General features: G+C 42.2%; 3 protein-coding genes and 1 pseudogene across 11 annotated transcripts in view; 1 reads left to right on the forward strand and 3 right to left on the reverse strand.

Annotated features, from left to right (window-relative positions):
• The window catches only part of LOC147017746 (serine incorporator 5-like), a 46,317-nt gene extending 37,976 nt beyond the window's left edge, over positions 1–8,341 (reverse strand). The window contains exon 1 of one of the 2 annotated variants that reach the window (XM_085847626.1): positions 8,093–8,341. In XM_085847626.1, the coding sequence (XP_085703752.1) occupies positions 8,093–8,116 (24 nt within the window). In that variant the 5' untranslated portion in view covers positions 8,117–8,341. The remainder of the gene's footprint in view (positions 1–8,092) is intronic. The other variant, XM_085847627.1, reaches the window with a different exon arrangement.
• A 20,730-nt stretch (positions 8,342–29,071) lies between these two features.
• LOC147017747 (phospholipid-transporting ATPase IC-like) lies at positions 29,072–91,688 on the reverse strand. Its single transcript, XM_085847628.1, has 25 exons — positions 91,600–91,688; positions 90,801–90,914; positions 88,959–89,057; positions 83,819–83,880; positions 83,664–83,736; positions 83,441–83,511; positions 82,431–82,675; positions 80,431–80,519; positions 76,851–77,068; positions 76,513–76,721; positions 74,600–74,640; positions 74,315–74,480; positions 72,141–72,329; positions 69,068–69,180; positions 64,210–64,377; positions 63,870–63,981; positions 60,544–60,619; positions 56,157–56,268; positions 54,612–54,909; positions 51,298–51,521; positions 48,308–48,391; positions 38,438–38,683; positions 33,047–33,185; positions 30,352–30,482; positions 29,072–29,461 (listed from the first exon to the last, which is right to left on the reverse strand). Exons 1-25 carry the CDS (start codon positions 91,657–91,659, stop codon positions 29,213–29,215), a joined length of 3,588 nt encoding a protein of 1,195 aa, XP_085703754.1. The 5' UTR covers positions 91,660–91,688; the 3' UTR covers positions 29,072–29,212.
• A 12,553-nt stretch (positions 91,689–104,241) lies between these two features.
• Positions 104,242–144,179, reverse strand: part of LOC147017748 (phospholipid-transporting ATPase IC-like) — a 159,478-nt gene continuing 119,540 nt past the window's right edge. For all 8 annotated transcript variants that reach the window (XM_085847630.1, XM_085847632.1, XM_085847631.1 and 5 more), the window contains 10 exons: positions 137,602–137,713; positions 134,573–134,648; positions 127,375–127,477; positions 123,274–123,580; positions 115,889–116,112; positions 115,592–115,675; positions 110,311–110,556; positions 108,717–108,855; positions 108,402–108,532; positions 104,242–106,354 (listed from right to left, as the gene is read on the reverse strand). In XM_085847630.1, coding sequence (XP_085703756.1) covers positions 106,181–106,354; positions 108,402–108,532; positions 108,717–108,855; positions 110,311–110,556; positions 115,592–115,675; positions 115,889–116,112; positions 123,274–123,580; positions 127,375–127,477; positions 134,573–134,648; positions 137,602–137,713 — 1,596 coding nt within the window. In that variant the 3' untranslated portion in view covers positions 104,242–106,180. The remainder of the gene's footprint in view (positions 106,355–108,401; positions 108,533–108,716; positions 108,856–110,310; positions 110,557–115,591; positions 115,676–115,888; positions 116,113–123,273; positions 123,581–127,374; positions 127,478–134,572; positions 134,649–137,601; positions 137,714–144,179) is intronic.
• On the forward strand, positions 137,075–137,215 carry LOC147017749 (signal recognition particle RNA; annotated as a pseudogene).

Genomic DNA, 144,179 nt, shown 5'->3' on the forward strand with positions numbered 1-144,179 from the left:
ACGGCGGGCGGACCTGCCTCCCTCTCCTGCTCTCGGCTTGGCGCCGGAGCTGGTTCCCTGGCGGCTGTGGGCGGACTTGGGCCAGGACCAGGAGGTCGACAGCACCACGGTTTCTCCTGCCCCCCTGACGAGAGCAAGGCCAGCTCGTCCGGCGCCGATCCAGGGACAGTTGCGTCCACACCACGGTCCAGCCTGACCACCAGAAATAGCTATGGTGTGTGTGTGTGTGTGTGTGTGTGTGTGTGTGTGTGTGTGTGTGTGTGTGTGTGCGTGCTTGGCGCCATAGAAGGTTTGAGATCTCTATATTCATTAGAATTGTCTGTTTTTCCCCACGCCCGATCCCACACCATCCCGTCGAATCGCCCCAGATCCCTCTTCTTGCCGAATCTTGTTATTTCTGATAATAATAAAAACAAATAAACATCATCAACTCAGTGAAAAGTGACTCGTGCCACCTTCCTCGTCCCGTTTGCGGTAGAGCGATTAGAACCGCCATGTTTGGGTTATAAACAAATAAATCGCCTCCATCGTTTCGGCTCATTCTACGTTGGCGGGACTGTTCAAGTACCGTGGACGTCACAGTATTCAACCCCTTTGGGAGGTTTCCAAATAAGTCAGGCATGAAGTGGTGGAGAATCACCATTCAGGAGAGGGTTATAAGTAAATTTCAAAGTCACTCATGATCCCTGTGAGTACGATGAAATCCATCATGAAGAAGTGGAAGACGTATCATACCACCCAGACTCTACCAAGATCAGGTCGCCCGTCCAAACTCAGCAACGGGGCAAGAAGGAAACTGGTTCGGGATGTAACTGTAAATCCAACAATGACTTTGAAACATCTGCAATGATCGATTTCCGAGATGGAGGGGGTCATTGTTCATCGATCAACAATATCCCGTTCCCTTCACAAATATGGACTCTGGACAGGTGGCAAGAAAGAAACCATTACTGAAAAGACACATCTAAAAGCTCGTATGGAGTTTGTGAAAAATCATCTTAATGAAACTGCAGGCATGTGGAGAAATGTTTTGTAGTCAGACGAGACAAAAACTGAACATTTTGGTCTAAATTCAAAGCGTTACTTCTGTCACAAGCCAAACACTGCACATCACCCAGTCAACACCATCCCTACTGTCTAGCATGGTGGTGGCAGAATTATGTTATGGGGTCGTCTTTCATCAGCAAGGAATGGAAAACTTGTCAGGATAGAAGGGACAATGGACGGTGTAAAGTACAGGAGAATCCTTGATGTAAACCTGCTCGAGTCAGCCATGAATCAAACTGGGTAAGAGATTCACATTTCAGCAGCACAATGATCCGAAGCACAAAGCTAAATCCACACTGGAGTGCCTGAATAAGAAGGTAATAAATGTTCTTGAGTGGCCCGGTCAAAGTCCTGACTTGAACCCAATTTAACATTGATGGCGAGACTTGAAGATTGCAGTCCATCGACGATCCCCATCAAACTTGGCAGAACTAGAGAAGTTTTCACGTGAAGAATGCACAAAGATTTCACCATGTCGCTGTACAAAGCTGGTGGAGACCTACCCACAAAGACTCATGGCAGTTGTTGCTACAAAATGTGATTCTACCAAGTCCTGACCTTCGGGATTGAATATTCTACAACCAGTGGATTTTGATTTGTACATGATTTTTACAGGTATTCCTGACATGTAACCTCCTTCAACTATAACAGTGTTTAGTTTGATCTCTTCAGTTATTAATAAAAAAAAAAAGTTAATTTGGAAAAAAAATGTTTCTACATCATTCATAATTCATCTAAATGTGGCACATTATTGGTCGGGGGTGAATACTTTTGCAGTCCGCTGTATGCGCTCACCGAGTGCCGTTCTAGTTTGAACCATATGTTTGTGATTACGAGCTCATTCTCCACACACAACTCAAGCATTCACATCCCTGGCTCATTTTGGATACCACGTCCATGCCTTCGTGCAATCCCTGGTGCTCCTGCTTCTCCAATTTTTACATTCCAGACTCCCATAATAATTAAAACATCTCCTTTAGGCACTTGTTTTTTTCCAGTTCCTGCAACTTTCCATAAAACTCATCCATATCTTCTTCACCTGCTGCAGAAGTTGGAGCATATATCTGAATGATGGTGGTGTTCAGTGGATGTCACGGTGGTGGTGTTCACTGGATGTCCTTTAAACCTCACTGATGTTAACCTATCATCGACTGGACTGTATCCTCGTATTGACCCTTCCATCTTCTCACTGCCATTCCATTTGTTTTACAGGTTCCGTGATTAGAAAAGAACACTTTGTCATCGTCACATTGACACAGACCCAAACCAGTCAATCTAAGTTCTCTTGTCCCCAAAATTGTACAAGTTATAACAATGCAAATATTTTTACACATCCTGAAATTCCTTAGCCTCAAAGAACAAAACAAGCAAATAATAACAATACTGTAGAGTAACAAGAAGGCCATTAGTTTAAAACTCAACAAGACTTCCATGAGCCTCGGTCAGGGAGGTGAGCCGAGATAGTGGATTTTAAAAAAAGAAAATGCCAACAGATCACAGTCTCGCCTTCAACACAAGTCACGGGGCAAGTGAATCAATCAATCAAAAAGGCCTTTTAAAACCCCTGTGGCAACATAACACACGAGCTCAGCAATGTTGACCCACAATGAATGCCCCCAGTGTGGGATATTTTCGAACACTGGAGCAAGGTCAATTATCTCATCGCCACAGGAAAGGAGGAGGGTGCAGCCTCCAGGGAAAGCAGGATTGGGATGCCAAACGTTGGTGGAAAAAATGTGGACCTTTGCATCTATTTCAGAAGCATCAGTGAACTGAAGGAATCAACGAGTTCTGGAAAGGCACGCGTGATGATACATCAATTATTACCTCTAAAACAAGCAATCGGTTGATGAATAACCTCATAAAATTAATGAAAAGTTACAAATTTATAAAACTGGCCGAATGTTAAATCATCTCGCTGATGAAGAGCCTTTGGTTCGGGTTTGGGTCCGGGTATTCATAAACGGAGAGGGATCGGGGGTTTGGGGGTAACGTAGGTGCAAATGGCAGCCGTTGTTTTCACAACTCTTCCCCCAAATTATTTTTCACCTCTCTTTCTTCTCCCACCTCCTTTCTGGTCTTGCACCCCCTGCTCTTTCCATGCTTTGCCCCCCCTCCCCCAGCTTTCTGCAGGGCACACACAATCCACCATCAACCCCCTTTATTGTGAAACTACGTAAATCCAGGATCACTGCTCACCTCTACTCATTCGTTCCTCTGTTTTCTGCCTGTGGAGCCAACTTCTACATTCTTCAAAATCACATTCTCCACTCCCGCTCTTCAAGACAGCTGTTCACCGTCATCCAAAACCATGATCTTTTCTACCGTTGTTAACCCTCACCCCACCCCCACTCCAAGCCTCCTCCTTTTCCCATATTTCCAGTTTTCCTTCCTGTATCTTGTCCACCCCACGTGTTCTTTCCTGCCCCCCCCACCCCATTCCTCTCCACACCCATTGTTTGTCCAATGTATCTCTGTTTTGTCCTTCAACCCTGCTCTTCCTTTTGTTTTGTTACATCCTCACCCGTTCAGTGTTCTCGCTCTTCCACAAGCCTTGAGTGTTTACAAAAAAAACAAACAAACTGTAAATTCTCAACGAGAGCGAAGTCGATGTCGCACCATCGCAAATCCCCACGCTTCCTCCCTCAAACAAAGTTGAAAGATGGAGAAATGTTCCACCAGGAATGACCCAATATCAAATATGAGTCAAAAAATAAATAAATTAATCTTCTCTTTTAACCCCTTTGACCTGAAGTCCCCACCTCCGGGACACGAACCGAGTGTAAAATCTAAAAAGAGAGAGTTACATATCCCATACTCTCCCAACGTTGATTACATTTACAAGTTTCTTTTTTTGTAAAGTTTAAAATGTGAACGTAATTGCATTTTTTGGTATTTGATCTTTTGACCCCACCTCGTAGCCCCAGGAGGCAGGGCCAAAAATTACACTGCCCTCACTTTCTTACCAAGTTGTGATCGTAAGTACAAGTTTGCTGAGTTTCTGCACAACCGTTTAGGGGGGGATAGCCTGACGGGCGGACAAACGGAGCCGATGGCAACATCCCCTTTCTTTTCAAAAGGTATGGGGGATAATCAACCTTCGATATATCATTTGTATACTTTATGAAACCTATGACGAGTCAAACATTGTTCAGTCCCCTGTACAGAGGAGATACACATACATGAAAGGGCTGTACTCAAGCAGATTAGTCTCTGGAGGGTGTACCGTATCATGGGGGAGTGGGGGCATTCAATAATACCCCCAAACCCCCCCCCCCAAGCAAGGTGTGTAAAAATGGCTGGAGGTTTCGGAACAAATGAAACAAATGGAGGACGTTTCGGCAGATCATGTGGTCCTCAATCAGAGAGGAAAAACTAGACCACAGTTTCTGCCAGACGGAGCACTTTGCATTCAGGCCAAAAAGTTCAACTTTCTTCTCAACAGACCACAAAATATTTTCCCTCATGCTCTTAGAGTCTTTCACGTGCCTTTTTGTAACGTCCAGGCGTGCTGTCACGTGCCTTTTTGTAACGTCCAGGCGTGCTGTCACGTGCCTTTTTGTAACGTCCAGGCGTGCTGTCACGTGCCTTTTTTTCCTCAGGAGTGGCTTCTGTTTGGCTACTCTCCCATAAAGCCGAGATTTGTAAAGTGCTGCAGAGACTGTTGTCCTTCCTGCTGGTTCTCCCATCTCAGCCAAGGAACTCTGTAGTTATGTCAGAGTGGTCATTGGGTTCTTGGTCACCTCCCTGGCCAAGGTCCTTCTTGTCCGGTTGTTCAGTTTGTTTGGACGGCCAGCTCTAGGAAGAGTCTGGGTAGTTCCATATTCTTTCCATTTCCTAATGATGGAGCTCAATGTGCTCTTGGGAACTTTCAAAACTCTAGAAATTGTGTTATACCCTTCCCCAGATTTATACCTCCTCACAATTCTATCTCGGAGTTCTACGGACGGTTCCTTGGATTTCAGGTCAGGTCAGGTATGGGAGCAAGCGCCAGAGCAGCTCGTCGCTGCGTCCACTTTCCGCCGGTACTCCAGGGACCTCCGTCTGGCCATCCCCCAGGCAGATGCCAGGCCCATCCCCATCTCCTTGAGATGCTGATCAACCTGCCGCAACCACGAGGCACGTGGTCGGCCCACTGGCCTCCTCCACTCACGAGACTCCCTCGCTGAGAAAATCTGGTGAGCAGGATCAGCGTCAGGAAAATGAGCCACATGTCCATGCAGCCACAGCTGACGCTCACGGACCATGCAGGTAACAAATCTCATTTGAGTCCCTCTCAGCAACCGCTCGTTGGACACAAAATCCTACCAGCGATAGCCAAGGATTCTCCGAAGAGACCTGGTACCAAAGGAATTAAGTCTCCATCTCAGATCCTTGGTCAGAGTCCGAGTCTCGCATCCATAGAGCAAGACTGAAAGCACCAAGGACATGAAGACTCGGACTTTCGTCCTCCCGCACAGGTACCGGCAGCGCCACACCCCATGATCCAGTGAATCTATGACTCCCCAGGCCCGACCCGGACGTCTATTGACCTCTGACTCGCAGCCAGCAGAGACACGAATATCACTGCCAAGGTAAGTGAATCTCTCCACGACCTCAACATCCTCACCACAAATAGACACAGACAGGACAGCAGCATCCAAGATGTCATGTCTTGGAATTCATGGTAGAGTTTCTGCTCTGACACGTCCTGTCAACTGTGGGACCTCATCCAGAAAGGTGTGCTTCTTTCTAAATCACGTCCAATCAGTTGAACTCAAATCAAGTTGCACCCGAGGTCAATTTGGAGTGTCCATATCAAACGACTTGAATACTTATCGACGCAAGATATTTCAGCTTGTAATTTTTAATTTGTTAAAAATTTCTAAAAACATCTTTTCACTTTGTCATTAATGGGGTATTTTGTGTGGACCAGTGATAAAGAGAGTTAAAATTTAATGTATTTAAAATGTATCCTGGAAGAGTCCGTTACATCAGTTCCTCCATCGGATGCGTCCGAGCTCTAGCTCTGTCTCCATGAAGAAGCCGACTCGTGAATGAGGCTTCGTGCTCAGTTTGCTCATCGACAAGGCGACGACAAAAATCACGATTCATGCCACAGATACGACGTTCTTGTATTACCAATGGCTACAGCTGGCATCCGTCATGTCGTGAACTCTGACTTGCCTTTGGATGTACTGTAGTCGCCATTTCACATACATTACAGCTCACACTGTATCTGCTCCTGCGGACTTCTATTTGTGCACGCCGTATGAGGATGCGATGCGATCGTGTCTCTGGTTTCCGTGGGATCAGCAAAAAAGACTGTTTGGGAAGTCTCAAGATCCAAGCAACAGTCGTGGTAGTTGTTCAAGTGCGTGTCCCACACTCCACATGAAGTTTCACACACGACGACCTGAAAGAACTCGAGAGCTTTGTTGCACAGATATACTCTGCAACGCAGTGAACGAGACACGCGAGTATTTCTTCGCTCGTGGGCATCGACAAATATACACAACATTCCGACAACGAGACAACATGTAAGGAGTGCGGCATTCCAAGGTGGCCGTACGTGGGGTCGGACGCACACAAACCGCACATCCCATAGGTCCATCACCGGGAGAATGGAGCTCGTTGGACATGATTAAAGTGCGTGTGAACCTGACTGGTGTACACTTCAAGGAGGCCTCGAAGGAATGTCGTGAAACACGTCGAACGTATCCGTCACCCCCCCCCCCCCCCGACATATCTGTCACACGAACGGAATCCACACGAATACATCTAAATACCAATAGTGTGCGGGTCACAGGATCGGGTAGTCGTACATGACGAGTATTTTCAGAGTCCTACTTGGAATATTAGATACAAGATGTATGTTCACCTGGTTTTTGGGCCACAGTGATGGTGAGGTTTTTATTATTTCATGTAATTCTCAACAAAAACCTGCACGCTCACACAGTGGACCAACAAATGCCAATTTGGGGTTTGGTTCCCCTTTGGTGGATCATTTGTGAAATGAGAATACCTGAAGACCCCGACATACCCGCTCTCATGCTTTCTACCAGAAATTAACAAGTCTTTCACAGATCTGCCCAACGTACATGGAGAAATGGCACCAAGCACGAGGTACAGCACCACACCTCACGACGAGGTGCACGAGAACAAGCCGATTCGGGTTCGGGTTCAGGTCCGAATCCAGAGCCGACCTACCAGTGGGATACAAAATGTATTTGGACCTTCGCATCAATCTCGTTTATCCTGTGAGTGTGGAATACAGTACACCTGTGCGCCGTATTGTGGAAACACACCTGTGTAAGTCGTAACGACGTGTAGTAGTGGACCAGCCAAGCCAAACAGCCACGTCATTCAGACCGTTTCCCGGATTCCTGAACCCCACCACCCCGAAGCGCCCATCGCACAATACCAGGGTCTGTTTAGCAATGTACGACCCAGAGACAACCCAAAGGGTGTGCGGACCATGCAGGAGTGTGGACGAAGGGGGTGCGGACCATGTCAGAGTGTAATCAACGGACAAGGAATGGTCTGGAGACTTGGACAGAAAGCGAGCTAAGGAAGATTCTCCATCGAAAGGTCTTCATTCTTATCACACCACGACGACCTTTTCGTGGAAAGTCCCTTTGGTACATTACCCCGGCATTCAAATCACGTGACATCAAGGTGGATAATGTGGCGAATCCACAATGAAGGTCAAGGACCACCAATGAGCGATGACCAACTAGCTAAACTAGCATAACGAGAGTGGAAGGGGGTGAGATCGAACGATCACAGAGGGGGGAGCCGGGCGACGGTGGAGAACCAGTCACATGGCGACCAACAAGGACTAAAAAGTGACCGCAGGAGACCGAGACAGGTGAGCACCGGAGAAAAGTGTAGGTGGGGGGGGTGACCGGAGAAAGGTGGAGGTGGGGTGGTGCCCAGAGAAAGGTGGAGGTGGGGGGGTGACCGGAGAAAGGTGGAGGTGGGGGAGGGGTGACCAGAAGCGGCTTTTTGCGGAGGGGGGCGGGAGCCCACCAAAAATGGCGCCCGTGATCGTGCGACGGCATACCTGCGATAACAAACACTGACACATCGTGTGAATCCTTCAGCTGCTTTATCTTGGTCCCGGGTGCGGCCCAAGCTGTGGACCGTCCGCCTGAGTGCGGCCCAAGTTGTAATGAGACCTTTACGCCCCGAACATGTCCCGTCCGCCTCGTCTGACAGACACGACCGCTGAGATTCACGAGTTCCACAAGATAAACGTCTCGGTTTGTTTTCGTACAAGGAAAGAGCTCTGAGTGGGCGTGGTTAAAATGTCGACTGGTGGGCGTGGCTTTGGGCGGGACACGTGGTTTTGGGCGGGGCACGTGGTTTTGGGCGGGGCACGTGGTTTTGGGCGGGGCACGTGGTTTTGGGCGGGGCACGTGGTTTTGGGCGGGGCACGTGGTTAACTTCACTGAGATTTGTAACTTGCGTCACAACGTGTGTCCGTCATCATGAAACATTAAACTGGTCCAGGTAATCTTTCCCAATGGAAATGGTGATCGTGAACGGAGTTTGAATATCATGACATAAAAAGACGAAAATTTAAAGAGTTAAACAACATGAAGGATCAGTCAAGATGAGCTGTATAAATATAACTAACTAGTGACGAGGTGATTAACCTTATCGTTTCCTTCATTCCTTAAACCGAGACACGAGAGAAGCTCCATCGTGTCATTCCCACCAATTGGGGGTTCCGTGTACCGCCGTGTACCACCGTGTCTCACCGTGTACCGCCGTGTATCACCATGTACCACCGTGTATCGCCGTGTAACGCCGTGTCTCACCGTGTACCGCTGTGTATCGCCGTGTATCGCCGTGTACCGCCGTGTCTCACCGTGTATCACCATGTACCACCGTGTATCGCCGTGTACCGCCGTGTATCACCGTGTACCGCCGTGTATCACCGTGTACCGCCGTGTATCACCATGTACCACCGTGTACCGCCGTGTCTCACCGTGTACCGCCGTGTCTCACCGTGTACCGCCGTGTCTCACCGTGTACCGCCGTGTCTCACCGTGTACCCTTCCCTCTCAAACTATTCCAGTCATTTTCCTTCAGAAAACTGAGCACACAATTTGATTGTTTTGACAATATCGTATTATTTGGCCTTTCGCAAATCGTTACCGGTTATCCCTCCCTGTCTTTCCCCTTAAGTACATAATATGTAGATGGCTCTCACACTGTCATCATTACGGGGGGGGGGTGGGTGGGGGAGCAGGGCTTCCAATCAAATCATTGTTACACAGAAATGCTCCAATGACAAAAATCGACTTCCCATCCGTGTAATGGTTGTTGTGTTCATGTTGTGGGGAGAGAGAGAGAGAGAGAGAGAGAGAGAGAGAGAGAGACATAGAGACATAGAGACATAGAGAGAGAGAGAGAGAGAGAGAGAGAGAGAGAGAGAGAGAGAGAGAGAGAGAGAGAGAGAGAGAGAGAGAGAGAGAGAGAGAGAGAGAGAGAGAGAGAGAGAGAGAGAGAGAGAGAGAGAGAGAGAGAGAGAGAGAGAGAGAGAGAGAGAGAGAGAGAGAGAGAGAGAGAGAGAGAGAGAGAGAGAGAGAGAGAGAGAGAGAGAGAGAGAGAGAGAGAGAGAGAGAGAGAGAGAGAGAGAGAGAGAGAGAGAGAGAGAGAGAGAGAGAGAGAGAGAGAGAGAGAGAGAGAGAGAGAGAGAGAGAGAGAGAGAGAGAGAGAGAGAGAGAGAGAGAGAGAGAGAGAGAGAGAGAGAGAGAGAGAGAGAGAGAGAGAGAGAGAGAGAGAGAGAGAGAGAGAGAGAGAGAGAGAGAGAGAGAGAGAGAGAGAGAGAGAGAGAGAGAGAGAGAGAGAGAGAGAGAGAGAGAGAGAGAGAGAGAGAGAGAGAGAGAGAGAGAGAGAGAGAGAGAGAGAGAGAGAGAGAGAGAGAGAGAGAGAGAGAGAGAGAGAGAGAGAGAGAGAGAGAGAGAGAGAGAGAGAGAGAGAGAGAGAGAGAGAGAGAGAGAGAGAGAGAGAGAGAGAGAGAGAGAGAGAGAGAGAGAGAGAGAGAGAGAGAGAGAGAGAGAGAGAGAGAGAGAGAGAGAGAGAGAGAGAGAGAGAGAGAGAGACATAGAGACATAGAGACATAGAGAGATAGAGAGATAGAGACATAGAGACATAGAGACATAGAGAGAGAGAGAGAGAGAGAGAGAGAGAGAGAGAGAGAGAGAGAGAGAGAGAGAGAGAGAGAGAGAGAGAGAGAGAGAGAGAGAGAGAGAGAGAGAGAGAGAGAGAGAGAGAGAGAGAGAGAGAGAGAGAGAGAGAGAGAGAGAGAGAGAGAGAGAGAGAGAGAGAGAGAGAGAGAGAGAGAGAGAGAGAGAGAGAGAGAGAGAGAGAGAGAGAGAGAGAGAGAGAGAGAGAGAGAGAGAGAGAGAGAGAGAGAGAGAGAGGTCATGGACGAGACATGATTCCCCCACCAATCCTTCAAATGCGGAGCCTCCTCGAGGTTCGTGCGTGACCCCCTGCAAAACTTCCTGTGGGGGGCCCTTTCTATCTGAGGGCTAATAATATGGTGACAGATGTTCAGGCGAATAATCGATTCATGCCTCGACCCCGGAGGGGGTTCGTGAACTATTAGAACTGTCTGTGTGTCTGTGTGTCTGTGTGTCTGTGTGTCTGTGTGTCTGTGTGTCCGTGTGTCTGTCTGGGCTAAGCCTGGACCGATTGTAAACAAACTCGGTGGGATAGTAGAGTGGGTCAACCAAAGTGTGATACGTCACCAACAATGACCTCAGTCAAACATCATCAGAGGGTGAGAAATCACATTTCTAACAATGACTGGAATTCATCATGGGAGAAAGAAGTGATTATTACCTCCACCACCGAAGGTGAACGAGGTTATGTTTTCACCCCTGTTTGTCTGTCTGTTTGTTTGTTTGTGTACAGGATATCTCAAAAAAGTTGTGGACAGTTTCGAATGAACCTTGGTGGACACGTTCGGTGTGTGTGACAAGGACAAATTGATTCGATTTTGGTGAATATCCAAATCCGGATCTGGATATGAGATTTATTTAATTTTTAAAGTGATTCTTCACCATTGAGAGAGGGCCAAAAAGGATATAGTACTGTATTCTGGAGAGCATGGTATTTCAAACATGTATTGGGCCCGATATGTTCTCGTGGATCAGGTATTACGTGGTAGAGGTATGCGCTCCACCGAGTACCCTTCCAGCTATGTATGAAGTCGCATTTTCCCAGACAATGACGTCACGTGACGTTTACACATAAAATTAAATAACTGTAATAAAAACTAAAAAATACATTCTCCTGTATGACGAATCAAATCTGACAAGAATTGAATGTGAGGTCCGACTGGGATACCACATGAAAAATTTAACCTTAAAAAAATAAATAAAAAATCACAATGACCAAAAAACCTGAACATTTAAAAAATCTTCATCTTAGAAACAGAGCTAGATCAATCCTTCAAAATTATTTTCTGGAACCTTCTTAAAACCCCAGTCAATCGCCAAAATAAAATGACGAGCGAGTGGAGAAATTCCAACATGAAAAATGACGTCATTTATTCAAATTTCACGATGGAAAAAGCAAATTCAAATCATGTAATTTCTGAATACAGTTTGTGTATGCTCATAATTTTGTCAATAATGACCCGATCTGTGATCACTAACAAATTGGGCACAGATGGAGCATCGACCGCACAGACAAAAATCACTAATTCCTACAATTACAGATCAAAGGTAATAACTCGAGAACAGAACGATGTGAATGTCATATCACTCCAAAAGGTGCTCAACAAGATAATTATTTTGGCAGGATGGTAATGTGGTCAAAATATCATCAAAGACACACACACACACACACACACACACACACACACACACACACACACACACACACACACACACACACACACACACACACACACACACACACACTGTCATCATATTTCAAACGTTGTCCCAAGTCCTTAATTGAGATGATGGCCAGGTGTAACAGCCTGTCCTGTGACGGTGTAGAGCACAAGTTGCTCTTTATGAACTTCAGCTTTGAGAACGAGCGTTCTGCAGACTCAATGGTTACTGGCATCGTCAGCAAAACCCTCAGAGCCACGGACGTTTGGATGTGTCCATCACGGCAGTTTTTAGTTTTATTGCTCACTGTTTCAAGTGGATAACATCGAAGAAAGACAAAAATATATAATAGTTCACAGAAGTAGAAAACAAACAACAACCTCCACTACAAAAAACTGTGCTATGAAAGGTCCATTTTTTGCATGCTTTACCATCTTTCATCCTCATCGACATTTGCAGAAAGATATGAAATGTGTTTGTGCAGTGCAACATGATGTCTTTTGATTAAACCCATCAGTGGACTGATTGGCAGCCGATAAGCGTGCAGGGCTAGTGTTATTGTAAAAAAAATCAATGTTGCACAACTGGACTTTCAAGATGCTTTTACAACATTGCAAGCTGATGTGGGTGGCCCCTCTTTGTGGGTGGCCCCATTCAGCTGTGGGCGCCGAACGGAGGCCGGATGCGATATCAACGTACAATACATGGAAACTGGTACAGGAAAAGAACACGTGACTCATTGTGCTTGGGTCATGTGAACATTTCCACATTAATATGTATACAGACTACAGTGATTGAGAATACCTAATTAACTAACATCATCTATTGCCAGTGATTGATAATATCTAAATAACTAACTTCATCAAGATACAGTAATTGATAACACCTAATTAACTAACTTCATCTATCTCCAGTAATTGATAATATCTAATTAACTAACTTCATCGATATACAGTGATTGATAATACCTGATTCATTAACTTCATCAATATACAGTAATTGATAATACCTGAATAACTAACTTCATCTACATACAGTAATTGATAATACCTAATTAACTAACTTCATCAATATACAATGATTGATAACACCTGATTCATTAACTTCATCTATATACAGTAATTGATAATACCTAATTAACTGACTTCATCGATATACAGTGATTGATAATACCTGATTCATTTACTTCATCAATATACAGTAAATGATAATACCTAAATAACTAACTTCATCGACATACAGTAACTGATAATACCAAATTAAATAACTTCATCTATAAACAGTAATTAATAATACCTAATTAACTACCTTCATCCATATACATTAATTGATAATACCTAATTAACTAACTTCATCTACATACAGTGCTTGATAACACCTAATTAACTAACTTCATCTATTTACAGTGCTTGATAATACCGAATTAACTGACTTCATCGATATCGTGATTGATAACGCCGAATTAACTAACTTTATTTAAATGCAGTGATTGGTAATACCTGATTCATTAACTTCATCAAAAAACAGTAATTCATAATACCTAAATAACTAACTTCATCTCCATACAGTAATTGATAATACCTAATTAACTGACTTCATCGATATACAGTGATTGATAATACCTGATTCATTAACTTCATCAATATACAGTAAATGATAATACCTAAATAACTAACTTCATCGACATACAGTAACTGATAATACCAAATTAAATAACTTCATCTATAAACAGTAATTAATAATACCTAATTAACTAACTTCATCTATATACATTAATTGATAATACCTAATTAACTAACTTCATCTACATACAATGCTTGATAACACCTAATTAACTAACTTCATCTATTTACAGTGCTTGATAATACCGAATTAACTGACTTCATCGATATCGTAATTGATAACGCCGAATTAACTAACTTTATTTAAATGCAGTGATTGGTAATACCTGACTCATTAACTTCATCAAGATACAGTAATTCATAATACCTAAATAACTAACTTCATCTCCATAGAGTAATTGATAATACCTAAATAACTAACTTCATCTACATACAGTAATTGATAATACATAATTAACTAGCTTCATCGATATACAGTGATTGATAACACCTGATTCATTAACTTCATCTAAATGCAGTAATTGATAATACCTAATTAACTAACTTCATCGATATACAGTGATTGATAATACCTGATTCATTAACTTCATCTAGATACAGTAATTGATAACACTGAACAACAAATTTCAAAAAATTTTTTTAACTGGAGATGTGTAAAGTGATTAAGACTAATTTGGGTACGCTGATTTCAAAAATCATAACCGTTTTGCTGTATCACGTCAGGATTTTCAGGAACAGAAATATTCCCATTGCCTAGAAGTCAGGATTTCAATAAAATTTACATATGTCTTTAACATGTCTATTTCGTACAATTGTTGTTAACTTGTGTTATATTTCTTTCTTTCAGATAAAGACGAGTAGGCGTTCCTGTACCAATCATCCTGACAACTTCTGTTATGTCTGTGGTCGGTATACCAAAAAAGATCAACAGCGAAGTATATCTACAGCAGTGAAAATGAAGGCCGCCTACTTTCACTACTTCGGGTGTAAGGTGGGGGACCAAGAACAGAGCTGGGCACCACACATCTGCTGCACAAGCTGTCACACAACCTTGACTCAGTGGTTGGTGGGCAAGCGCGCGAGCATGCCATTTGCGGTGCCCATGATATGGCGTGAGCCGCAGAATCATCATGATGATTGTTATTTCTGCTGCACAAGCATCGCCGGCTTCAACAAGAAAAATAAAGGTCACATCAAGTACGCTGACTGCGTCTCTGCTCGTAAACCTGTGCCTCATGATGACGAGAACCCCGTTCCAACACCTCCAGCTGATCAGAACATAGCTGTAAGCAGTGGTGAAGAGGATGGTGATGATGAACCTTTTGAACCCGACACTCAAGAATCACACCTTCTGAACCAGGGAGACTTAAATGATCTTGTAAGAGATCTCTCGCTGTCAAAGGCGAAGGCAGAGCTGCTTGGATCAAGGCTGCAGCAGTGGAATCTACTTGAACCTAACACCAAGATATCCTTGTTCAGAGCACGTCACAGAGACATGGCTGAGTTCTTTGAGATGGAAGACACGATGACATTCTGCAGTGACATCAACGGTCTGTTGAAAGAACTTGGGTGTGATCACAATCCTGCAGACTGGCGCCTCTTCATCGACTCAGGGAAGAACAGCTTGAAGGCTGTTTTGTTCCACAATGGCAACGAGAAACCATCAGTCCCACTGGCTCACGCGTTCGGCATGACAGAGACCTATGAGACTATGCGGCAGCTGCTTGATTCCATCAAGTACAATGACTTCAACTGGCACATCTGCGGAGACTTGAAAGTGGTGGCGCTGTTGTTAGGGCTGCAGTCAGGCTACACGAAATACATGTGCTTCCTTTGTCTCTGGGATAGCAGAGACGACAAGAATCACTGGACGAAGAAAGATTGGGAAGAGCGAAAAGAGCATGTACCTGGTCGACACAACGTGAAGCATGTCGCCCTTGTCGACCCAGCCAAGGTTTTCCTTCCACCACTCCACATAAAGCTCGGCTTGATGAAAAGTTTTGTACGGGCAATGGATCTGAATGGGTGTGGGTTTTTATACCTCAAGGAAAATTTTGGCAACACCTTGTCGGAGGCCAAGATCAAGGCTGGTGTCTTTGTTGGACCGCAAATCTGACAGATTATGAAGGACGAAACTTTTCCGACAACTCTAAACCCCAAAGAGCTGGCAGCGTGGAGGAGCTTCAAAGCTGTGACGGACAACTTCTTGGGGAACGAGCGTGCGGACAACTATGAAGAAATAGTGCAGCAGCTGCTGGAGTCCTTCAGGAAACTTGGCTCCAGGATGTCCCTGAAAATCCATTTCCTACACCAGCACCTGAACTTCTTCCCTGACAACTTGGGAGCAGTCTCGGACGAGCACGGCGAGCGATTCCACCAAGAGATTTCACTCATGGAGACGCGTTACCAAGGGCGGCACAAACCGAACATGATGGGCGATTTCTGCTGGTTCCTGCATCGTGAAACTGACACAGAGCAGCACAAACGCAAAGCCAAATGCCTAAAGCATTTTTAATTACATTCTAGTGGAGTTTTTCTGTAATTTCTATAATTTTGAAGCATTCATGATGAAATAAATTAATAAATGAATTTTTGTAAATTTCATTGAAATCCTGACTTCTAGGCAATGGGAATATTTCTGTTACTGAAAATCCTGACGTGATACAGGAAAACGGTTATGATTTTTGAAATCAGCGTACCCAAATTAGTCTAAATCACTTTACACATCTCCAGTAAAAAAATTTTGTTGTTCAGTGTAATACCTAAATAACTAACTTCATCTACATACAGTAATTGATAATACATAATTAACTAACTTCATCGATATACAGTGATTGATAAAACCTCATTCATTAACTTCATCTATATGCAGTAATTGATAAAACCTAAATAACTAACTTCATCTACATTCAGTAATTCATAATACCTAATTAACTAACTTCATCTATGTACAGTAATTGATAATACCTGATCAACTAACTTCATTGATATAGTGATTGATAACACCTGATTAATTAACTTCATCTATACACAGTAATTGATAAAACCTAAATAACTAACTTAATCTACATACAGTAACTGATAATACCTAATTAACTAACTTCATCTGTATACAGTAATTGATAACACCTAATTAACTAACTTCATCTATATACATTAATCGATAACACCTAATTAACTAACTTCATCTACATACAGTGCTTGATAACACCTAATTAACTAACTTCATCCATATACAGTGCTTGATAATACCAAATTAACTAACTTCATCTATATAGTGATTGATAACACCGAATTAACTAACTTTATCTATATATAGTGATTGGTAATACTGTTACGGATCTGGAAGCCATATGCATTCAAACATACAGATGTCCCAAGAGTCAGTTATTCCATTAAGTACATGTGAGACAGGTCCCTTCCTTTTGACTCGTGGGAGAATCAAAGGTGTGCGTTGCGATGTCCTTTTAGGTAGGTTATTACATCCAACGAACCATCCAACGAACCCTCCAACGATCATCCAACAGACCATCCAACAACCAACCACGGTACCTTCCAGCGCTTGCAACCCTCGCCTCGCTGGCCACAGCATACTGGGCAAAAACGTCCAGTCCGCCGTTCCTTTGCGCTTCTACAAACGTTCCTTTTCAACGTTGGATCTTCCTCTTGATGAGTCCACACGCGTGTAGGGGGGTGGGGGGCGGGCCTCCGGTTTGGCTGAGGCCCCGCCCAGAAAGAGTGGACCCCATGAAGACCCTGTCCAATCGGGGCGGACGGTGACGTCTGTTTCACCGAGCCCCCGCTCCATTCGGGGAGGTCCATAAAAAGACGACACCATCCTCAGTCTAGAATGTGAGTTTTTTGGAGGAGTTGAGTTGGTTGGTGTGCATCGTGCGGTTTGAGCAGGAGTCTGGGGAGTTTGAGTGGAGTTCTGCATTTTACTGGCATTCGTTGGAGTTTTCCTGGGTCCCATCAACGACCCTGATCTCCACCCTAGGACTCAGACTGCTCTGCTCGGGTTCCTCCATGGGCACGAGCCCCAAGTGTGTGACTGTGGACCGAGCCGCACGACCAGTAGCAGGTGCCGCACCGCGGAGCACCCCCTCCCTTCAACGTGCAGGTACCCAAGCAAACTGCGACCCCCAGCTCATCTCTCCTTCTATGGCTGCGGAGGTCTTTGAATAAATCATCTGAGTGTGTGTCTGAGTGTGTGGGCCCGTCTTGTAAGTAGAAACTGTAAGTGTTTTTGAACATTGTAAATTCTTGCTTGTATATTCCGTGATAAGTCTTGCTCTGTGTCTTCTTTATTGTAAATAAATTACTGTAGAAATGTTCCCAATTTGTTTCCGTCCTTTCTTTCATTGGTCCAGCATGGTTCGGATCTGAGTTTCAACTCGCACCATCCGTCACCAGCTCAATGAAAGGGGGTTCTATGGTAGGAGGCCCAGGAGGACCCCACTGCTGAGAGAGGGAGGGGGGAGAGAGAGAGGGAGGGGGAAGAGAGAGAGAGGGAGGAGGAGAGAGAGGGAGGGGAGAGAGAGAGAGGGAGGGGGAGAGAGAGAGAGGGAGGGGGAGAGAGAGCGAGAGAGGGAGGGGGAGAGAGAGAGAGAGGGAGGGGGGAGAGAGAGAGAGGGAGGGGGAGAGAGAGAGAGAGAGGGAGGGGGAGAGAGAGAGAGGGAGGGGGAGAGAGAGAGGGAGGGGGAGAGAGAGAGAGAGGGAGGTGGAGAGAGAGAGGGAGGGGGGGGGAGAGAGAGAGAGAGGGAGGGCGAGAGAGAGAGAGAGGGGGGTCGAGAGAGAGAGAGAGGGAGGTCGAGAGAGAGAGAGAGGGAGGGGAGAGAGAGAGGGAGGGGGGAGAGAGAGAGAGAGAGAGAGAGAGGGAGGGGGAGAGAGAGAGAGAGAGAGAGAGAGAGGGAGGGGGAGGGAAAGAGAGGGAGGGGGAGGGAAAGAGAGGGAAAGAGAGGGAGGGAGGGGAGGGAAAGAGAGGGAGGGGAGGGAAAGAGAGGGAAAGAGAGGGAAAGAGAGAAAGAGAGGGAAAGAGAGGGAGGGGGAGGGAAAGAGAGGGAAAGAGAGGGAAAGAGAGGGAAAGAGAGGGAAAGAGAGGGAAAGAGAGGGAAAGAGAGGGAGAGAGAGAGAGAGAGAGAGAGGGAGAGAGAGGGAGAGAGAGGGAGAGAGAGGGAGAGAGAGGGAGAGAGAGGGAGAGAGAGGGAGAGAGAGGGAGAGAGAGGGAGAGAGAGGGAGAGAGAGGGAGAGAGAGGGAGAGAGAGGGAGAGAGAGAGAGGGAGAGAGAGGGAGAGAGAGGGAGAGAGAGAGGGAGGGAGAGGGAGGGAGGGAGAGGGAGGGAGAGGGAGGGAGAGGGAGAAGAGAGGGAAAGAGAGGGAAAGAGAGGGACAGAGAGGGAGAGAGAGGGAGAGAGAGGGAGAGGGAGGGAGAGGGAGGGAGAGGGAGGGAGAGGGAGGGAGAGGGAGGGAGAGGGAGAGGGAGGGAGAGGGAGAGGGAGGGAGAGGGAGGGAGAGGGAGGGAGAGGGAGGGAGAGGGAGGGAGAGGGAGGGAGGGGAGGGAGGGAGGGAGGGAGGGGGAGGGAGGGAGAGGGAGGGAGAGAGAGGGAGAGAGAGGGAGAGAGAGGGAGAGAGAGGGAGAGAAGCCCAACTGGAGTTTGCCAAAACACACCTGAACAAGCCAAAATCCTTTTGGGAGAATGTCGTATGGACAGAGGAGACCAAATTAGAGCTTTTTGTGAAAGCACATCATCTCTGTGGTTACAGAAAACAAAATGAATTCTTCAAAGAAAAGAATACCTTCTCTCCAGTCAAACAAGGAGGTTCAGTGATGTTTGGGGGTTGCTGTGCTGCCTCTGGTACTGGGTGCCTCGAGTGTGTGCACGGCATCATGAAATTAGGAGATTACCAAGGAGGCATTTTGGAGCGCAATGTTCAACCCAGTGTCAGAAAACTGGGTCTCCGTCAAAGGTTATGGGTCTTGCAGCAGGACAATGACCCCAAACACACTTCAAAAAGCACCCACGAATGGTTCATGACAAAACGCTGGACTGTTCTGCAGTGGACAGCAATGAGTCCAGATATAAATCCCATTGAATACCTGTCGGGAGATCTGAAAACAGCAGTTGGGAGAAAGCACCCTTCAAATCTGTGAGAACTGGAGCAGTTTGTACAATAACTGCCAGTAGAGAGGAGTAGGAAGCTCATTCATGGCTATAGGAGGCCCTTGACTGCAGTTATTTTGTCCAAAGCTTGTGATACCAAATATTAAGTCGAGGGTGTCATTAATTTTGCCAATGCCATTTCTTTTTATTTTCTGATTTAAAAAGATCTATTAAATTCCGAATCAAAAACAAAGGTTCTGTAACATTAACAGTGAAATAAAGAATTGTGGAGAACAAAATACTTTTGTCAATTTCAACTTATTTTTGGAGAAAATTGAGAATTATTTGAAAAAAGTGTGAGAGTGCCAATATTTTTGGCCACGACAGTAAGTTATTATTTCAGTGAAGGATAGGGAACCAAAGATATTCCATAGGGATTGGTTCATCCATAAACCAGAGAACATCAGTGAAGCATCCAAATGAGGAAGTTTAATTGGAAAGTATGAACTATTTTTGTAATGAATGTTGTTCATAAAAGAATAGATGACCTTTTCAATTGAATATTACTTCCCTGTCAGTCATCTTCTTACATCAAATAAAATGGACAATTATTGTAATTAATATATGGTGGAAATGACACTATTAGTGCCTATTGTTCTTGAATAGAAAAACTGTCAGAGTCAATTTTTGCCTAAAATGCATTTTTTTTTTCATAAACTTGTCATGACGCTTCTCTTTTAAACATGTGCATGATCGTTTCAGATCCTTTTATTTGTTTTGCCCACTGATGGCTCAAATGAAAAATGGTTGGAGAAGTATCTCAGTTATGCAGATCAGCTTTCTCTATTTTATTTTCCAAACGACTGCATTTTATTCACAAAATGTATGTAAGGCACCAACATTATGCCGTATAGATCACAATTAATCTTTTGCAAGTATAGACTCGGGTAATAGTCAACAGATACAAATGTGGATATATTCAGTAAAGTGGCATGTGCAAGTTAGTTAGTGCTAGTTATAGAGCAAACCTAATGTCTGGGTACAGCACACCATGGGCTGTATAATTTTTGTCAAGGATACCATTAACACTTACAATGTAAACGTGATGGTACAGCTAGCTCTATGGCAGCATCGAAAGGACATAATGCTCAAGATATCACCCCGTCAGTATCTCTACCATCGTAGCAGCTTTTACTGTCAAAGATGGCCATTCATTTATGATGTGAAAATGGAGTACCTGACTTATATGAACTTTGTTTATAGTGCTGGAGGTGCTGTCCTTCACATCAACCACACTCTAACATAGCAAGCAGTGAAATCTGGTGGCAAGGAACCTCCAAGAAGACCAGACCACTTGTTATTCATATGTATTTCCATACTGGATGAACCATTACCCCAGAAAACGATTTGCTAATCGACTCCCAACCAGATGCATATGAGCTTATTGCTAAGTCGACAGGCATTTGGAGTAAGGGAAACTTTTCACCTGGCCAAGGACTCAAACACACATCCTCCCAGATGCAAAGCAAGTGGACTATCCACCACATGATGGGAATGCTGTTACTGTATGACAGAGCAATTTTTACCACTACATTAAGCCTGGTGTTGGCTTAATGGTTAAGTTGGTTGCCTTAAGATCATCGGGTCTTGAGTTTGAGCCCCTGTTGTACTATTGAAATAATACTTCCAGAAAATGAAGCAACCAGCAGCCATAGGCCACATACGAAACAACAACTGCTCCATTGAGTCAATGATTCCAGTTTGTTTTTCTTCATCTTTGACCAGTCCATCCCTCCCCCCACCGCCCCCCCCAATCCCCACACAAAGTGGAATGCAAGAATCCACAAGAGAGGATAAAGGGTTCTGGTGTGAATGTGTGACATGATGCTCCTGCATGATTCTCTTCAGTAAGCATGATGTCACAGAGCAGATCTCACAACCTCAGTTTGCGATAAAATTATAATTGTCGGAAACTTCTTCTTGATTTGATATTGTGGTATGTAGTGGTATGGAGTGGCATATTTCATTATTTTTGGGATTCCTTGGTAGACTTGTGGCTGTGCTGTGTATTTGGCCAGAGGAAGTCTGGTCTGAGGCCTTGTCCTCAAGGCTTGATGACCATGGTGAGTGACAATTATGTTGTCACAAAGTTGTTGTTTGGTGAAGGTGTCTTGTGTTTCTCCTGTTTTTGTCTTAAGATGCTACTCTTTTACAGTACTGATTATTCATGAATGAGTTATGGACACCTAGTTTGCTGTTTAGATGGAATCTACTTGACGTCATACTTGCAGAATTTTGTCAGGATCTTATTTAATTAATACTTTTGTGAACATTTTGGATTATGTTTTTTTTTTTTTTGGACTACACAGGTTTTCTTTAATATTGCAACTGGATAAAAAGACGAATGGACTGCATTTCCACAGTGTGCTGAGGTCCTTTTCTCTGTGTAACATTATGAAGCAAATAAAAGAAGACTGTTGATCGTGTAATTTCAGATTAGCTAAATGTCCCAGTATCAATTCCTGTGCAGTGTTTTTCATTCTTGCGCAGCGCAATGCTGTTGGTTAGCATCACTGGCTGAGGGTGCAGCTGTGCCCTTGATGCAGTGCCCCCTGCTGGTTAGGGCAGGAATTTGTAATTAGTTGTTCATGTCGGCGATAGCTTGCCCACTTTTTGCAAAGGACACCATGGGATCTTTAACATCCACCAACAAATGCCGGCAGATTGGACGCCCAGTTTAACGTCCATTCAAGGCACAGCACACACATTGATGTATCACCCTGTCTGTGAAACACCAGGATGACAGTTTATAGCTGGGTCAGGATTCAAACCCAGGATAGATGGCTCAGAGGAGAATGTGGGACCTTTAAGATTTAAGCTATTCTGCCAGCACAGCCATAGACTGCCACAGTTAAAATACAAACCAACCACAATATTACTGAACACTACGACCCACTTGCCATGAATCCTCCATGCATTCAATGTGAGAGAAAGCAAAGATGATTTACAAGAAGTTGTGCTTATTTAAAAGTGATTTACAAGGAAGTTGCGCTTATTTAAAAGTGATTTACAAGGAAGTTGCGCTTATTTAAAAGTGATTTACAAGGAAGTTGTGCTTATTTAAAACTGATTTACAAGGAAGTTGTGCTTATTGAAAATTCATTTACAAGGAAGTTGTGCTGATTTAAAAGTGATTTACAAGGAAGTTGTGCTTATTTAAAAGTGATTTACAAGGAAGTTGCGCTTATTTGAAAGTGATTTACAATGAAGTTGTGCTTATTTAAAAGTGATTTACAAGGAAGTTGTGCTTATTCAAAATTGATTTACAAGGAAGTTGTATTTATTTAAAATGATAAAGGAAGTTGTACTTATTATAAGTGATTGACAAGGAAGTTGTGCTTATTTAAAAGTGATTTACAAGGAAGTTGCGCTTATTTGAAAGTGACTTACAATGAAGTTGTGCTTATTTAAAAGTGATTTACAAGGAAGTTGTGCTTATTTAGAATTGATTTACAAGGAAGTTGTATTTATTAAAAGTGATTTACAAGGAAGTTCTATTTGTTAAAAGTTATTTACAAGGAAGTTGTATTTATTCAAAATGATATACGAGGAAGTTCCGGTTATGAAAAGTGATGTACAAGGAAATTGTATTTATTAAAAGTGATTGACAAGGAAGTTGTATTTATTAAAAGTGATTTGCAGGGAAGTTGTATTTATTAAAAGTGATTTACAAGGAAGTTGTGTTCAATAAAAGTGATTTACAAGGAAGTTGTATTTATTATAAGTGATTGACATGGAAGTTGTATTTATTAAAAGCGATTTACAAGGAAGTTGTATTCAATAAAAGTTATTTACAAGGAAGTGGTATTTATTAAAAGTGATTTACAAGGAAGTTGTGTTCAATAAAAGTTATTTACAAGGAAGTTGTATTTATTATAAATGATCGACAAGGAAGTTTTATGTATTAAAGTGATTGACAAGGAAATTTTATTGATAAAAAGTGATTGACAAGGAAGCTGTATTTATTCAGTGATGTACAATCACAAAAAGATGTGTAAAGCATGGATGATTAATTCAAAGTGATGTGCATGGAAGTTATGTCAATTAAAAGTGTTTACAAGGAAGTTGTGCTTATTTAAAAGTGATTTACAAGCAAGTTGTGCTTATTTAAAAGTGATTTACAAGGAAGTTGCGCTTATTTGAAAGTGATTTACAATGAAGTTGTGCTTATTTAAAAGTGATTTACAAGGAAGTTGTGCTTATTTAAAATTGATTTACAAGGAAGTTGTATTTATTCAAAATGATATACAAGGAAGTTGTACTTATTATAAGTGATTGACAAGGAAGTTGTGCTTATTTAAAAGTGATTTACAAGGAAGTTGTGCTTATTTAAAAGTGATTTTCAAGGCAGTTGTGCTTATTTAAAAGTGATTTACAAGGAAGTTGCACTTATTTGAAAGTGATTTACAATGAAGTTGTGCTTATTTAAAAGTGATTTACAAGGAAGTTGTGCTTATTTAAAATTGATTTACAAGGAAGTTGTGCTTATTTAAAAGTGATTTACAAGGAAGTTGCGCTTATTTGAAAGTGATTTACAATGAAGTTGTGCTTATTTAAAAGTGATTTACAAGGAAGTTGTGCTTATTTAAAATTGATTTACAAGGAAGTTGTATTTATTCAAAATGATATACAAGAAAGTTGTACTTATTATAAGTGATTGACAAGGAAGTTGTGCTTATTTAAAAGTGATTTTCAAGGAAGTTGTGCTTATTTAAAAGTGATTTACAAGGAAGTTGCACTTATTTGAAAGTGATTTACAATGAAGTTGTGCTTATTTAAAAGTGATTTACAAGGAAGTTGTGCTTATTTAAAATTGATTTACAAGGAAGTTGTATTGTATTTATTCAAAATGATATACAAGAAAGTTGTACTTATTATAAGTGATTGACAAGGAAGTTGTGCTTATTTAAAAGTGATTTACAAGGAAGTTGTGCTTATTTAAAAGTGATTTTCAAGGAAGTTGTATTTATTCAAAATGATATACAAGGAAGTTGTATTTATTAAAAGTGATTTACAAGGAAGTTGTGTTCAATAAAAGTTATTTACAAGGAAGTTGTATTTATTATAAGTGATTGACAAGGAAGTTGTATTTATTGAAAGTGATTTACAAGGAAGTTGTGTTCAATAAAAGTTATTTATAAGGAAGTTGTATTTATTAAAAGTGATTTACAAGGAAGTTGTGTTCAATAAAAGTTATTTACAAGGAAGTTGTATTTATTATAAATGATCGACAAGGAAGTTTTATGTATTAAAAGTGATTGACAAAGAAATTTTATTGATTAAAAGTGATTGACAAGGAAGCTGTATTTATTCAGTGATGTACAATCACAAACAGATGTGGTAAAGCATGGATGATTAATTCAAAGTGATGTAGATGGAAGTTATGTCTATTAAAAGTGTTTACAAGGAAGTTGTGCTTATTTAAAAGTGATTTAAAGGAAGTTATTATTCAAAATGATATACATGGAAGTTATGTTTATTAAAAGTGATTTACAAGGAAGTTTTATTTATTAAAAGTGATTGACAAGGAAGCTGTATTTATTCAGTGATGTACAATCACAAAAAAAATGTGGTAAAGCAAGGATGATTAATTCAAAGTGATGTACTTGTAAGTTATGTTTATTCAAAGTGATATGCAAGGAAGTTGTATTTATTAAATGTGATTTACAAGGAAGTTGTATTTATTAAATGTGATTTACAAGGAAGTTGTATTTATTCAAAATGATATACAAGGAAGTTTTATTTATTAAAAGTGATTTACAAGGAAGTTGTTTTTATTCAAAATGATATACAAAAGGAAGTTATGTTTATTAAAAGTGATTTCGCAGGAAGCTGTATTTATTCAAAGTGATTTACAAGGAAGTTGTATTTATTCAAAGTTAAAACCTGAAAAACATTTCAAAACACTGTATGACAATAATTGAAGCAAGACAAATGTGGTAAAGCAAGGATGACCATTTGAGAAGAACATCATTCACTGCACCGATAATTATTTGGTAGATTATACAAACTGTATTTGCAAGGATCGTTCTAAAAACACCACCATTTATACACAACCAAATTGACAATCCAACAACGTTATAAATAAACCTTACTAGTTATGGATTATAAAGAAGATTGTTTTGTTTTTAAAACTACTTTATAAAACCTTGTTAGACCATCGTGATGAAAAGGGAACTTCACACCCAACATCCTGAGAATTATTTGCTGAAAACGGATCTTCAAAACCAGATTGAACCGAGTTATCAAATTGTGGATGATTTGAATGTGGCCATTCACTTACTGCACCTGTGTTTTCCTATTAAATAGCACACTGAAGGTGCAAATCTTGGATATAAATATATATTGACATAAATATATCTATACCTATACCAATAAAAGGCAAAAATGTGTCTGTCTCTGTCTGTTTCTTTCTCTTTCTCTTTCATGCACAGCCACATCTTTTAAGCAACAAACCCCAAACTCGGGGTACCAATACAACTTTGTGGATGTGTGTGTGTGAGTGTGAGTGTGAGTGTGTGTGTGTGTGTGTGTGTGTGTGTGTAACATAAGCTTGTGTGGCTGCGGACTCATGTGGGGGTGTGGGGAGCAAGTGGTGGGGGGGGGTGTAAATGCTCGATGTAAATGTGTACCTTGTAGTGCCATGTGGTAGTGGTGGCAGAAGGTATTACATTTTCCCTTTTTACCTGGGCAATGCTGAGGGTAAAAAAGAACTCTTCACATGGGTAAATTTGTCCTCCTTCCCTTCTTCCCCCTTCCCCAATGGCAAGCCCTCAGTCAATATTTGCTATTACTGTCAAAATGCCATTGCATCGGTAAATTAATCCCCACTATTACATACAAAGGCAGCATGTAGTTTTGACTGCCCCAGGGAGGAAAAGGGTCAGGAGAGCTTTGTGGACTGAGAAGGGGACAGGAGAGCCGGAGAGGCAAATGGGGTTAGGGGGGGGGAGGGGTGGTGAATGGCTTAAAACAGGGAGTCGAGTTGATGCCGATTTGGGTTTACCATAAAACTAGAAAGCGCCCACCCATACCATCCCCGCAAAGCCTGTCTGCATCTGCTTTGATGAAAATAAAATGAGCATGAAGGAAAGGGGAGGAAGTTAGAGAAGGGAATTGGAAGGTAGTGGAAGCAAAGGGAAGGCAGCATGAGGTGAGAGAATGGGAAGGCATTCTGAAGGGAGGGGAAGGCAGGGAGAGGGGAGGGGAAGAAGGCAGCTTGAGGGGAGGGGAAGAAGACAGTGTGAGGGGAGGGAAAGAAGACAGCATGAGGGGAGGGGAAGAAGGTAGCATGAGGGGAGGGGAAGAAGGCAGCATGAGGGGAGGGGGAAGAAGACAGCATGAGGGGAGGGGAAGAAGACAGTGTGAGGGGAGGGGAAGAAGGCTGCATGAAGGGAGGAGAAGAAGGCAGCATGAGGGAAGGGAATAAGGCAGCATGAGGGGAAGGAAAGGAGGCAGCGTGGTGGGAGGGGAAGAAGGCAGCATGAGGGGAGATGAAGAAGGCAGCGTGAGGAGAGGGGAAGGCAGCGTGAGGGGAGGGAAAGAAGGCAGCATGAGGGGAGTGAAGGTAACATGAGAGGAGGGGAAGGCAGCGTGAGGGGAGGGTGAAGCAGTGTGAGGGGAGGGTAAGGTGAAGGAATGCAGCATGAGGGGAGGGGAAGGCAGCATGAGGGGAGCGGAAGGTAGCATGAGGGGAGGGGAAGGTAGCATGAGAGGAGGGGAAGGCAGCGTGAGGGGAGGTTAAAGCAGTGTGAGGGGTCGGGGGGTTAACACAACAATTTGGGTCTGGGGGTTAACGTTGGCCGGCCACCCCCACGACTATATACATATACATACATACACACACACACACACACACACACACACACACACACACACACACACACACACACACACACACACACACACACACACACACACACAACATGGGCATTAGCATGGAGTTCGTCCCCCTGTTTGCTGTTATAACAGCTTCCACTCTTCTGGGAAATATTTCCACAAGATGTTGGAACATTGCTGTGGGGTTTTATTTTCATTCAGCCACAAGAGCATTCGTGAGGTCGGGCACTGATGTTGGACGATTAGGTCTGGCTCGCTTTCGGCATTCCAATTCATTGTGCATGGGGGCATTGTCATGCTGAAACAGGAAAAGGCCTTCCCCAAACTGTTGCCACAAAGTTGGAAGCATAGAATCATCTAGAATGGCATTGTATGCTGTCGCGTTAAGATTTCCCTTCACTGGAACTAAGGGGCCTAGCCCGAGCAATGAAAAACAGCCCCAGACCATTATTCTTCCTCCACCAAGCTTTACAGTTGGCACTATGCATTCAAGCAGGTAGCATTCTCCTGGCATCTGCCAAACCAAGATTCGTCCACCGGACTGTCAGATGGTGAAGCGTGATTCATCACTCCAGAGAACGTGTTTCCACTGCTTCATAGTCTTATGGCAGTGAGCTTTACACCACTCCAGCCGACGGTTGGCACTGCACATGGTGATCTTAGGCTTGTTTGCATGCGGGTTGCTCGGCCATGGAAACCCATTTCATGAAGCTCTCGACGAATAGTGTTTGTGCTGATGTTGCTTCCAGAGGCAGTTTGGAACTTGGTAGTGAGTGTTGCAACCAACGACGATTTTTCTGCGCTACGCGCTTCAGCACTTGGCAGTCCCGCTCTGTGAGCTTGCCTGGCCTACCACTTCACGGCTGAGCTGTTGTTGCTCCAAGATATTTCCACTTCACAATAACAGCACTTACAGTTGACCGAAGCAGCTCCAACAGGGCAGAAATTTGATGAACTGACTTGTTGGAAAGGTGGCATCCTATGACGGTGCCACGTTGTGAAAGTCACTGAGCTCTTCAGTACGGCCAATCCTACTGTCAATGTTTGTCTATGGAGATTGAATGGCTGTGTTCTTGATTTTATACACCTGCGAGCAATGGTGTGGCTGAAATAGCCGAATTCACTCATTAGAAGTAGTGTCCACATACTTTTGGCAATGTGGTGTATATACTCGCGGGGTATGCTTACCCATTGTATAAGCATACGAACCGTGCTTCCCCATTGTCTCGGGTCACTCACTTGCATTTGATTTTTCTTTTTTTTTTCATATATTTATACCGTACTTTCATTTATGGATGCTTTCTGTCAGTCCGTGATTTTTTCCCAGTGTGTTGGCTTTGATGTCCATTGGCACACAGAATTTCAGCTTTCTACGTCACACAGAAGGCACAGATTTTTAATATCAGTTAACTAGTCAGTCAGTGATTAGAAAGATATATATATATATATATATATATATATATATATATATATATATATATATATATATATATATATATATATATACATTCACACACACACACACACACACACACACACACACACACACACACACACACACACACACACACACACACACACACACACACACTTTATCATACACAAGCAAAAGGTATTGCTGTGATGTTCTCAGATACATGTTCTGTCACAGCAGAGGACGATTGCTTATCAGGAAGAAACAATAAAAGTAATTCTTGAACTCCTTACTCTGGGACTTGACTTAGTGTCAAGTTTGGATGCTCAGAGTTTGTGGCTGTTCTCATTGCCTGTGGCTTTGACTTTGCCACCCTTCCATCCTTGCGACGGATGCTTCGTCCAGACATAATAAGATCACCAAATCCAGGAGTGTGTGAGAAAGCATAACTGGAACGTCGTGTTGTACTCTTTCTGTGAAAGCTCACAGGTACCACTGCCAATGGTTTCATCTTATCAGGTTGGAAGCCATCTTGGATCTGAGGACAAAAATAAAAAAATGTTGCATATCATGCAGGTGAGAATTCTAAGATACCAAAGAATATTAAAGCATAAAGAAAAAAGTTTTGTTTCTATGCAAAATTATGAAAAGCAAATCATTGTCCAAGTTAAAGGTAATTCAAGAAAAAGTGTATGATGAGCAATGCTCATATCATTAGTAATCATTATTAGCAATGGCGATGAAGGAAAAGCGTGAAAGTGATCAAAACCTTAGTTGGAGAAATACATGAGGGATCTTTTGATATGAGATAGTAATAAAAGGTTTTGACGAGTCCAAGAGCAATAAAATAAGGTACGGAGGGTATTTCCATAGTACTGCAGAATGAAATCGGAACCCGCTAATGTTTGAAAAATAAATTGACAAGACGATTCACAACTGTTGTTACAAACCAAGAGTACTTGTGTAAATGAATTTTTTGTTATCAGAATTCCAAGAATGTAAAGTCACGTGAGGAAAAGGATTTCAAGTTGAAGGTAAATCTAATTGGAGGATAGAGTTCATAAGATCAGTTGGGTTTAGTTTGTCGATAAATTGCAGTGAAAATGGTTCATTATTCAGTTGTAGTTTTTGTCCATCATTGTGGTTGCAGATTGTGTTTCTGCAGAGTTGCTATTCTCATTGATGTGATATCATCTGTCGATGTGGATGCTGACAGGCATTCAGAAATCCAGCACAGCAGGGCTGGATGAAGAGCGACTCAATGTTCTCTATTTATCCTTGCCAATAGATTGCTCCTTTTAAAAAATCTACAAAACTTGGTTGACTGGAACCGAATACTAGAGTTGAACGTTAAAGTGACAAATTTGTTGAGTGCTAAGCTTTCCTTTCAAACCAATGCAGTTAATACAAGAGAGAGTTGATACTTACAAGGTCGCAAAGCCGTGGGTTCATTACACGCATTAGGAAACGATAGGCCAGAATGGGCAGCAGGGCAGCAATTACAGTCAAGATGATAATCAACCACAAGTAGGCCTGCTTCAGGGAGTTTCCTGGTGTTCCTGCCATTGGATCGGGATAAATAAATAAATAAATAAATAAATAAATAAATAAATAAATATATAAATAAATAAATAAATAAATAAATAAATAAATAAATAAGACAACAGAATATATCAGAAAAACAGATGTGGGTACTCGAGTGAATAGAGAATGGTAAAGTCTTGGAAATGGGGTGGGGTGGGGGTGGTGGGGGTTCACAAAATGCAGATCAGGTTTTTTTTAAAAGACGGAATAGAAATTCGAAAAAAAATGTTTCATGGAGATGTTTATATCAATTTTGGACTTCATCTGGAACTCAGAAAATCTGAGTTAAATTAGAGTTTTATTTAACTCCTCTTTCAAAGATTATTTTATCCACATAAATTGTAGGTACTTATGATAACTAAAACTTGGAACCATGACATCTAGTCAAACTTCATACCATGACTCATCATGGTGAATATCCACAACTCCGATAAAAGATCAATATCAGCACCAATTAAAATGTTTTCAATTTACAGAAATTTAATTCCCTATTTTTGTTTCTTGTGGGATTCATTTTTAAACATTCTTTAGATGTTTTCTCTCTCTCTCTTCCACTCTCTCTTCCTCTCTCTCTCTTCCTCTCTCTCTCTTCCTCTCTCTCTCTCTCTCTTCCTCTCTCTCTCTCTTCCTCTCTCTCTCTCTCTCTCTCTCTTCCTCTCTCTCTCTTCCTCTCTCTCTTCCTCTCTCTCTTCCTCTCTCTCTTCCTCTCTCTCTTCCTCTCTCTCTTCCTCTCTTCTCTTCCTCTCACTCTCTCTCTGTATAGACAAGTCACGATTTTAAAACCGACTAGAGATGCGTGCTTTATAACTGTGAGCAGTTATGGCCGGGTACAAAGTCTCCCCGCTTTGATACAACCCTGCTCTGATCCGACAAGTGACTCGTGATGTCTTCTTTATAAAACTGAATTCAGAATTGGATTAAAAAAAAAAAGAAATCAATCACAAAAAAAGAATCCAGATTCAAAATTCTTTTCTGAAATGGCTGCCAGACCATGTGACCCATGACGTTAAAATTTTTCAAATTATAAATAATTAACAAACCTATGACTACCATGTGCACTTTCAGAGAAGATGATTTTTCAAGTTTTTCACTAAAATCCAATATGGTGACCAGATCATGTGACCTATGACATCATAGTTTTCCAACGTTATTCCCCAAACATAGTAGATCATGAGCATGAAGATTTGCATCGATCTAATAAGCTGTTCTGGAGAAGAAGATCGTTAAAGGTTTTTATTTTCAATCCAATATGGCTGCCAAACCACGTGACCGATGACCATCAATTTAATTATCTTGACCAATTTATCCATCGATCACCCTCAATAATTTTCATACTGATCGGATATAGAGTTAGATGTATTGAAATATGGCATCATAATGAAGGTACCGATAACATCATCATCATCAACACTTATTCCCCATGGGGAGTACTTGAAGTGCCAAGTTTCAATTTATTTCTATGAACAGGAGTTGGAGAAAGAGGTCCAAAGTTTTTTTTTATTTTTTACAACATGGCTGCCATACCACGTGACATATGATGTCATAATATCATTAAAAAATTCTACATGAGTCGCTCTGACGGTGAAAATTCTGTGTCAATCGCTCAAGCATTGCAGGGCAGATGATTTTAAAAGGGAATAAACCAGTAAAATGGTGGCAGAAGTATAATGATAATATACAAAAACAGGGGCAATATCCCTGGGTGCTCAATTGGTAGTGGTTAGGCAAGATAGCCATGGTTCATTATTGGTACTGGTAGGCATGGATGACCCACAAAATATGTAACGGAGAGGAAAGTAAATACTAAAATATAACATACCTTTTTGGGGGGGGAGGGGGGAGGGGGGTAATGGCTGATTTTTTTATGCCATGAACAAACTTTGGTATATAATGGGTGATGAAGGTTGTGGTCAAGTTTCATCTGATGGGGTGTGTAGCATTTGGATTCTCATGTGTGTACGATGTGTGAACGTCTTTATAGTTATTGAGGAAATCTGGGAAGGGTTCGAAACAGCATAGCGCTTACTTTGTGTAAGTCTTCTTTGGTTGCTTTATGCAGCTTCTTCAGCTGGAGGAGTGTGGGAGGGGTCAATTGTTTCCACATATATATATATATATATATATATATATATATATATATATATATATATATATATATATATATATATATATGTATTTTATACGTATATATATATATATATAGATAGATAGATAGAGATATGTGTTCCACATTGTGCTATAGTAGACAGGTCCCAGCTTAACATCCATGAAAGTGATGGTTACACTTTGTGATGTGATGTCCTGCCGAGGAAGCATGCTGCATGTGACAATTTATGGAATCAAACTAAGATTAGACAGGTGAAAGGTAATCGTGTGCTACCACTGCGCCATTCTGTCAGGATCTAGACAGCGTGTAATGTATATCAGCGCATTGGGTGGGTTGTGATGATCTCTCAATGTACAGATCATTGATAGCAGATATGCCTTCAGATTTTGTATAATAGTGTATGGAGAAAATAGAATTGTCCAAATACCACACCTGTGAACATGAAAAACGATGTAAGAAGGTTATGTGAACCACTGCTGTTGCAGTCAAACATCAAGGCAAAGTATATTGCGATGCTGCTGAAGATTGAGAAGATGTTGAGCCAAGTCCAGAAAGCCATATCCAATCCCACCTGTAAATTAGTATTATTTAATAAAATAAAAAAAATACTCATAGTATTTCGCTCAATTTCAAAAATATCCATTATTAACGATAACCTCTTGCACAGACACATTGAGGTATAGGTTCACACGGGAAATCAGAATTCAAAATTTCATCGCCTTACTGACTGACTGACTGACTGACTGAAATATGCCATTTGGTGTCTGTCTGTCTCTCTGTCTTTCTCACCACAATACATTCGGTGGTTACTTATCCAATCACAACCAATCTTGACAGCGGGGCTCAGGGTCACACAATGGAGATTGTAGCTATTTAACTTCTCACCCCTCATCAAGGTGGATATCTGCCTTGAACGAACTCCATGTTGAGGTGTATATCCATATTAAGATAGCTTATCGTGGCATTTTTCCAAGGCTACTTCTAATACCAAAACTAATAACAACACTAATGATTACAATCGCATAAAATGAATGTTATGACAAAACAATATCCTTCCTCCCCAAGGGGTTTCTGTGAAGTTGATATTGCCCGCCAACACCCAAATTATGTACGTTATTTGGCAATTTATAATGGTGAGGCACAGTTTCCAAATCTCCATTGCAGAGATAAATTGCATGAGACACACTTCAGACATTGACACTCTCTCGCAGTTTATAACAACGAATGCACTCAACTTTGATTATGTACCTGCCTATGTACGACTTATGTTCTCTTTTAATGAATTCCTATATGTATATCAAAGATTTATAAATTATATGCAACATACTATTATATCCAATTAGCAGTATATGTATATGTATATACATACATATACACTGAAAAAAAAAATATATATATATATATATATATATGTATGTATGTAAGTATTAACCCTAATAAAGCACGTGGTTTGTATCAGTGACTGGGTAAGAAGTTTGGAATGTTTTCTGCCTGGGAACGTGGTGGACTGGGGGTTCACTCAGTCATTATCAATGTTGGACATTGGGCCAGATGGTTTTGCTTCTTCCCGATTGGTTGAACTATGATTGACTGTCTGTCCTCTCCCCCTCCTTTACTGTTCCAATGCATTCCTTCTTACCCCTTCCCCCCCCCCACCTTTTCCTTCCCTAACCTGTATAAAAAGCCCTGGCTTGGGATAGCAAGTCGGATCTTCGCCCTGTTTATGTGTGATATCCCTTTCCATGTGCACATGTAATAAAGACTTGAACTCTGCATCACACCTGAAGTGGAGACTGGGTTTCTTCATAACCGTCATCAGGCGAATGATTGAGTAGTATTCTCTGAATGACTAAATTCAGACAAATGTGGCGGTTTGATGGTAAATGAGTAGAAACAGGTAGAAAACTGTTTCAGGTGAATTACAGTGATGGATTTAATGGACGCATCACACACACTGCCCAAGGCAGTAGCGACGTTAAATCAGATACAATGACCTGATCTAACATGTTATAATATCATGTATGGTCTGATCCCTCCAATGACCTGATCTAACATGTTATAATGTCATGCATGGTGTGATCCTTCCAATGACCTGATCTAACATGTTATAATGTCATGTACGATCTGATCCTTCCAATGACCTTATCTAACATGTTATAATGTCATGCATGGTGTGATCCTTCCAATGACTGATCTAACTTGTTATAATGTCATGCATGGTGTGATCCTTCCAATGACCTGATCTAACATGTTATAATATCATGTATGGTCTGATCCTTCCAATGACCTGATCTAACATGTTATAATGTCATGCATGGTGTGATCCTTCCAATGACTGATCTAACTTGTTATAATGTCATGCATGGTGTGATCCTTCCAATGACCTGATCTAACATGTTATAATATCATGTATGGTCTGATCCTTCCAATGACCTGATCTAACATGTTATAATGTCATGTACGATCTGATCCTTCCAATGACCTGATCTAACATGTTATAATGTCATGCATGGTGTGATCCTTCCAATGACCTGATCTAACATGTTATAATGTCATGTACGATCTGACCCTTCCAATGACCTGATCTAACATGTTATAATGTCATGTACGATCTGATCCTTCCAATGACCTTATCTAACATGTTATAATGTCATGCATGGTGTGATCCTTCCAATGACTGATCTAACTTGTTATAATGTCATGCATGGTGTGATCCTTCCAATGACCTGATCTAACATGTTATAATGTCATGTACGATCTAATTCCTTCCAATGACCTGATCTAACTTGTTATAATGTCATGCATGGTGTGATCCTTCCAATGACCTGATCTAACATGTTATAATGTCATGTACGATCTGACCCTTCCAATGACCTGATCTAACATGTTATAATGTCATGTACGATCTGATCCTTCCAATGACCTTATCTAACATGTTATAATGTCATGCATGGTGTGATCCTTCCAATGACTGATCTAACTTGTTATAATGTCATGCATGGTGTGATCCTTCCAATGACCTGATCTAACATGTTATAATGTCATGTACGATCTAATTCCTTCCAATGACCTGATCTAACATGTTATAATGTCATGTACGATCTGATCCTTCCAATGACCTGATCTAACATGTTATAATGTCATGTACGATCTGATCCTTCCAATGACTGATCTAACTTGTTATAATGTCATGCATGGTGTGATCCTTCCAATGACTGATCTAACATGTTATAATGTCATGCATGGTGTGATCCTTCCAATGACCTGATCTAACATGTTATAATGTCATGTATGGTGTGATCCTTCCAATGACCTGATCTAACATGTTATAATGTCATGTATGGTGTGATCCTTCCAATGACCTTATCTAACATGTTGTAATGTCACGTACGATCTGATCCTTCCAATGACCTTATCTAACATGTTATAATGTCATGCATGGTGTGATCCTTCCAATGACTGATCTAACTTGTTATAATGTCATGCATGGTGTGATCCTTCCAATGACTGATCTAACATGTTATAATGTCATGCATGGTGTGATCCTTCCAATGACCTGATCTAACATGTTATAATGTCATGTATGGTGTGATCCTTCCAATGACCTGATCTAACATGTTATAATGTCATGTATGGTGTGATCCTTCCAATGACCTGATCTAACATGTTGTAATGTCACGTACGATCTGATCCTTCCAATGACTGATCTAACATGTTATAATGTCATGTACGATCTGATCCTTCCAATGACTGATCTAACTTGTTATAATGTCATGCATGGTGTGATCCTTCCAATGACTGATCTCACATGTTATAATGTCATGCATGGTGTGATCCTTCCAATGACTGATCTAACTTGTTATAATGTCATGCATGGTGTGATCCTTCCAATGACTGATCTAACATGTTATAATGTCATGCATGGTGTGATCCTTCCAATGACCTGATCTAACATGTTATAATGTCATGTATGGTGTGATCCTTCCAATGACCTGATCTAACATGTTATAATGTCATGTATGGTGCGATCCTTCCAATGACCTGATCTAACATGTTATAATGTCACGTACGATCTGATCCTTCCAATGACTGATCTAACTTGTTATAATGTCATGCATGGTGTGATCCTTCCAATGACTGATCTCACATGTTATAATGTCATGCATGGTGTGATCCTTCCAATGACTGATCTAACTTGTTATAATGTCATGCATGGTGTGATCCTTCCAATGACCTGATCTAACATGTTATAATGTCATGTACGATCTAATTCCTTCCAATGACCTTATCTAACATGTTATAATGTCATGTACGATCTAATTCCTTCCAATGACCTGATCTAACATGTTATAATGTCATGCATGGTGTGATCCTTCCAATGACTGATCTAACATGTTATAATGTCATGTACGATCTAATTCCTTCCAATGACCTGATCTAACATGTTATAATATGCACAGTCTGATCCTGATGAAGCTCATGTCGTTGATGAAGTTGTGACCACATACAATCCAAAGCAGTGATTTGAAATCGCACCGTTGTTTGAACAGCCCCAATCAACAGCTCAGTTTCGTTTTCGGTAGAAATTTCAGGGAAGTGACCAATGATCAAATGATCAAGTATTTTTTTTATGTTTTCTCAGAGTGGAACACTCCAATTCAATTTAATACCCACTTGTAGGTGTGTCATCAATGATGCACAAAGTGTTAATTGTAATAAACATGCTTCACTTTTGTCAAACTTATTACCCAATCATCACCGAGTTATACTTTACATGAATCATTCCTCAAAACTCATTAGTTCCTCTTTCTCTGATCTGACATATTATAATGCTCATACCACCTGGTTTAGGGATAGTTCCCCCCCCCCCCAAGACTGTCCGCATCCTAAATCTATATGTATAAACGCCATTGTGTGTGTCTCTGTCTGTCAGTCTGTCTGTGTCTCTCTCTCTCTTTTTCTCTCTCATGCATGGACACATAAGTTACAAACTCCAAATCGGGGTACAAATATAACTTTGTGTGGGGGATAACATAGGATGTGTGGGTGCGGCCTCATGCAAGGGGGTGTGGGTGGGGTGGGGGAGGGGGGGTGTAAATTCTCTATGTAAATGTGTACTGTATAGCACCACCTGGTGGTGGTGGTGGCAGAGTGTATTACAATTTCCTTTTTTACCTGGGTAACGCTGAGGTTAAAGCACTCTTCGCAAGGGTCAATTTGTTCCCCTTCATTTCACCCCCCCTCCCCCCTCCCCCCCAAAAAAAACAAAAAACAGAGGGGCTTGTCAAAGCCTGTCATCATATGCAGCACATTTCTAGCAGGAAGGGACATCATGATGAACGAAGGGCAAAAAGGGGCGGGGGAGTGGGACGTGAGGACAGGGACAGGGGGCGGGGTTGGAAGGGGGGCTGGGTGAGGTTGAGGGGTTAAAGCACTCTATTCTATGGATGAGTAAATTTGTCTTCTTTTCCTTCCCCTTCTCACCCAAATTTTTTGGCAAATACGACGATGAATTGGTCCATCAGCGAAGCGATGGGTAGGCTTTGCTTGTTGCCAGTAAATTGAATTCTGCTGATGCTCTGTGTTCAATGTAAATTGTGTTCCATGGCAATTGTAAAATGTTGTAAATTCGTCAATACTGTTGTAAATTTTCTCTACTATTGTTTGTTATACAGTAAATATTGTTGTATCAATGTACTTGTAGAGCGAGAAGGCTGTTTGTGAATAAGAATTTCATTGTTTCTTAACCTTTCTTTTTAAATACATGACAATAAAGTGACATGACTTGACTTGACTCTCTCCATCATTCATTCCTTTACTCACCTGAAAATTCACAATGAATGTAAGAGCGGTAGAAGTAACGACGCAGAAAGATTGATAATCGCTTGGAGACATCCCGTCATCACGTGTGGTCATTGTGAACGCACCGTATGGAATGAAGAAGATGAGAAAGGAAGTGAGAAAGCCAAACATGAGTCTACCAAAGAAAATAGGGTAGTTGAAGTAAAGGTTCTTCGGGCCTGGTTCATACAAAGCCGGGTACTGGATGCTCTTGACGTCACTTACATCCTGTAAAAAAAAATTAACAAATGCAAACCTTCATCACAATGATAGGTTATTGGTGATGTCCTTTCATCTGAGTAATCTCATTCTTGGTTAAAATTTCTTGTCATGCGATGCCAACATGGAACAGTCTTTCAAAGAGGAAATTAAGCCAGGTAGACATGCTTCGATTATTCTGTTTCTTCATTTTTCTATTGATGCAGTTCTTTTATTCAAGGCTTGGCCTCCATGAGGACTCTATAGTCCATGACTGGAGCCTTCAGCATAAAAAAATAAATAAAAGGTATTTTCACCTGTCAAGTAAATATTGATGATGGTGCAATTTTTTTTGGAAGTAGACTGCAAAGATCCATCCCAACGATGCATCGAGTTCAACATGAACTGTACATTGAGATGAGGGATGTGACGTCAAACGAGTCATGTTAAAATCTATAATAATAAATGTCAGTATGTGCCAGTCAGTCTGTCAGTGTGTCTTCTATGACTGAAAAACCATGAAACCTCGCAGCCTGAAACTTTGCATGGAGTCGAAGGGAAAAGAAGCGTGCACGGCTTGTACCAGCAGGAGCGAAGCGACGAGGCTAACATTTCGGGAACACATCTGGAAGAGGAAAAAAGCGAGTGCGAGTGGGACCATCCTGGCAGAGATACCACATGGTGCGAATGGCTGAGGGAGCTCCTGGGAGGCCTCAAGTGGCACAACTGAAGCCGTTTGCGTGACGCATGATGGGATGGTGTGTGGGAGAGTTTTTTTTTTTGAAAAAAAAAAACAACTCCAAACAAATGGTCACAGGCCCCCAACAGAAAAAAAGCTCTGTAGAGTCTGTTCAGACACACCAAGCAGCTGCTAATCTAAACGGCTACATTAGAAAAACCCGGGTCTAAGGGGGTGTAAATACACCTTCCCCCAAAAAGATGTGACCTGCAAATATAAACGGCTACACCTTACCCCAATAAGCGGCAGAGACCTGAATCAAGGTGCAAAGAATAGGACGATGCTGTCTGTCTCAAAGGAAAGACCTCAGCAGGACAATAAACAAAAACACAATGAAAGTTGGAATGCTGATGGGAAGGATGACATCCTCCCATGCAGAACGTGCTCTGCATTTGAAGTGTGAGGGATGGGCGGTAGAGGAGACCGACTCATGACTACTGCACATACAGATGAGGAGAGGCCAAATGATATTGGGCAGAAGGATGAAGGGGTAAAGAGGGGCAGAGGAGAGGAGGAGGAGGATGGTGATGATGAGGAACAACATGATGTGGAAGAGGGAGCTTGCTAAAACATTACCCCCCGGTTGGGGGTGATGGTCATCTCCGAAGCTCTGTAGATGTGGATCTCTGATCGGCTTAGAATGGCTTCGATGTCGTCTTGTCTTTTGGTTCAACGTACTGACGAAAGCCGGGAGTAAAAAGGATAGAAAACCTCAGAAATCAAACTACATTTCTGAGTTATCCGGAGATAGATTTTGAAAATGGTTGATTTGGAACATTTATGATCAATGTGTCTTCAAAAGGATAGAAACCTGACCTCAGAAATCAAACCGCATTTCTGAGTCATAAATGGCGGATGATATTTTGACAATGGATGATTTCACAAGTTTACAGCATCGGTGAACTTGACATTGACCTTCAATCAGGTCTAAAGTCATACTGTCGTGCATCACTCATCGAACCCTACCTACATACCAAGTTTCATCAAGATCGGGCGAAATTTTTTTGACCGTATCACATCGACGATTTTTCCAACTTTGAAGACACGTGACTCGATAACCAGGACGAATTTCAAAAAAACAGGCCTAATCAAATTTAGATATTGTTCCATATTATCAGAATGCGAAGGAATTTCGAACATCGGATCATAAACGGCGGAGGAGATAGATTTTGAAAATGGACGATTTCGCAACTTTGGAGTGACCTTGACATTGACCTTGACCTTCCATCGGGTCAAACGTCATACCGTCGTGCGTCCCTCATTGACATCTACTCACATACCAAATATCAAGAAAATCGGAAGAAATAAATGGGGACGTACTTACGGACGTACATCGAGACTGGTTTTATTAGGTTATCTCTAACGAGATGACCTAAAAAAGAGAGGAGGTGAGAATGACACCAACTGAAGAAAGACCACAACTAATGTGACTTAGTAAAAATAAACGCACAAAAACATCAATCAAAACAAAAAAACATAACAAACATTTTTTTAAAATACCAAAATCAGCCCCCCCTGAAAGAAATAAACAGTGAATCCTGCAGCAGCATAACTCATTCAGGAAAGAAATAACAACGAAACACCACAAGAACAGAAAAAGGTCCATAAAACATAGGGGCAATACCCCAGGGTGCTCACCTGGTAGTGGCTGGATAAGATAACCAGGGAACTACTGGTGGGTATGGATGAGCCACAAACTATGTAACGGAGAAGAAAATAAATACCTTTGGAATTTTTTTTAATGCCGTGAACAATCTTTGGTACATCACGGGTGATAAAAGTTGTAGTCAAGTTTCATCAAAAGTGTGTGGGTGCTTTCGGAGAAGAAAGCAAATATATATTTGGGGGCAACTCCCCATAAGACCCTCTAAGAACACGATTTTTATTTTTTTTAATCGTGCCCATTTGAAAACAATTTAATGACACATCAACTTGTCCATTTCATTTCAAAGCTCAGGTCAATCGGATGAAAATTGATTATTTTTGAGATGAAAATTTATTTTAGAAAGTTGAGCTCGAGTTGACCTTTGACCTCAAAAATAGTTGGTTTTCCAATTCAGTGATGGACTATGCAATTGCTGTATAATTGACAGGGCAATCGGATGAAAAATGATGATTTTAGAAATTAGACCTCGAGATGACCATTGACCTCAAAATCAATAGGCTTCTCAGTTGTGACTACCTCTCAGGTCAGGTATGGGAGCATGTGCCAGAACAGCGCGTCGCTGCGTCCACTTTCCGCCGGTACTCCAGGGGCCTCCGTCTGGCCTTCCCCAGGCAGATGCCAGGCCCATCCCCATCTCCTTGAGATGATGGTCAACCTGCTGCAACCATGAGGCACGTGGTCGGCCCACTGGCCTCCTCCACTCATGAGACTCCCTCGCTGAGAGAATCTGGTGAGCAGGATCAGCGTCAGGAAAACGAGCCACATGTCCATACAGCCGCAACTGATGCTCACGGACTATGCAGGTAACAAATCTCATCCGAGTCTCTCTCAGCAACCGCTCGTTGGACACAAAATCCGACCAGCGATAGCCAAGGATTCTCCGAAGACACCTGGTACCAAAGGAATTAAGTCTCCATCTCAGATCCTTGGTCAGAGTCCAAGTCTCGCACCCATAGAGCAAGACTGGAAGTACCAAGGACCTGAAGACTCGGACTTTCGTCCTCCCGCACAGGTACCGGCAGCGCCACACCCCATGATCCAGTGAATCCATGACTCCCCAGGCCCGACCCAGACATCTATTGACCTCTGACTCGCAGCCAGCAGAGACATGAATATCACTGCCAAGGTAAGTGAATCTCTCCACGACCTCAACATCCTCACCACAAATAGACACAGACAGGACAGCAGCATCCAAGATGTCACCGAAAGCCTGGATCTTAGTTTTGACCCAAGAAACCCGTAATCCCAACGGCTCCGACTCCTCATTCAGCACCTCGAGGGCCCCAAAGAGGATGTCTAAAGTCTCCGCAAAGTTGACTGCATCATCTGCAAAATCAAGGTCCGAGATCTTGACATTCCCAAACGATGCACCGCAACTTGATTTCTCCGACATCCTCCCTAAAATCCAGTCCATACAAGTGCTGAAAAGTGTGGGGGCAAGTACACATCCCTGACGAACTCCAGTAACAACTGGAAATAAGTCAGAGATGGTACCACCACACTTCACAGCACTCTCAGTACCAGAGTAGAGTTCAGACATCAGATCGATCAGTTTTGGTGGCACCCCACGAAGACCAAGAATCCTCCAGAGGACATCCCGATTCACTGAATCGAACGCTTTACAGAGATCAACATAGGCTGCAAGCAGCCCCTGCCGAAACTCTCGTCTGCGTTCGGTGAGGACACGAAGTGCAAGGATACGGTCAATCGTTGACCTATTTGGTGTAAAGCCTGACTGCTCTGGACGCTGGTGCTCAAGCAGATGATGGCGAACCCTATCAAGAATTATCCGAGCAAAGACCTTGCCCGGCACTGAGAGCAGCGTCACCCCTCGGTAGTTGTTGCAGTCTTGGCGATCACCCTTCCCTTTCCAGAGAGGGACAACAAGGCCCCTCTTCCAGTCAGTTGGGATGATGCCTGTGTTCCAGGCAGAGCACAAAACTGCATGCAACGACACGAGTGCAGCATTTCCACCAGCCTTGAGAAGTTCAGCATGGATGCCACAGATCCCTGGAGCTTTGCCCCGTTTCAACTGGTTCACCGCAGCCCGTGTTTCCACAAGCGAAGGTGGACCACAGTTGATTCGAGGGTCAGCAACAGGGATTGTAACAGCCTTGACGTCCAACTCGACAGCTGGGGGATCAGCCTGGTACAACCGCTCAAAGTAACTGGCCCAGCGGGCCTTCACTTCAGACTCCTCTGTCAAGAGCCTACCACTCTCTGCTCGAACTGCAGTGCTCCGAGGGATGGGCTTGGATGAACGTAATGCGCGAATTCCCCTGTAAGCGGGACGAGAATCACCTGTCCACAGGTGATGCTCTACCCCCTCACAGATTCCTCGCACATAGGCCTCCTTATCTGCCCTCAGTGCACGTACAGTTTTACGCCTCAGCTCCCTGAACAGCTCAGCTCTGCCATTCAGCCTGGCCCTGCGACTCTGGTCAATGGTATCCAGTGTCCCTTGAGAGACAAAATTCTTCTTTGCCCTGCGGTGAGCTCCAAGACATCCACCGGTAACATTAAGGACGGTGGTCTTGAAAGCGCTCCACAACTCTTCAGGACCCCCCAAAGCACCCAGACCCCCCCAAGTGTCCACTCAGCCTGTTCGCAAACTCCTCAGCTACTCTCTCATCCCTGAGCTTGGCAACATCCAGCCTAGGCTGGGATGGTACCATTCTCCAGGATTTAAGGTGCAGCTTTAATGTTGCTACAACAAGCCTGTGGTCAGTATTGAGGAACTGAGCACTCCGGTAGACCTTGCAGTTCTGGATCATCCTCCAACGACCGTCAATGAGGACATGGTCAATCTCCTTTGCCACACTGCCAGCGTTGGAATACCAAGTCCAGCGATGAGCTTGTGAGCGCTGAAACCATGAACCAGCCACCCTAAGTCCATGACTTCTTGCAAAGTCAAGGAACTTAGTGCTATTCTGGTTCACAGTTCCTGACCCATGGGGACCAACACACACCTCATAACCATCCCTATCAGTTCCAGTCGATGCATTGAAATCCCCCAAGACTAGAAGTGTATCTTGTCTGGGGCACTGATCAACCACAGACTCGAGCGTGGCGTAGAATGCATCCTTCACGGTGAGATCACTCGCCTCAGTCGGAGCATAAACAGAGACCAGGGAAATGACACCTAAGGAGTGGCGAATCCTTAATCTCATAATACGCTCGTTGACCGGTGTTACCTCAATTATCATTGGGGTCAGCTTATTGGACACAGCTACAGCAACTCCTTGGGTATGGTAACCATCCGAGCGACCAGACCAATAGTAGGTGAAATCACCCACCATTATCTCACCGCAATCCAGTCTCCGAACCTCAGAGAGAGCTGCAATCCCGATGTCCAAACGCTTGAGCTCAGATGATAACAGAGACAGGTGATCATCCTCTCTTAGGGATAGGACATTCCAGGCACCCACCCGAAGGGACCGCCTCAGGTTAACCCAAGGAGACCGCCGTCTGGTGGACGACACCTCAGCACCACTCCGACACACTCTCCCGCAATCTGACCCAGGGATGTTACCCCGTGGTTTCCCTCCTATCAAAGATTGGGGGTCCCGAAGGCTTTGCCCCAATCCCGTCATCCGGTGAGCTGCCCTGCGAAGGGAAGCTACACAGGAGGTACTCCCACGGAGTGGGTTTTCAGATTTTTTTTGCGTTTTTGCGTTTTGCGGAATGAAGCGTTTTACGGTGGCCGGAGTGCAAATCCTGCCACCAACCTCCTAATAAGAAGTAACCCAACTGCAGGAGGACGTCCGCAGACACAGTTGGGCACTAGATATGGATGGCCTTTGGCTCACAAGAAGCTCCTCCGCCCTTTGACAGGTTTTGTTTTTAATCCTGCTGGGTGTCCATATCCAAACACCCTCCTCACCAGAAAACCTGGTGGGGGAGACGGTTTAGTCGCCGACAACCCGACCATGGAACAGGTTAGTACAGGTTTACATGGTACCTGTAGCAGGTCACAGATCGAACCTCGGACTCTCTGGAAAATCCTCTATTTCTCTTTGCCGATGACTCAACCCTCTGCCGTACCATCTGTCATCCCTCAGACCGGCAAGCAGCAGCTTCTTCGCTCACTGCAGATCTGGATAAAATCACAAACTGGTCCAACACGTGGAACATGTCTTTCAATCCAGACAAATCTCACACTCTCACTATGTCTCTTCGAAAGGACCGTTTACAAACCCCCCCCATCCACTTTCTCAACAATCCTCTGGAAGAAGTCTTTTCTTTCAAGCTTCTGGGTCTCACTATCTGCCATGACCTTTCCTGGGAAAGTCACATTTCCAACCTTGCCTCAAAAGCCAGTCGCCGACTGGGAATCCTCCGTCGTGCAAAGTCCTTCCTCGGCCCTCTTGAGCTCCTGACCACTTACAAAGCTTTTGTCCGTAGCCTGATGGAGTACTGCTCTCCCCTCTGGGCTGGTGCTCCTGCCTCCCACCTTTCTCGACTTCACGCTGTCGAAACCAGGGCTTTTAAGATCATTGGCATCTCCCGCAATGAAGCTGAGTCTTTGGGCCTCTCACTCAATCACCGCAGGTTGGTCGGTGGTCTTTCTGTCTTCTACCGACTCCTCTCCAGCCTTGCCCCCCTGCTCTCTCTGCGATTTGTCCCAACCACATTTCCACAGGGCGCTCAAGGTCCGCCAACAACCCCCTTCTGGTAAAACTACCAAAATCACGAATCACTGCTCATCTTCACTCTTTCATTCCTCTTTTTCCCGCCTTTGGAATAAACTTCCTCACTCTATTCTTTCCCATTCTTCCCTTCAGGCTTTCAAAACAGCTGTTCACCACCACCTCTTATCTTCCCCCATCCAAATCCTCGATCTTTTCTACCCCCGATAATCCACCCAAGCCCACTTCCTTCAATTCTCCTGCTTTCCTTCCTGAAAGTCCCTTTAATGTCCATCTTCCCCTCGCCATGTTCCCCGTCCCATCCCCATCCCTCTCCCTTCCACAGTTCACCTGTGTCTGTTCCCCAATGTTTTGTCCCTTCCACTCCCGCCCCTCTTGTCTCATGCCTCCTTGCTGTGAGTTGTGTGTTAGCTCTCATACGAGCCTCGACCAAGGTATAAAAAAAAAAAATAAAAAAATAAAAAAAAAAACCTGACCTGACCTGACTACCTCTACAACTTCGTAAAGTTTCAAGAAGATCGGTTTAGAATTGTGACCTGAAGGCGATCAACAGACAGACAGACAATAACAAAGTCGACTGACCAATATACTTGCAAATGTTCGATTTTGTAAGTACCAAGAAAAATGTCAGGCATAGTACGATGCATGCAAAATCCATAAAACAAATTTGACCTTAAAAATAATTGGTGGTTGAATTCAAATTCAAATGTGCAACTCCTCTTTAAATTTCAAGTCAATCGGATGAAAATTGAGGATTTTAGAAATTACATCCATGTTGACCTCAAAATTAATTGCAAGCCGACCAAGCCAGTCGCCGACTGGGAATCCTCCGTCGTGCAAAGTCCTTCCTCGGCCCACCTGAATTCCTGACCACTTACAAAGCTTCCGTCCGCTGCTTGATGGAGTACTGCTCTCCCCTCTGGGCTGGTGCTCCTGCCTCCCACCTTTCTCGGCTTCACGCTGTGGAAACTAAGGCATTTCGGATCATTGGCATCTCCCGCAATGAGGCTGAGTCTTTGGGCCTCTCATTCTCTCACCGCAGGCAGGTCGGTGGTCTTTCTGTCTTCTACCATCTCCTCCCAAGCTTCGCCTCCCCCCCTGCTCTCTCTGCGATTTGTCACCACCACATTTCCGCAGGGCACTCAAGGTCTGCCAATAACCCCCTTCTGGTAAAACTACTAAAATCACGAATCACTGCTCACCTTCACTCTTTCATTCCTCTTTTTCCCGCCTTTGGAATAAACTCCCTTGCTCTATTCAGTCCAACTCTTCCCTCCAGGCCTTCGAAACAGCTGTTCACCACCACCTCTAATCATCCCCCATCCAAATCCTCGATCTTTTCTACCCCCGATAATCCACCCAAACCCACCTCCTTCAAATTCCCTGCTTTCCTTCCTGAAAGTCCCCGTAATGTCCATCTTGTTAATGTCCCCATGTTCCCCGCCCCATCCCTCTCCCTTCCACAGATCTCCTCATGTCTCTGTTCCCTACTGTTTTGTCCTTCCCACTCCCTCCCCTCTTGTCTCTTGCCCCCCCCCTTGCTGTGTGTTGTGTGCGAGCTCTCACACGAGCCTCGTCAAGGTATACAAAAACCAGAGAGTTGGTTGTCAAAGCCACCCAATGCTCACCTGCTTATACATTTATCGTTTTTAAAAGACTCGTCTAATAATATTTTTTATAAAGCATTGCAGTGAAGTCTGATCCAAATAATTTTAAAGCAATACATGTATTGTAGGCCTATATTGTAATCAGTAAAAATAGTGTGGTTGATAAACACATTAGAAAGGAAATAACTTGCACCAAAACCTTTAACATTTTCACACTCACGCTCACACCGGGGTTATCGCTATAGCTCTCTGTTCTTCGAACAGGCGAGCTATAAAATTAAAAAAAATTGGTGGTTAAATTCAGTGACTTGATTTGCAAATCCTCTTCAAATTTCAATCCAATGAGGTGAAAATTGAGGATTTTAGAAATCTCCTCTAAGTTGTTGACCTTTGGCCAATGTTGACGTTTTGGTCAATGATGGTCTCAAAAATAGTTGGCGCTTGAATTCAGTGGCCTGATATGAAAAACCTCTTCTAATTTCAAGTCAATCGGATGAAAGTTGACAATTTTAGAAATTTGGCCGATGTTGACCTTGCAAAACGTTGTCGCTTGACCGTCACAGGGATGGTGCCTACAATCTGCGAAAGTTTCATAACGATCGGCTGAGCGGTTTTGGCTGTAGGCGAGTGGACAGGAACAGATCAACATACTTGACAAACATGTTTTTGTTTTTGCCAAGTAACAGACGAACAGACTAGCGCACGTGAACAACCAACATTCTTGGAAAAAAATCTTCGATTTTCGCAAGTTACAGACAGACAGACAGACTAACAGACTAGAACAACCAATATACTTGCGAATTTTTGATTTCACATCGGGAATAGGGAATAAAGAGGAAACGATTGATTAAAAGTGACAACAAATAATGCAATTATTGAAATGGAACTGAAGAAAGACGAAGGTTGAATAAAACGATGCAAAGGAACAAACGAGCTGCTCTGCATTTCTTTCCCTGCCCTGTTCAGCAACTTATGCAAATACCTGATACACACCTGATCAAAGATCCCCATCACGAGTACAGGCAAGGAAGTGTAAAAGACATTGTAGAAAGTGATGTACCACTCATCATAGATCGCCTGTAAGAAGAAAATCGCACAGAACACAATCTTTACAAAAATAATCTTAAACAACAGTGTTGCTAATGTTACTCCTGATGAGTTTTTGGGGGTATAAAGCTATTTGTGCTTTAACACTAAGATGGAGTAGGTAACAAAAAGATAAAAAGAAGCAAAAGAGATTCCTTCGGTATTCCATCTCGAGGATATGAATCAGGATGCAAGTATGTGCCCGTATAACGTAGTGCCTGTCTGTATTTCATGCCCCATTGACAGCACGGCTGAGCAATGTTTCCATTTTTTGTTTGTAGCATGTTGCTGCGGGTTGCCTGATTTCTGGGGGGGTCTTGCTGCGATGCTGATGCAGTGCACCTTGTTGGTTCGAGCAGGAATTTGGAACTTGTTCAGGGTGCCAGCGACAGCTCGCCTACTCTTCACAAATAGTCAGGAGGCCCAATGCAGAATAGTGTACGACCCTGCTGATTCCATGTTAGAATAGTGCAACAGGTGTAAATTGACTGTCCAGACACACAGAAACGTGAATCAACTTGTTGCCAACTCTGGATATGGATAGTATGGCCGCCATGACAGTTTACAAAATGGTGGCCATTCAATACACTTTTCGTCATATTTCAGCCGCAAATTGACATGAAATTACAAAATTAGGGTCGATTTCCATGTTTTTGAGCATGCCTGAGCTGATGGGAGTATAGAAAAAAACATTGCTCCATCCATTTTCTAAAAATAATATGACTTGTTTTTCACTATATTATTTTTAAAGAAATGTTCAGGCTCGAATTAGAATGTCTGATTATACAAACCACAATCAATGAATTTTACAACTTTGCTATAAAATGAACCTAAACTACATAACTGTGTGTTTTTCTGTTACCCAGGACTAACTGAAAAATGAAAGCCACAAGATTTCTCACAGGGGGTTCAAGGGATCGAGAAGAAGAAGAGCATGTAGACTGGAATAAATGCTTTATTTGCCAGGACAGTTCAAAAACTAGCAAGTCAACGCCACTTCGAAAGACTACAATCGTTGGTGTGAAAACTGTAGCTGAATGTTGCAAAGAAAGAGAGAAATATAATGACGCTAAATATGTTGACTCATTCTCAAGAATCAGAAAATATTCTGTACCGGAGCACGTCGAAAAGATTCAATGGCACAAATTCTGCTATAGTGACTTTACTCACGCACAAAAAATAGACAGACTGAAGTCAAGGATTCAGCCACAATCTGTGACTTACGCAGAAGAGATACCCACAACATCAGGTTCCTCAGAGAAATACCATGTCCCAAAGTCACTAAGATCCGCGCACAGCGCTATGGATTGGTCAAAATGCGCTTTCTGCCAGACTGACATTCCTGGAAAAGCTGGTGTCCTGACAAATGTTGAATTTGATCACACATCATCCAGGATGCTTAGTTTGGCCCAATTTGACCCCACCATGGGGTCGTTAATGTCCACAAACTAATGCCGACAGACGAGACGCCCAGTTTATCGTCCATCTAAGGGACGTCGCACACATCGATTTCTCGTAAAACATTTCTTGCACGTAAAACACCAGGGTGCCAGTTTATAGCTGGGTCAGGATTCGAACCCAGGCAAAACAGCTTAGAGGTTGTGCATACCGTTCGGGTATCCAGCCAACCTGATTATCAATGGAGATTTATTCTACATTTCTCTCATTAAAATAAATAAATGCATTCTGTGAACTAGTCATATTGAAAATCCATCCTTGTACTCCTTTCACTCCTGTCCCAGAGGAGTATATGTGATAAAATTGATCACCTCCTCATGTTAAGGGTATAGTGCACAAGAACATGCTGCCATTTTACACGAAACAATAAATGTACAATCAAATGGACAACACAGACCACTATGTAAACTAACTACAAGGGCTCTCGGTGGAGCGCATACCTCCGCCACACAATGTCTGATCTACGAGAACATATCGGGCCCAATACATTTTTGAAATATCGTGCTACATATCGTTTTGGCTCTCAATGGTGAAGAATCACTTTAAAAATTTAACAAGTCTCATACCCAGATCCTGTTTAGGAGGAGATAGTGTGATGGACGGATGGATGGACGGACAGACAGATGGTCGGATGGAGCCAATTACAATATCCCCAGTTTTTTCAATAAACATGGGGATAATAAGAGGGCAAATGATTGCAGTTGGACAACCATGCTGGACTTTGGGAGGGTTTGTTGAGGAACTCATGTGATCTGGGGCGATTTGGGGAAGCGTTAAGTTTGGTCGGGTTAATGGGGGTAATAAAAGAATGTGTGCTGAGATGGGAGAATCAATGAGATGGTCGTGCACCACCTGCCTGAAGCCCTGGATGGAGTGGTGTGATTGAACCTCCTCCAGAAGACTTTCTGGCATTCTCTTGCTCGTAGCGAGAAGCGAACCCTGACATCATGTCAGATATAAGCTTTATGTCCGCAATGTGTCTGTTGTTCATTGAAGTTGTTCGATCCAAATCCATTGGGAGTTTTTGCATCTGAGCCTGACCACCTAGCTTTGGCTAAATGATTGAAGGAAGATTTGTTTTTCTGAGTTGCCATGTCAGCGTGGAAACTAAGAATAATTTCGTTTCACTATTCAGATTGTTTGTGTTGTTGTTCTTGTTGGCGTCGTCATTGGGCCCTTCCATCCTCTCTAGTGGCTTAACTTCATGGATTTAGAGAATTTTGTGCTGGCCTAACAATGTTGGAATTAATCATTTTCTCCATTCTGGTTTGACCTTTAAATAATCATTTTTCTCTTCGTTGTACCGGAGTGCTCATTGATCAATCATTATGACAAAGATTGGTCAATACAATTGTTAAACATTCCACCAAATTTGTGATACTGCATACGCATTGTACTGGACCCAGACTCAGCTCGACAAACATGGAGACGAGTCATACTTGTGCAGAGAAGCCGTTGAAGAACCCAAACCAAAAGTGGACCAGGGTGAAGGCAAAGTTCTTGTAGAAGAAATAACACAAGAAGTTTGTGAGACGCAGGTAAGACCAACGACCGTGCACCAGAAGTAACCGCTGCAGGAAGCGGAATTGTCCGAAGGAAAAGTCGCTCGCCAACACGGCCTGCATCCCCTCCTGTCCACTGATTCCCACACCGATGTGAGCAGCTGGGAAAAAGATAAAGAGAAGTCTTTGTTAATATTTATATGTTCTGCTAATAAATCTTCAGTATGTGCTGCATCCTTGCTTGACGCTCAGAATGTAAGGGATAGAGCACGGACAAACCCCTTAGGTTACATCAATGGATGGGGGGGGGGTTAGGGGCGGAGGATCTTCGGCGTCCTTATAGTTGGGGGCCTGGAGGACCCACCATGCACCCCCCTCAGCATTCATTGGGACGACTATTTTCTTATTATGTTGCTGGTGAAATTTTAAAACATGTACCCAAAGAATAAAGTATCACGGTCAACGTTTTTTGGGGGAAAAACAATATGGGGGTGGGATATTGGAAATTGAAAATGTGTCACTTTTTCCCTTCCAGGGTGTCTTCTATGTCAATATATTAAATGAACAAGTTGATTTACTCATAATTTCAGCCTCGAGAAGAGATTTATCAGCTCAAGATACATTTTTAACTGATAATAGGCCGCAATTAAACCGATTATTGAAATCACCCACATGTTGCATTCGATAAGAGAAAAATGATAGTTTTTATTTTTAAATAGTGAGAGTTCTCTGTGATTTAATGATGCATTATGCACCCTCCACTCGGTTTGAACAATTCACTTGACTGACACCAGGTGACAGATTATACTGGGGGAATAGACGTCTCATTAGTTTCTGCACTGGCTACTTGGAGTGCTGCAGATTAAGTTTCAAGATTCAAACATGTCAGTTGAACAAGAAGGATTTATGGTTGTAAATGCCTAAATATTCAGGTAAATGAGCAGATATAAGCAATGTTGGTCGTTGCTTCATCACAATAAAGTGGAGTGCTCTGCTTCGGAAGATAGATGATTACCTTGAAGCTTTTAACTTTACGACAATTCTGTTGAATGCATGTGATCTTCAAATTCACTTATTATCACCCAGTTTCATGATACTTACGAAATTTGTTTTGTATGTTCTATTTTAGAAACTATGCAACTATGAACAGTTTGAACACGCAATACAGAAGATACAATAAGGTTGGGAGTTTTTTTTTTTTTAATGTTTTAGATTTTTTTTTTCAGGCAAAAAAGGAAAGAAGGAGGGAGGCTAAAAAACAAAAACAAAAATAAAATTAAGCTCCATGAGTGTATTCTTCCTAAATTTATTACAATCTTGGAAAATATGTGGTGTTTTACACATCCTTCAGTGTTCTGGGAGTGTTTTGATCGTACTGAAATTAAAGCATAGGCAAAAACACTATGAACTGTGATGGAGAGTCAAAGCAAAATATATTTTGTAATTACAAGAAGAAAATTTAATTTTTTTTGGCAAGGAGGCACTTAAAATCAAGAAGGCGAAAAATCTAAAACTACAAAATAAAAACTCCCAGCCTAAGCAAGCAAAGAAGAATTGTGTTGTGATTACAGGCCCTGTCAGTTATCTGAAGCAGAACATTTGATGAATCACAATCACTTTTCTTTTTCTTTCAGCCCGTAACGTATAGTAATGTTTTTGTTTGCTTGGCCATTTTTCTTAGAATCACGTGCACATTTCATGATGTGTGGTGTGAATTTCCTTGTTACCCTAACCCTTATTAACATCACAAATCTCTCTAAACACGACACAGAGCAAATGTGTGAGGCGACGCAGGTGCGACATGCATTCACCGGTTGTGATTCAGTCAGCTCTTTTAGGGGTATTGGAAAGTTTTTACCTCTCAAGTTGTTACTGAAATCTCCTGCACACTGTGATGTCCTGAAGCATTTGGGAGATGACTGGAATGTTGATGATGATCTTCTGATCGGGTGTGAAAAGTTCACCTGTGCACTGTATGGGAAATCCAAATCGGAGAGCATAGATGAAGTGCGGCACTTGATGCTCAAATCAAAGTGTGATGGGGATATTTCAGTTGACAGTCGAACATGTAGTACCATTGACCTGGCGAGATTGCCTCCGAGTAGGGCATGCTTGAGAGAACATGTTGCCCGAGCAAATTATCAGACAAGAATATGGAAAATGGCAAATGTTGCCATATATGAGATCCCCAAACCCAAGGAAGGACATGGATGGAAAGAGGATGGAGAACCACTCTGGTGTGCAGATGAAATGATCTTACCACAAAAACTAATTGATGTGCTGGAGAGAGATACAACAGAACTGGAGGAATCTGAAGATTAAACAGGAGAACAGGAATATGCTGCAGGTGGTGATACTGATAGCTTCTCTGATGAGGAATAAAACAGTAAAAGTGTAATTTGTGATAATGGAGTATTGGGACATTATATTTTACTGTGGGAATGCAGGGAAAGGACATTATTAGCAGATTGGATTGTGTAAACAAGTGTTATCTTCGGCGTTCGAGATTCCCTATGATATTTGTTCCTTGTGAAATGAAAATTATAAACAGGTGCTTATAAATCTCTTCTAAGGGCTGAAATTATAAGTAAATCAACTTGTTCATTTAAAATATTGACAATGAAGACATTCTTCAGAGGAAAAAGTGACGCGTTTTCATTTTCCAATTCCCCCCTGCCCCCCATATCTAATGCAATTTTTACTGCTTTAAAGCCGGTATTGTTTTTCCCCAAAAACACGTTGATCGTGACATTTTTTTCTTTGGGTACATGTTTTAAAATTTCACCAGTTACATAATAAGTAAGAAAATAGTAGTCCCAATGAATGCTGAGGGGTGTGCGTGGTGGGTCCTCCTGGCCCCTGGACTATTAGTTTCCCTGCAGAGTGTGGAGAGAAAAGTGACGTCACAAAAATAGTGTTGCAGGTACCCAGAATGGACCGGGAAGTAATCAAACTTTCCCCAACATCAGTGTTTGTGTTTGTCTGAAGTCAAGTCCTGTGTTGTCTCCTGTATTTGTCTGCACGGGTGTACGTACATGATTTGTGTTGCTGATCCTCCATGAGGATTAGACCTTGTAAAAACAAAGCATCTTCCTGTCAATTTGTGGCATTAAAGCCAGAAAGTGAAGGTTGAGCAGCTTTACCAGATGAAAACCATGAGATAATTGAATGTTATGGTTAGTGTGTTTAAATTAGAGATTGTAAGTACCAAGAATAACGATAAAGAATAACGAATAGATAGATATCCTTACTATTGATCATGTTGACGTCATTGGCTCCATCACCAATTGCCAGCGTAACGGCCTTCTTATACTTCTTGACAAGTTTCACCACCTTAGCCTTCTGTAGTGGTGACACACGGCAGCAGATAACGGTGGCACATTTACTAGCCACCTCAACAAAACGACGTTGATACTCCTCAACCTTGGGTCCCTCTCTTCCTTCAAGTGCTTTCACTCCGTTGCCTCGTGTTCTGGGTGACTCCAATTTCTTCTTCTTCTTTCTCCTTTTCAATCCATGTCTAGATTTCTTAGATGTCAAAATTTTACTCTGTCAAAGGCACATGGGTGGCAAATATGACGACGTGTACAAACCGATCGAGTTTTCCATTGGTGTATCAACTGAAGGTGATAGGTTATCAATGATGAAACCACAGAGCAGTTACAGCCGAGAAGCAAACATTTCATGCTCGGTGAGAATGTTGCCACAACTACATTGGATGCCATATTGCAACCGGATTCACTCGATGTGATTATCAAGAGAAAATACAGGGAGCAATTATGCAATGATATATATATATATATATATATATATATATATATATATATATATATATATATATATATATATATATATATATATATATATATGTACTGTATGTACGAAAATCACGGTTCGTGAGGCGGTGAATCCGTGAAGCAGTCAGTCAATCCATGAAGACTGTATGCCTATTAATCACGTCCTGTTTGAACGTTAACTCCCCAAAGACCCTTAAGACCCCAAAAGACCCAAGAGACACTGAGGACCCAAAAAGACCATGAAGACACAAAAGGCCCAAAAGACCCCGAAGACCGAAAAAGACCCCAAAAGACCCTTCACACCTCTTCGACCTTAACACCCTTTGGACTCCTTACACCCTTCAGACAGATTATCGACAGCTTAGACCCTTGACCATTTGGACCTTCTTATATCACAATTAAATTTCAAATAAATACAGTAGCACCAATACTACAAATACATTGTAGAAAATAAAAGTTTGTATTACGATTGGTGTAAATCATGACGACACAGCAAATCTGTGAGGTCAATCTCTGCAACGACGTGTGGAGACGCGAACATAGTGAGCCAATCCCCGCTTGTCTAATATATAAGAGCTCTTTATAACCACTCACTGAATGACTGACTGATATTAAACATCGGTACCTTACGGGTGACGTAGAAAGCTGTCATTTTGTGTGCCAATGGACATCGAAGGCAGTACACCAGGGAAAAAAAATCACAGAATCGTCGGAAAGCATCCGTAAATGAAAATATAAATAAATGAAAAAAAAAGAAAGAAAATAAATAAATGAAAAATCAAATGCAGGTGAGCAACCCGAGACAATGGAGAAGCACAGTTCGTATGCTGACACCATGCGTAAGTGTAATTAAAGATACCACATGTAAGCATACTCCACAAGTAATATATATATATATATATATATATATATATATATATATATATATATATATATATATATATATATATATATATATATCATGCATTGCAATGAAAATGTCCCAGAAATGTGACATACCAAGGTGCTGCCATTAATGATGAGGGCTTTAGGTAAGCTGCTCAACACCTTGGGCTTCCAATCAAAGTCGCTTGTAACAGGTTTACGTCGAATCGATTCCTGGATCATTGTGCTGTCGTTACATAGAAATAATAATTAGATATAAATAAATAAAATATAAATATAAATAATTTTGATAAACGGTAAAAAAAAAAACAATTTTCTTACCGATTGTGCTTTTCATTTGACCAGGACTTTTGTTAGTACTCATAACTAAGCTTGTGTCATTGTGTGTATATAAATAAATAAAACCACTTGGATACTTTTCACGATAGTTAGTTTCTAACGTTGAACTCACACCGGTCCCATCAGAGTGTAAGTTTTTGTGTACCTTATGTGAAGATCACTTCTTTAGCACAGAACCAGTACTTGGTAAATTATCAATATGTAAAGACTTGTTCCTTACAACCCCCCCGCGCCCCCCGCCAACCCCTCCCCCAAAGTTTGAGTATCGTGGCCTTCACAGTTATTCATCATCAGCACACTTCAACATGTTTGATATTTTTGTTTGCAAGAAATTTAATAATCCACTCTTCCACTTTGTTTGTTATATTATGTGCTGCCATCTTCATTTTTAGCCCCTCCATTGAAGCAGAAAATAGGTGATTAGGGGTATCAGTATCCAACACTGATTTTGAGTTGCCCTTTACACCATGAACTCAATTTCTCACTGCCCCTGTCCTGCTCTTACACCTTCAGGAAGGGTACCTCTGGCTTACCCCAGGAAGAGTACCTCTGGCTGCGATTTTCCCTCCAAACTCTTATTCATCTGTGTGTTATACTGTCCTCTTCATCGTTCCGACTTCATCTACATCACTCCCAGACAACATGGACCAACTTTTAACCACTCATCCCAACTCTCTCTTCCTCACATGTGGTGATTTAAATTGTCACCGTGCAACTTGGCTTTGTGTTGGTACCTCTCTCATCAGCCATGGCACTTCAGCAAAGGAGTTCTGTGACTCCATGGGACTGACTCAATCTGTGAACTTCTCAACTGGGATTTCTCACAATGACAAATCCTTCCTTCTGGACTTGGTGATGATTAACTTTCCCTGCAAATGTTTCATGCTCTTTCTTTACTCCAATTGGTTAATCTGATCATGTGCTTGTGAAAGTCAACATCTCCTTGGCTATTCTCAGAGAGCTGCCTCAACACTGGCAAGTCTGGCAGTTCACTCAGATTGGCAGGGGCTGAAAGCATCCATCTCTCTTCAGGACTGGTCTCCATATCTCCTACCCCTGATGTTAACTCACCCTGGGAATTCTTTCACAGAAACATGCTCTATCTCATGAACAGATTCATCCCATCCCATCTTCATTTATCCTAACCGTCTTCCCACCCATGGTACAATGAATCCTGTAATGAGGCAATTGTTCTGAAACAACTACCTTCTCTTCCTGGAAGGCAAATCTGACCAAAGACAAAATCAGTGCTTTCCAAAAACACATGTCCAACCTCAAGAATTAAGTTTCAAACTTCTGTCTGTCTCTGTCTCTCTCTCTCCATCTCTCTCCATCTCTCTCCATCTCTCTCCATCTCTCTCCATCTCTCTTCTCTCTTCTCTCTTCTCTCTTCTCTCTTCTCTCTTCTCTCTTCTCTCTTCTCTCTTCTCTGTCTCTCTCTCTCTCTCTCTATGTCTCTCTCTCTCTCTCTCTCTCTCTCTCTCTCTGTGTCTCTCTCTCTCTCTCTCTCTCTCTCTCTCTCTCTCTCTCTCTCTCTCTCTCTCTCTCTCTCTCTCTCTCTCTCTCTCTCTCTCTCTCTCTCTCTCTCTCTCTCATTGCATTCATCACTCAATCCACCAACCTCACTGCATTACATAAAAAAGGTGCAAAACCTGATCCTCTCAAATTCAGACCTATCAGCTTATTTCCAATCATCAGCAAGGTCACGGAATCCATCATCACAGTTGATATTAAATCCTTCCTTTTCTCCAACAGCCTCATTTCAGATCACCAATTTGTATTCAGACCAGGTCACTCTACCTTGGACATGCTGCTTATACTGTCCCAACAATGGATGGAAGCCCTCAATGTCAGACATGAAATCAGAGCTGTCTCCGGACAAATCTTGTACTTTTGATACAGTCTGGCATTCTTCCTTGCTCTCAAAACTCTCTGCCAATGGCAACCAAGGCCAATTCCACACATAGCTCACTGACTTCCTCTATTCTCAGAGCCAATGTGTGGCTCTCCACGGGATCCTTTCATCTCCTCTCCCTGTCCAAGCTGGAGAGCCCCCAAGGCAGTGTTCTGGGCCCAGTCCTATTCTCGATCTTCATCGATGATCTCTCTGACTCTGAAAAATCCCCTTTATCTATTTGCTGATGACTCCACCCTCTGCTGTGACATCCCTATTCCTTCAGAAAGGTAAGCTGCAGCCTCTGCCCTCTCTTCAAACCTTGGAAAAAAAAATCACAAGATGGTCAAACACTTGGAACATGTCTTTCAATCCTGACAAATGTCCCAGTGTCACCATCACATTCAAACTCCTGGGTCTAATTATCAGCCATGATCTTTATTGGGCAAACCACATTTCAAAGTTGGCTTCAAAAGACAGTCACTGACTGGGCATCCTCCGGCGTGCAAAGTCCTTCCTTGGCACACCTGCACTCCTATCCACCTATCGAACCTTCATCAACAGCTTGATGGAGTACTGCTCACCCCTCTGGACTGGCTCCCCTGCCTCACATCTTGCTCAGCTTGACGCCATGGAAACCAAGGCCTCCAAGATAAATGGAATCTCCCGTGCTGAAGCTGAGTCTATGGGTCCATCACTTCTCCATCACAGACAGGTTGTTGGTCTCTCTGTCTTCCACCACGTCCTTTCTGGTCTTGCACCCTGTGCTCTTTTCATGCTTTGTCTCCCAAGGTTTCTGCAGGGCTCACATGATGCACCATCAACCCCCTTCTTGGGAAACTACCCATATCCAGGATCACTGCTCACCTCCACTCATATCCGTTCATCTGTTTTTTCCACAACCTCTTCAATCTCACTTTTCCCTCCAGGTCTTCAGGACAGCTGTCCACCACCACCTCATATACCCAATCCAAAACCATAATCTTTTGTGCCCTCGTTAACTCCTCCAAATTTTCCAGTTTTCACTCCTTCGAGTTTCCTTGTCCGTGCATACGTGTTTTGTATCCTGTTTTTGTCCATTCCGTCCTGATCCATTCAGTGTGCTAGTTCTTGCATGAGCCTCGACTATGTTTACACAAAAAAAACACACCGTACACAACTTCCTTTAAAATTATCATCTACAAACATTACTGCGCTCCATAAAAACAAGTCCATCTCAAATTTCAAGCAAACATTTTTAACCAAACATTTAAAACGACTTTGAGTTAATAGAATGTCCCGTGACGAGGCCTAAGCACAAGGTGTGTCACTCTCACGTCACAGGTAGGTCGGTGATCTCTCTGTTTATACCAGCTATTCCTCAACATCACTCCCTCTGCTCTCGGTCTTCTGATCCTCTCCGACAAATCCAGGATGTATGCACGTGATCCGCCAGCAATCCCTTCCTGGTTAAACTTCCAAAATCCAGACCGATTGCACACCTCGACTCTTTCATTCCTCACTTCTCATCAATGGAACCACCTTGCAAAGGCTGTTCTGTCTCCTCACTCTTCCCTCCAGGACTTCCAAAACAAGCAGCGCACCACCATGTCTTGTCATCCACAATTCTGACTCTTGACCTTTATTACCCCCATTAACCTTTCTTAACCCAACAATTTTACTTGCTCGTCTCAGTGTTTGCCCGTCTCTGTCTCTGTCTCTGTCTCTCTCTGGATTCCCTTTCTCGTTGTGTCCAATTGCTGCCCTGATACCCCACAGTCCAAGCTTGTTCTTCCATGAGCATCAATCTTATAGGAAGACAAAAAAAAAGAGACATCTTTATTCACTTTGTTTCCATCCTGACCGATAATGTTCTTATTTGCCCCATTTCCTGTTCATAAGACATTGTTATCCAGTTTGCATCTGATATCATCAGTACAAAGCATTTTCATGAGGAGAAACAGTGAAGACAGTCACATTTATCAGGTAAGTAGTTAAATTTTTAATTTTAACAATGCTTTATAACCGTATTTACACGATAACAAGATCTCATTGGTTCGGGATACACCAGGCGCGATCATTTGCAAGAAGATCACGAGGTTGCTTTTTATCACTTTGGACGCAACGATTGAAAAGAAGAGTGGAGTGACGTGTCTTGAAAATTACTAATGAACCATTTGGCAACACAGGAACTCCATTTCATGTTGTATCTCAGGTCACGTGTCCCCAACAACATACGTTGTATGTTGTTGCAGAGAAAGAAAGTATGCAGAGAAATCATTCACAAACCTCACATCTTCGTTTCTCAAGATTTCCATGTCATCGTTCAACAGGTTGCACGAGAAGCCGATGTTTTCTGCAGTTTCTATTTTGAACAAAACAAAACAAAAAAAGGTAAAAGTTAGAAATTCTTCCATTGTAAGTAAACCTGAGTATTCGTTGGAGGTCGGCGTCTTTGAGGTCTGACGGAGGTGAGACACAACGGAATCAGGGGGAAACTATCGGGATGGCAGCAGTTGAGTTTTCTGTGGCATTGTTATGGATGAATAATGTTGTTACGGTTGCGGGGGTAGATGAAGGAATTTAATAGGAAAGATAGGATCGCATAGAGTTAGTTGTTTGGTCCGTGGACGTGTAGGAGAAATCTCGATGTAATTAAGTATGGAAAATGAGCTTAAGTGTTACGTATCACAACACGTGGGGGGGGGGGTGGTGTGGTGTTAATTAGCTAAGGATTAAGGCCAAGTTTATTCTGTGATTGCCCTCTGTGACCAATTCCTACATTTTTGCATTTCCAAACCATCAATGAAAGAAGTGCATTTTTATAATAACCACAACTATAACAAAGGCGAGCCAAACGTGCCGAGCAGGCGGAAGCCCCGCCTTAGATTTTGGTGAATTTTGGTGATGGGACGAGTTTGAAGGAGGAACGAACGAGTGCGGAGTGAAGGACACACACAGTCGAGAGAGAATGTAACTCGGAGATGGCCTGTAAGAACAGGGTTTTACAGCTGGCTTTCCTTCGACGCATGAAGAAGACGGCACGATTCTCGTATTCTTGCTGACATGAAATGGCTCACGTATTGAGCAAGACGCTAGCCATTGACTGTTCGGCTGAGCCGTGAAGTGTATACGTTTCTGAATAGGGAAGGAGAGCGTGCTTTGTGGTTTGATCACAGGGTCTCAGAAATCGTCTCGTCATGTGGGCGATCGTTGTGAACAGACCAGGTGCAAGAGAGAAACGGTCGGCATAGTCGCTCATGAAAAGCTACACCGGGTCTCTGAGCCTTGGAGCTGAACACTGCTCACGAATTGCCGGACGAACATTCCCGTTGTGAGAGAGCGACTGGGCACCATTTGTTGGCGCGTCTACATGTTCAGGACAAGACGGAGCGCCTCAATTCCAAGTTCCATAAAGACCATCTCTGGAGCAAGCTAAGTGCCACAATGAAGGGAGGATTTGCTTTTATTTTGTTTCCCCATGTCTGTATTCAAGTCTGTGTGTAGAAGTGCTCGACATTAGGATTTATTTACTTCACGTTATTATCATTACCTTTTGAATGATTGTCCCTTGTAAATATTTCTATTGTCATTAAATTCCCGCATTTATTTTAAGTTGATGTGTCCGTGAATTTGTCGTGGGGTTCGAGTATACGGAATCACGGGAAACGTTCAGGATTGGCTGGCTGCGTTATTAACCTATATGCAGTTTAGAGTCCGTGTTGATAGTGTCCTTTCCGACAAGGCTCCTGCACCGAGTGGTGTCCCTCAAGGCTTTGTCATTGGTCCCCTCTTATACATAACTACATGAATGACCTGCCTGACCACCTTGTTAGCCAATGCCTGCTCTTTGCCGATGATGTGAAACTCATCTGTAACACGAGGGAGGCCCCGACTATGCAAAGAGACCTCAACTCCATCTCTGCATAGGTACTGTATCTTGCGGTTCCCAAATGCCAACATCTGCATTTCGGTAGGGACGATGTATTGATATTATCCCAACATGATTCGTCCAAGAATACTTTTTGCATCCCAGCAGCAGCCCAAGTTCAAGACCTGGAGGTTCTATTTGACGCCTTCTTGAACTCATCGGCTCAATATGATGCAGTTGTGCAAATGACCCTGCAGATGTTATCATTAAACTTGCCTTTACTCGTCTTACACCACGGGTGTTTATCCCTGCCTATTCGGCCTTCGTCCGACCTCAACTTGAATACTGTATCCAGGCATGGTCCCCTAACCAGCAATGCGTTATCAAAATCGAACGCGTTCAACGGCTCGCGACCCGGATGGTAGTCGGACTCCGTGCCCTCCCGTACCATGTCAGCCTTTCCCTCCGAAACCTCTTTTCCATGCAGCACTAGCACCACCAGGGGACCTTTTTGAGGTATTTAAGATTGTGAGGTTATGAAAACCTTGACTGAAAACAGTTTTTCATATTTTGTAAAGACAACACCCGGCATGGACACCCTTTGAAAATCTTCAAGCAGCGAGTGTGGAGGAATTTCCACTCCTCAGCCTTTTCCCATCGAATTATGAACTTGTGGAATGCCCTCCCTTCAGATGTGTTTCTAGTACCATCAATTTCCGTGTTTAAAGCTAGACTGGATGCCGTGTAAGCCCAGCTAGTCCCAGGCATTATTTAGCCTTTTTGTTAATAGAAAGAGATCCTTTTCCCATTTTAATAAACTTTGTCTGCACTGTTCTTTGCCAACATAATTCAAATATTGCCTTCGTTGATTTTATCTGCCCATGGTAGATTATAAAATTCACACAATAATGTATCGATGTACCGTGAGAAATTCATCCAGGAAAAGGATGATCATGGGGACAACAGCCCGAAAAAGATCAATATTGAAGAAGATGATTATGACGATGAAGATGTCCAATAAGCTTCGTTTGAATCCGTCCAAAACTTTTTGAGATATCGTGCTATACCTGAACGTATATTGTTTTTCAGTGGTGACGAATAACTTTAAAAATTCCAGTGTCTGGATCCGGATCTGGATCATCACCAAAATCGTATCATTTCTTCCTTGTCACTCACACAGCCAAACCTGTCCACCAAATTTTGTACAAATCTGTCCATAACTTTTTGAGATATTTAGATAACAGGGGTGAAAACATTACCAGCATCGATCTTTGGCGGCGAGGTAACTGGACTTAATCACATCTCTCACCCATAATTGGAGGGAATAAACAATCAGCAATCACCTTGTCAGTAATTCCAGATGGCTGGGATTTTGAAATAAACGAACTCCTCTCATGCTCTTTCAGCCAACGAAAGCTGCATAAAGCAACCAAGAAAAGCTACGGAAGGTAAGCGCTTTGCTGTTTCAAACCCAACCCTGGGTTTCTCTCCAGCTGGAGATATTCACAAGTGCACACCCCCCTCCCATCAGCCGCCAGGCCGCTTTCATTACTTGATGGCGAGTCATCAGCGGCGGCCTCGACAGAACCGTGCACCACTGAGTTTCCCAAACATGTACCACATGCAACGTCAATAGCAGTCAACAGATACAGTAAATAACAAGACCCAAACGTGTCTCTCACCCGTAACTGGAGGGAATAACCAATCAGCTCTCACCTAATCAATTACCCGAGGTTCCACTTGCCTTGCTTGTCGCCCGTGAGAACCCAAATCTTTATCTTGGCCTCAGCAAGCTTGGCAATGGTCTCGGGTACTCCGTCCTGCAGTTTGTCCTCTATCGCCGTGGCACCAAGCAACTGTAACCAAACAAGACCTCATTGAGGATCAGCTATATCTTCTTTCTCATCGACTCAAACTCATCCTCCTGCTGAAAGCTTTACCACATTGTTTCATCTGTTACATTATTGACAAATAATTTAACAAACACATCTCGAATATCAACTTTAAGTGATCTTGAAGCTATGTTGCAAGAATTATAACAAAGGGTGTGGTTATTTTAACAAATTTACTTGCATCCAACTTACCACCAAGTCCTTCTCAATATGTTCATATGCTTCGCCGAGGCGGCGCTCACGCTCGCCGATTGCTTTACTGGCAGATACGAAGTGCTTGCTGTACCAATTGTGGTATTCCTCTTCAGAGAGATCACGTACGGCCAAGCACAGTGTGCGTAGACTTTCATTCGCAAACACCTGTCAAAAATATACAGAGTGTGATAAAACGAGTGATAACTTTGCCGATTATCATCTATTTATTAAACTAATATATTGTATTGGGAATAACTTGTAGTGCATAAATTTGCTGAGTAATGGCGGTAGTTATTTCACATACTGCTTGATTTAGCGTAAGTGTGAAGGAATTTGTGTTATAGAATATGTATCGTTTGATGTGCAGAGAGATGTCGTCAACGTTCCTCACTTGTTTGTGTCTAAAACCGCTTTTCCCTTCATACCCTTTTTAATGTTCTTATCTTTGTAATCTGTCTTAAAATGTTCTGTTGAAGTTTCCGACAAGCCATCAGGCACCAGGTTGAGGTGCGAGAGCCACCATGATGCAAAGCTCACCAAAAGCGCTGAGTGACAGGTCAGGAGAATGGGGTGCCTCAACCTGAACCGAGTACGAAGCAATAGCGGCTGAGCGGGGTGGGACTAGCGGCGTCATGGCTTGGTAGATGGTGGAGCGTGTTCAGCACATGCTTCTGAAGATCTTGCCCTCCCGCCCCAGTGTCAGTGTCTAAGCCCTGCCTTCCCCCCTTCCTATATTCTTAAATTCAGTAATTTAAGAATAATCACCAGGAATCCTGGTGATTCAGGTTCGTGGCACAAGTCATGGTTTGTTGAAGAGCTGGTGTGCTGGGAACATGGTTGGTACTACCACGCAAGGCACAGCGAGGACAAGCCTCACACCAGACCGCTGCTTACCCAAATGAGGATCCAAACGATGTGCATGAACAGGGCTTGTGCAGCAATTGTTTTCTCTTTGTCTCGTCATCATCGTTATCTCTCCCGTGTTTCCCCAATGAAAGGAATCAAGGCATATTTACTAAGCAGTCGTGGTTCTGGGGCACGTGGGTGTAATTTAACAATCATTTTTTTTGTTACTGTCTGTGACCACCGCTTTGTGGCTGAGTGCTTCTTCCTCCCCTTTTTTTCAATAAAAAATTCCTGATTTAATGATAGCTTGTGTGGTCAGTGGAAGCGCTCAGCAAAAATTGGTTTATTAACCCGTTAGGCGGGCAGATTGGGTCTGTGCTTACGCGCCTCAATGTGGATTGCCGATAGGCTTCGTTCGGCTATCTTCCCAGTGGATCCTCTCTGGTTGTTGCATTCGGAGACACAAATTCATGCTATATGAACCCAGCAAGCGCAGAGACCCTTTCATCCCATACCTGCCGGGTGGTGTGATGGTCGTTCACGATGCACGGCTGTAAGAATATGTATTACTGCATGGCATCAGCTAAAATACCAATAATACGGCATCGGCAACAAACAAATAATACCACATTGGCAAACATGCCCACGATAGAAATCAGGTAACACGCTGATAATACGGCATCAGCTAATAAGCCATAGTTTGGCATCGACTAATAAGCCGAAAATTGGGCATTGGCTACAAGGCCGATAATACGACATTGGCTAACACGCCGTAACATGGAATCAGCTAACACACTCGTAGCATCGAATCAGCTAACACACCCGTAACATGGAATCAGCTAACACACCCGTAACATGGAATCAGCTAACACACCCGTAACATGGAATCAGCTAACACACCCGTAACATGGAATCAGCAAACACACCCGTAACATGGAATCAGCTAACACACCGGTAACATGGAATCAGCTAACACACCGGTAACATGGAATCAGCTAACACACCCATAACATGGAATCAGCTAACACACCCGTAACATGGAATCAGCCAACACACCCGTAACATGGAATCAGCTAACACACCGGTAACATGGAATCAGCTAACACACCCGTAACATGGAATCAGCTAACACACCGGTAACATGGAATCAGCTAACACACCCATAACATGGAATCAGCTAACACACCCGTAACATGGAATCAGCCAACACACCCGTAACATGGAATCATCTAACACACCGTTAACATGAAATCAGCCAACACACCCGTAACATGGAATCAGCTAACACACCCGTAACATGGAATCAGCTAACACACCCGTAACATGGAATCAGCTAACACACCCGTAACATGGAATCAGCTAACACACCCGTTACATGGAATCAGCCAACACACCCGTAACATGGAATCAGCTAACACACCCGTAATACAGAACAGTGGAAACACTGCATTTTTCAGAGTACAAATTGAATTGACAAATTTCCCCATTTTTCTTTCCTTCATCCATAGATGAGTCAGTCTCAGTCTCAGTCTCAGTGTCTCTCTCTCTCAGTGTCTCTCTCTCTCTCAGTGTCTCTCTCTCTCTCTCTCTCAGTGTCTCTCTCTCTCTCAGTGTCTCTCAGTCTCAGTCTCAGTCTCAGTCTCAGTCTCAGTCTCAGTCTCAGTCTCAGTCTCAGTCTCAGTCTCAGTCTCAGTCTCAGTCTCAGTCTCAGTCTCTCTCTCTCTCTCTCTCTCTCTCTCTCTCTCTCTCTCTCTCTCTCTCTCTCTCTCTCTCTCTCTCTCTCTCTCTCTCACAGTAATTAGCAAAACTGTCAGTCAGTTAGAACAACCAAGGTGTTAATTCCTCTCTGACACTCACAATACATCACTGCCTATAGTACTTCCAGGATCATGAATATTAATGAGCTGTTTTGTTTTTTGCATATTATAATAATAATTAGTACCCTACTGGTTTCACCGGAGGGGACTAGAGATTTTCTGTCCGTCTGTCCGTCCGTCTGTCCTCCATCCCACCTGTGGCTTTTCAGACTTTTATTTTTTTTTCCCACGCCCTTTAACATATTCAACTGAAGCTTGGTACATCACTTTATTGTGATAAGTTACAGAACATGTTCGAGTTTCTAGGTGTTTCATCAATTTTTCACAGTTATGTCCTTTTTAAACTTAGAAAATATCACATATTATTATTATACATGGGTCAGTGCTCAGCTGGCCTGACTCCACCGCACTGCTTTACACTCATTGGCTGGACAACTGGCCTGACTCCACCCCAATAAAAACATGCACCACCATTGCATGAAGCAGCACAGATAAGCAGGCCTCAGGCCTTACGCCTGGGCGTTAGTCCATGGCCCAGTGCAATTGGAATGATCTCACGATGTATTGCAGTGACAACGGGTCAAGGGTCAACCAACATCGACCACGTTGTGACAGGAGGTGCTAATCCCGCGATGGACTGAACGGTTTTATTCCCTGGACTGCGTTCAAATTAATGACGGTTGGTGCACATGAGACCTGAGGAAGCATACGTGAACCTTGGCTCTTGTAAAACCAATGGGTTTATTTCTCAAACAAATAAATAAAGGAATAAAATCTTAGGTGCCATACACCGTATTCAAGCACAGACAGGGTTAGGGAAGGAGAACTGGGCGAGGCCTCGGCTGCTGGTGGACGAGTGGGGGGAGGGGGGGGAGGAGCAGGTCCAAGGGAAGGACAGCGAAGACGATGAGGCAGGTGATAAAGGCACATGGCAGGGTGACGAACATGGACCAGGGTGAAGGCAGGAACGACGGAGCAGAGATTGTCTTAACCTTAATTCCTAATTATTTATTACCAAGCACCACCCTCCGTATGGTGCACATTTAAACAAGACAAGCCTTAAACTATGTTTCCCTATTTAATCATGTCGAGATTGGCTAACTTCTTGTAAACGGACCATACGACTCTACATTTCTATCTGTTAAAAGGAAATATGTTCCCCCCTCCCCCCTACCCCACCTTTTACAAACGTAACAGTTTTGTGTATGCACAAAACCCGTACGCATGTTTTTGCTTCATGTAAGTACATCGGATTTTATTTTAATTATTTTTGGCATCGATCACGCCATAACACACCGGCCAAATAAACAAACATTCATTGGGACGGTAAGGACATGTACTGCAAAGCAATTCTCACTGGTGTTTGAATTACTTTGTGGGATGACTTTCGGATGAATTAGAAATGTAACGTTTTTCAACGTTTGTTTGTCATGTAAAAGTTTAAAATTAGAAATGTAACGTTCAACAGTCCCGTATTTAAAACAAGCTGCAGAATCATCATCAGCACTCACTGCCTTACAGCACTTTACATTTTGTCATAGTTCACTACTCATTAATAAACATGAACACCTGACACAATGTAACAGAAGCATTCACGGAGCGGCCATGATTAGCCTTCTTGGATTTCTTTGTAGACCGCATCGTATCCTTCGTCTAATGCCAGTCCCAAACACATTTCTCGCTGACAGCATTTCCTGTGTGCAGCCATATTCCCGCCATTTTCCTCAACGAACTTAACAACTTGTTGCGGTGTTCGACTTGTGTGACTTTACGGGAGGCATTTTGAGATGACCTCGTAAGAATGGATAAATATTGTTGGGATTGAAAGGGATGGATCAAACGTGATTGGTGAATGCATGTTAGGGTTATTGATTGGATAATTCTGCATGCATCAGTGAGTGGATTCATGGTTAATTGCTCACCAAATCGGTCCGGGCAATGATTTCTGTATCGTGTTCTCGATCAACAATTGTACAATTGATTACAAAAAATATCACATTTTGCAATTTTTATTCATTTTTGCAATTTAATGTCTTAAACCATAGATAAATCGATCCTGAGTTCAGGTCGAGGCCTGTTACTGCTTTACTGGGGGGGGGGGGGGGGAGTATCGACTTGTACACCGAAAAGTACAGTTTACTGGACATGTTTGCCATTGGCAGCACAGTTGGGAAAACGGTTTTTTAGCTTACATTGAGGTCCTCCTGAGTTTGCTCCCTGTGTGGGTTATCCTTCTGTAGCCTCTCCAGAATGACAGTGTCAGCACCCTTGCAGTACAGTCTCAACCTCCCCTCTTGATTACGCACTGTTCGGGCAAGGGGAGAGAGTTCCTTTAAAAAGAAAAGGAAAAACAACTAAATAAAACAAATAAAATATGCAATTTGCTGTCTGTCTCTGTCTATCAGTCAATTTGTCTTTGTGTATTTTTGACCGTGATACGTTCAGTAGTTACTTATCCAATCTCAACCAAACTTAATAAGAGGACTAAGAGTCACACAATGGAGGTGGTAGTGACTTGTTTTGCCCCCATCCACAAGGGGGGTTTCTGCCTTGGACAAAATTTGTGTTAAGGTGTATATCCATGTTAAGATGGCTAATTGCGGTGTATTTCCAAGGGCGCTTCGAATAACAAAAGTTATTACATATATATATATATATATATATATATATATATATATATATATATATATATATATATATATATATATATATATATATATATATATATATACACACATCTATACATACATATACATATATACATAAATATACATACATATATTCATACATATATACATCTACATATACATATACATAGCCATACATATATACATACATAAATATATATATATACATACATAAATATATATACATATATATATATATATATACATACATAAATATACATACATACATCTACATATCCATACATATATATATATATATATATATATATATATATATATATATATATATATATATATACATACATATATATATACATATATATATATATATATATATATATATATATATATATATATATATATATATATATATATATATATATATATATATATATATATATATATATATATATATATATATATATATATATATACATACATATCCATATATACATACATATCCATATATACATACATATATATACATACATATCCATATATATACATATATTTACATACATATCCATATATATATATATATATATATATATACATATATTTACATACATATATATATATATATATACATATATTTACATACATATCCATATATATATATACATATATTTACATACATATCCATATATATATACATATATTTACATACATATCCATATATATATACATATATTTACATACATATCCATATATATATACATATATTTACATACATATCCATATATATATATATATATATATATATATATATATATATATATATATATATATATATATATATATATATATATTGTTGCGGTTCTCGGAACCACATGCATACAACAGATAGGTGTCCGAAGACAGTTATGCCATTAATGTACGTGTAGATTGACCCCTTCCTTTTGTTTAGTGGGACAACGGGGAGTGCGTTGCGACGATTTAATAGTTAGGGTTGCTAAATAATTTTCTTTTCATCCCCACTCTTTTTTTTTTTCTGGAATAAATCAGTCACGTGCGCTTTCACAGTAAGGTGGGTAAACTGCCGCGCTGCTAAGAAGGATCCGCTGTAGCCAGAGTCTCGTTCCCGGGCGAGCCCGATACCCAACACGTGCTTGCCCCTCGTCTCGTTTACCACAGCGTGACGATCCACGGCACCCTCTGCCACAGCACCCTCGTCTCGTTTACATCCACAGCATCCACGGCACCCTCGTCTCGTTTACCACAGCGTACCGTCCTTCACCTGACATGACGTGCGGTACACGATGACCCGAGATCTCAGAGCGAACACCCCCGGGATCCGCAAGCGGCTCCGATGGAGGATACATGGTCGGTCCGGGAGGTTCTCCGGAAGACCGCGGGTCCATGGTCGGTTCACCTGAAGACAAGGGGTCCAGTCCCGATGAAGATTTACTTGTGATTCGCATGCCGATTTTGGTGTGGGCGATTTGTGTCATGTCATGGGGTCGGAGCGAGGTGTGTTCACTGTCTGGGGGTGGCCTTGCCAGTGTGGAGGAAATAATTATATTAATGTATTCTAAATTGTAATTGTGCTGGTGTTTTATAAATTTAAGTTTTATGCTATAAGTCGAATTGGCTCAGTGAATTGGCTCGTCTCTGCTCACGTCTCACCTCGACGAACCGCCTCCTGCTTCTAGTCTCCACCCGCTACTCCACCCTCGCACTCTGGACTCCACTCTTCTCCACTCAAGCTCCTTCCCGAGCACGGTCTCCACACGTGCGGCTTGGGCCAGAGACAACGCGACTACTGTCGGGTACCGCACCACGGAGCATCCCCTCCTCCGGAACGCCGAGGTACCAAGAGCATAACCTCAACACCCCTCCCTCCCTGGTTGCAAAAGTCCCTTCCCATTGGGGTTTCTTTTTCTGTGTGTGCTGGTGCCTGTCTGTTTCGTAAGTCTGTAGAAGTGCATTATTGTTGTAACTGTTATTAATCTCACATCGAGTCTGCACTGTGCCTGCTTTCATAAGTTGAGTTGCTTGTATTATTGTCGTACACCTCTCTCCTCTTTCCCTGCATTACATATCCAATAAATCTTTGTCATACCACATACTTTTCCTCGCTTGCTTGTTAATAAATGATTATCATTAGGAATGTTCCCAGCTCGCCTTTGTCTTTTCTCTCATTGGTCCAGCATGGTTTGTATCTAAGTTTATCTGGGTCTTTATTCCCAACGATCCATTGCTTCTAGCCGGTACGTCCTTGGCAGTGTTGCTCAGCTGCATCCGATCAGGAAAAGTGATCCAATCCGGTAGCGTGATCCGGTTCGGATAAGGCGTACCGAGGGCGTGGTTCCCCGGTAATTAAACCACGTGATTAATTAGGTAACCCGATTAACCCAAAGACGGGAGGATCCTAGGTCACGCGGTTGGGTTATTGGCGTCCACGGTCGGTTAAGCAACCCGCTCGGTTAAGCGAGGTGTGTATATATATATACACACACACAGTGTGAGAGGAGAGGGGAGATACTCCAAAGGAGGATATTAACATGACCCTTCCTCTCCTAGAGAGCGGGTAAATGTCGCGCAGCGCACCAGGCCTCGAGGGCCCACACCAACTGACCAATGATGGACATGCGCTTGCGGTCACTGTTAAAATCCAAGATGTGAAGGAGCGTGTACTCCTTTGGAATTCCCAACTCGGAAATGAGCACAGCATCCTGTGTTCGCTCCATAAACACGAAGCCAAGGTTCCTGGCTGCCATCACCAAGGCCTCCTCATCTGGAGATTGTGCTTGGTAGATCAACTTGCCTGGGGTACAAACAAAATGACACAAAACAAGAACAGCTGGATCAATCACTGATGCTACAACTTGACATTCCAACGTTTTGCTTTGGGTGCAGCTGCACTTTCATGAAGGGTGTAAAACAATTTACTATAAATTTCAAATAAGGAAATTAATTATATTAAATATAATCAAAGTCGCATGGGCTGGCAAGATAGTCTCGACTCTCGATGTATGTGCAGTCGCCTCTGACCTGTCTAGTCTTGGTTTGAATTCTGACCCAGCTATAAACTGCCGTTCTGGTGTTTGAGAGACATGGCGATTCATCAACGTGTGTGCCCATCCTTTGGCTGGATGATAAACGGGTTTCCCGTGTACCGACATTAGTTGGTGGATGTTAACCATCCGGTCCTTTACGAAGAGTTGGTGAGTTATCGCCGGTACCCTGAACAAATTACCAATTCCTGGCATGAATACCACTGGAAAGGCAAAGGCAAACCACGCAGTGTATTCTTCTTTGTTGCAGGGTGGCTTTGAGAGCACTTATCCCACCCTCGGGCAGAATACTACAAAGAATAAGAATCAAAATGGTACTCAAGGTGTCAGGATGCTTGGCATTCCTATTTGAGCATCATATGACTGTTTACAAGTTGTGTTGTCATTCATGTAAAAGGTACAAGATATCTTCTACTATCGTTACCACCGCAACCGAAGATGGACAAAGGTTATGTTTTCACTCGTGTCTGTTTGTTTGTCTGTCTGTCTGTCTGCGACCAGGATATCTCAAAACGTTATGGACGGATTAGGACGAAACTTGCTGGATTGACAGATGCATAAGTTTTACGCTTTTTGTTGAATGAAGATGGATATAACTGTGTGTGTCAATGGTATTGCTTTAAATTGACTGCACAGTAATTGCAAGTTGAACAAACTCCCAATAGTTTGTGGGGAAGCAAAATGTATATGTGATGTCACACTTGGTTTACAGCCAATCACAGACAGCATTGGTTAATAATCATGGCAAGCACAATCACCAAGGCAATCGGTAACTAATTGGGATGCCTCAACACGGTGGTTGTACCCCCCGACGCAAGTCGGGGGCCAAATCTTCCCCATTCTCCCTTGATGCCCAGATTCATCACGGCAGCACGGTTACAGTCAGAATGCCGATCAGTCCACATGGATTGGTCCTTTCCCTCTTGTCTCTGTCTCTTTTTTCTCTTCTCTTCTCTTCTCTCTAACTCTGTCGTGGCCATGACTTTGTGAAGGCGGGGGTACACCATCTTGGATGTGGGGGATCTCTGAGTTGCTTCTGGGAGATCATTTTGCTGTGCCCATGCTGCAGGCTTGTTCAAGAGAAATGTCTGGGGCTATACAACAACAACAACAACAACAACAACAACCACCACCACCAAGGCAATCATCTGGCAGCCTCAACAGGAATTACTGGGAATTTCACGAGTTACATTTTTTAAAGTTTAATGTTGATTTTTTCACACAAGGATGCAAAGCATAAATAATTAGAATGGCACTCGGTCGAGCACATCCCTCTTCCAGGCTGAACAGTTTACATTTTGTATCCCACTGATAGGCCGGATCTGGATCCAGACCTGAACCAAAATCGAATTGGCTTGTTTTTGTCACCTACCCAACTCATCCACCAAGTTTTGTTACAACTCGTCCACAACTTTTTCAGATATCGTGTAATACAATGTATCGTTTTTGGCCCGATCTCTCAATGGTGAATAATCACTTAAAAAAAACCTAATTAATTCGTTCTTGTCACACACCCAACATGTCCACCAAATTTCGTCCGAATCCATCCATAACATTTTGAAATAACCCGCTCACAGACAGACAGACAAGGGTGAAAACATAACCTCCATCCACCTTTGTTGGTGAAATAATTAGATATTGATGAAATGTGGTAATTCTCAGATTTGAAATGTGCCCTATCTGTATCTTTAAATGAGTACCAGTAATTATATGAGATAAGACAAAGGCCCAGTACCTTGAGTTTCTTCGACCATGACCGTGTGGCAGAGCGCAAGAAGGCGGAAAAATTCACACGCTTCGGCATCGTGCTCTTTTACCATCAGGTCCACAAGTCTTTGGTCAGAGAACTGAAACTTGGGATCGGCTTTGTCATTCCAATCCCAGCTGACCATCTTCTCGGTCTGAAAGGGAAGGAGTCAGGCTACACAAGTAACACGAAAGACGAGAATAAATCATAACAACCAACTTGACAATCTTCCAAATGAACCATATATCAAGTTTAATTTTGTACAACTTTTACCTGATCATGCGCAGTTTTTACAGGTTCGTTCCTAATTTCACCTGCACACAAAGAATCACAAACTTTGTTAAATCTCAATAATAAGCTTCAGGAAATGATCAGAATTTATATTCCAAGTTTGTTTTTGAAACAAAATTTGGCGTGAATGATCAAACTCGAGCATTTGCTTAATATGGACAAAGATTTTTTTACAAGTCGAACCCGAACAGCCCAAACTCTAACCCCGACAGCTCGAAAATCTCAAAACTTTTACAGATTCAGAAGCAATAGCTATTAATAACTAGAACGGCACTCGGTGGGGCTCCTTAAAAACAGTAAGTTGACTGTTTGGAATGAGATTCAATTTCGTTTGACTTCCAGGAAAGCAGACGGAGTAAAAATATTATCTCACTCCTCTCCGTGCATGTGCGATCGGGACAAATTCAGAGCCAAAGTACGGGAAAACGGCAAACTTGTCTTCCTGTTCACGTTCCGAGTCACGTTCAAAATACAACATTCGATTTGGGTGGAATTATGGTATGTTGTGGGGTATAGACCTGCTCTGTTCTACCAGGGCAAGGCCAAATAATGCAGCGGGTTCCCTCGCGATGAGGTCTTGGATCATCTCGTTTCAGACATCAGTATCCCCATTTGTCATAATATCAAAAATAAACTGCTCGCAATTTTTTTTCCCCTGTCCGACTGTATATTTTTGCTGGAGGTCAGGAACGCAATCACAAGAGTGAACGTGATGGCACGAAGGGAGAAATTGGCAGCAAAGCTTTGGCAATGCAATTGGTAGTCTGGAAATTGAGATAATTGTATCGACGGGTTTTTTTTTTTTTGAGCGATATTTTCGAAAGAAAGCAAGGCGTGTTCACTGTCTGGGGTGGCCTTGCCCTTGTCTGGGGTGGCCTTGCCCTTGTCTGGGGTGGCCTTGCCCTTGTCTGGGGTGGCCTTGCCCTTGTCTGGGGTGGCCTTGCCCTTGTCTGGGGTGGCCTTGCCCTTGTCTGGGGTGGCCTTGCCCTTGTCTGGGGTGGCCTTGCCCTTGTCTGGGGTGGCCTTGCCCTTGTCTGGGGTGGCCTTGCCCTTGTCTGGGGTGGCCTTGCCCTTGTCTGGGGTGGCCTTGCCCTTGTCTGGGGTGGCCTTGCCCTTGTCTGGGATGGCCTTGCCCTTGTCTGGGATGGCCTTGCCCTTGTCTGGGGTGGCCTTGCCCTGGTCTGGGGTGGCCTTGCCCTTGTCTGGGGTGGCCTTGCCCTTGTCTGGGGTGGCCTTGCCCTTGTCTGGGGTGGCCTTGCCCTTGTCTGGGGTGGCCTTGCCCTTGTCTGGGGTGGCCTTGCCCTTGTCTGGGGTGGCCTTGCCCTTGTCTGGGGTGGCCTTGCCCTTGTCTGGGATGGCCTTGCCCTTGTCTGGGGTGGTGGCCTTGCCCTTGTCTGGGGTGGCCTTGCCCTTGTCTGGGGTGGCCTTGCCCTTGTCTGGGGTGGCCTTGCCCTTGTCTGGGGTGGCCTTGCCCTTGTCTGGGGTGGCCTTGCCCTTGTCTGGGATGGCCTTGCATTGTTCTTTCGTGTTTCATGATCAATCCCAATGTTGTATCGCGACTTGATATTGTAAATAAACCAACTACAGTAAAGGTCATCGGATGCCGACGCGGCTCTCCGACTCATGCGGGGTAAATGCAATGTATTTGGCTCAAATGTTCTGATCACTCATTCTCTCTTTCTTTCATGGACACATTGCACTTGAAATTTTCTGCATGTACTACATCCTGTCTTGTTGAACATGGAAGGTTGTTTAGCGTGCCTGTGTTGATCGGTACCTACCTCACACTACTAGCATGCACTAACCGTTCGCGCTCGCTTGGTAGGCAAGATGGCGCCTGCTGGCGACCCTCTCCATATACGGCACCGCCAAAAGCTAAAGAGCAAACAATTTACCATAGACAACGGAGCTGATGGTGCACTTCTTGAAGGTCATGATGTTCTGTGTGAGCGTTCCGGTCTTGTCGGAAAAGACGTATTCGATCTGTCCGAGCTCCTCGTTTAGCGTGGTGGTCCTGGCGTTGGCCGGGACATTTTTGGGAGGGTAGTACATGCGTTTGTCCCAGTTGATGAAGCAGCTTTGAAGCAAACGGATTATCTCCATGCTAGGACGAAAGTATTGAAATCGGTTAACCCGTTTTGTCAACGGTGAAAAAGAAGAAATTAATGAAAATCATGCAAACTGATGAGCTCGACACGAGAGACTGATGCAATACTTCTGAGGCACAACGTACCTGACATATAGTGATATGGGCACAAGTGTGTTGAAGAGGATGATGTAGGAGAAAAACGTGAGGAATGCCGTCCACACCGCCATGCCTTCTTCCGATTGAACAAATGATGGCGTTTCGTCTCTGGCACAGTAGATGTAAAAACCCTTCCCATGTACACTTTCCCAGATGGTGTTTCCAATCGCCATTGCGATGCAAAGGAAAACCATAATGGAAAAAATCTGCACATGGACGATAAACAAAGAGAGTATGCGGTATCACGTTAACCACATCATCTGGTAACTATTCCGCAAATCAAATTCTGTCAAAATATACAAATTATTCCACTAGTACTCCTCCTCTCAAGAGTCCCAATTATTCCGACCTTTTTGTGGGGTCGGCGGAGGTACGTTTGTGGCCTAAGTCTTCCACGAATCGCCTGTTTAGGTCTGATGTTCAACTGAACGTGACAGGAGGGTGAAATTTGTTCAGGGTTCTGCTAATAACTCGCCGACTCTTCGGGAAAGACACCGTTGGACCTTCCACATCCATCGACTAATGCTACCAGATGGAAAGATCGTGGTTTTGGATGGGGGAAGACAAGAGATGGTGGTGAACAGCTGTTTTGAAGACCTGGAGGGAAGAGTGGGATTGAAAAAGTGGGAGTTTGTTCAAAAGGTGGGGAAAAAGAGGAATGAAAGAGTGAAGGAGAGCAGTGATTCCTGATTTTGAAGGCTCCCCAGAAGGGGGTTGCTGGTGGACCTTGGGCACCCTACAGAAATAAGGGGGGGGGGAAAGATCACAGACAAACCAAGGTGGGGGGAGGCCAGAGAGGAAACGGTAAAAGACAGAAAGACCACCGACTTGCCTGCAGTGAGAGAGAGAGAGAGAGAGAGAGAGAGAGAGAGAGAGAGAGAGAGAGAGAGAGAGAGAGAGAGAGAGAGAGAGAGAGAGAGAGAGAGAGAGAGAGAGAGAGAGAGAGAGAGAGAGAGAGAGAGACACCCAAAGACTCAGCCTCATGAAGGAAGGATGAGACTGGGTAGTAGTATGGTAAAGCTGGGAGCTGGTGGGGGGAGGAACAAGATTTAAGTGGTTTTGGAAGGGGGGAAGGGGGGCAGAGTAAAGGAAAAGATTGAAGAAGAAAAAATCATGAAGGTGAGCGGTGAATACCTTCACGATCAAAGTGACATTGGAAATGTAGAAAGGGAAGAATAAGGAAGAAGAAGAGTTTGTAGATGACGTCACGTGGTTACGGGAGGGAAAGGTAAGAAGGGAAAAGATTCTTTTATTTTGCTTGTTGGACATGAAATGGAGGATATAGTTGGAAGGAATTGAGGGAGTGATGAAGGGACAGTGGGGGGGGGGGGACTGAAGATAGGACAAAATACAACAAACAGATCGTGCGCACAGATGGGAAGAAGGGAAGGCCTCAATGAAACCCGATATGAAAGACGAGGAATACTCACCAGTTAGCACAAAACCAAACTACAAACACATAGTAAACACAGAGATAACAAAATAACAACAAAAACAAGTGGAAAACTTATCTTTGAGAAAGTCGGCAGAGACCCTGAAGAGGAACCGCCACCGTCGCTCAAGAACCGGAACCGGAAGTGAAACCAAAGAGATAAAAGGAAACCGAAGATGAATTGTCATGTGAAAAGCACAAGGCTCTCCAAATTAAGCATGTAAATTATCCATATCTCCAGTGTACAAATGATTTTAGACAAGTCCACAATGGCAGCTTGTACACGTTGTCATCAACCACATCAAACAATCTCGTCCTCATTGTTGCACCTTTCTTCAACCAAGGCCACTTCCAGTTGATAAATAGACAGTGGGCAGGCTTGGCAACATCAAACCTGCCTCCCTACAATGTTTCAACCATGTAAAAATCAATTCAAACCTGCATATCATGCTGGTCAGTCCTTGCAAGTGAGGGTTTCTTCTCACTGTTAATATTATTTTTTGTATGGATAGATAAGGTAGAACACAGAATGGATCACGACGCAACGGAACAAAAGGAATAGCAGAAGAAGGGGGGAAATAGACGGAGATGGACAAACGATGGATGCAGGTAACGATGAGGGTGAGGGGAGAATGCAAGGGGTGGACAAGACGGATACAGAAGCAAAATTTTGGGAGAGTTTGGGGAGTGGTTTAATGGGTGTAGAAAAGATCATGGTTTTGATTGGTGGATGATCAGAGATGGTGGTGAACAGCCTTGAAGACCTGGAGGATAGAATGAGATTGAAGTAAATGTGGAAGTTGGTTCCACAGACAGGAAAACAGAGGAACAAATGAGTGGAGGTGAGCGGTGCTTCTGGATTTTAGCAGGTTCACGAGAAGCGGGTTGTTGGTGCATCACTTGTCTCCTGCAGATACCTGCGGGTGGGGGACAAATCATGGAGAGGGTGCAAGACCAGAATGGAGGTGGAAGATGACAGAGAGGCCTGAAGAGAGGGAAGAGACACTGTCTGTCTGTCAGAAGTGTCAGGGATGTCATGGCAGAGGGTGAAGTCATCAACAAATAGATAAAGGGGGTATTCCAGAGTTAGAGAGTTTCCAGGGATGTCATGGCAGAGGGTGAAGTCATCAACAAATAGATAAAGGGGCTTTTCCAGAGAGTCAGAGAGTTTTCAGGGATGTCATGGCAGAGGGTGAAGTCATCAACAAATACATAAAGGGGCTTTTCCAGAGAGTCAGAGAGTTTTCAGGGATGTCATGGCAGAGGGTGAAGTCATCAACAAATACATAAAGGGGCTTTTCCAGAGAGTCAGAGAGTTTCCAGAGATGTCATGGCAGAGGGTGAAGTCAACAACAAATAGATAAAGGGGCTTTTCCAGAGAGTCAGAGAGTTTCCAGAGATTTTCCAGAGTCTCCCTGCTACCCTATCAAGCTTGACTGGTCAGCAGTCGAGCCCACGGTGGAGTTTCCAACTACTGCGGATCTCCACACAGACACACATCGAGGTGCGATGGTCTTTGAGCAGTGGGCTCATACATTTCCCTGAAAGGAGTTGGCCTCGACGTGGTTCCCATAAATCGGGACCTCGTCAGACCTCCCCTGGTGGGTGGTGATCGGGCCCGCCACTTATGACCGTCCTGTGAGGCGTGCATTGCGGAGGTCCTCAAGACTGTCCATCCGGGTCTTGCCCGGTGGATGAGGACTCATTGTCCAGTCACAGACTACGAGTCCTCATCGTGGCCGGGCCTTAAATAAAAGAACTGCATAGATAGAACAGTGAAGAAAGTGAGAAGAGTCTGAGAGTTTTTGAGGAAGTGAAACAAATAAAATCTGCTCTTTGGAAAGCGGAAGGTCATAAGTGTTTGGGAAGACATTGAGGGTAAGGAGTTCCAGAGTGTGGCAGTAGATGGGAAGAAACAAACGTCACAATGACCCACCCTTGGGTTGCCAATGGCCACAGAATAATCATACGACGTCGTGGCTTGTTGAATATTTTGATGCCTTGTTAATGGTGGAGGTACATGCCATTCTTAAATAAACTTGAGGTTGGAGAAGAGTCATTAATCATCCAGCTTGTCTTTCCAAGAGAAACCATCGACAATATCCATTCTTGTCGATGTTTGAGAATTAAACTTACCAGCCAAACCAACACGTTCATTTGCTTGTCCATCCGAGTACGCTTCAGACGGTTTTTCCCACCATTCTTCATTATTTTTGTATCAAATCCTGAGAAAGAAATGGCCCAGCATATAATTTGACATGAAAAAACACACAGATGAACACAGCCATCTGCACTGCCCAGCACACGGCCCTCTACACCACCAAGCACATAGCCCTCTCCAGTGAGGTCGAGTCTGTTTATTCCCTGTAATTGAAATACAACCAGAACTCATGCCTACAGAAAACAGACTTTTTGGTACACAGGCTGCTTTTCCGTTCAATTATCACGTGAATTTGTTTTTTTTAATCTGAGATTGAAAAAAAAAAAAAAAGTTAAAAAAAGGAAAAAAAATGATTGGCACTCCGATGTTGCGTTTCATGCCAATCGCTCTAGCGATTGAAGAGAAAACAAATATAAAGTCGAATAAAGAGCAAAAAGTGAGTGCCTTGGCCGATATTTAACAACATGGTCAAGCATGGTTCAGGTCAGGTATGGGATCTTGTGGCGGAGTAGCGCATCACTGTGTCCACTCGACACCGGTACTCCAGGGGCCTCCGTCTGGCCATCCATCCCCCAGGCAGCAACCTGGCCCATCCCCATCTCCGTGAGATGCCGATCAACCTGCTGCAACCATGAGGCACGTGGTCGGCCCATTGGCATCCTCCACTCAGGAGACTCCCTCGCTGAGAGAATCTGATGAGCAGGATCAGCGTTAGGAAAACGAGCCACATGTCCATACAGCCACAGCTGACGCTCACGGACTATGCAGGTAACACATCTCATTTGAGTCTTTCTCAGCAACCGCTCGTTGGACACAAAGTCCGACCAGCGATAGCCAAGGATTCTCCTAAGAGACCTGGTACCAAAGGAACCAAGCACCGGGCACCAAGACGAGTTCATTAAGAAGGCGTCGATAAAATATATATAACTAAAGTGAAGTCGATGGTGCACAATCGTAAATCCCCACACTTCCTACCTAAAGCAAAGTTGAAAGATGGCAAACAATTTCGACCAGGAATGGCTGAATATCCATTTTTGAGTTTAAAAAAAAAAACATCTTCTGTTTTTACCCCTGTGACACTAAGTCACCACCCCCCTGGGGGCATGACCCTGGGATCAAATCCAAACAAGTCGTTATCTATTTCATGCGTCCCCCATTGTTGATTGCATATCCAAAGTTTCATCTAAAAGATGTCTAAAATGTGTCCGTAATTGCATTTTTTGGTATTTCACCTTTTCACCCTGCCTCAGGGCCCAAGGAGGTGGATCCAAAAATGATACTGCTCTCAGACCTTTGTGCCATGTGATTATCATAACTACCAAGTTTGTTGAATATATCTGCTCAACCAGTTCGGACGAGATAACGGGAAGGACTGAAGGATGGGCGGACGGATGGACAGACGGAGCTGATTACAAAACGTCCTGTTTTTTTATGTGTGGGGTAAAGATGCACAAAATGCCACAGACACTTGTCTATAATTACACGTGTCTGGTTTACTCCTCCACACTTGGCTATAGATCACCACCATGCATCACTACTCAATACGACGCTGTTTGGTTGTATATGCTTATACCCATCCGCCTTTCAAATGGTGGCAAGAGGGAGAGAACCAAACAAATGAGCATAGTGGGAAGTTTCTTTTAGCAAATAAAAATCTCGCGACAACAAGAGATAGTCAGGAAGGATGTGGATGGTGAAACGGAACTTTAAAGGGATGCGTGGAATTATTAATAAATGGATATTTACAGGTGTAAAAGATTTATCCATCCATGGAATGTCACTGGAAATAAATAGGTCAACTGCCTCAACATTCCCTCTGAGGGACAACTGACTCTGATGCTCTTGTTGCCTGTATATCATCAGAATGGTAGTTTATAGTCATGTTTGAAATCAAGCTACTCAAATGCTACTTCAGCTACTTCTGAGCATCTGTCAGCAAGCTCTCTCCACATATGTAGAAACAAACTCCATTTACCTGCATAGACCACCATTCCATGACAGAACTGAGTGTTTCGCAAACGACATCCACGGAGCAGAATGTTTTCATTGTCCACCGAGTGAACGTCGCCTTCTCTCCACTCCAGTGTTCCCTCAAAGTTGTCCAAGCGGTTGTTGGGAATTTCACAGTGGATGATGCCGTTAAAGTCAGCCAGTTGGGCCTCCTCGTGTAGTTGTTCGTGGGTGATCTTCAATGCTTGTTTATACTTCAGGTTGGTTTCTCTGAAACAAGTGATTCCAATCAATTAAGTCAACTCGTATTTGCAGATAGGAAAGCACATCAGGAAAGTTTGCCCAAGGCTACCTCCATCCTTTCCCGAGAACTACTATTTTAAAACCACGATCCAGGCAGTTCTTCCTAAAATCGTTTTAAAGGAAAGAGCACGGACAAATTTCAAGGCCCAACAAAATGGATGGTGCGACGTACAGCTGAGGACAAAGTGTGTATCTCTAAACATTCCATATCCCAAAGTCTGTACTCGAGGCCAAATCTATACTATAAGAGAGCCGTTTGTGTCTGTCTGTCTATCGTTTGTTGCCATTTTCTCAATGATGGCTGAATGGATCTTCGTCAAACTTTCAGAGGTTCGTCAATGGTGCCAGGGAGTGTTTTGGGCAAAACAATTGAAAATTTTGAAAATAAAGGTTTTGATTGATTTTATTTTTTGATTGCTCCATAATATCCAAGCCTTTGTCGCTATGTGAAAGGTAATATTAAATGATTCCCGACCCCATTCCTTAGTGTGTGTCGGAAAGTGTTTTAGGGAAGTGTGAAGTGTGCCTAACCCTAACCCCAACCCTCCACAATATAAAAAAATAACAAAATTTGATTTCTTCAACATGCCAACAGGATAACAGAACACAATTGTACGTGATTATGAACAGCACCGGGCAACGCCAGGTACCCATGCAAGTATAAATAAAAGAGTCTTCTAAAACACAACCAAAAACTTGCGGAAAATGTTTTAAAGGAACAGATTCACCAACCCATCAAGTTCTGCCGTTTCCATGTAGCAAAGACTATTTGGCTCCGAACTTGAGACCAGCAACAAGTCTGCCTGCAGGGATCAGATATCAACGATGGAACTCCTGAATATTAAACAATCACGAATCACGTGTCGATTACCCATCCATGGCTCAACAAGATGATCGGCATGGAATTTAACCCATAAAACAAAGGTCTGACCCACAAAGCAAGTTCATAACTTACAGGAATGAAGTCGTCTCGGTTCACACGAACAATGTCTCCCACTTCGATGTTCATCCATTTGTTTTGTTTAAACCTGTGAAATCAATCAATTATCGAAACAACTCATTTGCACGTGAACCAGGTTACCCAATTTATAAGGTTAATACATTACAAACCTTCCATTGACCATCACCTCACATCTCCTGTTGTTTATCGATCGGTCACTCCGGTAGCGAAACTGAAACAAAATATTCACTTGTTATGAATATAATATAATAACTTCAAAATATTCACTAAAAATTACCTTTTACCCAAATATAATGTGATCTACTCGTGTGGAGCATGCAGCGATTCAATTTACCTTTTTACAGTTATCACCGACCAATCATTTTTATAATGTTTATATAAAGCTCATGAATGGCCTTGGACATAAACACGTACAACAGGACAAAGAGAATGATGGACATCGGTGTGCAAGCTTACAAAAAATACACAATTTGGTGTCTGTCTGATCCAATAACAACCAAACTTGACAGGAGGATTGAGGGCCACACAATGGACGTTGGAGCGATTTAGCTCCCCCCATCCCCACATCCCATCCCATCCTCAAGGAGTGAGTGGCTCCATCTTGCACAAACTCCATGTTGAAGTGTATAATAGGTTATCATGGCTTTCATGGGGCACACCATCCGGACGTAAAAATTATTACAACCACAAACATTTCAGTCAATTCTGTCCAACATGCAATGACATTTTTGAACAGTCGATATTAAACTGGAAGATTTTTTGAGGAAACTCGACTTGATTAAGGCATTCTCTACTTTATGGCATCTCCCTCAGCTGAATGGATCAGAGCCGTCTCGACTTGCTAGGACTCGAGGTAAGCAGCAATGATCTTTAGCTAACAAAGCTGCGAACAAGAGTCTTTATGCATGAAGCCTGGAGGTTGAATGATGGAGGTTGGAACGATTTAACTTGCCCCCTGCCCCAACTCCCCAAGGGGTGTTCCGCCTTGATGGATGTCAGCGTTTCGGTGTATATCCGTGTGAAGATAGCTAATGGTGACCTTCTTTCAAGGCAACTTCTCATAACAAAAGTAACCACAACACTAATGATTATAATAGCAAACTATTAATGTTAATGTCATTGTCCCCCATCCAAGGGGTTTTTGTAACGTGCGATATTTCCCCCAACCCCACACATTCACGAAAGTAAATTATATTTTTGCTAATTTAGAATGTTGAAGCACGGTGGTTTCCAAATCTCCGTCATTAAGAGAATGATTGAGTAACATATTGTTACGAATTTTGGCCCGTCCGGCGTGCGAGCGACCGCGTAACTCTAATAGCAGCTGCCTTGCCCACCGGAACAGACAATTCAGTCGTGACCCTCTCGGAACAACGCCGGGAGCTAGTCACGGGTGGGGGGTTTAACCTCACCACAACTCAGTCCACATTCTACCCACGCGAAATAGGGTCCGATCGCCGAATGGTCGATTTACCTAAGTACCCGCGCAGGTAGCGTACCGAGGAGTTGTACCACGCCGCAGGTCGACTCCGGACATGAACTGCTTAAGCGGCTTGTTCCGTACTGCAGGGATAACCGAGTGGAGCTATCGTCGACCTCGACGGTTCAGATTACTTATCGGGTGTTTCAACCCACTACCAATCCCTTACGTGATGCAAGATGGAGCTTTCAAATCAGGGAAAAAGACGCAATGAAACGGGAAACAGTTCAACAAGCAAGCACTTTATTACACACACACAGACAAGCACGTATTCACAGTCATACAGTAATGCACATATAACAGTCAAGACAAAATGCAACAAAAGCAAAAGCACTACTACCGACTATAATTATTTACAACACTTAAACAATTATACTTGTCGGGACTCGGCGCCACATCATTCATTCAAAAAGCAAAGGAAACGAAAGCCACCCTCATAGACAAGGGGGGCAGACGGGCCTGTAGGCCAATATGCGCGCGTGACCTGAAGGAGCGGCCAGGCCCGCGAGACCGGGGGGGGGTCCTACCCGCGTCCTCGTGACGCGTTGGCGGACGAGCCGCAGATGTGGACGCGTGGCTGTGCTCCAACTCCGTGCTCCTTGGCGGGTTTTGTTGGCAAGACGTTTGGAGTGGGGTGGGAACGGGGCTCCCTTGTTGCACAAACTCAGCACGGGGGAAAGGGGGAATTGTTGATGCCCTGCGGGAGGAGAATGGCTGGCTGGCTTGGGTCCCACGACGAGCGATCTCACACCGCGACCTCGTCGCCAACCGCCGTCCTTCTCGCCTCGGACCCGAGCTCCTTTGCCTCTTCCCGCAACTCTTCTCAGCCGACTCCAGAACCCAACTCTTCCTGCCTCACCGATGACTTGGCCACCCCACTCGACTCTCTGCGACACCGATGACTCGACTCACTCTCCACCCGACTCGACTCTGCTCTCCAACCAAAACTGACTCACTCTGCCACAATTCGCCTTGCGCTCGCCGTTTCATAGGCCAGCAGGAGAAAACAATATGCAAATATCCGGATCAGGATGACCTCGGGGGCGGAGCCACGCTCACCAATTGGTCGGAGGAAAAGGGGCGTGAATCTCCCCTGATCCTAGAATTTGCATGTATCAATTTCACACAGAAGCGCCTGGAGGCGGGGCCAAGCCACTCCGCGCTTGCTAATTGGACGGAGGGAAAGTGGGCGTGTAGCGTTTGTGATCCGAATTTTCCTCGGAAAGGTTGCTATTTGCGCTCGCGGCTCAGTGCGTATCGCTGAACGGGCCCAAGACAGCCCGACGCTCGGTGTTCACAGGTGGTGCAGGAATGGCCATAGAAGGAGAGAGGTGAGGGTGGTGGAGGGTTTTCGGTGGTGGTTTGATGGTTATGGTGCCGTTTGGGAATGGCGGTGATGCGATGATGTGGGAGCGAGTTGTGAAGGTAAAGGTTGTGGCTGTTGGTGTTGTTGTTGTTGTCTGAGGGTTGGAGCGTGGTTGTAGTTGGTGACGATGGCTGGCGTGGTGGTTAAGGTGGTTGTTGTGTGATGGCGGTTGAGACGTGGTTGGTTCAAAATAAAGATAGAACAGAAAAACGGCTGTCTCAAAGCATCGCAGCCTGAATGAATCACATAAATTCCCTCTATACAATGGGTTTGGGGCTAACTGCACATGTACTTAGAGATATCTCACCTACGGGCCTTGAATGGTGGTTTCCAAATTTCGCCAGCCGTAACACTATTATATTGATCTTACAGTAGAATGATGAAGTGGGGAATGATTGAGTAACATATTATTTTGATCTAACAGGATAACGACTGAATAACATATTATATTGATCTAACAGGATAATGATTGAGAACCATATTATATTGATCTAACAGGATAATGATTGAGTAACATATTATATTGATCTACCAGGAGAATGATTGAGTAACATATTATATTGATCTACCAGGAGAATGATTGAGTAACATATCATATTGATCTACCAGGATAATGATTGAGTAACATATTATATTGATCTAACAGGAGAATGATTGAGTAACATATTATATTGATCTACCAGGAGAATGATTGAGTAACATATCATATTGATCTACCAGGAGAATGATTGAGTAACATATTATATTGATCTACCAGGAGAATGATTGAGTAACATATTATATTGATCTAACAGGATAATGATTGAATAACATATTATATTGATCTAAAAGGATAATGATTTAATAACATATTATATTGATCTAAAAGGATAATGATTGAGTAACATATTATATTGATCTAACAGGAGAATGATTGAGTAACATATCATATTGATCTACCAGGATAATGATTGAGTAACATATTATATTGATCTAACAGGAGAATGATTGAGTAACATATTATATTGATCTACCAGGAGAATGATTGAGTAACATATTATATTGATCTAACAGGATAATGATTGAATAACATATTATATTGATCTAACAGGATAATGATTGAGTAACATATTATATTGATCTAACAGAATAATGATTGAATAACATATTATATTGATCTAACAGGATAATGATTGAATAACATATTATATTGATCTAAAAGGATAATGATTGAATAACATATTATATTGATCTAACAGGATAATGATTGAATAACATATTATATTGATCCAACAGGATAATGATTGAATAACATATTTTATTGATCTAACAGGATAATGATTGAATAACATATTATTTTGATCTAACAGGATAATGATTGAATAACATATTATATTGATCTAACAGGATAATGATTGAGTAACATATTATATTGATCTAACAGAAGAATGATTGAGTGGGGAATGATTGAGGAACATATTATATTGAGCTGATCTAACATGTTATAATATCATTCATGGTCTGATCCTTTCAATTTTGGATTATTGGGGAAGTCAATTTGTGGTCCAGTTAGTTTATAGTGCAGTATTGTGTTTACGGGAGACATACTAGGAATTATTATGTACAAGCAAAAGTGTCTGTCCCCAGTGATGGGAAAAGTTTAAGTTATTCTATCAATTGAAATTATTTCATGGACTTTAAAAAGGTTAATTGTGTCACACTCTTGGTTTCACAAAGAATCAAAGTTCTGAGCGACTTATACCGCCCACCATAAAATGATGGTGCCACATCGGGTGGCGGAGGTTGTATTTGACTGAAAAGAGGACTTAACATCCTAATTGCAAAACAAAAATTTGTCATCAACATTGGTCATGCCTGTTTTCCTGTCATTTCAAAAGTGAATGCTGAGCTTTTTAAATGTAACACTGGAAGTGGCCGCTGTATACGGAAGACAGGCAAACACATGGACAGACCACGGTTCACAATATATAATAGATTTCTGTTCACCTTACCCTTCTGTCTCCCCTCATTTGTTGGTTTTCCTCTAAACAATATCAGGGCACATTATTTGTCCTTTCTTTTCTGTCGTGATGCCCCCCCCCACCCCCTGGGTTTCCAGTGCATCAGCTCACCGTTCCCTGAAGTCGACATGTGACACCATAAATAATTCAATTTGGCTTTAAAGTGTTAAAAGGATGTTCAATCAAACCTGAATTTCCTCCAGATTTACTTTAAAAATTCACAAATCTGGGTTGTATTGGAAGCTTTATAAAAGACTGAACAAATTTAGAGGAAACAGCATTTCCCATATCATTTATAAAAATGACACAATATTGATTTTAGATGTGAAGAAGAGTTAGCTTTGATGATCCTTGTTAAGGCATCAATACGGTTCCTCCATGTTCATGAAACCCAATGACTATAAATAGGAAGTGACCAAAAGCATCTTTTCGGCAACACTTACAAAATCATCGACGGCATCTTTGATAGCCGTAATGGCCATCATGATGATCAAGGTTATGAATGTTGTGTACCAACCCAGCGCAGAGATTTGTGGGATAGCCTACAATGACAAATAAAACACACGTGACTGAGACATGCATGCAGCTGATAGTAGACAACACATATAATGCACTTGTATCATTCCACTGTGTTGGACCCACAAATAATTAAATTGGAAATAATACATGTCAGTGTGTGCCAGTTAGTCAGTCAGTCCATCAGTCAGGGTGTCTCCTCCATAACTCTAAAACTATTAAACCGAGCAGCCTGAAACTTTGCCTGCATACTAAGGGAACTCCAAGGAAGTGCATGAATGAAAATTGGGTGATTGGGTTAATTGAAAAAAAAAACCCTTTTGAAGATAATTAACGGCCTTATCTAATTATCTTTTATCAAGGCTCATCCTTGGTCACCTTGCTTTTCCCTGCAGAGGTGTTAATTCTGTTTTTTTTTTTTTTTGGCCTGTCCAACAATGCCTTGACTTAAAGCATGCCGCAATGGTTTATTGATAAAGCACTCAAAATGTTTTTTGTTCCCCACTTTCTTCACCCATATCATCAAATGCCTGATCTTCATACCTACAAATGGCTGTGTACATTACTTTTAGAAGGGCTATGGTTTCCAGTTTAGGAGTTTGAAGCGATTTCATGCAACATATGATGCGGTTTTCCACGATCAACTCTCACAGACTAATTAAAGTATATAATCAAAATATGACTGCTTTTAAGGATTGGATTTCGTGGACAAAATAACTGTCGAAATCTGAAGTGAAATCTGAAAATGTTACGAAATCGCCGATGTTTATTTGGTTTTTGTGGGTATGACCCATTACCAATCAGCTTACTATCGTTTGTTAAACCAGCCATTCCTTATCAACCATTCCATTGGAGTGCTTGCTTGAATGATTAAGCCACTTGGTGGATGCCCTACGGTTGACAGCGGTATGACGCATGCAGTTCATGTCCTGATCGGGAGGTCAGTTTGCTGTAAGCTTGAAGAAGCACTTAGACAGCACACATGGACATGGTACAAATGGGCAGATATTGATTTGTAAAGGAACTCTTCGCAGGGGTGTGTTAATGCGTGTTTTTTTTAACGTTTCTTCAACCATTTTGTTTGAGTGCTTAACCCACTTGGCGAGCACTCTTCAAGCTTCAATCTGTACTACTTACATAGTGATAACACAGCTTGGTTCTCCATGGGGACATCTCCAGAGTTAGGAAGGCAAAAAAAATTAAAGGATTAGAATTAGTTCGAGAGAGAATTGAAAAATGTTTTCAGTGGCTACAAATTCCAAAGCAATGAATCCCCACACCATGGCAGGAAAGCCGAGAGGTACTCTAAGCTGTCTAGCCTGGGTTTGAATGCTCACTCTAAGCTGTCTAGCCTGGGTTTGAATCCCGACCCAGCTATAAAGTCATCTCAGTGTTTCACAGGCATGGTCATTCATCAATGTGTGTGCTCTGTCTCTCGGATGGACGTTAAACTCCCTCTCACCCTCTCACCTTCTTTCTCTCTCCCACCCCTCTCCCTTTCTCTCCCACCCCTCTCCCTTTCTACCCCGCCCCTCTCCTTCTCCCTCTCTCTCTCTTCCTCTCCGATCCCGACCCCTCTCCCTCTCTCTCTCCCACTCTCCCTCTCCTTCTCCCACTCTCCCTCTCATCCCTCTCAATCTCCCCTCTCCCCTCTCTCTCCTCTTTCCCTCTGTTAATATTCCCATCAGCGAAGCGATGGGTTGTATTTGCTTGTGTTTCATATATTTCCATTTTCATGATGTGAATCTGTCACAATGTGACGACGATACCTGAAGAATGATGAGAATCAAAAAGTAGAGATTTGCCACTCGATGGAACTGCTCAAACACATTTAGTGGCAGAAAAGTGATGACGTTGTACTTGCATGTTTTAATGTAATTTCCCTGCAAGGAAGAAAATAATTAAATCAGCCAAGCGATCTCTTTTTTTGAAAACATTAATGGAGAATTAATAACATGTTGTCATTTCATTTTATTATTTATAGGATAATTGTATGACATCGAATAGTCATAATATTTCTTCCCTGAACTCGTGTTCTCTAAGGAGCCCCTGTGAGCTATCTCGCCTAGGTTAGAATCCCAACCATATCTGTGTGAGCCGTTTATGTGAAGCCAGCATTGGTCGTTCGTGGATGTTAACGATCACACAGTGTATTTCATAAAGGGTAGATGAGTTATCTTTGGCATCCTGAACAAATTACAAATTCCTGGCCAGCCAGTTACAAAAAGACTCGATCCCTCGACCTACCACCCCGGTTGACACCACAAGGTGGAAAAAATATATCCATGAATGATGAAGATGTGTATGTTTACACACAGAAAATCTCAATTATCAATAAACTCCTCTCAACAACTCAAGCAATTACTATCACAATCAACTTCGAATTTTCAAATGAGTCTGATTTGTTCACCTGGACATACAGGAGGTATTCATGAAGCAAATGTTTGGCAGAAGATTTACAGAAACGTCGTGATACAAGAAGTGCTTATGCTAAAACATTTAAAGGTAAACTATAATTTTACAAATCCAACTCATATCATAGGAGGAAACAAGTTTATAAACTCTTACCTTGTACAGCTTTTCCTTAAGGCAGTAATACTTTGTACGTTTGAATGAGTTGTTATACATTCGGTCATTGGCCTTTATATTCCAACTCAATTCTGAAAAAAAAACATGTAAATAATGTTTATTAATAAACATTCATATCCCATTTCCATTCTGTGATAAACATGTAAATAATGATTATTAATAAACATTCATATCCCATTTCCATTCTGTGATAAACATGTAAACAATGATTATTAATAAACATTCATATCCCATTTCCGTTCTGTGATAAACATGTAAACAATGATTATTAATAAACATTCATATCCCATTTCCATTCTGTGATAAACATGTAAATAATGATTATTAATAAACATTCATATCCCATTTCCATTCTGTGATAAACATGTAAATAATGATTATTAATAAAGATTCATATCCCATTTCCGTTCTGTGATAAACATGTAAACAATGATTATTAATAAACATTCATATCCCATTTCCGTTCTGTGATAAACATGTAAATAATGATTATTAATAAACATTCATATCCCATTTCCATTCTGTGATAAACATGTAAACAATGATTATTAATAAACATTCATATCCCATTTCCGTTCTGTGATAAACATGTAAATAATGATTATTAATAAACATTCATATCCCATTTCCATTCTGTGATAAACATGTAAAAATGATTATTAATAAAGATTCATATCCCATTTCCGTTCTGTGATAAACATGTAAATAATGATTATTAATAAACATTCATATCCCATTTCCATTCTGTGATAAACATGTAAAAATGATTATTAATAAAGATTCATATCCCATTTCCATTCTGTGATAAACATGTAAACAATGATTATTAATAAACATTCATATCCCATTTCCATTCTGTGATAAACATGTAAATAATGATTATTAATAAAGATTCATATCCCATTTCCGTTCTGTGATAAACATGTAAACAATGATTATTAATAAACATTCATATCCCATTTCCATTCTGTGATAAACATGTAAATAATGATTATTAATAAAGATTCATATCCCATTTCCGTTCTGTGATAAACATGTAAATAATGATTATTAATAAACATTCATATCCCATTTCCGTTCTGTGATAAACATGTAAATAATGATTATTAATAAACATTCATATCCCATTTTCATTCTGTGATAAACATGTAAATAATGATTATTAATAAACATTCATATCCCATTTTCATTCTGTGATAAACATGTAAATAATGATTATTAATAAACATTCATATCCCATTTCCGTTCTGTGATAAACATGTAAATAATGATTATTAATAAACATTCATATCCCATTTCCGTTCTGTGATAAACATGTAAACAATGATTATTAATTAACATTCATATCCCATTTCCATTCTGTGATAAACATGTAAACAATGATTATTAATAAACATTCATATCCCATTTCCATTCTGTGATAAACATGTAAACAATGATTATTAATAAACATTCATATCCCATTTCCGTTCTGTGATAAACATGTAAACAATGATTATTAATAAACATTCATATCCCATTTCCATTCTGTGATAAACATGTAAATAATGATTATTAATAAACATTCATATCCCATTTCCATTCTGTGATAAACATGTAAATAATGATTATTAATAAAGATTCATATCCCATTTCCGTTCTGTGATAAACATGTAAACAATGATTATTAATAAACATTCATATCCCATTTCCGTTCTGTGATAAACATGTAAATAATGATTATTAATAAACATTCATATCCCATTTCCATTCTGTGATAAACATGTAAACAATGATTATTAATAAACATTCATATCCCATTTCCGTTCTGTGATAAACATGTAAATAATGATTATTAATAAACATTCATATCCCATTTCCATTCTGTGATAAACATGTAAAAATGATTATTAATAAAGATTCATATCCCATTTCCGTTCTGTGATAAACATGTAAATAATGATTATTAATAAACATTCATATCCCATTTCCATTCTGTGATAAACATGTAAAAATGATTATTAATAAAGATTCATATCCCATTTCCATTCTGTGATAAACATGTAAACAATGATTATTAATAAACATTCATATCCCATTTCCATTCTGTGATAAACATGTAAATAATGATTATTAATAAAGATTCATATCCCATTTCCGTTCTGTGATAAACATGTAAACAATGATTATTAATAAACATTCATATCCCATTTCCATTCTGTGATAAACATGTAAATAATGATTATTAATAAAGATTCATATCCCATTTCCGTTCTGTGATAAACATGTAAATAATGATTATTAATAAACATTCATATCCCATTTCCGTTCTGTGATAAACATGTAAATAATGATTATTAATAAACATTCATATCCCATTTTCATTCTGTGATAAACATGTAAATAATGATTATTAATAAACATTCATATCCCATTTTCATTCTGTGATAAACATGTAAATAATGATTATTAATAAACATTCATATCCCATTTCCGTTCTGTGATAAACATGTAAATAATGATTATTAATAAACATTCATATCCCATTTACGTTCTGTGATAAACATGTAAATAATGATTATTAATAAACATTCATATCCCATTTCCGTTCTGTGATAAACATGTAAACAATGATTATTAATTAACATTCATATCCCATTTGCATTCTGTGATAAACATGTAAACAATGATTATTAATAAACATTCATATCCCATTTTCATTCTGTGATAAACATGTAAATAATGATTATTAATAAACATTCATATCCCATTTTCATTCTGTGATAAACATGTAAATAATGATTATTAATAAACATTCATATCCCATTTCCGTTCTGTGATAAACATGTAAATAATGATTATTAATAAACATTCATATCCCATTTCCGTTCTGTGATAAACATGTAAACAAGAAGTAGAGAGAGGAACATTCAAAGTACACCGCCGCCATGGCAAATAAATCACTAACAAATCTTGGACAGCGCACGACATTGCCAGGGCAACCAGTGATGCCACAGTGCAGCACATGGAGACGGGATTGGGAGGGAGCAGTGTATTTCTGAGGTAAATATGAACAAATGATACTTACTCGCCATGCAGTACATGTAATTAGAGTTGGAGTGAGCGGTGTGCAATAATTGATTGATTCAGTAATTAATTGCGTAATTAAAATAAACAATAGTCATAAAATCATTAATTTCTTAATCAATTGGTTTATGGCAAACCGAAACCACCACCGTTTCATCTGAATGTGTAACTTTTTTGAAAATTAAGCAATTCATTGAAAAATGAATAATTGATTGATTAATGGACTAATAAATAAATCAAAAATACCCTTTATAGCCAGATCACTTGTTCAATGTCATGTCCAAATATTAACTTCTGAGCTCAAAAGGTGCCCGAGATATTGCCCAGATGAGAAACAAAATAAATAAGTAATTAATAAATCCATAATAATTAAGTCATAAATCAATTAATTGATTAATAGATAAATAAAAATGTTTTTTCCGAAGCACATCTTCATTTTTGTCCCCAAATTTCAGCTTCCTAGATCAAAGGGATGGCTGATATTTTACCCTGACAAACAAACAAACAAACAAACAAGAAAGCAAGAAAACAAACGGAGTAAAAACCGAGTACTCCTCCTTCAGCACCTGGCGATGACGTCATGCACTGCCTGGACATGGAATTGGGAAGGAGCGGTGTAGAACTAAGGTTTATAAACATTCATATCCCTGTTCAGTTCTGTGTTAAACATGTAAATCATTTCGGTTTATAAACAAATGTGAAGATTCCATCCTGAAACATGGAAAAAGCACAAAGCCATTTTTATCTACTCCAAGATGTCCTTGAGTGGCAATCACTCACATTTGTATGAAGATGTCTATGTCAGAGGTAGTTGTAGATTTGTCGTGTGGGTTCGTGTAATTAGCCCGTACCCCTCGCAGCGGACGACAGGGTTGTGCAATCACGTGTGTGTGTGTGTGTGTGTGTGTGTGTGTGTGTGTGTGTGTGTGTGTGTGTGTGTGTGTGTGTGTGTGTGTGTGTGTGTGTGTGTGTGTGTGTGTGTGTGTGTGTGTGTGTGTGTGTGTGTGTGTGTGTGTGTGTGTGTGTGTGTGTGTGTGTGTGTGTGTGTGCTGTAACTTGTTTACCATTTGAGCTTGTGTCATCAAATTCTCAACAATGCTTAATTATGAGAATATGGAGATAATAAATTAATAATTTTGTTGATATAATTTTCATAATTATTCCCCTCGCCAGAGGAGAGGCTATTGCATTGGGGTCTTTTTGTTTGTCTGCACAGTACTTGAGTGTTTTTATCTGCAACCGCTTGTCCAATCGAGATGGAATTTTCACCAGAGCAGCGATTACTCATGTAGAATGCTTAATGATAATTATGAAGTCATAGGTCATGTGGTGTGGCAGCCACGTTGGAAAAACCGAAAAGCTTTGCACCTCTGTATCTCTGAAACCGCATGAAGAAAAAATTGAAACTTTGCAAATAGCAAGTACTCCTCATGGGGAATGAGTGTGATTTTTTTTTATGACGTCATAATTGCGTATGTAGAACGCTACATCCGATCAGTATGAAAAATTGTTGACGGTCATCTGTGGGTCAATTGGTCCAGAGAAAAAAAAAATTGGGTCACATGATTTGGCAGCCATATTGTTTTTCAAAGAAGAAAAAAAAAAACCTTCAACAATCTTCTCTGAAACGGCTGAACAGATCGAGGCGAAACTTTACACGTATGACCGCCTATGCATGAGGAACAAAACGTTCACACATATGGCATAATAGGTCATACGGTTTGGCCACCATATTGGATTTACCCTAAAACCCAAAAACATTCTTCTCCAGAACGGTTGGACACGTCGAGGGGAAACTTCACACAAATGTTCTCCAAACCGTGGGGACACCTGAGTGTTCACGAATAATTAATAGGTCATATGTTCTGGCAGTCATATTGAATTGAATGAAAATCTAGAAAAAATTCTTACTCTTGAACCACTTCATCAATCAACGTGAAACTTTACAATTATGATCGAGTAGTGATGAGGAATACATGTTTTAAATTTCAACCTGATTGGACGCATGGTCTGGTAAGCTAGGATCATTAATTTTTTTTAATCTAGGTTTTTATGTATTTTTTAATTTAAAGGCTCACATGGCTGTGCCTGGATGGGTTTGAGGGTAGAGTAGTATCAGCTGAAACCCGATTCCTCTCCAGGTTCCTCCTGATGACTTCATCTTTGCTTTTTTGCTTGTTCGGGTTCCTCATGAGTACTCCAACACAGGACTGTGTACCGATCTGGTCTTCCATTTGATTTGAATTTAAATTATTTTAATCCCATTCTAAATTCAGTTGAATAATAATAAACGTCATGGGTCAGGGTCAGGTGTCCAATCAAAGCGAGACGTCTCGGTGCCCAGTCATCGCAGCCAGCAGTTATAATGTGGCAGTTCTAGTTATGTCTCTTATCAATTACATAACATACCAGTACACAAACAGCACACAACACAAGTCCTGGTGTGGGTGTGCAATCTCTGATTGCTCTTTTTCTTGTTTTGTATTATTTTTGTTTGTTTGTCGGCAGAATAACTGAACAACGAGAGCAGCTAGAATCACCACATGTGGTTCAGAGCTTCATGTTAATCTCTCAGATGAGTTCAACTTTGAGTTCAAAAGGAAAAAATTATAATTAAATTTCGGGCAGGACTATATTTACTTACACGGCGGCTACCTGGCAGGATCGGTTAGGGGTGAAGGGGCAAAATATTGCACTAAGAGAGGAAACAGAGTGAGTCAGCACCTCCATCGAGTACATTCTAGTTTCACAAATGCAATTATGGAAACATTTTAAAACTCTTTCCTTCTCCTCCTCAGGGCGGGGCAGGAAGGATAGAGTAGGGGTGGAAAGGACAGAGTTGGGGTGGTTTGGGATTCGCGGTGGGGTGGGGAGGATAGAGTTGGGGTGGTCTGGGTTTTTATTTATTTTAGTAGTCGAGAGGAGATGGGGAGGACAGAGTTTGGGTGGTTTTGTAACTCTGGGTGGGATCGAGCAAAATCTACAGGGAGTATGGACATAGACATAGGTAGACAATATTAAATTCCCATGATATATTTAATTGTTCTTTACATAATATCGTTGAAATCACATTTTACATTTTGAGAAATTTCCACGTGCACCTGCTAGTATTATAATATATTGTTAATAATAATAATAATCATCTTACATATAAATATATTATTAAACTATTACTGTTCATGCCAGGTTGGACACATGCGGGATGGTCACCTGCATTCTCAAACCCCTGAGTGTCGGTTTCCTCCTCCTTTTCTTCATTTCTCTCATCATCATCCACTTTATATTCGTCCACCTCTTTGATGCCTTCTTCTTCAGTTCTCTCATCATCCTCGTTTTCATCGTCTCGATGAGGCATCATTTGCTCGCTCTCAGTTCTCCCAACGGAGGCCGAGCCGTGCACCTTGCCGGCAACACCAGTGGGGCGTACACAGAGAGATGGGAAAACACCTTCACTAGATATAGGTGCCTACCTGTAACCGGCAGGTATTTGCAACTGCAAATGCTTTTCCATGATTGCACAGCTTGGTGGGTGGAATGTCACGTGGATATTTGTTAAAATGTGTTTACAGTTTACACACCTCTCTCCCTACCTTAATGTACGCTCGGATCCCTGTGTTGCCTCAGTACGAATGGAAATTACTGTGACTTTTGGGGATAAGCACTTGGATGGTTCATCACTTCATCGTGTGTTATTACCTGCACATTGAGCAAGTGAATTGAAGGTTCAGGTGCAAGGAACATCGCGCAATGGGGCCACGACCATTGGGCCGTTACCCAATTGGTGTCTGAAAAGGTAATTCCTTAATTAGAACCTGCAATGAAAGACCGTTTATACAAACAATTTATAATCCTGAGCAACAAATCCACAACAGTCACATCTGTGCACATTCAGTGATAGTTAATTAACACAAAATCCCACATGACTTGAGAAAATGTCTGAAATCAAATTGAAATTAGAGAGTTCAACAGCACGGTGTTACTAAGTTTATTTATTTATTTATTTATTTATTTTTTTTTTTTTTGTATACCTTGGTCGAGGCTCGTATGAGAGCTAACACACAACTCACAGCAATGAGGCATGAGACAAGAGGGGCGGGAGTGGAAGGGACAAAACATTGGGGAACAGACACAGGTGAAATGTGGAAGGGAGAGGGATGGGGATGGGACGGGGAACATGGCGAGGGGAAGATGGACATTAAAGGGACTTTCAGGAAGGAAAGCAGGAGAATTGAAGGAAGTGGGCTTGGGTGGATTATCGGGGGTAGAAAAGATCGAGGATTTGGATGGGGGAAGATAAGAGGTGGTGGTGAACAGCTGTTTTGAAAGCCTGGAGGGAAGAATGGGAAAGAATAGAGTGAGGAAGTTTATTCCAAAGGCGGGAAAAAAAGAGGAATGAAAGAGTGAAGATGAGCAGTGATTCGTGATTTTGGTAGTTTTACCAGAAAGGGGTTGTTGGCGGACCTTGAGCGCCCTGTGGAAATGTGGTGGGGACAAATCGCAGAGAGAGCAGGGGGGCAAGGCTGGAGAGGAGTCGGTAGAAGACAGAAAGACCACCGACCAACCTGCGGTGATTGAGTGAGAGGCCCAAAGACTCAGCTTCATTGCGGGAGATGCCAATGATCTTAAAAGCCCTGGTTTCGACAGCGTGAAGTCGAGAAAGGTGGGAGGCAGGAGCACCAGCCCAGAGGGGAGAGCAGTACTCCATCAGGCTACGGACAAAAGCTTTGTAAGTGGTCAGGAGCTCAAGAGGGCCAAGGAAGGACTTTGCACGACGGAGGATTCCCAGTCGGCGACTGGCTTTTGAGGCAAGGTTGGAAATGTGACTTTCCCAGGAAAGGTCATGGCAGATAGTGAGACCCAGAAGCTTGAAAGAAAAGACTTCTTCCAGAGGATTGTTGAGAAAGTGGATGGGGGGGTTTTGTAAACGGTCCTTTCGAAGAGACATAGTGAGAGTGTGAGATTTGTCTGGATTGAAAGACATAAAATATTGAAAGACATAAAATAAAAAACATAAATAAATATTATTTTTTAAATAAAATAATCATTTTACAATTGTTGAAAAAAAATATGGTGGTTCCATGTTATTGAAATTTACCAGAAGCATTGCTGAACAACACGCTGAAACACCGCTCCATTGAACCTTTGTTTAAATTGATCTATACATCCTGCAAAACTGCACGTTCTTGGAAGTTAGAAGATGGTATTTTGTGTCCGACAGTGTTCTAGTCGATAATTAAATTAAAATAAACATTGTAAAAGTCGTATAAATTAATTAATTCTGGGATTTTCTGCAGTGTCTGTTACATCTGATCACTTGATCTAACATGTTACATTAGTTATTCGTGCTTGTTGTTTGTGTCCTTTGTAACATCCTTTTCTTTGTTTTTTTTAAGTTTCAGACTTTTTTCAAAAACTGGAGCTGTTGCATGGCCTTGTCAATGTCGCTTGCAGTGTTTAGCATTAACTGCTAATGCATGGGGTGGCGGGGTGTAGTGTCGTGGTGGAGGTAGTACCTTTGTTTCAGTAGTCAGCTACATCATTTGAATGGACGAACACCGGTCCTCATTGGTCACCCCAGCTCTCACCTATGGCTCCAATAAGTTGTTAGTGCATGACAACAGCCACACGCCGGTAAACCGTGGTGGCTCGCAGGCTAACCTAGGTAATCGCCATGCACAGAGGGTGTCTGCGTGTGATGGAGTATGCCTAACTCAAAATTTTCAACTGAATAAACTTGTTGATATTCAAGGCCTCAACACACACAGATGCTCAAAAGGAAAAAAAACATAAACATCATGAAAATAGTGAATGTCAGTATATTACCGGGACACACTGGTGACATCACTGCTGTGCATCTCAGCATGGAGTTCAGGGTCAGCTAAGCAGGATTTTCATTATATATGATAAGATGGCTGCAACCACTTCGTGTCTCAACTCCCAAATGCTACTGAACCAGCCTGATATAAGTTAAGCAGTCACACCTGAATTGACAGGATGTACCAGCATGGGAGAGCCGTGCAAAGGGTAACGGGGTTTTAGTTATCCTGATGGTTTACAGATCGCACGGGACTAACATGACTGGATGAACAAGCGGGCAAGGTATAGGGCAAATTTATGCATGAACCGAGCTGTACCCTACACAGGAAAGTGTACATAATACAGAGTGTAAAAGGATAAACCCTCGGCTCTGAATCACAATGGCGATGGATGCCAAATCTAAAAGGCAAAGTGTTTGGGGTAAATGCTGTCTTTGTCAAGAGGACAAGAAGGAAGATCTTAAGTCACCACAGACGAATCCTGCCAAAAGAGAAGATGGTATCGAAAATTAGCGAGGAATATTCCTCTGTTCCATTCAATCATTGCACTGCCAATCTAGCTCGACACAGCACGACAAGATGAAGGTGGTGGGATGGATGAAACATTGAGAAATTAGAACAGCACTCGGAGAGCACAAAGTGTCGCGTCACGTCATGTGGCCTCACGTCGCGTCACTTCATCTCTCCTCGCCTCGCGTCACCTTTCCTCGCCTCGCCTCGTCTCACGTCACCTTTCCTCGCCTCGCCTCGTCTCACGTCACCTCATCTCGCGTCACCTCGTCTCACCTCGCATCGCCACTCATCTCGCGCCTCCTCGCCTCCCCTCTCCGTGCCTCACCTTGCGTCACGCCTCACCGCTCCTTGCCTCGCCACTCCTCACCCCTCCTTTCTTCGCCTCTCCTCACGTCGCCACACCTCACCTTGCGTTTCCTCTCCTTGCCTCACGTTTCCTCTCCTCGCCTCACGTTTCCTCTCCTCGCGTTGCCTCTCCTCGCGTCCCCTCTCCTCCCCTCGTGTTGAGTTTCCTTGCGTCGCCTCTCCTCGCCTCGCCTCACCTTGCGTCACCGCGCCTCGCGTTGCGTCGCCTCTCCTCACGTCGCCTCTCCTCACCTCGCGTCGCCTCTCCTCACGTCACCTCTCCTCACCTCGCCTCTCCTCACGTCGCCTCTCCTCACCTCACGTCGCCTCTCGTCGCCTCTCCTCATGTCACCTCTCCTCGCGTTGCCTCTCCTCGCGTCGCCTCACCTCTCCTATCCTCGCCTCTCCTCACGTCTCCTCACCTCCCCTCTCCTCGCGTGTTCATTCTGAACAAAAATACCATCGTTAACTGAATACACGACTACTATGGCCCACTGCTGTTATGGTCTATATACCCATATCATCCATGCAACCTGGTATGTCGCACCATTTCTTGGCATGGGTTATGAACGTCATAAATTTAATTCTTCACTCACATCCAGTCATAGATCAGATAGAAGTTTCAAATTTTTAAGATAAACATTTCAATTCAACCCATTATGGCTGGAATACCATCTCACTGATGATGTCATCAATATCACCCTATATACCCCATGGGGAGTTGATGACATCTGACAAGTTTCAAGTTTTTTTCATTCAGTGGTTTCAGAGAACATGATGTTCAAATTTTTTCCTTTAATCCAATATGGCTACCATAACTTTTTACCGATAACATCAGAGTTAGCAACACAATATTCCCCATGGGGAGTCCCTCCTATGTTTAAAGTTTCACATCGATCAGACAAGCGCTTGCAGAGAAATCCATTTAAAGTAAAAATATATAGACGCGGAACACACGCACGCACGTACGCACGCACATTGCAATAGTCTCACATCCCCTTCGGGGTGAGACTAAAAACGATGCACAATATCACGAGAGTAGCATGTTTCTGTTTTCAATACAATGTTGCATGGCGCTGATAAAGAACTTCCACCTCTACAACTGATAGAGAAGAGAGATGCAGTAGCAAGATATCATGGAAGGCTGGAGATCCGACAATCACAACAGAATGCTTTCTATGTGAAAAGCCAGCTTCAGGAGATGCTCTCAGACAAGCAAAGACAGTGAAAATGAATGAGAGAATAAACGAATGTGCAGAGACTCTCAGTGTTGGAAGACTCCTTGCTAAACTACGTTCAGGGGATATTGTGGCTCAAGGGATGAAGTACCACCCTGCCTGCTTGGCAGCACTATACACCTGAGAACGAGCCCATGTAAGTCCACAAAAGTATCAGACAAGTAATGAAAAGCTTGACAGGAAGGAAGCATATCCAATTGCTCTCTCCAAACTGGTCACTTACATCATTGAGACGACGTTGCCGGTGAAAGTACAGATCCAGCCATTTTAAGTTTGCAGATCCAGACTCACTTTATAAGCAGCGATTTGAGCAGCTTCGAGTTGAATCGCCAGATGTGCTCCACTTGGCTGAAGTACCAGTTGGTTTCACAAATTCCCCAGTGAGAAACTCACCACCAAAGACAGGATGGTCTGCTGACCTTCCAGAAGGTGATGAAAGTTGTGGCCAAGTTTCATCAAAATTGTGAGTGTAGTTTCGGAGAAGAAAGCAAATACATATTTTGTGGGGCATCCCCCCCCCCCATACATACCCTAAGACCCCAATTTTGTGTTCACCTGGAACATAGTTCCGAGTGAGCAGTATCCGTAGGAGTCAGTCAGTCAGTGAGTCCGTAAACATTTCATTCATTATCGCTTGAACCAAACACACAATTTTGATGAAACTTGGTCACAAGCTTCGTATCTGATGCTGAACGAAGGTGTATCGACTGCATCAAAATCTGTGCTCATTAAGGGGGGTTACTCGGGGGGGGGGGGAGGGTTTGGACCCCCCTCCTCAAAAAAGGTATTTGATCTCTTCTCCAAAACCACACACACAATTGCGATGAAACTTGACCACAACCTTCATCACCCATGATGTACCAAAGTGTATCGACCGCATCAAAATCTGTGCTCATTAAGGTGGTCTACAGAAGAGTTTTTGACTCCCCAAAATAGGTATTTGCTCTGTTCTCCGAACTACACAGACAATTTCAATGAAACTTGACCACAACCTTCATCACCTGTGATGTATCTATGTTTGTTCACAGCATCAAAAATTTCAGGGTCGAAGGAGGTCTGCCGGGGGTTTGAATAACTTGCTCCTGATCCAGGTGAGCATCAGGGCAGGCGGTCCTCTGCTTCTTCATGGGTCAAAGTACTTCGGGATAACAAAAAATAACAAACTACTGATTATGAGCACACTCATCAGTTATGACAACAAAATATGATTCCTCCTGATAGTATCAAAGTGGACTGAACGTTTACCTTTCCCTGAATAATTTTTCTTCACGGGTCAACATCAAAGCACCTCCGGGTCACGTGAGAACTTTCAAACGTCTCAGGTTAGTGTTTTCAAAGGTCCCAAACAGACAGTTCTTTGCCGATATCCTCGAGTAAACCTGCTTAAAACACTCCGCACGTGAATCGAGGTTTCTAGGGAAGTGATTTCCTTGTATTAGCCCTGATAGCTAAGATTACAACGAACACACAGAAATACCTTTATCTTCTTCTATACTGATATATACATATATATATATATATATATATATATATATATATATATATATATATATATATATATATATATATATATTACAATGTTACCAACCTCATCGACCCACCACGTACACATTTGCTTCTTTAAAAAGAAATAACAAACAATATTTATAAATCACTTAAATTTATTCAAAAATAAAATCTGTAAAACAATCCAAATCATTTAATGTGACAACACATTAAACCATGTAAAACAGGAATAATAAGGAATGTCTTTCTTTTTTAAGTGATATGCAAAGAATAATTGCACCTTAGTTAACAAATTTCATAAAAGGATAAGTTGTACATAAACGGTGTGTTTGGAAGGAGTTCGAATTTTACACAAATCTCCCTCTCTTATACTCAGCTGCGTTTTGTTTTGTTTGTTTTGTTTTGGAACTCTTCTCTTCCTGGAATTATCTATAACAGGAAGCATTCACAGCACAATCTGTTTGCTCAGTTTTCCTTTTGTATCACTTTCTCCCTTTGTTTAAGAATGCTCAATCCTTCAATATTCCTGATCTCACCATTTCACCATCCATTACATTCATATTCATCATGTTACATCGACATGAACAGCAACCCATTTGACTAAATATTCCTGAAGTAGTGCATTAAGAAGCCACCACAATACATGATTATCTCACAATGTGTCAGTCGTGTTACAGACAATGAGAGAACACATAAAATTGTAAAATATAGACCATGATAAAAAATAAAACATTACTATCAATTGTATCATACTGTAACAGCAGTAAACAATTCTGAGGTCTGTGTGGGTAGTGAAGAGGGAGCTAGGGAATGTGGAGGTGGTGGAGAGGGTACTGGGGTACGTGGGGGTGCAGAGAAGATAAACCCATGTGTGTAGCCCACCCCACATGATGTTCAGATTAATTGGAGCCATGAAAGTAAGAGTAATTATTAAAATATATGTAATCCTGAAAAGGCATTGATTACACAGAAGTTTAAAACGTTTCCCTCAACCCCTCTTGGTTATATGTTATTGTATGAATTTCATTTTAAGTCACATCTCCAAAATAAAACATTACTAAGTTTTTCTTTACATAATTATTATATGCATGATAAATAATGCACATTTTAAACCACAGTTTACCCTCATCAAGTGCATAGTATGAATTGAACGATAACAAACAAATTACCACAAATGTACGATATTTGGCACCTTAAAAATATTCCAAAGAATGTTTACAGTAAAATAAATATGTACATCAAGAACAACACCATCCTAATTCATCCGTAGATGAAAAAACTTCAAACACCTGTTCTGAAGTTGTGCTTTAAAAGCATTTCTACATCGTCCACTTCGACCATCAGCCACGAAAACAACAATCCCTAAAGCCAAACGATCAATGAACGGTGGATATTTTTACTACAGGCCACTGGTATTTCATTCTGAAATGGCACATTGATGGCTCAGATGCAAAAAAATAAAGGTTGTCTAAAATTGTTCAACACCTGCAAGGAACAATGATAATTTTTAATGGAGAATGTGCGTGAGCTTCTGGGTATTCCCCGAGAGGGCGGTGCTGGTAGTTCTCACGAATGAGAGCGTTCTAAAAAGGGCATTCGAGGACACGGAACTCACACGATAACTCATTTCAAATTATCGCCGGAGGATGTGTGAGGTGCAATTTTAAATTACCTCATCACAAAGGTGATCAAGAACTACAAAAATCCCCAATGCAATATTCAAAACGGTGCTCGTGCATTTCCCTTATTAGGAGGGATGAGAGCAACATCTTCCTCAATACTTGAAAGCAACATCTTCTTCGACACTTCTTTCTTGAGCATCTCCAAAAGAAATACATTTAAACTTAAAAGCATTCCTTGTCTATATCCGGATGTCATTTGAGTGACTTTCATTGCACTGCAGAGAACTCAGAAGCCCCAAACTCTGTAACAGTTCAGAGCTCAATATAGGTGCACAGAAAAGGACAATATAAAAGTAGTGATTGAGAGTTCTTTACTCTGTGGCCTTGTTATTGTCATTGGCTTGCTTGGATCCTCAGAAATCATGGGTGTACTTTGTGCAGAGGTTTGTGATTTTCATTTCTTCTCTCCTCCTTTCTTGCGACGGATGCTTCGTCCAGATGTGATAAGCTCACCAAATCCAGGAGTGTGTGAAAAAGCGTAGCCCGAGCGTCTTATGGTAACACGTCTGCGGAATGCCACAGGCAGCACTGGCGGTGGCTTCTTGCGAGGTTGGTGACCCTCTTGAATCTGAGAAGAAGGTAATGGATGTTACAGAAGTATCGTGGCCTGCAAATGTATTCATCCCACTCCAAAGTTTTCACATTTTGATACCACCTGAGCTTCTTCCACGATGCTTTCAAATCAAACTTAATGTATAGTCTTCACAAACTACTCCAAAATGATGAAGTTAAAATAATTCAGATAAAATGTGAATAGATTTACAGAGAAAATCAGATGATTATATGTTGCACAAGTATTGAAATCCTTTCCCTAATTAACCCGAAATTATTTCAGGAGCAAATTATTTATTTGAAAGGTTCGAGAATAAGTGTAATAGGTTTCACCTGTATGTAATCAGTGGTTTAACCTAGAAATTAATCTTCCCCACTTATCGAAGGAGTTTGAAGGTGCAACTCACTCAATCAACTAACAAGGCAAACATGAAGACCAAGGAGCTTTCCAAAGAAGTAAGACATGAAGTGGTGGAGATTCACCATTCAGGAGAGGGTTATAAGAAGATTTCAGTCACTCATGATCCCTGTGAGTACGATGAAATCCATCATGAAGAAGTGGAAGACGTATCATACCACCCAGACTCGACCAAGATCAGGTCGCCCATGCAAACTCAGCAGCCGGGCAAGAAGGAAACTGGTTCGGGATGTCACTGTAAATCAAACAATGATTTTGAAAGATCTGCAATGATCGATTTTCGAGATGGGGGGGGGGGGTCATTGTTCATCAATCGACAATATCCCATTTCCTTCACAAAGCTGTACGCCATGGACAGGTGGCAAGAAAGAAACCATTACTGAAAAAGACACATATAAAAGTTCGTATGGAGTTTGTGAAAAATAATCTTGATGAAACTGCAGGCATGTGGAGAAATGTTTTGTGGTCATACGAAACGAAAATTGAACTTTTTGGTCTAAATTCAACGCCTTATGTCTGGAGCAAGTCTAACACTGCACATCACCCAGTCATCAACATCCCTACTGTGAAGCATGGTGGTGGCAGAATCATATTATGTGGCTGTTTTTCATAAACAAGGACCGGAAAGCCCATCAAGACAAAAGGGACAATGGACGGTGTAAAGTACAGGAGAATCCTTGATGAAAACCTGCTCGAGTCAGCCATGAATCAAACTGGGTAGGAGATTCACATTTCAGCAGCACAATGATCCGAAGCACAAAGCTAAATCCACACTGGAGTGCCTGAATAAGAAGGTAATAAATGTTCTTGAGTGGCCCGGTCAAAGTCCTGACTTGAACCCAATTGAATATTTATGGCGAGACTTGAAGATTGCAGTCCATCGACGATCCCCATCAAACTTGGCAGAACGAGAGAAGTTTTCACGTGAAGAATGGACAAAGATTTCACCATGTCACTGTACAAAGCTGTTAGAGACCTACCCACAAAGACTCGGAGCAGTCATTGCTGTAAAAGGTGATTCCACCGAGTACTGACCTAAGGGGCTGAATATTTCACAACCAGTGGATTTTGATTTGTACATGTTTTTTTTACCGGTATTCTTGACATGTAACCTCCTTCAACTATAACAGTGTTTTGTTTGATCTCTCCAATTATAAATAAAAAAAGTTAATTTGGAAAAATTGTTTCTACATCATTCATAATTCATCTAAATGTGGCACATTATTGGTTGGGGGTGAGTACTATTGCAGGCTGCTGTATCAGGGAATCTCAAGAATAAAGCATGAGAAGTAGAAAAGTCGTGATATCTGAATAGAATAAAGCAGTGACAGTGTAGAAGGCCCTTTTACTCCTGAATTTTCATTGAGCTCATCTGTCTTGAAACAAACATGACTATCCGAGCTGTTTCATTTCTGTTTGGTCTCTCAAGATATCTCACCCCATCCCATCACGACTCAGCTTTTCCTCCTTAAGCAATCACTTGGGACATTAAAAAAAAAATCCCCACTTACCCATCAGTTCGACTATTTTTCTTTGAGACGTCTCTTTTCCCACTTAACTTTATTTTTAATTTGGAGTACAAAAACAGTTTACTTTTCAGATGAAAGATACTCCACAATAAATGCAAAATGCAGTTGGTGCTTACAAGCTCGCTGAGCCGTGGCTTCAAAACACGCCTGAGGAACCGAAAAGTCACAACAGGCAGCAGAGCAATGGATACAGTGAGGATGATAGTCAGCCACAAGTAGGCCTGCTTTAGCGAGTTTAGTGGTACGCCTGCCATTAGAAGGGATGGGTGGGGATCGGGAAGGAGGTAGGGGGGTTAGGAGAGGGGAAGAGAGAATGTAATTATGAGATCAAATGGCGTGTGAGAATAGTTAGTATGAGTACAACAAAACCAACTGTTATGGATTATGAAACCTTATGTAGATGAAATGGAGTAATTTTCCAAATACTGAACCTGTGTACGTGAAGATTGAGGTAAACAGGTGATGCGAACCATCGCTATTGAAGTCAAACATCAAGGCAAAGTGAGATACAATGCTGACAGCGATGGAGAAGATAGTGAGCCAGGTCCAGAATGCTGTGTCCAGTCCCACCTGAAAATAGTATCAGTGACAAGAAAACAATGATAACAATAACAATGTAATTTTTTTTTGAATTTTGGCTGAGCAATTTATAATTGTTCATTTGCACGCGAGCACATGAGTAATATATTCTTCATTCATTCATTCATTCATTGAACTCGAGACGATTCGTGGGGACAGACCGTGTTCGCATAATCTATGTTCCTGCCACTTGGTGTTATTTTCATCTCAACCTGTTGAGTTTATTCACTGGTGCTTGTTTTTTTTTCTTTAATAAATATCCTTAAAATTATTTCAAATCGTCAACATGTGGTCCACACCAAGTAGTGGAAAAGGGGAAGACGAGACTTCAGCAAAACCCACAATTAAGATTGTGTGTGTGTGTGTGTGTGTGTGTGTGTGTGTGTGTGTGTGTGTGTGTGTGTGTGTGTGTGTGTGTGTGTGTGTGTGTGTGTGTGTGTGTGTGTGTGTGTGTGACCGCACAAGTGTCATTACATCAATGAAATTAACAAAATTTATTACGATAAAAAATGTAATCGCTCACTTCAATGCAATGAAAAATAGTCCAATTGTGTTAAAATGCCGGTTGTGCAATCACGTGTAGTTTCTCCGAGTTAATCCAACTTTTCTCAGATCAAATTGTATCCGAAAGGAGCGATCGTTTCAAGAACTAGAATGGTTCTTGGTGTAGCGCACACCAGCAGGTTGAACAATTTAAGTTTTGTTTCCCATTGATAGGCCGGATCTGGATCCGGAGCATTTTCCTTGTCACTCACAAAAATCTAATCGGCTTGTTCTTGTCACCTACCTAACTTATCCACCAAGTTTCGTTGTAATCTGTCCAAAACTTTTTGAAATATCATGCCATGTGTCGTTTTTGGTCTGATATTTCGATGGTGAAGAATCACTTAAAAATACTAGATCGACACATCGGTAAGAGCACATAGATCTGCCAGGCTGAACAGTTTACGTTTTGTATCCCACTGATAGGCCGAATCTAGATCTGGGCCTGAACCAAAATCGAATTGGTTTGTTCTCGTCACTGAACCAACTTATCGATCCAATTTTGTCGTAACTCGTCCGTACTGTTTTGAGATATCGTGCGATGTATAGTTTTTGCCCCGATCACTCAATGGTGAATAATCACTCAAAAATTGAAACAATTCCTCATTGTCACACACCCATCCTGTTCAGCATATTTTTTTCGAAATCCATCCACAACTTTTTGAGATAACATGTTCAAAGACAAAGAGACGTACAAAATAGACAGGGGTGAAAACATAACCTCCGTCCACCTTCGTTGACGGAGGTTATAACTGAAAGCATTTATTGGAGTTGATCATCACTGAGAAAACAGGGCTATTCTTCATTGTCGACACTGTAACATGCATTTGACAAATTATGAGCAATTGCAGTCATTCCTCAAAGGTCATCAAAACATTTATCATGGACACCGTCACTCCTCACCTGAAAATTCACAATGAATGTAAGAGCGGTAGAAGTAACGATGCAGAAAGATTGATAATCGCTTGGAGACATCCCGTCATCACGTGTGGTCATTGTGAACGCACCGTATGGAATGAAGAAGATGAGAAAGGAAGTGAAAAATCCAAACATGAGTCTACCAAAGAAAATAGGGAAGTTGAAGTAAAGGTTCTTCGGGCCTGGTTCATACAAAGCCGGGTACTGGATGCTCTTGACGTCACTTACATCCTGGCAATGAAAACAAATAAACAGATGTGGTGAAACAATGCTTTCAAAACATGTCCTTTGAAGTGGAGAATAACTTATTTCCAAAGTTTGTCGTTAAGAGTTACAAAGTGCCATCAAATCGCACTCCGGTATAAACTGCAGTTGTGCGATTTCCACGTAAGTTTTACTCCATCATGGAGCACAATGCCCTTCAGAGGAAATGTGAAAAAGGCATCCACATTGGTGACTGTGCAAATGGAACATCATGTCGGCTTACACACATGAATATTCAGACAGGTGACGTGAACCAACACGATTGCTCGAATTGCAGTACTTGTGAAGTCCTTGGACGTCATTAAATGCAGAAGAGGTTTTGTTTTATCAAAACAACAACTCAAAAGGCCTACTCTATATGAAAGGTAACTCGTTGTCTTGGTGCTGTGTCCACATCCCGCTTTCCTTAGTAGCTGCGGCCAAAAGAGAGACTGGTGACCTGATCCACACTATTCGATAAGCTGACAAAAGACACTCTTTCCACATCAACATCCCATGCTTTTTGGCTTAGCCAGGACAGGCCTTTGGGTTCGCAAACACCAATATGGGCTGAACTCCATGACAACACCACCATTGTCAACTTCACTGTTTGCACCAAACCACTTACATGGGATTAAAATCAGGGGCCATCCATTCATTTGGACCATACTCTGTGCAGAGCGTTGGTGCTGCCTAAGCAGTCTCCTTGGCAATTGGGCACAATCCTGGATGGGTCGCCACTCTGACACAGGATACCAGCAAGCTGGTACTCATTTTGCCAACCTCGGAAGGATGACAGGCAGAGTCAACCCCACCTGGTATTAATTCAACAGCCGAATGGGATTTGAACTCGGGATCCTAGGATCTCAAGCCCACCACTCGAACCATAAAGCCAACACCAGGTATACGAAGGGGGCAGACTGCCAGCAATGAGGAGATCAAGCCAGGGAGAGTGATATCAATAGCCCTCCTGAAATCCAGACCTCCCTGCTTAAATGGGAGTGTAGCTTGCATCCAGGCAGAATCGTTGAAAGCAACATTATAAATTTTACTAACGGTTTTGCAAATGGTGCGGTCAAAATCTCCTAGCTGTGCACCATTCAGGTAGGAGGGAGACGCATGCAAGATATACAGGTGCTTGGGCAAGGCGAAACAGTTTTTGAGCAGCACAAATGCTTCGTGAGCGTCAATTTGCTCCAGGCGGCCTGTCATACGGATCAAGTCATCGTGTTTCTCAAGAATAGCTTTGGGCGAAGGCCTCGGGGAGATCAGAGCAGCAAGAAGAGTACAGTCTTGATCAAAACAATCTTAATATCAGGGAGCACCGCCTTAGATATGGCCTCGGTAAGTTGACAGCCATCCAGCGGTGCATGGTTGAGGATGGTCAACTCGCACTTGCCACCATTGATTTTGAGGCCAATGGTGGTCAACCGAGCAATGACATTGTGGAGGCCAGCCAGCACTTCCGCGGGTTCATCCCCAAATGAAGCGTTGTTGAGGTACCATATATTGAACTCTGACTGAACCCCCATGGCTATTGAGTCGATGCCCAGGGACAAAAGGACTGGCCCGAAGGGGTCACCCTGTTGAATGCCAGTTGCTGAATAAATGGCCTCGTTGCCATAGAACAAATCAGAATGCCTGGCAGATGAGCAGTTAGATACTGGGGGTGCGCCTTCATACTTCAGCCAAAAAAAAAACAGTCATGCCTCAAGCAATTCAATGCATTACACATGTCAACCTTGAGAAAGATGTGATTAAGAGGTGGATTTGTCAGATAAATTCTGGCAGGGTGGGTAGCCACTTCACAGCCACCTTCAGTTGAATAGCCCAACTGGACTGGACGTAGCTCAGCCCCGAGATCTTCAGAAAAAGATCGGACTGCGGCTTTGGTCACAAGACGGTGCAAAGCATTGCTCACAGCGATCGGATGAACACCACCATCCTTCTTTGTTGGAGCAAATAAATTTGCACTGAAAAAAAACCAGGAAACACGGCTTCGGAAACCTCTCCCCGCAGAACCATGCTAATGAACAGGGTAAGAGAAGAAAGTAAGGGGGCTCCTGCATCGGCAGATTCCTTGACCAAAAAGAGCCTGAAGATGTCCCGGTCTGAGCCCATCGGGGCTTGCAGCCGATCCAGATGGAAAAAGGTTGACCGCTATTCAGATGGAATGCTCAGAAAGAACCAATGGAGTGGCTAATTCACCATCGAGCGCGGCTGGTAGGTTGAGGTCAGGCGGAGCAGCCGGGTGTTTGGCTTTGAGGGTTTCGGTTGTTTCGGCTGATTGTGGGGCATGCCCCTCACAAGACACCGACTCTCTGATGGCCCCCTTGATATCCATAACAGCAAATTTTGCTTTCACCCTTCTGTTGATATGTTGAGTTATCAGCTTTATGAGGCTTAATTGTGGAGTTGCGAGAAAGGACGATTGGAAGCAGTGGCAAGGCGTCCATTGCCAAAAAATAGGTCACCTGACACTTGACTTTAGACATCAATGAGACATTGTGGGAGTCCGGAGCCTCTTTATTGGGCACCCAAAAGCCAAAGTAACAAAAAACAAGGAGTATCGGTGGCTGAATAATTGGTGGTTGAATTCAGTGAGTTGATAAGAAAATCCTGTTCAAATTTCAAGTCAATCGGATGAAAATGGACAATTTTAGAAACTTGGCCTGTGTTGACCTTTGGCCGATGTTGAGCTCAAAAGTGTAACTGCTACACCATGTGGTCATGTAACATGTGGTAAGGTTTCAATTTCCTCTGAACGGTTTTCGATGTACGCTCTTAAAATGCAGACACGACGTACGACAAACATACGTACGCTACCGATCACTTAACCCTGATTTTTGGTTCGCGAGTGCAAGGTAATCAAAATGGATTATTGAAAATGGTGACAATCCGACAAATTTAGTGTTTCATGTGGACAAAAGAAGCTTATTTTGGAAGCACATGAACCTCTGCTCGCTTGTACATGTTGCTTTGTTTGAGCCTGGGGAGTAACTGCTGAAATCTATCTGTCCGGGTTCGTCCCAACATCTTGTTCTTTGTTTCTTTCACATTTCTTTCTAATTTTTTCACAATTCTCTTGATTCATCTAATTCTTGCTTTTTATTTTCTTTCATCTCTTTTACTATACATGGTGTTGGCTTAATGGTTAGAGTGGTGGGCTTGGGATTCTAGGATCCTGAGTTCAAATCCCCCTCGGCTATTGAATAAATACCAGGTGGGGTTGACTCAGGCTATCATCCTTCTGAGGTCGGCAAAATGAGTGCCAGCATGCTGGTATCCTGTGTCGGAGTGGCGACCCGTCCAGGATTGTGTCCAATAGTCCAAGAGACTGCTTAGGCGGCACCAACGCTCTGCACAGGGTATGGTCCCAATGCGTGGATGATTGGATGGTCTGTTTTACTCTCTATTTCTCTCTTTCGTTATCTATCCATCCAAGAAGAAGTGAATTCTTGCAGAAAGTTATCTGTAAGGACCACTTGGCTCTGCCTGGATGGGTTTGACGGTAGTGGAGTTGCAGCTGAAACCTGAATCCTATCCAGATTCCTCCTGATGACTCCATCTTTGCTCTTTACTTCTTCAGGTTCTTTCTTGGTCTTCCGTTTGATTCCAACATCCGCTTTCATCTCCCATGAAGAACAACATTCTTCTGGATTTAAGGCTGCTGAAGATCTCCTTACCCTCCTGGTGGGGGAGGTGGGATGCTAAAGATTGCCTTACCCCTCTTGGGGGGAATGCCTCAGCGAATTACAAATTAAAACTGCCACTGACATACCAGTCTGAAACACCAAGAGCCATGCAGGATTTTTAGAAAGCACATTTTCCTCTTGTCTGGAGGTCAAACAGGCCTTGGTGATGCAGAAGTTTTTATTAATTGGTTCATGAACAGTTTTTGCTCCAGTGTTAATTTTTTGTGAAAAAAAAGGAGTTTGAACCAAAGGCTTTGTTATTTCTCAACAATGCTCCAAGCCACACACAGAATCTTGAGAACCTCCGGACAGCAAGCACTACCTGTTGAAATTGTCTTCCGACTGCCAAACACCACGTACCATATTTATATTTTAAAGTTTTGTCAGGTTATGCTGATATTTATCACCAATTTTTGTGCGACCTGGATCATCAAGAAGAACCTGGTTGGATTCGTGCTTTTGTTTTTATTGATCACAAATAGCTGTTCACCACCACCTCCTGTCTTCCTCCATCCAAAACCACAATCTTTTCTACCCCCATGAATCCACCCCAAACCCAGCTCCTTCAAATTCCCTGCTTTCCTTCCTGAAAGTCCCTGTAATGTCCATCTTGTATTCCCCATGTTCCCCACCCCATCCCTCTCCCTTCCACAGATCTCCTAATGTCTCTGTTCCCCACTGTTTTGTCCTTCCCTCTCCTGCCCCTCTTGTCTCCTGCTCCCCCCTTGTTGTGCTTTGTGAGTTAGCTCTCATACGAGCCTCGACAATGTATACAAAAAAAAACCAAAAAGCGAAATATAATACCTGAAGTGGTGAACTTAGGAACGCATCCCCTGTTTATCACATTAATTCTTATGAGAAAAATTGCTTTGATTTTGTCGCACTTTTCAGGAACGCATCCCTGATGTACACCGGGCTGTTACAGTACACCTTTGGGTTTGTGGCCATAAGTTTGGTTTTTACATGTTTTAACGGCAAGACGATCAGAAATTAAACAAAACAATCACATGCCTTTGCTCGTGTGGCTTGGGTCATGCTCGTTTAACAATTGCTTGCTGGGAAACTATGACAAGCTGTTGTCCTGTCATCTCCAAAGTTCAGAATAATATATGACTCAGACAATAATACATTCGTTTACCTTTTCAAAGGTTAATAAACCCAACCCTTGGCGCAGTGATAGTCTTAACTTCCGTTTCATGTCATTAATAGTTCCATTGTAACTGTCCGTTTGATGGTTCTTTATCCTGAACCATTCTTCATATCCCATCCTCAGCGCTACTTCTCCCATATCATCCATCGACGATTTATGGAACACCTGATGGACACACCTGATCAAATATCCCAATCATGAGCACAGGCAAGGAAGTGTAAAAGACGTTGTAGAAGGTGATGTACCATTCATCGTAGATTTCCTGTTGGAAGAAAATGGCACAGAACACAATGTTTAGTAAAAAATAAAACAAAACACACACACACAACCTACAATGGCGCTCTTTCGGCAATCACACACAAACGTTTCTTTGGTATCCTTAAAACAAACACCTAATTGAAATATATCACATTTCAAAAGTGTCGATCAAAGAGCAAATAAAGATTTACTCTACAAACATGGAGACGAGTCATACTTGTGCAGAGAAGCCGTTGAAGAACCCAAACCAAAAGTGGACCAGGGTGAAGGCAAAGTTCTTGTAGAAGAAATAACACAAGAAGTTTGTGAGACGCAGGTAAGACCAACGACCGTGCACCAGAAGTAACCGCTGCAGGAAGCGGAATTGTCCGAAGGAAAAGTCGCTCGCCAACACGGCCTGCATCCCCTCCTGTCCACTGATTCCCACACCGATGTGAGCAGCTGGAAGGACAGGAAGAAGTGTTCATACATTTTTAGCTGTAACATGAAAACAGATTGGAACAGAAGATTGTGTGCGAGCTTTACCTCTTTTGCTAAGCATGCTTAGAGAAAATCCTGTGTCAAAGTTCCTTGGAGTGGAACATTTATTAATAATTAATATTATGTATTCTGGGGACAGATAGGTCCCCAACCTAATGTCCCATCCAACGGACGCCACACTCATTGAAGCAATGCCCATCCTGCCGAGTACCGAGGTGGAAGTTCAGAGTCGGATCAGGAATCCAACTCAGAATAGACAGGCCAAAAGCGAGTACAATACCTCCGAGCTATCCTGCCAGGCACGACGCATTTTAATGAGAGAATATTTTACAACAATCCTCATGATATTTTACTATATTTAGTGGTTTCATCCATGCAGTCCTTCTATCTCTCACCCTTTTCTCCATTACATGTCCTGTCTTTCATTGAATAGGAAATTACACAAACAATGGGTTTAATACAATGAAGACGTATGTAATATTCCGGGAGTGCAGCAACAGTCACACTCACGTCTGAGCTGTCTCACCTTGGTTCGAATCTCGACCCAGCTATAAACTGCCACCCTGGTGTTTCACCGGAAAGGTGATTCATCAGTGGATGCGACGTTTCTCGGATGAACGTTAAACCGGGCGTCCTGTCTCCCGGCGTTAGGAAGTGGACGTTAAATATTCCACCGGGTCCTTCATAATGGAGTACGCGAACTTTTGCCAGCACTCTGACAAAACTACACATTCCTGCCCTGACTCCCTGTTTTGGAGTGACGACCCGTCCACGATCGTAACCCGAGCCAAGAAACGTGTTGCAAGAATGACTGCAGCAAGAGTGGACTTGAGGTTTGCATTGAGCCTCAAATAGACATGGAGGCCTCTGGTCCACCGAATGTTGATGATGCGAGTTTTTAAGTGAACAGAGTAACAAGACCGTCATGCCTCCCAATTTGTTTCCGAGCAGATCAATTTACTACAAGGTACAATGGAGAGGACATACGACATTCAAAAAGTTCAACCAATGAGATACTTTCGATAATGCAATAAAGGATAATCTAACGAATGGACCTTGTAACTGCTCTGATAGGTTGAGTGATGCCATCACTATAATTTACAAGTAGGAAGGGAAAGGCAATGGTGAGGTTGAGAATGTTGCCAATAAAATTATTTTGCTTTGGTTACAACGAACATTTAAAATAACAAGTAGATCGGAGTAAAATTCATTCTGCAATGGTGGCTCCAACACTGGCACAAGTTCAAGATAGCTACTAGTATGCATGGCAGTACTTGCCGCAGTGGACCATGGGTCGAGGCTAGGCATGGAGCACCCTCTGGCCTGCGTGCCTGATCCGGGCCGTGGCATGTTGATCTGTCCTGTGACATGCTGATTCGGCAAGCGACTTTAAAATTGCTGTTAGTATTCTGATTGTGTTATTAGGATTTCCGATGTTACTTTTGTTTTGTAATTATCGAGAATCAGGATGTTTAGTTATGTTAGAATCGTTATTATATGTGCAGTCAAAACAGTTAACACAGGAAATTAACTCGAATGGTACTCGGGAGAGCGCATACATCTGCCAGGCTGAGCAGTTTATGTCTTGTATCCCATTGATAGGCCGGATTCGGATCCGGATCTTCATCAAAATCGAATGAATTCATCATTGTCACACACCCAACCTGGCTACCAAATTTCATCAAAATCCATCCTTCACTTATTGAGATACTAGCAAAGGTACTCGGCATTGCTCAACAATGCTGGGTCCCTCCTCCCATCCCTTCCCCTCCCTCATCCTACCCTTCCCCCTGCCTCCTCCCACCTCACCACCTCCTTCTGGACTCCCATACCACCTTCTCCCATCCCACCCTACTCTGGACTCCAACCTCACCAATCTCTAACCCGGACTCCCAACCACACCTTCCCTTCCCTTCTTCTCCAACCCCCCCCCCCTTCGGATAACCACTGCACCCCATTCCCTTCCCTCCTCTCCTTCCTTCAGACTCCCAAACCATCCAATCCCCAGCCCCTTCTGACTCCCACCGCACCCCTTCCCCTTCCTCCACAAAACCCCCAAACCTCCTCCTACCCCACCTCCACATCCTCCCTCCTCCCACCTCATTCCTTCCCCTCTCTCCCTCCTGACTACCACCCCTTCCCCATGACAGGCGGTGGCACGTGTATTTACAAGTTATAAATTGTGAGAAAATGACCCTAACAAGGTGTATTGTGGTAAAAATGTGATCCGATAAAGTATCGTCATGATTAAACTTGGTGATCAGAGGGTTCGCATCACAAACAAACAAACAAACAAACAAACATCTCATTCACTTTTGTGTAGAAGATGACATCGCTCCAAGCTCCTTACGGAATGAAATAACATCCGAAACTAGAAGGGCACTCGGTCGAGCACATACCTATGCCACACAATGGGTGTATGTGAATTTTCCATGAGAACATATCGGGCCCAATACATTTTGGAGATATTGTGTGATATATTGTTTCCGCCATATGGCTCAATGGTGAAGAATCACATTTAAAATTCTAGTAGTCTGATCCAGATCTTCACCCAAATATAATCAGTTTGTCTTTGTCACACACCCATCCTGCCTTCCAAAATCCATCCAAAGCCGTCCACAACTTTTTGAGATATCCTGCACATAAACAAACAACCAGAATTGGTGTCAAAGCCACCCAATGCTCGCCTGTTTATACATTTATCGTTTTTAAAAGGCGAGTCTAATAATTAATATTTCTTATAAAGCATTGCAGTGAAGTATAATTACACTGAACAACAAATTTCAAAAAAATTTTTTAACTGGAGATGTGTAAAGTGATTAAGACTAATTTGGGTACGCTGATTTCAAAAATCATAACCGTTTTGCTGTATCACGTCAGGATTTTCAGGGACAGAAATATTCCCATTGCCTAGAAGTCAGGATTTCAATGAAATTTACATATGTCTTTAACATGTCTATTTCGTACAATTGTTGTTAACTTGTGTTATATTTCTTTCTTTCAGATAAAGACGAGTAGGCGTTCCTGTACCAATCATCCTGACAACTTCTGTTATGTCTGTGGTCGGTATACCAAAAAAGATCAACAGCGAAGTATATCTACAGCAGTGAAAATGAAGGCCGCCTACTTTCACTACTTCGGGTGTAAGGTGGGGGACCAAGAACAGAGCTGGGCACCACACATCTGCTGCACAAGCTGTCACACAACCTTGACTCAGTGGTTGGTGGGCAAGCGCGCGAGCATGCCATTTGCGGTGCCCATGATATGGCGTGAGCCGCAGAATCATCATGATGATTGTTATTTCTGCTGCACAAGCATCGCCGGCTTCAACAAGAAGAATAAAGGTCACATCAAGTACGCTGACTGCGTCTCTGCTCGTAAACCTGTGCCTCATGATGACGAGAACCCCGTTCCAACACCTCCAGCTGATCAGAACATAGCTGTAAGCAGTGGTGAAGAGGATGGTGATGATGAACCTTTTGAACCCGACACTCAAGAATCACACCTTCTGAACCAGGGAGACTTAAATGATCTTGTAAGAGATCTCTCGCTGTCAAAGGCGAAGGCAGAGCTGCTTGGATCAAGGCTGCAGCAGTGGAATCTACTTGAACCTAACACCAAGATATCCTTGTTCAGAGCACGTCACAGAGACATGGCTGAGTTCTTTGAGATGGAAGACACGATGACATTCTGCAGTGACATCAACGGTCTGTTGAAAGAACTTGGGTGTGATCACGATCCTGCAGACTGGCGCCTCTTCATCGACTCGGGGAAGAACAGCTTGAAGGCTGTTTTGCTCCACAATGGCAACGAGAAACCATCAGTCCCACTGGCTCACGCGTTCGGAATGACAGAGACCTATGAGACTATGCGGCAGCTGCTTGATTCCATCAAGTACAATGACTTCAACTGGCACATCTGCGGAGACTTGAAAGTGGTGGCGCTGTTGTTCGGGCTGCAGTCAGGCTACACGAAATACATGTGCTTCCTTTGTCTCTGGGATAGCAGAGACGACAAGAATCACTGGACGAAGAAAGATTGGGAAGAGCGAAAAGAGCATGTACCTGGTCGACACAACGTGAAGCATGTCGCCCTTGTCGACCCAGCCAAGGTTTTCCTTCCACCACTCCACATAAAGCTCGGCTTGATGAAAAGTTTTGTACGGGCAATGGATCTGAATGGGCGTGGCCTCAAGGAAAAGTTTGGCAACACCTTGTCGGAGGCCAAGATCAAGGCTGGTGTCTTTGTTGGACCGCAAATCCGACAGATTATGAAGGACGAAACTTTTCCGACAACTCTAAACCCCAAAGAGCTGGCAGCGTGGAGGAGCTTCAAAGCTGTGACGGACAATTTCTTGGGGAACGAGCGCGCGGACAACTATGAAGAAATAGTGCAGCAGCTGCTGGAGTCCTTCAGGAAACTTGGCTCCAGGATGTCCCTGAAAATCCATTTCCTACACCAGCACCTGAACTTCTTCCCTGACAACTTGGGAGCAGTCTCGGACGAGCACGGCGAGCGATTCCACCAAGAGATTTCACTCATGGAGACGCGTTACCAAGGGCGGCACAACCCGAACATGATGGGCGATTTCTGCTGGTTCCTGCATCGTGAAACTGACACAGAGCAGCACAAACGCAAAGCCAAATGCCTAAAGCATTTTTAATTACATTCTAGTGGAGTTTTTCTGTAATTTCTATAATTTTGAAGCATTCATGATGAAATAAATGAATAAATGAATTTTTGTAAATTTCATTGAAATCCTGACTTCTAGGCAATGGGAATATTTCTGTTACTGAAAATCCTGACGTGATACAGCAAAACGGTTATGATTTTTGAAATCAGCGTACCCAAATTAGTCTAAATCACTTTACACATCTCCAGTAAAAAAATTTTGTTGTTCAGTGTTATAAAGCAATATATGTATTTGTATATTGTAATCAGTAACAAGAGTGCAAGTGAGCACAATATACGCCCGGACAAGAAGGTATATACAGAATTGTGCTACTACTTGGAAAACAGCATCCTGGTTGTCATGGCAACCACTTTAGATGACAAACGTATGTCGTGACACACCGTCTCCACACAGTCTGTACCAATGCACCAAATATTAAACGTGAAAGTTGAAAACTTTGGGAGTTAGAGTGCAGACAGGAGCGGATGGAAAATAGCATCCCGGTTGCCATGGCAACCACTTAAGATAACGAACGTATGTCGCGACACACCGTCTCCACAGTCTGTACCTATGTACCAAATATGAAACGTGAAAGTTGAAAACTTTGGGAGTTAGAGTGTGGACAGGAACGGATGGAAAACAGCATCCCGGTTGCCATGGCAACCACTTTAGATGATGAACGTATGTCACGACACACCGTCTCCACAGTCTGTACCTACCTACCAAATATGAAACGTGAAAGTTGAAAACTTTGGGAGTTAGAGTGTGGACAGGAACGGATGGAAAACAGCATCCCGGTTGCCATGGCAACCACTTTAGATGAGGAGCGTATGCCGCGACACCGTCTCCACAGTCTGTCCCTATGTACCAAATATGAAACGTGAAAGTTGAAACCTTTGGGAATTAGAGTGTGAACAGGAACGGACGGACAGACAGACAGACAGACGGACGGACAACTGGTATCACATAATACGCCCTGATATATATAATATATTTCCACAGTTTACATATATATATATATATATATATATTTCCACAGTTTACATATATATATATATATATTTTTTTTTCCACAGTTTACATATATATATATATATATATATATATTTTTTTTTTCCACAGTTTACATATATATATATATATATATATATATATATATATATATATATATATATATATATATATATATATATATATATATCGGGTGTATAAAAAATAGTGTGGTAGATAAAAACATTAGAAAGGAAAAAATAACTTGCATCAAAAACTTTAACATTTTCACGCTCTCAAGCTCACGCTGACCCTGATGCTCACGCTGGGGGTATCACTATAGCTCTCTGTTCTTCGAACAGGCGAGCTAAAAACAAACAAGATTGAAAACTGAGTACTCCCTTCCTTCAGCGCCCGGTGATGGCATCATGCATCGACTGGATATGGAGGTGGGAATGAGCGGTGTACAAAAGACGTCATGCAGAGCACTATACTTGCAAAGTCCATAAAACAAATTTGACCTCAAAAATAATTGGTGGTTGAATTCAATGACCAAATATGCAAATCCAGTTCAAATATCAAGTGAATCGGATGAAAACTGAGGATTTTGGAAAGTCGGCCGATGTTGACGTCCCAAATAATTGGTGGTTGAATTCAGTGACCTGATATGCAAATCCTGTTCAAATTCAAGTCAATTGGATGAAAATTGAGGATTTTTGAAATACGACCTGAGTTGTTGACCTTTGGCCTGTGTTGACCTTTTGACCTTTTGACCTCAAAAAAATGGGCTTCTTGCTTGTGTCAAACTCAACCATGTGGTGAAGTTTCGTGAAGATCGGTTTTAAATTGTGACCTGTAGGCGATTGACAGACAGACAGACAGACAGACAGACAAGCCGGTAGGCGACATGGGGGTCGCTATATAATTGCATACGAGTCATACAGCCTTTGAAGGATCGGGCTGAAAAATTCTGACAAAGAGGTTGATTGTCGTGCGCATGAAAGAGCGCAAGCCGATTTTTGATTTTCGAAAAAAAATATGTATAAAAATATTTTTCGGATTTTTTTCAAAAATTTCAAAGTCCCGTTGCTCGGCAACGGTGGCGTCCATAGCAACGGTACTCAGCATACAACTGGATCCTGGTATGAACCTACCAGTCAAGTTTCATCAAAATCGGTTGACTCCTCTGGCCTCCAGAGCTGTCCATTACATTCATACAGACAGACGGAAAACCTGAGAATAACGGTAGTCTCGCGACCACCCAACAGACAGACGAACAGACAGATAGAATAACAAAATTCGCTGACCAATATACTTGAAAAAATCTTCGATTTTGCAATTACCAAACAAACAAATAGACAGAGAGGGATGAAAACATAACCTCCATCACCTTCAGTGGTGGAGGTAACAAAATAATATTTTAATAATAATAATAACAATAACAAAGTATATATGCTTACTATTGATCATGTTGACATCATTGGCTCCGTCACCAATAGCCAAAGTAATGGCCTTCTTGTGCTTTTTCACGAGCTTGACGACCTCTGCCTTTTGAAGTGGTGAGACACGACAGCAGATTACTGTGGCACATTCACTGGCCAGCTCGATGAACCTCCGCTGACGTTCCTTCAGCTGATCACTTTGCTGCTTCGCTTGTTGGTCTTCAACCCCATTGACTACTGCCTCTGATGCTGTGCCACCATTCCTCTTCTTATTCTTCCTTCTTCGGAGTTTAATTCTAGAGTTTTTATCAGTCAATATGGTACTCTGAAAAAAAAAAAAAGTAAAAAAAAGGTTAATGTTCAAGTGTATGTATTATTGGCTAAATAAAGTATTATATAAGATTTATCAACCTTGCTACAAGAGACTACAAGGGTGGTTCAAATTTGAATTGGCTTTTACATAAAAAGGGCCAATTGATGTATGAGGAAATGAGGGGTGTAGGGGTCCAGAGGTTTCAGACCCCAGCTCTTTTTTTTTTGTTTGTTTTAAAGAAGCAATGATCAATGATGGAGTAAAGAAGAAGTAGAGTTGGAGAAAGAAGAATTGGCAACCGTGCTGCTATCGAGTTAAACAAATGTATTACACAGTATGTATTTTTTATTTACCTTCGTACTATTTAATGCATTAAAGTGTGTTTATCACTCATTGAATCTTATCTGACAACATTGGTTACACTGATCATCTTTCCATAGCCTGGTATCCATTTCGCAAGATGTGATCCATGAGTGAACGTGCTGTGCGTGCGTTTGTCAAGCATTCACAATGGTTCCGCAATTCTGATAATTTAACACTTTAGAGCATGATTACAGGCACATGGTGAAGCAATATCAGGAAGTGCACCCCCTAAGGCTGCCAATGCTCATGCTAAGGCTATTCAATTCAGGAAATGCACCCACCAAGGCTAAACTTTGTTCCAGTGGTCGCACATACAGGGAAGGAGGGTGTTGACACGGGCATGTCAACACCAGTGGTACACCAGAAAAACAAAATACCAGGGTGAAAAGCCAAAAATGGAAGTTGCCAGGGGAGGGTTGAGAAATGCAAGAAAAGAAAGAAATGAGAGCAAGTCACTTTCAGTCGATGCTCACAGGAAAACCGATATTCCAATGAGGACCTTCCAATTGTCCACCGCAATAGACTTGCCACAGCTACAAAGAGGGTGCTGACAAGTGTGTGATGTGGTACAGGAGAGGTCCCCACAGCTCAATGATGTTGAGGTGCAAATCAAGCCAAATGCACGGGAGGGCCGACAGTGTCGACTTCATTAGGTTGTGTACGTAGCACTCGCTACATACGCAGCCTGAATAAGTCGACACTGAGAGAATGTTGAGCTCCACTCCGTTACGATGAGTGCGTGTCCAAAGCTAGATAATAAGTTGAGTAGTCGTGTTTTTATGCATATTTATTTTTTTAGTTCACATTCAAGCTTAGCTCTAAGTATAAACAAAATTTCAGGTCGAATTTGAAACACCCTCAGACAAGCGATTTACAACAGTCCTTTGGTCAAAAGCTTTGGGTTGTGTTTGGAGTTCTCATCTGAGCACTACTCTTGTTAATGCTCTGATCCAACGGAAATAATTGAGTATGCAATGTCTTAGCAAAAGTCGAGGCACACCTGTGTCCAGTTTTGAGAGTTTCCCACACACTAGAAACACTCGCTCCCAAGGAAGGTGTGGTCATGTGTGTGCATAGCTACATAGTTGAGATACATTTGTATTCAAAGTCCTTTTTACCTTAATTATACATTTTCACACTCGCTTAGCCAATGGTGCTTTCGACTCGGCCATGTTATTATCCTCATTATTATTATAATTACTATTATTATTGTTAATAATGTTAATACGAGCAGAGTACCCGCCAGATGGGAAGCCTTGTTCCAAGTGTACAACACATTCTTCTAACATATCCTTTTATTTTGGTGGTGTATAGACAACAGACCACTGTCCCAAATAGCACCCAAAAATAAATAATAACCCGGGTGATATACATGAAGCAAAAACATGTCTACTGCTTATGTGCATATATAATGCATCGTGGTTATATAGCTCGGATAATTCCAATTGCATTGGGCCATAGACTTACACCAGCGGCCTGAAGCCTGAGGCCTATACGTACTGACGCACATCGGCTCCAAGCTTTCGATATCTGACGATCCTTTTAACAGTCGCTGAGGTTGTTTTACACTGAACAGAAAACTTATAGGGGGGGCATGGCGATTGTGAATAAGACACTTCCAAAAAGGTCTTTGGCTTATCATAGCACCAAAATGGTGGACGCATGATGTTTTTTTCATGTTACAATTGTGAGTGGCATCAGGCCAGCTGTCCAACCAATGGGTATAGAGCGGACATACAAACTCTTGCTCCATCTATACTGTGAGATGTTTGTGTGTGTGTGTGTGTGTGTGTGTGTCGCCATTTTTCTCAGACATAGACAAATGGATCTTCATAAAACTTTCAGAGGTTCATTGGTGAGTGACGGAATTTTGGGGGGAAAAAAATTTAATTTTGAAAAAAAAAGCTGGATGTTTTTTTTATTGCTCTGTAGTGCCTACTATGCCTTTGTAGCAATAAGGTAATATTAAATGATCCTCAACCCCATTCCTTAGTGGGTGTGGGGAAGTATTTTTGGCCCCCACAAAAAATATTAAAAAAAAAAAAATTTTGATTTCATCAAAAACTCAACAAGATGAGAACAACACCGGGCAATGCTGGGTACCCCTGATATCTATATATATATATATATATATATATATATATATATATATATATATATATATATATATATACATATTATTAATTTGTCATAACGTTAATATTATTATGCCATTGTCATTACAGTATGACATTATCATTGGACAGAATCTATTCATTTGTGGTGAAAATAAATTTTACTTCTGGCAGGTGTGAAGACCAGCAACACTTAGCATTACATACTGTATACACCATGAATGTGTATAAATATACATGTACATACACAATTAACTCCAAATTCCCCTCGGGCGAGAATTAAACAATGCTGGCAACCGTGAGGAATGGGGTTATGCCTCAAATGAAGCTCACAATTGGGTGATAAGTGTGTTGGGGGCAATATCGCACATCACACTTGAAGTCATGACCGGCAGAAACCAGATTATGAGGCCCCAAGATAGAAGTTATAAACAATCCATTTACATTACGCAGTCCACGTGTAATCTGATGGCCAGAAAAATTGGTTAGGCAATGGCATATGCATCATTCATGCATGAAAGAATCATTTAAGCACCTTTTTAGCGAAACATTATTGTGGCCGAGGTAGCGGCCTACCTCGAAGCCTAGCAAGTTGAGACGGCTCGGGTTCGTTCATCTGTGGGGGATACGGTAAGCATAGAATGCCTCAAGGATGTCGGATTTCCTCTAAATTTCTTTCAGTTTCGTGTTAAGCAACAGTAGCGACTATTAAAAAAGGTAATCATACATTGGACAGAACTGACTGCATAGTTTGTGGTTATAATAATTTTTACTTCCGGTAAGCGTGCCCCACAAAACACCATGATAACCTATTAATACACCTTAACATGGAGTTCTTCTATGGCAGAAAAAAATCCCCTTGGGGAGTGGGGCAAATTTTGTCGCTGCAACCTCTGCTATGTGACCCTTAGTTCCCCTTGCAAGTTTGGTTGAGATTGGACAAGTAACGAACGAATGTACCACAGTCAGACAGACAGACACCAAATTGTGTACATCAGTAAGATGCTTATGATTTTCATGACAGTTAATATCAAAGGATCATTCTTGGAGAACAGTCAGAGATTAAAAAACAAAAAATTGGTTTAAACACACTTATAACAATGAAAAAAGAAGAAGAAAAAAAAAAAAACACCATTTTGAACGAGTATTTCATCCTTCACGAAATTCTCACAATCATACATTTCATTTTCATCGTAACATAAATATTTACACTATCAAATGATGTTAAACCAACATTAAACAAGATAAACATCAACAACAATGTAAGAGACAAACACACAAATATTCAACATGCACCACAATTTGATTGCTCGTCCACACATAGCATACCAGGGTGTTGCCAGTCACGATGAGGGCTTTATGTGAGCGATTCAGAAGCTGCTTTGGGTTGCTTGGAGGATCTTTCCGTCTAATCGATTCCTGAATCATTTTGCTGAAAAATCACAAACAATCCATCTCACATCCGGTAATCAAACAAAAATTTTCAAAGCATTGGAGTCATTTAAATAGAAACAATTAAAAAAAAAACCCAGATACATCTCTCTACTATAGGCTAATAAATAGAGGTGTGTGGCTGTCGCTATATGTCACCAATATTCACTCGTCAATTGGTCACAGCACCGACTCATAGTTTGCCAATACCTCTACTTCGGAACGTAGGAAGGCACTAAACTGACGTTCTCCCAAAGGTGACTGTTAAGTTTATCGAGTTCAGAGCACCAGGTGCGCACCCAATCTAATTTCTATGCCCAGAGACAAATGACAATGATCTGAAAAGGCCACCACATCAAGTACCAGGCCAAGGCCACCAACATTTGATGACAAAAATAAGCAGTCAATCCAAGTCCGACTGGTAGCAGCCGCATCAGTACAGGTGATATACACATTTCCGCACCCTTGTCCCTCAACTTAAGATCCTGAACAAGCCCTTTAAGGGCCCGGGCCGAAGAATTCTGGACTATTCTGGCCACGTCTATATTAAAAACACCCCCAATAATCATAGTTGCAGACGTGTGTGGTGGAAAATAACTCAATTTCCACAAGTTGGATCAGCATACCAAAGGAGAGTCTTTAATTCCATATATACGGAGGAAGAACATTGAATGATTCACTGAAACAAAAGCCCGAAGAAATTATTGTTATACACAATTTGACTTTCCAAAGAATGGGAGGGGGGACATTTGGCAACTCCACCACAGGGTTGGCTGATCAGCATGAGGCAAAAAGAACTCAAACTACAATACGTGTCCACTGGTGAAAGAGAGAATGACACAATCATGGCAAAAGTTTGCAGTGTTATCAACCAGGTCACCCTGTTTCATAGTAAGATATTCCTTTTATCAATATGTAGGTCAAAATACTCTTGGGTAAAAGGGAAACATAACCGACAGCCAATTCGACTATAGCACAAAATTTAAATTTATAAAGTACCAGCAACAATTATCATTGAGAGAACATGAATATAATTATTTTTCTTCCAAACGTGGAGAGGAGGACCTCCAACTGGTGCAGGAGCTCCACTCTTTCACACGCTCTCTGAAGGGTGTATATGTGCACGTTGAGCACGATCAAGGAGGTCGATGACATAACCACCCTGAGCGAAGCCAATCATCCCAGAATAATTTAATCTACACTCAGGACCTCGACATCGCTCTTAATGAGGAAGCCTAATCCTGATGCACTGTTCATACCAGCAGAGTACACGCCTTATGGGCAAACTTGTTTCAAGCAAACAATACATTCTTTTAACGCATATCTTTATTTGGGTGGTGTTTAGGCAACTGACAGCTTTGTATGAGCAAAATAAAAAATAAAAAACTGGTTACACGCACGAAGCAAAAATAAACCTGTTTATAATTCAAAACACATAACTGCACTGGAAAATATGGGGACAGGAATACAGGACTGGAACTGGTGGAGACTTGTAATACCCTCTCCACCTGGAGGTGGCGCTACACAATACACATTTACATAGAGAATTTGCACCCTCCTTCCCTCTCCCCTCCCCCTCCCCTGAGACCACTGGCTAAGATAAAAACACCCCTATACATTAATTTGGGTCATGCTAATCCTATGTAGCAAGTCTCGATGTCATCAGCCCAGAACTGTTGGAGGAGTAGCACAACAAACACACAAACAACGGTCCAGGAATTATAATAAGCGTTACATCCAGATCAATATGACTCTCCGGACTGCCAATTTGCACGGAGGTATCCTTACACTCAGTGCGGAATATGGCATTCCTGAAAAGGCAGATGTCCCATTCAAAATTGCGCATTTCTTCAAATACGACAATCCGCCGGACCTTGGTACGTTAATTTTGAACTCCGCATACATTCAAATATGTCAATTTTAAACTCATAGATGTGATGAAATTAAACACCAACTACAGTGTGAAGCATGCAAGAGGAGTCATGGGACCTATGGAGCTCCTCCCACACATGAACGAGTAATAATGGTGTAATAATAAGGTGGCCAGGTTGACCGCACCTGCGGCATACTGTGGACTTCCCACAGTCCATCCCGATAACAATCCCACGAGAGATGTGGGTGACTGTGCCATCTTTCTCAACCCAAAGCTTAATGTGGTACTGCCGACCTCCTGTCCATATACCCAAACCATTTTGGATAAACCGTGGTGGGCTTTCAGCATTGACAAACCGAGACAACCAAGCATTCACATCATAATCATTAATGCCCTCATTGTAGAGGCAGACCATCATGATCCTCTCCTGAGCTTCAGAGAGGGCTTTGACCGCACAATCAGCCAGAGACCCAGCAAACTGAGCGCGAGCCCACCACACCCAGAATTCAGCAAGCCTTCCAGCAGAATGGAAGGCCACGTCAAAACCTCAGGCCAAAGAGATAAAACAGAAAAAGTCGGCATCCCTTTGAACCCCAGCATACCGAATAAAACCTCACGACCAAAAACCTCACTGGCCAGAATGGCTCCATCCTTCACAAAATGAAAACGTATGCAACAAGAATAAGAGCAATCAGATGGCAGACCTCACCAGAACTTGTTTTGTGTGGTGTTTGTGTCAGTTTGTGCTGTGTATTTTGTGTAGCATTAGTGTACTGGTTTATTACATATTAATAACAGACATAACTAGAATTGCCACTTTATAGCTGCTGGCAGTGATGACCGGGTACCAACATGTCTTGCTTTGATCGGATACCTGACCCTAATCCATGACGTGTATTATTATTCAATTGAATTTAGATCGGGATGAAAATAAATTCAATTCAAATCAAATGGAAGACCAAATAGTGAAGGTATAGTTCTGCATTGGAGTCATCAGAAGTAACCCAAACAAGCAAAAAACAAAGATGGAGTCATCAGGAGGAACCTGGATAGGATTTGGGTTTCAGCTGATATGCCTCTACCCTCAACTCAAACCCATCCAGGCACAGCCAAGTGAGTCTTATTCAAAAATAAACCCAGATTCAAATAACTAAATAATTTTGTCTGCCAGACCATGTGCATGATCAGGTTGAAATGTAAAATCTATATTCCCCATGGTGACTAGATCATAATTGTGAAGTTTCACGTCAATTGATGAAGCGGTCCAAGAAAAAATAATTAAAAGATTTTCCGCTGAATCCAATATGGCTGCCAGACCATGTGACATCAATTATTCGTGATTACCCTGGTATCCCCAAGGCTTGGGGAACACGTGTGTAGTTTCCCATCGATCTGTCCAGCCATTCTGGAAATTTTTTTTTAATGTTTGAGGGTAAGTCCAATATTGTTGCCAAACCATGTGACCTATGTGATCATAGGTATGGTCGTTTTGTTCCTCATGGATAGGCAGTAATATGTAAAAAGTTTTGCCTCGATCTGTTCAGCCATTTCAGAGATGTTGGAAGGTTTAAAAAAAAAAAAAAAACCTAACAATATGGCTGCCGAATCATGTGACCGATGACATCATCAATTTCATTTCTGTGGACCAATATATCCATAGATGACCCTAAAAATTTTTCATACTCATCGGATGTAGCGTTCCACATATGCAATTATGATGTCATAATTAAGGTACCCATGACATCACCAAATTGTCACACTTATTCCCCACGAGGAGTACTTGCTATGTGCCAAGTTTCAATATTTTCATTGGTGCGGTTTCAGAGATACAAAGGTCCAATTTTTTCCCCATTTTTCCAACATGGCTGCCACACAACGTGACCGGTGACATCATAATTATCATTAAAACTTTCTACATGAGTCGTCGCTTCAATGGTGAAAATTTCATCTCATTCAGACAAACAGTTGCAGAGAAAAACACGAAAGTTCTGTCTAGACAAACAAACAGACAAACAGGCCCAAATGCAATACCCTCTCCTCTGGCAAGGGTAACTTGAAGTGTACTCAGTAGAGTGCATACCTCTGCCCGGATCCGGACTCGGATCTTCACCAAAATCGAGTCAATTCGTCCATGTTCCACACTAAACCTGCCCACCAAGTTTCTTGCAGATCCATCCTGAAATTTTTGAGCTATCGTGTGATATAGTGATGGAGTACGAACCACTCGCTCAGGGTGAAGGAGCACGAACCACTCGCTCAGGGTGATGGAGCACGAACCACTCGCTCAGGGTGATGGAACATTAACCACTCGCTCAGGGTGATGGAGCATGTATGTACCACTCGCTCAGGGTGACTGAGCACGAACCACTCGCTCAGGTGAACGGAGCACGAATCACTCGCTCAGGGCGACGGAGCACGAATCACTCGCTCAGGGTGACGGAGCACAAACCACTCGCTCAGGGTGACGGAGCACAAACCACTTGCTCAGGGTGACGGAGCACAAACCACTCGCTCAGGGTGACGGAGCACGAACCATTCGCTCAGGGTGACAGAGCACTAACCACTCGCTCAGGGTGACGGAGCACAAACCACTCGCTCAGGGTGACGGAGCACAAACCACTCGCTCAGGGTGACGGAGCACAAACCACTCGCTCAGGGTGACAGAACATTAACCACTCGTTCAGGGTGACGGAGCACGAACCACTCGCTCAGTGTGACGGAGCACAAACCACTCTCTCAGGGTGACGGAGAATGAACCACTCACTCAGGGTGATGGAGCACAAACCACTCGCTCAGGGTGACAGAGCACGAACCACTCACTCTGATTAATGTGGCATGGCAAAAGCATCCGCAGAGAATAAACGATTCACTCAAAATGACGTAGTGTGGTACTGCTGTCGACAATGAACACTCAGCAAGTTGCTTAAGCACTCATGCAAGCATTCCAATTAAATGGTTGATAAGAAACGGTTGGCCAGGCTGTTGCTGCATACCATGAACAATCCCTTTAATTTTAAAGCCCATCTTCACCGCGCATACAACTATCTCTGTGTCGTAAGAGGCGACCAGGGTTGCGTCAGGAAGGGCATCTGGCGTAAAACCTGTGCCAAATCACTATGCGGATCATACGGATGATCCGCTGTGGTGACCCCTAACGGGAGCAGCCGAAAGAAGAAGAAGAAGATCTTCACCGCGCACACAGCAGTTAATGAATTTAATTGAATTGTTGAAATAAAATGACTTTATCCACAAAAGACTTGCAGCTAAATGCAGAACAATCCTGGAGACATAGCAAAGTTCAACCTCCCGTGAAATAAACATTGCAGAAAATACGCCATTTTGCCTGCATGTCTGTGCACGTGTCATGTGGTACATTGGTTCGAGGTCCGCGCAAACGTTATAACTTTATTTTAAAATGTCCGTTTTTTTCACCAGATTTGCTTTGATTCCCTGCGGAACACCTCACTAAGCCTCCGAAAATATAGACATCGATCTGGCAGACACTATGGATAGGCAGTCCTCTGGAGGACAGGGCATGAGGATTGAGGACGAGCAGTGAATGCATTATATCATGTTGCTCAATGAAGCTCATTAATTTTGGCATGTTCCTAAAAATTTTTATCATTCAATTTAATTCCCAAAACAGTAGAAAAAGATCAGTTTAATGTTTTGAAAATTTCACATTTTCTTGTGTATCGATGGAGGAGGGAACACAGCCTCGCTTGCTTAAAGTAAATCGGTATATCGGCTTAGTTATAACATTCGATATTTCTTGAAATTATCAGATTCCACTTCAGATTTTGACACTTATTTAGTCAGGACGACATCGGATCCTAAAAACTGACATAATATTTTGATGATATACTTTAATTAGTCCGTGAGAGTAGATCGTGGAAAATCGTATCATTCAATGCATGGAATTGCTCCACGCTTCTAATTTGAAAACCATATATACTTACAAAAGTGATTGGTAGTTATGATGAACAGGCATTCGAGAATATGAGTGAGGAAAGTGAAAACAACAACTTTATCTTTAAGAAATCGTTGCGGCCTGTTCCAAGTCAAGGCATGTTTGAGCAGGCCAAAAAAACATGGCGGCTTCAGACCCAGAGAACGAGGTGGCCGAGGATCGCCTGATGAAGGATATAATTAAATAAGGCCGTTAATTATCTTCCAAAGGGGTGTTTTAATTAACCCATACATCCAATTTTCACTCCTGCACTTCCTTGGAGTTTTCTTTTTTATGCTTGAAAAGTTTAAGGGTGCTAGGTTTTATAGTTTTGGAGTTATGCAGGAGACACACTGACACACACACACACACACACACACACACACACACACACACACACACACACACACACACACACACACACACACACACACACACACACACACACACACACACACACACACACACACACACACACACACACACACACACACACACACACCCTTTTATTTATATAGACTAAGATGAGTAGCTGTGGGATGCGAAAAGCAAGCAAAAGTATACTTCCACAGTGATGGAAAACGTTTAAGTTAATCTTTCAATATAAATAATTTAATGGAGTGTTAAAACGGTTAATTGTGTTGCACTTTTGGTTTCACTCGGAGTCAAAGCTTGAGGAACCAAAAGCCAAAGTCGTCAAAGGAGCCAAAGAAGCAAAAGGAGTCGAGGATCTGAACGACTTGTGACACCCACCGTGAAATGGTGGTGCAACACCAGGTCGCAGAGGTTAAGTTTGTCTTAAAAGAGGGCAAAATACAAATAAAATTTTACATCAACATTATTCATGCACGTTCACCTGTCTTTTCCAAAGCGAATGATGAGTTTTTCAAACGCAGCATGTGAAGCGGCCACCGGAAACGGGAGACAGCCGATGCACTGACAGACACCAACTTCAACTTGTATAATAGATTTGTTAATACTTCATTGATTTACTTTTCAACACTTGTACTATGAGCTAAAAAGGCTGCTGCTGTGATTTTGGTTTATTCATGAGCTCGTTGCTACTCTAATTTAGGATCTCAATTACAAAAAGTTCCTTAAAAAGTTGTAAAACAGAAAAAGGGTGGAGGTGGGGGGCCCTGAAGTTATTCGCCTCAGGGCCCGTGCTGGCTCTCGATACCCCTACCCATCGAGAGTATGTATCTAATAAACAGCCCCTTTTACAATGTGTCAGGCCAAATCTGCGGAATAACAAATCAGAATTGTTCACAAACCTGACATCTTCATTTTTTAAGATCTCCATGTCATTCCTTAAGAGGTTGCATGAAAAGCTGATGTTTTCTGCTGTTTCTGTGGATTGAAACAAACAAACAAAAAAACAAGTTAGTTGGGGGTGGGGGGGGGAATCTTCTTGGCAATATCCAGATAAATAAATAAAGGCATGACAAAATATAATGTCAGTGCTCAGGAGGCAGAGCTCACATCGGAGGACCTGAAGTATTTGAGCCGAGCCTTGTTGGGAAACGAGCTATTCTCCTTGGTGATGTCTTCATTTATTACAACAGTTTGTTGATTTTCTATTTAAAGAATAACCATTAGTTGAATACCTGCCAGAGGTGTACCACCACCTCTCCTATGTTCGATTTCCATTTCATGGACCATTAAATAAATAACACAAAGGGAAGCGAAAGCATCTTTTAAAATGAGAACTCGCCATGTTATAAAATCTTTCACCAACACATCCTAGTGTGGGACAGAAAACACACCATGAAGCAACAGATGAACATTCAATAAATTTCAAACTAATTTCTGCTTCCATGTCCTGTTTCATGGGTCGATGATTTCACAGCCGTATATTTACACAGCTTCCGTTTCACAATCACTTAAAACACTTTACACTGACTTTTTATGACGACCTGAAAACAATGTATGTGACGTTTCACCCTTATCTTATTAGAGTTTTTCTCAAAACAAGGTGATTATATTTTTTTACCTCCGCCACCAAAGGTGGACAGACGTTATGCTTTCACCCCTGGCTGTCTGTGTTTGTTTGTTTGTCTGTGAACAGGATATCTCCAAGTGTTGTGGATGGATTCAGACAAAAATTTATTGGACAGGTTGGGTGTTTGACAAAGACGAAATTATTAGATTTTGGTGAAGACCTGGATCTGGATACAGATACAAGAATATTTAAGTGATTCTTCACCATTGAGATATATGGCCAAAAATATAATTGTGTGTGTGTGTGTGTGTGTGTGTGTGTGTGTGTGTGTGTGTGTGTGTGTGTGTGTGTGTGTGTGTGTGTGTGTGTGTGAGAGAGTGTGCATGTATGTATATGTATATATATATATATATATATATATATATATATATATATATATATATATATGTCATTGTATCTTAAAAAGTTGTGGATGAGGTATAACAAAAAGAAGTGGGTGAGTTGATTATGTGACAAGAACAAGCTGGTTAGATTTTGGAGGTCCGGATTCAGACCCGACCTATCAGTGGGATACAAAATGTAAACTGCTCAGCCTGGTGGAGGTATGCGCTCTGCCGAGTGCCGTTCTAGTTTTGTTACTTACGAAATCTAAAGATTCCGTAAGTATATTGATGACTTCCGTCATCTGTTTGTGTGTTTGTTTGTTTGTGTGTGTGTTTGTGTGTGTTTGTTTGTTTGTTGGCACGATAACTCGAGAACGGAAGAAGCTCCCAATGTCAAATTACACCACGTGATTCAGGAGCGTGATGGCTAGTGCTGATTAGATTTTGGTCAAAATCGGTCAAAGGTCAAGGTCACAGTGAGGTCAAACATTCGATTTTTGATGGTTTGGTACAGATAACTCGAGAACGGAAGAAGCTACCAATGTCAACTTACACCACGTGATTCAGGAAGGTGATGGCTAGTGCTGATTAGCTTTTGGTCAAATTCGGTCAAAGGTCAAGGTCACAGTGAGGTCAAACATTCGATTTTTGATGGTTTGGTACAGATAACTCGAGAACAGAAGAAGCTCCCAATGTCAAATTACACCACGTGATTCAGGAGCGTGATGGCTAGTGCTGATTAGATTTTGGTCAAAATCGGTCAAAGGTCAAGGTCACAGTGAGGTCAAACATTCGATTTTTGATGGTTTGGTACAGATAACTCGAGAACGGAAGAAGCTACCAATGTCAAATTACACCTCGTGATTCAGGAAGGTGATGGCTAGTGCTGATTAGATTTTGGTCAAATTCGGTCAAAGGTCAAGGTCACAGTGAGGTCAAACATTCGATTTTTGATGGTTTGGTACAGAATCATTGTAGAAACTTCTGGTTTGCGTCGCTACCTTCTCGAGAGACAGCTTTTATTAGACAAGGTCAGAGGTCAAGTTGATGTTTTCGTAAGTACCAGTCTATGACTGCTTGTTTGTTTGTCTGTGAGCAGGATATCTCAAAAAGTTATCAATGGGTTCGGATGAAATTTGATGGACAGGTTGGGTGTGTGATAAGGACAAAGTGTTTGGATTTTGGTGAAGATCCGGCAAGAATAATTTTAAAAGTGATTCTTCACCATTGAAAGGTAGATCCAAAAACGATATTCGGCACGATATCTCAAGAAGTGATGGATGGATATAACTTAGTGGAAAGGTTGTGTGTCTGTCAATGACAAATTGATTCGATTTTGGTGAAGATCCTGATCTATATATTGAAAAAAAAAAAAAAATTGACGTGATTTTTCACCATCAAGAAAGATGGAGCCAAAAAGATAAATAGCATCATATTTCGAAACTTTGGAGACCGGGCGTAGTGGCGTGCGCCTGTAATCCAGCTACTCGGAGGCTTGGGTTGGAGGATCGCTTGAGGACGGGAGCTCTGCGCTGGGCCGTGCTATGAGAGGGTGTAGGGCAGCCCGGAATGATGGCGAAACCCAATCCTTATCCCTGTGTCGTAAGAGGCGACCAAGGTTGCGTCAGGAAGGGCATCCGGCGTAAAACCTATGCCAAATCAGTATGCGGATCATAACGGATGATCTGCTGTGGCGACCCCTAACGGGAGCAGCCGAAAGGCGAACAACAACATTTCGAAACTTTGGAGATGGATTATGACAAAACATGGTGGATGGGTTTGGTCGGTGAAAATAACAAGTCGATTCGATTTTGGTTTTGGGCTGGATGCAGATCCGGCCTATCAGTGGGATGAAAAATGTAAACTGTTCAAGCTCGTGTCAGTGTGTGCTCTATTGAGTGCAGTAATAGTTGTTATTGTAGGTGATCACAAAATGTAAGAAAACAAACAGGGATGTCCTTGGTGGAGTTCCACTTGCCTTGCTTGTCACCTGTGAGAACCCAAATCTTTATCTTGGCCTCAGCAAGCTTGGCAATGGTCTCGGGTACTCCGTTCTGTAGTTTGTCCTCTATCGCCGTGGCACCAAGCAGCTGTAACCAAACAAGACATTATTGAAGATCAGCTAAATCTTCTTTCTCATCAACTCCAACCCTTCACATTTTTCTTATTTTTGTCCATAAAATGGAGGCTCATCGAAGAACAAGGTGACAGAATACAAAGACAACGTAGTGACAGTGGGACACACAGTTGGACACAATAAGCAATGGAATGAACAAACAGGAAAAGAGGAGAAGAAATAACACGGTAACCTGCAAGTCAGAGGGTAAGGTTAGGTTGGGTTAAAGGAGGTAGAAAGCATCATATGTAGGGATGGGGGTGGGAGTGGGGACATGAGATGGTGGTGCAACACTTGCTTGAAACCCTGGAGGGAAGAATTCAAATGAACCATCTCTCATTTTCTCAGTAGCGGTTGCAGCGTCACAAAGCAATGTCTTGGGCCTTGAGTCTTTGCTACATCTTTATAACCGAACACTAGATTGCTCTATAAAGCCCATCCTTCATTTTTTGCCAATGACTCAGCATTGTCATAAAGTATCCTCATCTCACTGATAGACGCAAAGCAGCTACATCTCTCTCTGCTCATATGGAATTGATTTGATTTCAGTATGACAAACAGAACATGTATCTTTCAATCCTGGAATCTCTCTGAGTCACACTGTGTTGCTCTAAAAATATCATCAAGCAAACTCACCTATCTATTAGCCTGCTCAGCCACTGGTAGAGGTTGAAATTCTATTCCTCACCATAAGCCATGACCTCCACTGGGCTGACCATATATTATAGCTGGTCTGATAGGCATGCAGCACACTCGTCCCTCTCTATGGACCTTGAAAAAAAATCACAAGCTTGTGAAACACTTGGAATATGTCTTCCAGGGGAAGATTTTTGTCGCATTAAAGAAATTCATATCCCTGGGGGTTCAAAGGCGGGGAGAGGACTCAAATCCTCTCAATGTAAATGTTTATCGAATAACATCCATCACTCCGGGTGGGGTTGTCATCTCGTCCGTAACTCTGTGGAAATTAACCCATCTTTACAGATGCGTTATTCACTAGTTATTTGAACCAGAGTGGTGTCAAAGCCACCCAATGCTCGCCTGTTTATACATTTATCATTTTTCGTTTTTAAAGACTAGTCTAATACTATTTTTTATAAAGCATTGCAGTGAAGTCTGATCCAAATAATTTTAAAGCAATATATGTATTTGTATATTGTAATCAGTAAAAAAATAGTGTGGTAGATGAAAACATTAGAAAGGAAATAACTTGCACCAAAAACTTTAACATTTTCATGCTCATGCTGACGCTGATGCTCACGCTCACGCTGACTCTCACGCTCACGCCGGGGGTATCACTATAGCTCTCTGTTCTTCGAACAGGCGAGCGAAAAACACCTCACCGCCACATTATTAAAACCAGAGAGTTGGTGTCAAAGCCACCCAATGCTCGCCTGTTTATACATTTATCGTTTTTAAAAGACTCGTCTAATAATTTTTTTTTTTTATAAAGGATTGCAGTGAAGTCTGATCCAAATAATTTTAAAGCAATATATGTATTTGTATATTGTAATCAGTAAACGAGTACACATATTAAATGAATGGCAAGCATCTAGTATAAACAGGCGAGCATTGGGTGGCTTTGACACCATCTTAGGTTGAAATTAAATTTTTTTTTTAATCATTTGATAATTTCAACTGCACTACACCAATAGTATACCCCAAGGGAACCTCCATGCCAAATATTAGCATCCTAGTACACATATTCAATGAATGGCAAGCTTCTAAATAACTTGCACCAAAAACTTTAACGTTGATGTGCTACAAAAAAGTTCAGTTCAAAACAGGTCAAAAATTTAAAACATTTGAAATTATTTTTTAATTTCAACTTCACGACATCAATAATATACCCCGAAGGAACCTCCATGCCAAATATCAGCATCCTAGTACACATATTAAATGAATGGCAAGCTTCTAAATAACTTGCACCAAAAAACTTTAACATTTTCATGCTCACGCTCACGCCGGGGGTATCGCTATAGCTCTCTGTTCTTCGAACAGGCGAGCTAAAAATCAGAACTACTCACAGCCTACAAAAGCCTCTGTCTGTAGCTCAATGAAGTGTTGTGCTCCCTTAATGGCTGGGGCCTCACCATCATATCTATCTCTTGGATTCTAAAGCTTTCAGTTTTCCTGAAACTATAGGAATCAAAATATTATTGCAAACATCAAAACAACAGTTGAGGTCCTTAAACAAAATAAGAAAAGCCAATCCATCAAGAAGTTAAAAAACAGTTCAACATCCGGTTCGGGGGATTTCTCCATGTGCTGGTCGATTGTGCATCTGTCGCTTCAACCTCTTTAAAGTTGTTTTTTGAAACAGATTCATCGTGTTTTCTGCTGTATATTTGTCCCAGTGTTGCTGTTATGTCCCGTCCAATATTCCGTGTTGAATCAAATTTTGTGCTGTATTTGTCGATTTTGTTTCCGTGTTGTTCAAGGCCTACTTTGGACACTCTTCATACAGCAAGTGTGAAAATGGTGTCCCTTTTGTCTCCATAGTCATCGTTTTGTTTATTTCTTCCCAAATATTTTACTTACACTTCCTCAACATTATCATATTTCCCTCATCGCTTCAAAAAATAAAAACAAACGATAAAAAAAACACTTATTTTCACTCCACAGCAATCACATTCTGTTTGTACTCCCTTCTGCCTGCACTTCCTGTTCTCCATTCTTTTTTCCCCCCTTTTCTCAAAATCTTCAAATTGAACCTTCACTGATTATATGAATGCTTCTTCGTTCTTACTTTAAAAGCACTTTAAGACATATTAAAATGCTTCATGTTCCTTATTTATCCTCAGGAGTACTTCATGTGTTTTTCTTCACAAAGATTATTTTCCAAAACTGTCTGTCAGCGAAACACTTGGTCAACCAAAGCCCCTTCTGCAAATACAGCACCACCTTTCTCTGTGCCTTCCACAAAAATTATCACCTCCAATCCCATGAACTTTATGTCTGTTTGTCCAATTTGGGAATTTGGAATCAGCATCCCTCCACTTCATATCTTCATATCTACTCTTTCCATTCCCCCCCCCACCCACTCACCCCACCACCTCAAAGCTTCAAGTCCCCCATTTCTGCATCCCTTCTCACCCATCGCCTCAATGCTTCCCGCTCACCCCACAAACTCAATACTTCCGTCTCATCCCACCCACTCAAACCTTCCCCCTCACCCCACCCTCTCAGAGCCTCCGTCTCACCCTGCACCCACAAAGCCCCCCCTCCCCACCCCACCCATTAACAATCCTCAGTTACTCAAACTCCTGGGTCTCACTATCAGCCATGATCTTGTTTGGGCAAACAACATTTCAGAGTTGGTCTCCAAAGTCAGCCACCAACTGGGCATCCTCCATCATACAAAGTCCATATTTGGTACACCTGAACTCCTATCCACCTACAAAGTTTTTATCTGCAGCTTGATGGAACAATGTTCTCACCTCTGGGCTGGCACCGCTGCCTCACACCTCGTTCAGCTTTATGCTGTGGAAATCAAGTCCTTCAATACCATTGGAATGTCAAGCGCCGAAGCTGAGTCCATGGGCCTATTACTTTCCCATCACAGACCCATCAATGGCATCTCTGTCTTCTACCTCATCTTTTCTGGTCTTGCACTCTCTACTCTTTCCATGTTTTGACCGTCCAGGTATTAGCAGTGCACACGCGGTCCACAATCAACCCCCTTCTGGTGACACTACCTAAATCGAGAATCACTGCTCACCTCCAATCGTTCGTTCCTCTTTTTTCCTGCCAGTGGAATCAACATCCACATCAATATTCAACCTTATTCTTCCCTCCAGGTCTTCAAGACAACTATTCACCACCATCTCAGATCACAATGTGGAAGAAAAATAATTATATTCATTTATTCTCAATTATATTCACGTGTTGCCAGTACTTTTCTGATTTGAACACAGTATAAAATAAGGTTTTACTTTTGTACTGGAGTCAAATTGACAGTGAGTAAAATTTCCCTTTTCCCCCAACAGTCTTTTGACTTTCATAGTGATATAAATGAATATACACGTAAAGTAGAATTGTATCTTATGAAATGTTATGTGCTTTTATCTCACTGAAATACATGTAACCAAGACTAGTATCTCCAATGTTTAAATGAAACTACCCAGCTGCTGAAGAGAAGATCGCTTTGCTGGCATCTCATTCTCTCACAGAAATTAATTATAAACTGGAGCAAACGAGCAAATCTTTAGACATGTGGGGTTCGTTCATGGTGCATGGGGGTAAAAGCGATTTCCCCATGATAAGTGTGGAGCTCGGCTCCTGGCGATAGCTGGAAGAGCCAACTGAGTGCATATCCGGGTGGGCACAGAATGGGTGGGGCCGCGCGGGCATTCCCTAATGGCTGGCATGGGGTCAGCTCGTAATATTTTACATGGCCCAATCGCTGACCCCAGCCTGCCTCGGAAGATCTGACGTGCGGCTCTTTGGCCGTGCCTGCCCCAGGAACTATAAAGCTGTGCCCGACACTGGTCCTGGTCCTGGTCCTCTCTCTCTCTCTCTCTCTCTCTCTCTCTCTCTCTCTCTCTCTCTCTCTCTCTCTCTCTCTCTCTCTCTCTCTCTCTCTCTCTCTCTCTCTCTGTCTCTGTGACCTGGTCATCACTCCCACTTTCTGCCCTGGTTCCGGACGCTTTGTTTTACGGTTCCGACAGAGCTCGTGGACACTCAGTTGTGGTGTGCAATGCCGGGGCCGTACCGGAGAGCAGCAGGGAGAGAGGTACGAAGCTGGGTAGGGCGACGGTTCCATCTCCCGTTAGGGTGAAGCCACCCTGCCCCTCCCAATTGTCTCCACTGTGAGTGTGTGTGTTTCTGATGGTTACCCTTGTCATGTTATCTGGTAGGTAAGGAGCAGGGTAAGTTAAGTCTGCGACTTGGCATTTTCTTTGCTTTTTGTAAATACACACATTGATTGCCTTTTTTGCAGTTCCCCTTTTCCTGCCCCAGTTGCCCTTTGACTCCATTAAAGCCCTCGAGTTCCCTTCCCTCCTTCCCTGTATGCCACATTGCTTATTGCAAATAAATTATTCTTATTGAATTATATTTCCAATCTGCCCATGGTTGTCCTTTCTTCCATTGGTCCAGCAATGTATGTAAGTAGATTAGCTGGAAGATTATAATTCCCCAAATAGATTGGCTCTCACATCAGTCTGGCATTGCGTTTGCAGTAAGCTCGGCTACCTTAACCAAGACCCAATAAAGATAAAAGAAACAAAACGGCCGAGGGCGCGATTCCCCGATAAGTAGACTGCATGTATCCCAGTTAAACGGTAGTCAGACTGAGGACACTGGGTCATCACATGGTTAAATTGTTGGCATTCACGGTCGATTAGCAACCTGCCATGACATAGACTTATTCGTGTGCAATGGCTGCGATTCCTGGTGGGTCCAGGGAAAATCCGGAATGCCCCTGCGAACCTGGGCCCACAACATTTTGTACACTTAAGGCACCCTCACACATGGATATTCATCCCGTTACATTTGCACTGTATAAAGTGTATATATGTATGTGTATATATATATATATATATATATATATATATATATATATATATATATATATATATATATATATATATATATATATATGCTTTTAGTAATAATGATTTGCTATGTAATAATTAATTAATTAATTATTAATTCGTCTACAGTTTTGGCGTAGTCGGCAGGATCACAAATCCTGGAGGAAAGGAGATCAGAGGACTGCACCTGGGTGACAGCAAACACTGTAAGCCAGATGAAACAAAGGTGACGGAACCTTTTGAAAGTCCCAATTTCTTCTGTGTTTGCTCTCACCACAGGTTGAATGCCCATCTCTGACTTACCGGGTAACATGATCCTATAATTTAACCTGTGTTCAGAGTTGAATCATTTATCAGGCTATAGGAAACAAGTTAGAATCCTGTTGCATTCGCGAATGTTATAAAAGGCGTTTAAAATCCCCAGAGTGATATAAGGGTTAAAAGTCCCACTGGTCAGACGCCTGATGTTTTGTTAAGATGAAGGTATCCAGGGGGTGAGAGTCCCCAAAGTAAAACAAGGGGTGAAAGTCCCCTCTGTGCACACAGTGTAACATCCTGATGTACCCTTGCATGAGGTTCAAATCGTCAAAGGCACAGAGAGACGGTTAACGTTCTCCCCATTAATTTATGTTCATGTGATTCGACTCCATAATAATAAATTGTTAAAAGAACCTTGAGTAAGTTTTCTTCCACATTTCCTTCCTGAGAGTTTGCTTCTGTGTCCATATTGTGCACCCCATGGGTCCTGCCACCCTCCACTCCCCTCATTCGTCCCCATATCCATTGTTTGTCCAAGTCTCCCTCTATTTTGTCCTTCAACCCTGCTGTTGGTGTTCACCCCCTCAACTGCTGCTTGTGGTCTGGTGCATCCTGATCCCTTCGGTGCACGAGCTCTTCACCGAG

Source organism: Eptatretus burgeri, chromosome 11 (genome assembly GCF_056783735.1).
Source record: "Eptatretus burgeri isolate ZD-2024b chromosome 11, Ebu_testis_v1, whole genome shotgun sequence".
NCBI lineage: Eukaryota > Metazoa > Chordata > Myxini > Myxiniformes > Myxinidae > Eptatretus > Eptatretus burgeri.

Coding starts and splice junctions, on each gene's coding strand:
- LOC147017747 (XM_085847628.1), bottom strand. CDS start 91,659: ATGTATAACAACTCATTCAAACGTACAAAGTATTACTGCCTTAAGGAA. Junction 72,330..74,314: donor CATGGTCGAAGAAACTCAAG/GTACTGGGCCTT, acceptor TTTGTACCCCAG/GCAAGTTGATCTACCAAGCA. Junction 48,392..51,297: donor TCAACGGCTTCTCTGCACAA/GTATGACTCGTC, acceptor TTCTTCTTACAG/GCGATCTATGATGAGTGGTA.